This window comes from Miniopterus natalensis, chromosome 4 (genome assembly GCF_054644295.1).
Source record: "Miniopterus natalensis isolate mMinNat1 chromosome 4, mMinNat1.hap1, whole genome shotgun sequence".
Taxonomy (NCBI): domain Eukaryota; kingdom Metazoa; phylum Chordata; class Mammalia; order Chiroptera; family Miniopteridae; genus Miniopterus; species Miniopterus natalensis.
Window position 1 is genome coordinate 87,691,313 of NC_142084.1, and position 136,579 is coordinate 87,827,891.

General features: G+C 39.8%; 1 protein-coding gene across 1 annotated transcript; it reads left to right on the forward strand.

Moving 5' to 3' along the window:
• The first annotated feature begins 61,423 nt into the window (after window positions 1-61,423).
• GABRA1 (gamma-aminobutyric acid type A receptor subunit alpha1) lies at window positions 61,424-112,270 on the forward strand. Its single transcript, XM_016214019.2, has 10 exons — window positions 61,424-61,548; window positions 63,862-63,953; window positions 67,313-67,425; window positions 80,130-80,197; window positions 87,347-87,567; window positions 90,447-90,529; window positions 93,508-93,651; window positions 102,894-103,046; window positions 107,504-107,706; window positions 109,949-112,270. Exons 2-10 carry the CDS (start codon window positions 63,877-63,879, stop codon window positions 110,258-110,260), a joined length of 1,374 nt encoding a protein of 457 aa, XP_016069505.1. The 5' UTR covers window positions 61,424-61,548; window positions 63,862-63,876; the 3' UTR covers window positions 110,261-112,270.
• Window positions 112,271-136,579: the final 24,309 nt, after the last annotated feature.

Genomic DNA, 136,579 nt, shown 5'->3' on the forward strand with positions numbered 1-136,579 from the left:
AAAAACAACAAAAAACCCCCACTATCTAAATCAGCATCACCAAGGTCAAAGCACCAGGAACATTCCTATTAAAACAGGAAGAAATTAAAGGACCCATTGTTGACACGATTGAACAACACTTTCTTGGAAACATCAGCCAATGCAGTCAAGTATAGGAAAGATATTAAGTATAAACAATAGAATAAAAAGCACATAATATGACTGTATGACTATAAAACCACAAAGACCTTTCTTAGAAGCTTTTAGAACTATATAACTCTTTTTTTTTTTCAATCCTCACCCTAGGGTATTATTTCCATTGCTTTTCAGAGACAGCAGAAGGGAGGGGGGAGAGAAACGTGGATGTGAGAGAGACACATCGACTGGCTGCCTTCTGCTCAAGCTCAGACAGGGCTGGGGACCGAGGTAAGTGCCCTTAGCGGGAATCAAACCCAGGACCCCTCAGCCCGAGGGCCAACGCTCGAACCACTGAGCCAAGCCCGCTAGGGTGAAGTTTGCACATTTTAAAGTAGTGTCATGGTTTTAAAACTTCAATAGTAATTCGTGTCATTTTTTGAATATTAATAAGAAATTATCTTCCCCTATTTCCCTCTCACCATTCCCTCTGACCTAACATATAGGCTTGTAACAGATGGGCTTGTATATCTTACAAAAGAGATTACAGTGAAAGGGAATTGAGTTTATTGTTTATAACTTATAATTATTACTATATTGGACTAAATTATTGGATTAAATTATTCACTTTAGGCCACTACTGTAAATGGACTAAATGACCTTATTTGGATGCAGGGTTTTTTTTCACATATTTTTTTTCATTGTTGTCTTGTCTTTCAGTTTTCTTAATTTTTCTACTCCTTAGCATTCTTCTTTTTTCATGACTTTTATTTAGCCTTTCAGACTTTTTTCATGTCCTTTATAACACTAGGTTTTAGTTATAAAAAAATAAAGCTGAACATTCCTAGATACTTTGCCTTACAGTAATTGTTCAATGGTGTCACCATCTTTGGAAGATGTATTAAGATTTCCTGTAAAAGTGTTTAATTATGAAAAACGTCTTCTCCTTGCCAAATTTATAATTTAAATAATACATTTTTATATCAGGCTAATTATTCTGACATTTCTATTCTGAGACAGAAATAAAAAATAAAAGATCCTTGCCTTTCAAGTAATTTCTAAAGGGATCAGAACTCTGTCAAAAAGCATACATCTACTGACATGGCTCCTGCTTTTAAATCGCTCAGTCTTGCAGAAAGACAATAAATAAATGTCAAAATATAAGAAGAAACATGACCCCACCTATAAAGGAATAATAACAGTTTGCATCCATTGTGAGAGAATAGTCTCTCACGTAAAGCTGTCCCTAGGATCAAGTGAGATAGTACATGAAAACTGCTTAATATCGTACCCATTGCAAGGTAGTGTGCAATAAATGTCAGTGCTAGGAATTGTTGTTTCATTGGTCTTTGTCTTGGTTTGGGTTCTCCAGAAGCAGATGCTAGGACAATGATTTGAGGGTAAATAGTTTATACTAGGGGACCCACAGCACTTACATGACCGAGCTAGTTACCACTGTGAGCTTAGTCTTGCAGGTGAGCTCAGGGAGATGGTGCACATCACAAGATCACACCTCAGAGTAATCCCCCATCCACTGTCCATGAGTGAGGCAACTTAGGGTATTTATCCATCTCATAGGCTGCCATGGCACTTTTGGATTGTCCTGAGCATGGGTTCATTGCATCTGTGTCCTACCTAAAAACTCTGCAGGTGGATAACTAATGTTTACACTAAGAATTCTCTTGTCCTTGAGGTGAATCTAAACCCCCCATTATGTCTTCTACACTCTACAAAGGTTGTCACTGTTATTGCAGAGATCATTTACATCAAACAAGAGTCATCCAATTTAATCTATGAGGGTAAAGGCTTTCCAAAGAAAGGATAATCAGTGCATAGTATTTGAGGGACAAACCCCTGGAAGACAGGAGTTTGCCAGGTAAAGAGAGACATCATGCTGAAACATCTAAGACCCTGGAGAGCATGGCTCATGTGACAGCTGAACATAGTTTAGTTGGTCCGCAGTGCATGTAGGGATAGGCCCTCCAAGGGACAACGACAAAGAGCTCACCAAGGGCCAGATCACAAATAATGTCACACACAGTGTTCCAGGGTTTAGATCTCCTAAGAACAATGGAGGCCCACACAAGTATTGTAAGCCAAAGAGTGACAGGATCCAATTTGAATTTAGACAGGTTACTTTTCTGCTATAAAAAAAAAAAAAAAAAAAAAAAAGATAAAAATGAAGGTACTCACCAAGAATGAGCAGAAAAGCTTGGTCTAAATTCCAAAGAGATTATTAACAGTTTCTACCATGGAGATTAAAACGTGCCACCGGTACCTTCTGGGCACAGATATCAGCAGGCTGACCAGACCTACTGGGATGGAAAGGCTTTCAAGACCAATGGGATAAAGGTCCTTCCCATAGGGAACCGTTTCGGTATCTAGTTACAGAGACCCTAAGTGGTTATATGAGTGTTTGCTTTCCTAAGGAAAAGACAAGAATTGGCCAGTAAAAATGAGATCTCACTTTTTTTTAAATCACCGAAATGCCTTGAGAATGAATCATGTTAATTTATAAATGTTTAAAATAAAGAAATCTTGTTCATATGGGTGGCAAGAAACTTGAAAATTAAAAATAGTCCAATTAAAGGACTCTAAAGAAAAATTTAGCCCTGGATACAGCACTAAAAATAAAAAATTCTCAAAGTATTAATAGTAGCTGTCTCTAGATGCAGGGTTGGCTGTGATTGTTATTTTATTCTTTCACTTGCCTGTTTTTAAAAAATGCATATCTACATTTTGCATAAAAGCAACATTAGGAACTACAACAAATACAATACTCTTGAATTGTCTTATTTGAGGACAGTTAGTGGCCTAAGGGGCCTAAGAGATATTACTGAGGGAGGGTAATTATATTTTATCTTCTGTTCTAGCTCGGATGAATTCAGAGTTGCCTGGAGTACTGTGCTAAGAATGATTCTGAAGCTACACTGGACTTCAGTCGGGAAGCGCTCTATGATTGACTAGTGATGCCTGCCACGGGTGCAGAATTCAAAATTATGGTATTTGTCAGGCATTTGACATTTGTTATCTCAGTAAGTTCTCATTTTCTAGATGGCAAAATGGAAGCCCTTTGAAAGGAAGAGATTAAATGCCTGAGATCATATAGAGTTCAAATTATACATCAACTACATTCACTTCTAATTCAGTGTAGAAAAAGCTGTCTTGAAAAGTCTCACTCATACATTAAACACACCTTACAGTGAATTTGAAAATAACATGAGCATCCTTTAAAAAAACGCAAAATTAAAGAATGAATAAAAATAGTCCCCCTAAGTTGTCCTAATCATGGAACCTTCTCTCTATTCAGAATTCCACAGCCTGAGCTAAGTCCACCTGACTCTGAGATCTCACCTTTATTTTTAAATCCACAAACTAGCACGCCCAGACTCGAGGTATCATCTTCTCTAAATTAAATAACAATCAAGATTCTGCCACTTCCCTAATGAAGACTCGTGCACAGCACCAAGCCTTCTGAAGTGTGCTCAGGCGAGGATGTGTGATTTTAGCAACTAGATTGTCTAAGGGACTCATCTAAAGAAAAAGTGTCCTAAAAAGAGCTCTTGCGAGTCAACACTTGGTTAATCAGGGAAGAGCTGGCAGAACTCTCGGCTACCCCTTCCAGGATGAGACCTGCTACTGACTTATTTAACAGTGAATGCAGAAATTTCCAGTGAAGGTGGATAGAAGATTAGGGGCAATTATGACTGTTTTGGCACTCTGTGGACCACATGGTGCAGACTGCTTTTCCTCTCAGAATTCAGAGCTGATCTCACACATAAGTTTCTAAATATCAATGTCTGCTTGCATCACTTAAGTGAGGAAGTGCCTCCTGTTTGTCCTTGAGCTCTCAGCTGAGTTGTGACTTTGGTCAAGAAGTTTTTCCTATTCCCAAACTGAGTCCTGTGTCTTTCCTAAACATCTGCTTAGTGTTCTTTATTTCTTGGGTGACAGCACGTATCCATGTACAGTAGTCCTCCCTCATCCAAGGGGCATACTTTTCAAGACTCCCAGTAGATGCCTAAAACCCGGGATAGTCCTGAACCCTCTACATACTATGTTTTTTCCTATACAGAAATATCTATTTATAAATTAGGCACAGTAAGAGACTGACAACACTACTCAGAACGGTGTGTTACTTAAAAACTTAAGAATTGTTTATTTCTGAAATTATTCATTTAATATTTTCAGAGCAAAGTTGACTGTGGGTAACTGAAACAAATAAGGAGGGATTATTGCATTACCTTATCTGTTTACTTGCATTTCTTCTACACCACATTACAAGCTCTGTGAGTCAGAGAGCATCTTTAATCTCTATGCCTACCATGGTATCTACTGTATAATAAGTGATTACCAAATGCATAGAAATAACAGAGTAAGTGAATGAATTAAAGACTTGCCCATTACATTTTTCATGAGGTATTGGGTATGTAAATGTCCTAGGTTCATCCTGCCATTGGTCCTAGGTCTGTCATTAATTCACGAAAGTCTGATGGAGAGGTGGGAGTTGGGAAGACGCTACTCCTGAGCAATCATAAAAGTCATAAAAGATATTATGAGGGGGATAAACCCTTTCCACCCTGTCTTGTTCTCAAGATCTAACAATCACCTATGTGAAAACATGAGACAATAAAACCTAACCTCTTCCTCTAATGATAATAAGATCAAGCGGATCTGTATTGATTTTAGATGTTAACGTTCACAGTCAGAGAAAGTAAAACAATAAAAATTGTCAGTATATAAATCTCATTAACTTGCACATTTTGAAGTTGATAAAAACAAGTAAAATTAGCTTTGCTTCATTTCAGGGTAATTACTGTACTTGAAACTTAGAAAGTCAATAAATGCATTTCAATGTATATGATACAATAATCAGGCATTTTGGTCCATTTTCAAACAAATCATAATTATTGTCTGGATATGACTCAAATCAACACTAGGAACTTTCAGAAATGCTAAATTACTTGCAATTTGAACATGCTAAAAATGCCATGGCATTTACGCACAGAGCAGATGAATGATGGGCCAAACTTAGAAGATGCAATTCACTCTAAGTGATGCTACTAAAATGCTTAACAGATGCTATGCTCATGAGGTTACACAAGGCCTATTAAAAAAAAAAATCTCACTTTTGATATTTCCAGGGATTTCTAATTAAGATGCTTTTAAATAGCATAAACCTCTGTTTTGGGAATAACAACTCAATCCAATCCAAAATCTTTTTTGGGGGGACACAAGATGCATAAATCTCTCCTTTGGCCATTTAAGCAATCTGAGTTTTTTAAAGTCTCTCTTTGGGTACAGGTTTTTGTTTGTTTGTTTGTTTCACTTAGTTAACATTTTCTAATTGAGAATCTACTGAACATCAGGCGCCGTGCTAGGACTGGTTAGAGAGAGCTTAAACACACTACCCCTACTCTGAAGGATTCATTTTTCAGCACAAGAAAACTGGCCATTGGTGACTAAAGGGTAAAATTATTAGTCTTTCATCTCAATGACTGTAGGGAATGTAAACTGGTACAGCTATTATGGAAAAGACTACGGTGGTTTTTCAAAACATTGAAAATCGACCTACCCCAGGATTCAGCTACCCTAGGATGCACGCGAGTACCAGGTAGGTTCCTGCAGATGTTTAGCCCATGACATCAAATATGTTGAGAAATATTTATTGGAGGTGAGAAGAGTTGTTATTAAGTTATATCTTCAGAAATCTAGGTGGCACAGCAATTAGCAAAATTTAAGGAGACTGAGAAGTAGTGGGTAGGAAAATGGAAGTCTCTGATACCCCTTGAATATGGCTTTAACTTCTTATCTCTGTTCTTTCTTTTTAGAAATTCTATTAGACATATGTTACAATATCTCGTGTGTGTTCGCAAAAGTGTTTGTTATATTTTGCCCATTATTTTCTTTATTTTGTTTCCTTCATTCAGTAATATCCTCAACATTCAATACCATTGATTCTGGACAAATTTTATTTTTCTGAGGGCATGTGCTTATTTACCCACTTATACATATAAAGTGGGCAAAGGTAGGTTTACAGTGGTGAGTATACAAAACACAGCTTATTCTTATATTCTTATCTATCAATTATATTGGTTTCCATATGAACACCTGTAAGCCTGCTTCTGCCCATCCCTTACACTAACTATATGCTGACGGTCACCTGAGTGTGCTAGGCACCGTGTAATATAACGGTAAACAAAACGGATCCATGTTCTGCTCTCACGGAAACTGAAGATCTCTTAATTCTTGTTGCTAGATCTTTGCCCACAACCGTGACGATTTCTCTAAGATACATTATAGACATAGGTTTCTTGGTTGAAAAAAGTGTGAAACATGCTAACATTTAAATTCTATCCCCAAATTTTCATGCTGAGGGTGTACTAATTTACATGGAAGCGCCAATTTAGAGGACAAGAACACTCTTCCACAAGAACGTGTGCATTTTGTGTGTGCACATCCATTGCCTGTACATGTATATATTGTGAGTGTAAAGTTTCTTTTGTTCCGTTTTTTTTTTTTTTTCTTTTATATATTCTCAAGCATTTTCTATACCTTTTTTTTTTTTAGAGTAAGGAAAAGGAAATCATATTAAATCAATCACTGTAGCTACTTCCTAGGAGTTTATATGAATTTATTGAGTAAAATGTGGCTGTGAGATTTCCTGGGGGTTCCATTAATCCATGCCATTTCTTTAATCCTTCACTACAGAGGTAATTCGTAGTTAATTAAAATCTACAACTTTGTAAATCCTAAGAGCTATTTCACTGATTTACCGGTTTGAGAAAAATCAAGATGAGAATCTAGGGTATTTCATTTTTAAAATATTGCCTCTCCATTATTTCAATTTAAAATTATGTCATATTAAAATGTGGATGTCTTCCAGTCAGCAGCCTCAACCTCGCTGTAAAATGCGAAGTGGGCAGGCCTAGCGCCCGCCTGAAGAACTAGGTGGAGTGTTAGGTAACGGGAGCGGGAGCTGTTCCTACGAACAAGGGCTGAGAAAAAGTTTTTAATTATCAGGCTGCATTTCTCTTGTAACACATTTCTGATATTCGGATTAAAGTCCTTTTTTAGTGGTTTGATGATAAAAGGAAAATATGAGGCTCCCTACCCTGCAAAGCCCATGCATTTCGTGTCAGTGGACTCCTGTCTGGTGAAGCGCAGAAGGTCCGGGTCCCCTGAACGCCTGTGAGGTTGATAAAGCGACACTGAAAGGAGCTGGCGTTCGTTGTTTTGGTCCACCTCAATTGTACCCTACATTCCACAGGTAATTTTACCAAAGCCTGATTAAATAATAAGTCCAACAGAAGTGCCAAGGTCAGAAAATGATGCGAATGGCTTTGGACAGAAATGAGTTTTTCCTGAAAGGAATCAAACGATTCACTGCTAAATGTTTTGAGAAGAGGTCAGGCTTGTGGCAGAAAAATGACAATCCAGGAGGCAGGTCTCAGGCCACAGTGAGAGAACCGTCCCCGTCTCTGAGCGGTATGTGACACTCCAGAGCAGGGGCCCCCCCCCCCCCCCGGGGGCCGAGCTCCCTCTGGGTGCGGGGAGCCGCCCAGTCCCAGGGAAGCGGCCCGGTCGGCCGGGCCCTTGGAGAGCTGCAGCTCAGCCTATACGCTGCGCTTTCCTCCCCTTCTCTCAGGCTTCAGGAGCTTCTCATGGGAAAGGAGAATCTTGGTTTTCCTGCAATACGGTGAATGAAAAGTAAGGTCTTTATGTTTGGGGTGGAGTTGAAAAGTGGGAAGAGCTCACGGAGGGGCAGAGTGGGGTGGTCACTGAAGGCTGCAGGTCCCCGCCGTCCTGAGGCCCTCACAGCAGCAGCGTGGGGAGAATCAGGAGGTCGCAGTGAATGACCTGCTCCTGAAGACAAGTGAGCCAACCCTGGGTCTCTGAAATAGCAAATGGACGCTTAGAGGGGGGACTAATTTGAGCCTGTAAGCCACTGGGAGCTCATGGTAGTAAAATGTGGGCTTTATCAGATTTTTCTGTACTGGATTTTCCCAATACTGACTTATTTTTGTCTAGAGGAAACGAGGCATGGGTGAGGGATTTTTAGCATCTTCATTTCTGAGTTTCCTGTAAGCACCATCTCTGCAGAATCTTCACACCGCACCCTCCCAGTCTGCACGGCTATTCGTTCCTTTCTGCAGCTCATAACAGCGCGAGAGGCATCTTCACACACCGCTAAGCGACAGAGAGAGATTCCAAGGCCGGGAATGGGGGGGAGGAGGGAGGGACGCTGGAGATCACACAGATTAGCCTCTCTTACTAAAAATAAGGTGTGATACTCCGAAAAGCAGAGACTTTAACTTCTGGGTCCAAATTTCCAAAAGGAGTATGTCTCTCCAAGGACATCAGATTTTGCAAGAGAAATGACTGCCAAACACCAAGGGCCCAGAGTACATAGGTCCATTTTATGTGAAATTCATACTCCACAGGAAAGGAATCATCTACCCTAATACAAAGAGACAGGCAATATTATCTATTCTCATTTGAAAATCCAGTCCTTAGTCTTTAAGTAAGATAGAGTCATAGTTTTGGCCTTTGTCCCTCACTTGCCACTTTCTGAAGAAACTGCTCCAGTGTTGGGTGTTGTGTTAAACTGTCACATTCTGAAGTGTGATGATCCGTGAAGTAGACCGGCCTGTAGACTAGGAACAGAATTACACTCTAGTGTCACTTGATGTGGGAGGATGTCACTCCCTCATCAAGCACTTTGCGCTGAATTTACACACAGATTCTATTTCAAAGTAAATGCAAGAAAGGGGCAAATTCAAAGTGCAGAACAGTAGTCTACAGCCACAATTAGGGTTCTTTTGTTTCCAAATAAACTCAATATTCCCATTCTTAAGTGAAACTATTATGTTCAAAGGCCCCCACTTCTTAGAGGAGTGGTCTCTGGTAGATCCCACAGTGAGGCCTAAGAAACAAAACCAAACAGTTTGGTGAGAATCTGGACAAATGTATTATTCTCATGAGGTCAGCCCTGTACGGAAGTGGCCAATGTAACATCTTAGGCTGATCTCATAGAAGTACATTTTGAAGCAGATTTATAAGAATCCTTCCAAAAAATGCTTCACCTTAGGAAACAGGAGGAAGCAGGGACTGTGGAATTTATATTTTCCTGAGTCACTTATACTTGAGAATGTTCAAGACAGAGAATGTCCCCACTGTTTGCTGGTTATCTCAGCATCTTGCTCGTTTATTTCCCAAATTGTCTAACTTTGAAAGTATAGAAGGCAATCTAGGTCCCTATCAGGACAATAAAAAACTTAGAAGCAAGAGAGACATACAAAATTAGTAGGGCACCCCAAACAAACTGGCCACGTCAGTGGTTTTCCAACACATTTCACTGGGATGAACTACAGAAATGCATATTTTGCATACGTGTATATGTACCCATAGATTTACATTTACTGTGCTTGAGGCAATCATTTGTTTTTATTTTTATTACACTTCATTTTAAAATTGCTTCTGATACATTAAGTTGCTATAATAATCACTTGTGTTACATTCATCTTTAAGTTTGTTGAGAATAAGACACCACCAAATCCTTAAATTCTGAAAAAGTATCCATTGCAGGATCATTAGGCTATACTTTATATGATAGGGATACAAACACAAGTTAATAAAGATATTTCTCATGGAACAAAGGTACAGTGTAGCATTATGATTAAAATCCTTAATTTTGAATCTGTTTCATATGGCTTTAAACTCCCACTAGCTCACTACTTCTCAATCGTGGGCAAGTTACATAATTCTGTAAGCCTCAATTGTTTCAGTGTCTCATCTGGAAAAGGGAAACCCAGTAGAGTTGAGAAAATAAAATTAAATTGCATATATAAAATATATATGCATAGTAACTAAAACACAGTAAACAACAGGTAGTAGCTATCACTATGATTAGAAATTTCAACTTACTAATAGGTGTATTGGACATTTTATTGAAAATTAAAAGTTAAAGTTGTTTTACTGTCCCAGTAAATAGAGTTTTAAAATTCTCAGTTAAGCCCGGCCAGGTATGGCTCAGCGGTTGAGCATCGACCTAAGATCCAGGCGATCGGGGTTCGATTCCCAGTCAGGACACATGCTCGGGTTGTGGGCTCGATCAATGACTCTCTCCTCATTGATGTTTCTATCTCTCTCTCTCCCTCTCCTTTCCTCTCTCTGAAATTAATAAAATATATTAAAAAAAAAAATTTTAAGTTCTCAGTTAATAAAAAATCGGCAAATTTTCTGCTATATTATGTGGGTTACTTTAATAAAGATTTTACAAATTTATCCACAGAGCACCGATTAATTGATGTAAAGGGGCCCAGTATAAAAAGGAAATTAGGTTTGAAATATTAGGTGCTTTAAGAAATAAAAGATTATTTGAAAATTAAAATTTATAATCTCTGAAATCATGATGTCAATGGGAAAGAGAAATTCATTTATGAATCATAATACACACATTTTTCTGATAGACTATTTCAGAGTAAGAGACCATAAGGTTTTGAGTGGTGGAGCCTTAGTTTTTATACTTCTAAGTGAAGACAATAATATCTACTCTCTCTCAATAAATATGTAGCCATTACCTATGTGTATATATAAATGTGTATATATATACAGGGGGGGATTGACACAGCAACTAGAACAAGGCTTGGCACATAGCTGACGACAATAATGAGTTTGATAGGAAGGCACTTCACAATCGTGTTTGGCCAATCAAGGCTAAAAAGGTCAGCAGAGTGTCTGGAGGAGACATACTTATACACAGAATAGGAAAACCACCACCACATTCAGAGAATATCATTTATTATCTTAATTCATCTTCAGGGACTTAGTTTAGTTTCAGCTGATGGTATCTGCTTCTCTGCCAGAATGGGGGTTAGATCTCAGCACCTCCTCAACTATGTCAACAGGAATGGATATCTGGAGTACTGATGCAGGAACTTTCTCCTGCTTTCCTTCCCTTCCTGGCACAGAAGTTTTTGTGTGAGAAACTAATAATTATGTAAACTTACATCATTATGATTTCTTTCCTTGTCAAACGTGTGCCCGGCAGCATTGAGGACATGCACAGAGCACACAACTGTCACTATTTACACAGTGTAATCACCGGGACCATTACACTTACGTGGGAATTTTAAAAAGATATTCTGCCATTATGATTACATCATCTTATGTTTTTGCTTTGGGTCTTAGAGTAGAAACGAACAGAAAACAAAGTATGATAAACTGCTTGGATTTTGCTTTCTTTCAGCATATAAAGAAACACCATGATTGTTAATTGCATGTGTCTACTTGACTGAGTCACAAGATGCCCAGTATCTGGTTTAATACTATTTTGAGGTTTGTCTGTGAGGATATTTTGGAAAGAGGTTAGCATATTTTGGAAAGAGGGAGACTGAACATAGACTGAACAAAGTGATTGCTCTCCCCAGCGTGGGAGGGCAGCATCCAATCTGCTGAGGGCCTGGCTGGAACAGGAAGGTGGAGGAAGGTGCATTTGCTCTCAGCCTGACCTCTGGGCTGGGACATCCGTCTCCTCCTTCCCTCAGGCTTTCCGACCTGGCCCGGAATCGGCAGCTCTCTGCTCTCAGGCCCCACAACTGCACTCCCCCAGCCCCCCACTTCCCTAGACTTCCAGCTCTGCGAGGGCAGATCCTGGGCCTTCCCAGCCTCCAGGCACAGGAGCTGGTTCCTTGTGTCTCCTGGGGGCGCCTGTCTCTCTGGCGACCCCTAACTAATACAAACACACAACATGGAGCCCACTCTATTGCCAGTCTACTACAACAGGAGCCCGAAGAAATAAAAGCTGAAGGACCACTTCACCTTTTCCCATGCTGAGAAATCCTTTACATAATGTGATCATTTCTGAAGAGATAAAGTCTCAGTCTGAAATTGCTGGAAATTTTCTCAGGTCTGGGTTTGCCCAAACAAAAGAGCTCTGACTTCAATTACGCTGCACTGCTTATTTCTTTGTCAAAGCGGGACCTCTGACACGTGGAACCTTAGCGAACCAGGTGTATGAATTAATCTAATTTGTGGCTTAGAGCAAAGGAAGAAAATTAAAGCACATCTTTAATAAACGACGACATCCATTATGTGTCTGCTGACATTCTAAGACACTGACCCAGGACATAGTATACTATCTCTCATATTATACTGTGAAAGATATAACAGTATATGTTTATTAATAGTGTATCATTTATACTATTATCATTTTCTTTCATCATTCAATGAAGAAATCACCTATTTCACTCTTTGCAACTTTTGATTTGTCTTTATTGTATGCATACCAGCAACATTAAAAAAATCCCCCTTTTTTGGGTAATTTCCTTTAGGAAACTGCAAAGGCAATTGGGATCTTTGAAATGATAAAAAGTTTCTTTGTTAAGCAAAGTTTTGTCTGTAAGGAAAGTATGGGCCATCTGGGATCTTGGCAACAATTCTGGCTTTCTACTCTTGGGATAAGAAATTCTGTCATTAACCCATGGGCATCAACTGATATAAAAGATGCTGTCAGCAATCCTCAAATAATTCTTGCCCATTGGTTTAAAAAATCCCTGATTAAAGTTGGGTCAAGAGAGAATTTTCTACTATACGGACAATCTATGACTTAATAGCTAAACATCTTAGAGATATTTGGATGAAATTCAGGCATACTTTTTTTTTTTGAGAGGAAAAATGTCCAACTGGAATAGCTTGACAATAAGGGGTTTATAAATTGCTTGAACAACTGGACTTGCCTGTGCTGGAGGAAGTGCTTTGCAGTGGCTAACCCTCCTGTAGGTAAGAAGCGGCATACAGGAGCAGTGCCAAGCTTTTCTGAAGGTTAATTATTCTTCAATGACTTTAAAGTTGATTTGTGGACTTCTCTCCCATTACTACATCTCAGATTATGAATGGCCTGAAATTTACCAAAAACAATCTTGTGACTAAAGGAAATGCTTCAAGATCAATTCTGTCAATGAACCCAGAGGGTATCCTGCTGATCATTAATGCTTGAGCATCAATGTCCAGCAATGAAAGCTTTTCCAGTTTTTATTTTACTTGCTACCTGTGTGAACTAGTGTGCTTGTGGTTTTTTAATCATTAAAAAAAAGAGTAATTAAAATCAAATGATGTAAAAAATAAAGTACATATTGTCAGAAGAAACATCACCCAAAACTTTTAAGCTCATCTTTAAAACAAACAACGGTGACTTTTCACACACAAAAAAGGAATTTGGAGCTAAACAGAAGTTTAGGTTTCCTTTTGTTTTCCTAATTAGATTTATTCAAACTCCATAAAAATGAGAGCAACAGAGATGTAGTTCTTTGTAGTGATAGCTTCCAAGCCATATGAACAACATCAATTTCCAACTCATTAAAATACCTGCACATGTGTATTCCATGTATTGGAAATTTTGGGGGGTCAAATCTTTGTCGAATTCCTTACTTTATGCAGATTTCAAGTCAATCACTAATCCTTGGAAAAGCGCCTGCCAACTGCTGTTGTTCAGGCAAAGTACCACCTCTTCAAGGCACTTCTCACAGAAGCGATTCTGCACACTTGTGCGAAGTTTTTACACTGAAATGTTCTTTCAGTGGCCTGCATCTTCCATAAGAGCCAGGGCTGTTTTTCTTTACCACTGTTTTCCTAGCACCTAGAAGAATGCACATGGTAGGAAGCTGCTAGATCTTTATTAAAGAATACTGACATTTTATCAAATTGAAAGTTTCCTGAATCTAGGGGGAAAAAGCATAGTCCTGTGGTAGAGAAGACTAATGCAATGCCTTGGGTGACAATGGCCTCCCAGCTGCTGGGCCACTGATTTGCTCAGGTTTTAGGGAGTTAATAGGAAAGAGAAAGAGATGGAGATAGAGACACACTGACAGACAGACAGACAGACTCGGGATAATTCTAAGACATTTTAGACTAAATAATTTTGTTGGGCCCTTAAAATGAGACCTCTATTTTACTATTATATACACACATCTATATGCATACATCTATCATATATCACATACATACACAAAATATACATACATGGGTGGGCAAACGTAGGTTATAGTTGTAATACACATAAATAGTACAGGAATTAGTAAATAACAACATAAGAATAAACTGTGTTTCACATACTTACAACTGTAAACCTCCTTTTGTCCACCCTTCTTATTACACAAATACGTATATTTTACTTTTCTTTGTACACGTAGAGACATAATCTTCAGTGCATCACATTATACATGCACCTCCTAAGCACCCTATGAACTAAAGTGTTGAGCAGCTATCTCAAAGCGATCGTGCCATGAGCTGCTCCTCCCATGTTTCCATTTCAATGACTTTCAAAGACAGGGCAGTTTTCCAACTATTTACCAGGGGGCACCAAAGTTGGAAAACTATCCTTTTAGTCAATAGAAAAATGTTTATTTTTTCCCCTGAGATTGTTATCCAAGCTGGTTAACATGAACGGAGTTCTCTAAGACATACTTTTCTGACAATTAAAAAAAAATTTTTACTTAAACTGAATACATGAGACCACTAATAAATAAATTGGAAACATCACTAACAATAATTACTTTGATAAGTTGGCTGGTAAATGCATGGTTTTTACCATATTACAAACGGCAGGTGATTTTATCAGCTGGGCTTTTTACAGTGTATTCAAGATGCTCACTCACTGGGGGAATGTAATGAATCAGATCAACTGGGAAACACACCATGGTGCCCAATGGCACCCTGCACCTTGCACAGAAGCCCACACTTGGCAGCCTGTTTAATCTGCAGGTTAAAGTTCCTGCCACCTTCTGAGACGCCCACCTAACCCTGATTTGACTTAAACACAGCTGTTACTAAAAGCAACCTCAGGTCATTACTACCTCTTGTGGCTGCTTAATCATGCAAGTGCAGTGCTGAGACGGAGAATTCAAGTGACAGACTATATTAGTCTACTTAATTGTTAATAATAGAAAATACACCTCAGGGAGAAAGCCTGGAGTTGTAAGAAGAAATACTTACTTTTCTCCGCTCACAGGCCATCTGAATTGATTCATAGTTACTTTCAATAGTTTCTTTATCAGCACAGAATTCTCAACTTTGGTTTCTAGATGACTACTCTGGCCATATTGAGTACATGATATTAAGTCTAGAGGCCTTTCAGACCCAAGTAGCTAAGGGCAAAAATTTGTCTAACATTAAGCACAGCAAAGGATAGGATGGTTTTGATGAACCTATCAGTGACAGCCTTAAAAGCCCTTGCTGTTAATAAATTTCCATTTAATAAATCTTCCATTAAAAAGTCATTTAAAATGTTATAACTCAAGATCTTAAAACTTATATACATTTGTTGTGCATTTGCTAATATACAATTGAGTGCAATTTTTATGTATTTACTCTATAAAATATTACCTTGCATGTGGATTTGTATTTAAAATACCTATTACTATTTTTACTGAAAAGAGTAAGACATGTAGTAGGATTAGTAAGAATAATAGTAATAGCAATAAGATTTGCCATTAACAGACCCTTACCCAGTGTATCTATTGAAATATTTCTGATTTTATTTAACTGCATTGACATAAAATAATATGTTGTATAGCTGTGATTATTACTTACTCATTCAGTCAAGATAGGCTGAAAGAGATAACCCTAAGAGTTCAGAGACTTCATAGGAAATGCTTATCGGCACTCAATCAGCGTGGATGTGCTTCAGTCAACCTTCCTTTTTGGGAACCCATCTTGCAAGCCCTTGGATCATTCTGCATTCATCCAAAAGGAACAGAGAATGGGTAGAACACAGGGTGGTATTTAATGGGACAAGCCCAGAAGTGGTTATCATCACTTTCATTCATAGTCCATTGAACGGAAGACAGCCACATGGCCTCTTCTTACTGCAATATAGCAGGAGGAAAGTGGATTTTTTGAACACATAATAATCTCTGAAGATTCACATTAGTCAGTGAATGAAATAAGAATTAGAGAATTATATCATCTTCCCAAACCAAACTAGTAATTGAGACTCTAGGTGTTATTTAAAGATAGGTGTGGTATTTCCAGCCATGATGAATGGAGCCAGACTTAGTGTCCCCTAATAGAAATTAAAAGTGGATAAATGTATAAATCAACTGCTTACAGGCATTCATAAATACACTAGGTGGAACTATGAACAACCCTTAGAGGAGAGGGGAAAAGTGAGGCGAACCCTATGATCCCCCTGGCTTTCTGAGGGCACTTCCTGGACCACAGCTTAGAAATCAGGAAATCAGGTAGAACACAGTGAATTATTCAGCTGAGTAGACAGACCGAAGTTTGAATAGCCTGAGGCAGCTGATATTTGTGGTCAGAGCACCAGAGAAGAGAGAGCTATGCAGAGAAAAAGCATCATAAATCTACAGAAGGGTCCCTGAGTGTCTGCTGTTGAATACTAGACCATGCATACCTTGAATGAAGCTCTCCTAGGCTGGGGAAAACGTAACTGGCTTGATGTAAACTAGAGCATTCTTATAGTTGACCCAGGGCTGGGAGAATTTAAGTTCTAAGCAGCTAGCCCAGCTGGAGTGGCTCAGCAGTTGAGCACCAACCTATGATCCAGGAGATCTGGGTTTGATTCCGGGTCAGGGCACATGCAGGGGGTGTGCAGGAGGCAGCCGATCAATGACTCTCTCTCATCATTGATGTTTCTATCTCTCTCTCCCTCTCCCTTCCTCTCTCTGAAATCAATAAAAACCTCAAGAACAACAAAAAACATTAAAAAAAAAAAGTCCTAAGCAGCCAGAAAAGGAATTCTTTGTTGAGCACAGGAGATCAGGACTTTGTAGTAAGGCCAAATTAGCCTTAAAGGCTACAGTATATCTGCTCTCACGAAGCATTAACACAAGTTTTAAAAGGATTCAGATGTTCTGCAAGTGACTTAACTGTCAGAGAGATTAATCAAAGAACTTATATGCATATATGCATACCCCATGGACACAGGCAATAGCGTGAAGAAGGCCTGGGGGAGGGGGTGGGGGCGGGGGGGAATCAATGGGGAAATAAAAGGGGACATCTGTAATACCTTCAGCAATAAAGATAAATTTTAAAAAATAAAAAACAACAACTTTGAAGGTCAATAAATAAATGTTTCAAAATAATATACCATTTAATTAGTTTTAGTGTCTCCTTTCTGCCTCAAAATCAAGTCATTCTATAGAGAAGACATTGAAGGTAAAGTCTAATGACAACTATCACTTCACTTCTGATCTTCCTCTGTAAATGTTTAAGAAAATGCTTAGCCATAAATATTTTGAGCAAGGTTTTTAATCTGCCATTATATTTTGAAGGCCATGTACATAGGAGGTGCTAGTAAACACTTGTCAAATTCATAAATCAGAACAAGTTCATTTGTATTTATGCTTATTTGATAATTATGAGTATCTAGTACATGAAATGTTCTATCTTAGGGAGTTATTTTCTCAAACCTCTTTAGTCTCAAGATAATGCTTTATGTGTACCGCTTGTTATAGCAGTTGTCATTTTTTATTCTGTATTAGAAATATTTACAAGACTTTGTTTTCTTTACTAGGTTGTAAACAAACTGAGGTTAGGTCCACTCACCCTTAATTCAACCGAGTTCTTCACAAATGTAAGGCGCTCCAAGTATTTATTGAAATGACAAATGATAGAACTACTCTGTCAGGCGGTGTGTAATGAATGTATTTGAATGATCCTATGTGATTCAGAGAAGGCATAAACCATTACCAATTAGAGATATTTCTTCATCCAGTAAGCATTTAATTATTACCACTATGTGTGAAGCATTGTATTGGTTATAGTCAAACGGAAGTCAGATAAATACGACATCTCCCCTGTGAAAATTAATGTTCATTATTTGATCAGTAAATAATCTGAACATGAACAATGTTATGAAGAAACCTAAGGCATCATGAGAACAGGCAGTGAAGAGGTCTGACCTGGTCAAGGGGCTGAAAAAGGCAACGGGGCTGTCAGGATGCCCCTTCCCAGGGGAGAAAAGTTTGACCTGGCTCAGAAACATGGACACATGGGAGCGGGAGAGATTGATGGGGAGGGACAAAGGGCGAGCGAGGGCCGAAGGGCGAAAAGAAAGGAGTGTAGGGTGTGTCCGACAGCCCGAGGAGAAAATACTAAGGATGCCGGGCGGGCCAGACTATGGAGGAGCCTTAAAGACTTCCAACCTTAGCTTCATCCTGCAAGAGGGGGAGGGGAGCAGGGCAATACTCATGACATATGCAAAGCAGCTTGCGCACTGGATACAGAGTGTTTGGGACGAAGAAAGGGGGCGATAAGAGAAGATGCAGAGGAGAAAAGTTTAAGAATTAAAGATATTTGTTAGAATAATACTGTGACACTCTGGTAACGAGCTGGAAAGGAGGGGGACTTTGAAATGACTTTCTTTAAGTGGTAAGAAATCAATGGCTCTTCTTTGAAAGGACAAGGTTTCTGAAGGCCCCAGCTTAGTAGGAGTGTTTACTTGTACTGGAAACCAACTTCTCAGATTCTAATAAAGCTTGCACCACTTTAATACCAAAAGTCTTCTGAAACTCACAAAAATGGAAAGGGTGAGGGAAAAGCAGCTGAAGAAGCGAACTGTTATTAGAATACAGTAAGTATAAGGGTTCCAGGCTTCTTGATAGGCCTCATTTTAAGGCTGCAAAGGACGTGCACAGAACATTCATATTTTATATATAAATGCTTATACTCTTGGAAAAAATCAATCTGGCAATTTTCTTCTTATAAATATTGGCAAAACGTAACCTAATTTTTTGACATAAGCAATAAGGTAGACTTATTTCTACAGTTCTCTAAAAGTATTTATTTTAATGAAGAAAAATCTATTTTTAATCTGAGAAAAGAAAACAGTGTCTCCTAGTAAATGAAAATACCACTTGTCATAAAACCCATCAGTGGTGAGAGTAATTGTTTAATGATACTAGTTCCATGATCAGCTCCTTTAGCAACTTTCTCCCCGGGGCTCCATGTGTCTCTGCAAGCGTTATTAAAAGTGTCCCCCCCAGAGTCTAATGAAGATAATTTGTTAATGGATGTTTTGTTTGAATTTTATCCAAAGGCGAAATGGACATAATTGATTAGCATCTGAGTGTGAGAAACACAAGAGAGTTTCCTTTAAAAAATGATGCTCTCATAGTACAAACGAAAGCCGTGATTAATGTTTTTGTCACATCCATAAGAGACAGTGGAGAGGACACTACCTGTCCCCATTTAAGATGCATGAGGATGATTACTCCACCTTGGCAGAGCATTTGTGCACTCCCCTCAGCTACGGCGTTAGCTCGCTCATTTTAGTCTTGCATTATAAACAACTGAACAGGCTATTAACATTTTAATCAATATTTTGTCCTGCCCTTGCAAGTCTCACATTTGTTTAAATTCTATTTTAGGTTCATGTCATTTGAAAGAAACAGATAGTGTCATCATACTTGGTTTGAGATAACATTACTTTGTTATATATTTTTGGGAAAACGTTTTCAGAATAAAATAATAAAATTTCTAAAAGCACAGAGAGGTATAACGTAGACATTTCCCGTGTGCTTTTTACGACCCCGTGTTTCACTCCCCAGGCCTAACTATTAACAGTTTCCTATTAACCAAAATAGGAAGAAATACAAGAAATTACGGGGTGAAAAAATATTTTACATGTACGAATAACTCATATAATTTCTTATCTTCATGCAACCTGGTACAAAGGATGAAACGGAGACTTAGAAAGTGACAAATGAGACCGCATAGCCAGAGACTGAGGTGGGACTTTGATATAGACCTTCTGTCTTTAAGAACAGAACATCCAACCCAGGCAGACAGGCCTACACAACCTACAGAGGACACCGCTCTGCAGTGCAACGGGACAAAAAACGACACAGGTCCTTAAAATGAGACACATTTTAGAAAAGCAATAAACACAGTATCCTAACACACAGACCTCAGTTAACACAGTGGGAGGAAACGGCCACTTAGGAGAGGGAAAGGCCTGAGGTCTGCCAAATACAGTTACGCAGAGCTCTAAACAAGTGAACAACCAAACGTAAGTGAACACTGGACTTCTGTCCGAAAAGTAAGAAGTGGTCCCCTGCAATTATCACCCATCTCCGAACATCAGGAATTACCTAAGATGTACCTGAAGTTTCTACTTCAGGCTTCCAGAAGAGACCGACCGGTAAGCACACAGAGCTTGTAAGAGGCTTTAACAGAATTACGCTCACACAAATTTGGGTCAGGTGGCATGTGCTGTACTTGTCCCTCCCCTTTGGAAGTATGAGAATATTAAAGGGTCTGTTATGCTAACTCTTCTCAAAATTATTTGACCCTTGTTGGTGTTACTATTAACTGTGCTGGGCACTGTTTTCAGAAATGGCATCTTCGTAATCGTAGGCAGATTAGGACCGGAAGGGTAGCAAGTCAGTTAAAGACATAAAGCACGGTGCTCATCTGGGTCATTTCACAACTCATTCTCGTTCCCGAACTTTCGGACAAAGGCAAAGCAATCTTTGGCCACTTTACTGAGGGTTCTCATAGCTGCTTCCCAGGCACTAATATATCCAAGAAAATCTGAGTAGGAAAGACATTTTTAACTCTATTATTCATGCTGCTTGACTCCCTTCAGAGCTAAATGGATACAGTCAATCGATTAAATCATTAATTGGCGCACATTTCCTGGTTTACAATGCATCCTGTAGGACAGACGTTGAATCTGTCTCGAGGAGCTCGTGGCTGGGCACAGGTACACGGTACATTGTGTAAGTATGTGATGTTAGAGATACGTCGCCAAAAATGTCCGGAGGCAGACCTGATTAATTAGTGACCGGGAGTCCCAGGCAGTTCCCGTGCTGTGAGTTCAGAAGGAGCAAAGTCACAGTTGGTGGCGACCTCAGGTGGTGGCGGGGTTCGAGATTCACTTACGCTGAAGCAGGTATTTATGGCTGCGTCCAGGCACAGTTTGAAAAATGGCAGGATGCTTAAGAGCAAGCTAGTAAGCACATAACACATTTGCATTTTGAATTAGAAAAGACCCTAGCCGGAAAGAAAGGAAGAAAAAGAAAATAGAAAAATGGCCAGTCTGTGGAGCCGCAAGAAGGGGACTTTGGAGGAAAACAGTAGAACAAATAGAACGGGACTAAAACACAGGCATTAATTAACTGAACACACTGCTCAACTACGCTTCATGCTCTTTGCTCACTTCTAAGGGAAAAGATACACAACTATGTTTCCATTGAGATGGGGCTGAAGGCTGGACTAAGGGGTAGAAATTAACCAGTGAGGCAATTCTAAATTTTGGCTCAGGGATCTCAAGTGATATCAGACATCCGAAATTTAATACAGAAATATTTCTCTGATTCTATAAATCAGAAATTAATTTAGTTAAAAAGATAGGTTGGGGAGAAATAAACTGTATAGCTAGATAAAATAAAACTAATTTCCAAGACCTATGAAGTATTTTCTAAACAGCGTAGGGTTTGCTATATCATTCATATCTACCAATTAATATATATCTATAATCTTGTCTATGTAGATATTATTTCACAGACTTTTATGTAGATGTGTACTTTTCACAAATTTGAGTGCTGGCTGCACAGGTTCCCTTCAGGGTTTCATAGCTTAATGGAAACCCGCATCTCACTGAGTTAAATATCTTCGTCTTCACGCAACCTGCAAGGGGACGGGGCAGCAGTGAAGGCATGTGTACAGAGAAATCCCCTGATTCTGCTCCTGCGTTACTTTGACAATATCACACTCCAAAAGAGAGGGGCACGAAGCATTCGAACACAACTCCTTACATAAGACACAGGAGATACATCTCTGTCTTTTTTATCTCTCTCTATCTCTACATCAATTCTTATATATACACACATGTAAGTTTGCTCTAAGAAACATGCTGAAATGTGGGTTATTATTACTAGAAGACTTAACGTGAATTAACTAAAAACTGAACTAAACCATCTCAAAACCGAGTCCCAAACCACATGACAATTCAAAACATTTTTTACAGGACCATTCAAAATGCGAATCCAATATTCATTTGCAAAACCTAAACACTGTCCACACAGTTTCAAAATCAATTCCAGGCCAAATTACCCACTGGGAGTCAGGAGCTCTAATTCCCTGGCTCAGGTCAGATTACTCTGAGCCATGCTATTCCCAGTCATCAGAATGAGCCAGACTCAGGGAACCAGCACAGCACTGGAGTAACAGGATTTAAATTAGGCCAGGGATGACCTGCTTTTGTCTCTCTTAAGTAGATATTCAATGTATTAATACATTCATTTAAAATATATATATTAAACACCAATCAGAAAGACTCTATGCACCCCTATGTTTATAGCAGCATTATTTACAATAGCCAAGATCTCTAAACAGCCCAAGTGCCTACCAGCAGATGAGTGGGCAAAAAAGCTGTGGTACATTTATACAACAGAATACTATGCAGCCGTGAAAAAGGAGAAACTTTTACCTTTTGCGACAGCATGGATGGACCTGGAGTGTATTATGCTGAGGGAAATAAGTCAGCCAGAGAAAGACAAATACCATATGCTCTCACTATATGTGGAATCTAATGAACAAAATAAACTGACAAAGAAAATGAAACCAGAAGTATGGACACATGGGACAGACTGGCTGGTGCCCGAGGGGAGAAGGGTGGGGGAGTGACTGGGTAAAGAAGGTGGAGGGATTAGCTGAAAACATACCTGCAATAGTTTGGTGAAGGCCAAGGGAGGGGGTGGTGGGGGTGAGTGGAAGTGGGAAAAGGGCAGGAAAAGGGGGGTCACCTGCAATTATGTCAACATTAAAAAAAATTTTAATTAATAACAATATGTATTGAACACCTACTAAACTCTCAGCACTAAGCAGGGCACTGGGAGATATGGGGGAAGATCTGACAATGGTTTTGCCCTTGTGAAATTTACCAGAGTAGCAGAAGAAAATAGGCATTAAGCAAATACCTTCCCCAAAAGTTGTGCAATAGTGTGATATGTGCCCAGAAGAAGCAAAAGCACTTACAGGAGGCGTAGGTGAGACAGGGCTCTCCGAGGCTGATGCTGCAGTCAGAATGTGGAGGCTGAATCCAAGTGCTCTCCTCTGTTCAACTAAATTTAGCTGGTGAAGGAAATTTTTCTGGATGTGTAAGTGATGCAAATTTATGCAGATAACTTTATATCCTGACGTTTCACACCCTTCTTTGTATAATTTCCTTACTGGGCTCATTGCAGTTAAAATCATGTTTATACTATAGAGAAAGTCTATGCCTGCATGAACTCTGAAAGGATGGGAAATTTAGAGTCAGGTTTTGGTCTCTTTAACTTTATAAATCTGTCATTTTTTTCAGATTGTTTTAAAAAGGTGAGTTTACTTATTTTAGCAAATCTATTATTTTAGTCTGGTAGAATCTTTGGGTTATAGTTAAGTTGTCTGATTTAAATACTGTCTCAGTATTTAGTTCCTGTCTAGCTTATTTTATTTCTTAGTCTGACTGATGGAGATGGAAATACTATTACAAAATATAGAAATATTACTATATCTGGAGAAAAAATACAGGGAAAAAAACCATAAGAACAACAGAAACGCGAGTGTCACGCTATTTGGGAAAATACAGTCAATTTAAAATCACCTGCCATCTCCAAGATGCTAATTTGAGACTCTAAAGTAAAGCTTAGCCTAATGTCTTTAGAGTGGTGCTGAAGAGGCCCACTCCGCCAGTCTGCCCCGCATCTGTTCCTGCGGCTCCTCTTCAGAGCACCTTCTGTGTTAGTTTCTTGAACTGCAGGCTTTGTAAGGTTTACAAAAACACTCCCACACAACACAAACATGAAAAGGAACGTAATTTGTGACATTATCAGTGGCACCTTTTTACTGTGATAAAATAAGCAAAGAACAAATAAAACTGAAGCAAACTAAGGCCATTAGCGAGGTATGAAGCAACACAGGGGTCTGGGGGGATTCAATAGCGCACCTTCAGAGGGCTCCTGCACGGTGCCAACGCCTGACTAAGGCGGGGCCCTCGGGGCCCTCGGGCCCCCCCCCCCCCGGGCCGCCCTGCACGCCGCCAGCCGGGTCTCCCCGTCTGCAGCTGGACGGGACGGTGGAGCACCATGCCTTCCACACACACAGTGGCTCTCTCCTGTCTATGTGAATTGAGGAAAGGCATAAAAATCGGGACGCATTAAATAAAGTCTAATTCTTTCAATCACTTCTATGGCGTAGGCACTAGCTTCTCTCTAGTCTCATCTCTGACTCCCAGCATCTGGGACCTGCTGTCCTATGGGGAGGGAGAGGCAGAAATATGAGGGAAGGAGGAAGGACAGTAAAAGCGTGGAAGCTGAAGTCAGGTAGTCAGGGCCCAAATCATCTCTCCATCATTTACATGCTGCACCACTTTAGGCAAGTCACTCAACTTTCCAAACCTCAGTCTCCACATCCATGAATGGGTATAACAATAGTCCCTACTACGTGAGGTTGTTAAAAAGATTTATTGAAATTTAGCATGTAATGTGCTCCATACAGTGCAGCACACTAAGAGGAAAAGTAAAACAGAAGGAAGTATCTGCTAATCATCAAGTAAGTACTAAATGTAGGTACAAGAATTTATAAAGGCCAAGAGAAGAATGTGGTGTGTTGTGTGATGGGGGTGTCCACACATAAATGAAGGACATTTAATAGTTTTGTGAAATCATAGCCAGATTTCTAGAAGCCATGCTCTCCAGAGTATGCCTCCCCCCACCCCACCATCCTGAATTTTACATTAGGGTCACAACTCAAGAATTGGCTTTATAGTCAGTTAAAGAGCTTCTTACTGGTTAAAAGACTCACATGGTGTCACTAGTCACTACCAGGCTCTGGAAACACTGAGGGAGGCCTGAAAGCATCCAATTTGGGACTGAGACTGCAGCAGTCTCTTAGTAACTGTTGTCATGTACAATATTCTCCCATGGAACTTAATATTATAATTGATAGCAGAGGAAGAGACAGAAATTCTGGTGTTGAAATTGATCTGTTCATGCAATTCTTATGTTCAACATTTGTAGGTTAGATCTTTCAGTTCCAAACATTTTAATGCATCTGTACAATTCTCCTGACCTAACCCAGTGCTCCCAGTGAGTTCGGTAGACAGGTAGCAATCAACTGCACAAGAAGGTACAATAAACTGCTCTGTTCACACAGAACATAAATGCAGCTGACTCTCCTCAGTGACAGAGTATAAATAGATCATGTTATATAAGGCACATGGGTTTGGTTTTTTTAAAAACCTTTCAAAAGAATTAACACTGCACACAGCATTACTACTTAAGAATTTCCTCCACACAGAACATCGTGTTTAAAAGCCTACCCCCACTGACCCTCATCAAAACCAGGAGAGCAAACAGAGACTGAAGATTTGTATTTTTGAGGAGTCTTGATAGATGAACATATTGGTGTGGCATAGACACGAATGTCTAAACAATGCTAAGAATGGCATCTGGTTAAATGAAATTTCCACTTAACAGAGTCTAGTGCAAACCTTACTAAACCGTTACAAGAGCCAGATGGCCATTTTTGCTCGAGTAGAAAACACAGTAGCACACAGAACAGTCCTCACATTTCATAACTACTCTGAGTTCTGACTGCACTCCTATCTGCTCCTAGTACCAGTGACAGCCAAGAAATACCAATCAGGTTAATGTGCATTGGAAGCTCCTCAGATACACTAAGTCTCAGCTTGCTGAAGATGAAATACTTTAGGCACTCATGATTCACAATGATACCTGCGATTCTCTTATTGGACCCAATGGCTGTTCATAGGAGTATCTCAAAATCAATTGGGACTATGCAGAAAAATGGAATCCTCCTTCAACCCATACCACCCAACTTGATAACGAGACCAGGCTTCTCCTCAGGTTATTTGCAGTGATCTTGTGGTGCCGTTGGCAGCTGGGCACCACCCTGGAGGCCTGGACGGGGGCAACCTGCCCTCTTGTGGGTGCAGCACTCCTGCCCTATATGTGCTCTGTGTGAGCCAGGTTGTAAAAGGACATCAGACCATTTCCCCATGTTTATGGTATTTTTTCATCAGTCACTCTCACCAATGCATGTGACAACTTTGCATTATCTGAGAACCGTGTTGGAGTCCAGATATTATATCAAATTCCTATCATCTCCCTGGCCCAGCAGCCCCACTACTAGAAGAGACAAGTGTTAATTGTGAATACAGAAATATTTAAACTGAAATAGCTAAACTGAAATATCTGAAGCACACTTTACTACTACTTGCAATTATGAGGATGCATTTTAAGTTCATGATTTTTCTGCCAGAAAATAAATTGAATGATGACAAAAAGGCCAAAAAGGGCAAGGGGAGAAGATAGAGTGAGTCTCATTTTTTAAAATAAAATCTGGGCTGACTGGCCATATAATTAGCTAACTAATTAGGAAAGGTAATTAGCATCTTCAGACTTTCACTTTGTCACCTGTTCATGGGAGACATTATTTCCCTGAAACTGTTTCTCAGGAATTTTTGATTCCTAAGAAAATGCATGTTAAGCCACATTCAATCATTATAAAACATCACCTTGCAAGAAATCGTTTAGCATCAATTATTTTTTAAAGTAACAACAAACAGCTAACAAAGAAGGCAGTTACATTATAGTGAACAATTATTAGGGTAATTCATAAAATATAAGTTTATGTATTTGTATAAGAAAAACTAAACCTGTCCTGAGCAGGAGCATGACAAGTAACTGAACAACTGTGCTGATGGCCAAAAGATCAATTTTGTCATTCCCAAGACCTACTCTCCCCTGTATCCAAAAGCTGGAATAAAAGAGATCAACAGTCAAATAAAAGAAACACAACGTGTTAATGCTTAAGAATAAAGTGAATACATTTTTGACTTGACGGAAGAAAACATCATTATTGAGGTGAAATGGCAAAAGTGCAGAACCACAGAAAAATAAATTAATGGATAAACATCCCAGTCTTTTGCAGTCTTTACGTTAATGACCGCTGCAAAACATTAGCCTGAGGCTAAAGGGACTAATGAAATCCGTGCTGTTTCCATGTGCTTTTTCTTTTTGCTCCCCGCTCAGCTGCCACAGGGAGGGGGACTCGGGGATCACTGAGGATAATCGCTGCCAGCTCACCTGGTCCCTGTCCTCGCCTGCGGCTAGTCTTCGGTCCAAACGATTTCATTTGTGGATACAAGTTGGAAACAAAATATCAGAGAAGGGTGGAAAAATCTTTAAAATAGATGTCTGGATTTCTTTCTCACGATACAGATGGGGAAAACCAGGCCCCGATGGCTCTGTGCATTACCTGGGGCCAGGCACCTAAATGAGGGGCACACACAGGAGAGACCACGACCCCTGGCAGTGGCTCTCGTCTTCTTGACGGAAAACCACGCTGCCCACGCTTAACACGTGCAATACTTGTCTAGGAGCTGACGAATTGGACAGTGACCGTACTGGAAATCAGAAGACAGTAGTGTAGTTTCCCTAGGGGAAAATGAAAGAGCAACCTACTGGAAATAGTGTGTTTAATATTTCTGTTTCATTCTATGTTTTAAACAGAGTACTGATGATATCCATTATGTATCCATAAAGAAGTACATGGGATAAAAAGCAGAGTTCTCCTTTCTCTTCTCTCAAACCTGTTTTTTTTATTTTATACTGATGTGTGTTCTTCCTATCTTTCTTCAATGAAATAACGTGTTCACACACATATACAACATACAAAACTTTCAGATTATTTGGGATGCAGCAAGCTAACAACAGCAGACTTGCCTGGCTGGCATGGCTCAGGGGTTGAGCATCGGCCTAGGATCCAGGAGATCGCAGCTTGATTCCCACTCAGGGCACATGCCCCAGCTGTGGGCTTGATTCTCAGTAGTTGTGTGTGTGTGTGTGTGTGTGTGTGTGTGTGTGTTTTAGTTAATCCCTTCACCCTTTTCACCCAGCCCTCCAACCCCCCTCCCTTCTGACAGGTGTCAGTCTATTCTCTGTATCTATGAGTCTATTTATATTTTGTTTGTTTTGGTCATTAGACCACAGATCATCAATACAACTCCCCACATCTTAAATTCATTAATTTGTTCATCTACGGTTTTTCATTCTCAATGAATATTACATATCTATTATAAGCCCAGGCTGTGCTAGGCACTAGAGACACAAATACGAATAAAATATTTTTTCCACACCCCCAGTCACAAGGTGGCAGACAGACATGGAAAAAGCCTATTATAATCCAATATTTTAAGTGATATGAAAGAAGGGTACACACAGAGCTATGGGCTCCAAGAGCAGGAAATGGCTAACTCGGCTGCAAGAGGCCAGCAAGAAGTCTCCAAGGGGAAAATGACATTACCCTGCTATTAGTACTGATACGCTTATTACAAAGCAAACACAAACTGGTTCAGCTTGTGGCTGGAAAAGAGAAAGATAGATTTGGCCAGATAGCAAAGTATCTCTGCTGTTTCAAATACTTTGGAATTTAACTTGAAAGCAAAAATTAGCCACTGAGAAGTAGGCCAATTTAGAGGTTGCTGGAGTGACCCAGGAAAGATGAAGACACTGATCATGCGGAATGCAGAGTCTTGGTGGCCAATGTTTAGGCGATACCATCAGCGATGTTTATCAGCCAATTAGACGTGAATTTTGGAGAAATGGGAGCTGACTTTTTTAGTGGCCTTATTAGTAGATGGTGGAACTGTGGATATAATGCAGAACCAGTTAGGGTCAATTTGGGCTTAAGTAAGTTTGAGTGATTGAAGGATATGAATTTGTGTTTACAAATTTGGAACTCAGTAGAGAAGTGAGAACTGATGATAAAAAGTTGAGAGTCAAAAGCACATAAATGGATCATAGATTATATTTGAAAATATCAGAAGGAGAGAGTAAAGGGGTAGGAAGAACACAGGGTATAAATGGAATCCTAAGAAAGATGAATGTTTTAAGAATCGCGCAGGAGAAAGGAGCTACCAAAGGAAACGGAAAATCCGAGTTTCTGAAGTCTCAGTGTCACTAAAAAGGAGAATACATCTTTCAGAAGCTCAAAAACAAAGGGTGTGCCCCAATTTGTCCAGTAAAATAAGGGTCAAAATTGCCCAGTACACTTTATAATTGGGGGTCACTGCTGACCAGAGCCATTTTAGTGTTGTTATACATTTCTAGATCATATTGTGGTAGACAAACTAAAGAACGGTAGGTGAGAATTAGACAGTGGAAACAGACTACTGTATCAAGAATCTGATGGTTCACAACAGGCTGTGTTCTTTGTAATAAATATTATGTAGTTGTTAATAAACTGTTTTTCACCTTGTGTGATGTTATTCTGCCTCTATAGACTATAGACTCCATAAGGTCAGGGATTTATCTATTTGTTTATCTCTGTGTTCCTGTTGCCTGATATAGTGCCTGAATATAACATCCACTTCATAAATATTTGTTGGAAAGTACATAAATAAAATTATGCTGAGGAAAAAATACACAGAGGACCACTCATAGTTAGTATAACTTTAAGCGATTTTAAAGGAAAAATATCTGCGATCATAGCGCAGAGAAGAAAGTCCAATTCTTTCTCACCTTCCCACACATGTATGTCTGATGGTCAATGATGTTCTAAGAAAGTCAGGAAAGTGAAATTTTGATGACCTGAGTGCTAACTACCTAAACTTCTCAATGCTCCAAGTTAATGATCTTTTAATGTTCAATGTTAATTAAAGAACTAATTTTAACTTAAAAATATTGGCATCCATCTTCACCAAACGTTAACACAATGGCAGTTTTTGTTCATGGTATAGATTCCCAAAATTAAACATTTCACTTCACCATTTTAATATTGGATAATGATTACTTCTTGCTTGATGACTAGAAGTTTTAATCAGCCTGTGGACCTGCAATCTGGATGCCCAAAGTTGCAAACCACGTCATGCTAAGTAATACAGGAAAATGAACTCATTGAATGTCATTTTCAACAAGAGTAGGACCATCTAAAGTATTTTTTAGTGAATTTCAATAAATCATAAATTCACTGTTTCTGAATATCCTGTTCCCTCAATATTTTGTTGTTGCGCTAAAATATACATTACATAAAATTTACCATTTTATCCCCAAATTTTAAGATTAAATAAAGCTGTAATGTACATGGCGGAAGACTACTTAGCTGTTCGCCAAATCTGTTTCTTCTGTTTCCTGTACTTACAGCTAAACATCATCCCCAGCTGTCCCATTAGCTCCGTGTGGCCCATATGCTGGGCTGCGCGCAGCTCGTCGAATGCGCAGTGTGAGCAGAAGCTAGGATGCTCCCCTTCTGCGTGTGCTCCCCCAAAACACTTTCACCAAGAGCTCCTCCGCGCTTTTTCCTAATCTAGGTGTTCAATGAGAGGACTTAAAAGCCACGGGGGAGAGTAGATTCACAAAATGGACGGATGCTAATGTCCTGAATGGTCGCTTGGAAGGCGACCAGCCCAGACACAGCGTAGCACTAAGAACACTTACCGTGGGGTGGACTTTGGAATTTTAATGCTTTGCAAATATAGAACCTGGCATTACCCCAACAGATGCAATGTGCTCTCCAGAGCAGATAAAAATATTGACTCATAGCTTTTCCCAGGTATCGAACTAGTAAAACACGTTGTGGGCGCCTTTTCTTTTGTTTGCCTTCCTCATAATTGACCACTATCTGGAAGTTGATGGGAGCAGCTGAAGAGACAAATAAAATGGGCCTACGTTCCCAGGAGCAGGAAGGTCGACGGAGATGAAGCTACACCCTTCAGGAGATGGCACAAATCTCCGCCGGGCGAGGCAGACCCGGGTTCACATCACAATGGCCAGATGGTTGCCATGACGATGAGGCAGCGGCGGTTACTTCTGCTGCAAATGTCTGAAGCACATGCCGCACCCTTTCGGAATCGAATGCTCTGCTTGGAAGAAATCTGCAGGTTGCCGATCCTAGGCGGCCCAGCCCCCTGCTGAGCTCCACGCCTGGCTGTGAAGGGCAAGGGGCCGCAGCCAGGACCCGCAGCCACGGCGGCTCCCTCGGCAGCTCCTCAGGCCCCGGGGGGCGGTGCGGAAGGGTTCCCACGACTGGGAGAACCTGAACCACGAAGGTGATGCAGAAAGGGAGGAAGTGACAAACTGCTCTTCATCCATCACCTGTGGATGGTCACTGGGGCTGCTTTCATATCTGTGTTCTGAAAAATGCTGCAGTAAATGTGGGCGGGCAGAGAGCTCCTTGAGACACTGATTTTACTGCTGGGTCATATAGAAATTATATTTTTAATTTTTTGAGAAACCTCCATACTGTTTTCCAGAGCGGCTGTCCCAATTTACCCTCTTAGCAAGAGTGCGCTCTTTCTCCACACCCTCGCGACCCTTGTGATTTCTTTTTGAGAATTGTCCTTCCTTCAGGTGTAAGGTGATATCTCATTACGGTTTTGATTTCCATGTTTCTGATTATTAGGGATGTTGAACATCTTTTTATATATCTAATGTCCATTGATATGTCTTTGGAAAAATGTGTACCCAATTTTAATTTGATTATTTGGTTTTTTGTCCTATTGAGTTGTATGAGTTCCTTATATATTTTGGTTATTGGCCAATTATCTGATGACAATTTGCAAATATTTTCTCCCACACTGCAGGCAGCCTTTTCATTATGTTAATGTCTTTCTTTTGTTGTGCATAAGCTTTTGAATTTGATGTAGTCTCACTTATTGATTTTTGTTCTGATTATTAGTGATTGTGCTTTTTGTGTCATATCCAGAAATTCACTGCTAAGGCTAATGTGAAGGAGCATTTTGCCAGTTTTCTTCTAGGAGATTTATAATTTCAGGTTTCATGTTTAAGTCTTTAATACATTTCAATTTTTGTGAGCAGTGTGAGACAAGGGTCCAGTTTCATTCTTTTCATGTGGTTATCTAGTTTCCCCAACATCATTTATAAAGAGACTATGCTTTCCACATTAAATATTTTTGGCTCCCTCATCAAATGTTAGTCGATCGTATATAAATTCGTTTGGGGGCCCTCTATTCCGCTCCACTGGTTTACGTGCGTGCTTTACGTCAGTATTATGTTGTTTTGATTACTACAGCTTTTTAATAAAGTTGGAAATCAGAAAGCGCAATGCATTGTTCTTCTTTCCCAGGATTATTTTGGCTATTAGGGTACATCTGTGGTCCCATATGAATTTGAGAATTATTTTTGCTGTTTCTGTGAAAAATGTCTTCTAGCTTTAAAAGGGTTGTATTGAAACTATAGATGGTTTGGGGGCATTATGGACATTTTTACAATATTAATTCTTCTGATCCATGATCATGGGGTATCTTTCTACTTCTTTGTGTCTTCTTCCATTTCATAAAAGTCTCAGAGTTTTCAGTGAAGAAATTTTTCATTTTTTTGGGTTAAATTTGTTCCTAAGTATTTTCTTTTCTTTTTTATGCTATTATAAATGGGATTATTGTAAATTTCTTTTTCAGATATTTCAGTATTAGTATTTGACTGTTTTTAAATTAAATCATCCATAAGCCCAAATGGTTTTATTTTTAAGAGGCTCTATTTTAAAACCTTGGCCCTTGAGATTGGGAAGCTTGGGAGAGTCTTGGTGGTGGTCAGATTAAAAATATTTCCATGTTCCATAACGGCACAAACATCAGAAACATCTAACAAGTCATGTCTGTTGTTGCTCTTGCTTCTGTCCACTCCCTTTGCCAATGAGTGCTTTCTAAGTCTCCAGGGATGACAACTGGCAATAACTACAAGGAACAACAAATGGGCACTTGGATTTTCAACTGATGGCATTTGTAGGTTATTTTTCCCTTGGTTTAGCAAAAGCATTACATTGTGAAGGTGTGAGTTTGAAAAGAGACAGTGAGGTAAAAAAGCACAGGGAGTAGAAAAATGCTAACAATTTATCAGCCAATTAATCAATAATGCACAATTAACTGAGCATCAAATGTGCGTTTTTTTAGTTATTCAGATATAGATATTAGTTTCTGTTCTAAAATGCTTGTATTTTATATTTTGCAGTCAAGAATATCCAAGGAAGCTTAAATAATTGGATACAGTTATTCAAATTAATAAAGGTATATTCATAAAATAATAGATGAGATTCCTGGAAAGTTATATAAAACATCTTATTAAAATATTAGTGTGAAAACCCAATTCTGATGTTAGATATAATAGTGGATATAGCTTGATAAAGAGCAGAAACAACTTATTACAAAAAAAACAAGATTTGAGTTAAGCAAAGGAAGTTTAGAGCTGTGGTAAGCTTTGGAGTCTAAATTTCATGCCATATTATCCCTGTTGATATAGATGGCACTCCTTAGAAAAACCAAGATGATTTCCTCCCCACCCCCAGGTATTTTCTGTATCATATTTTTATCTCCCCGAAGAAAACTTTGATATCTCCGACACATTCTGCAGGCCTCTGGCACTCCTCTGTTCCTTGAGACACCGTGCCTGTGGGCTTGGATTGCACTCGTCTGTGCTGACTGTGGGCACACTAAATCTGGGCAGGATACCAAAGGGCCAAAAGCACATTCTCGAGCCTTCAAAATAAAGCACTCTGTTCGTGCAGCCTTGGCACTAGAGGAAGACATATCAATTATTGTAAACATATTCTGGGCACTCAGAGGCATTATTCATTCTTCAGGGTGGAATGGGAATTTGTGTTTTCAGAAGAGAGAGTTGGCAGGTGCAATGAGAAACGTTGCACTAAAAATTTCCCCGACAAAGAGAGATGTTGTGTGTAGAGAGTGTGCGCAAAACCTCCTGTGTTGCTGAATCCATTTCTCTCGGTGTGGAGGTGCCAGCTTACATTTTCCAGGGAACCTTCTCCACTGACGGCTGCTTTGATTTCACTGTACAGGAGGCTTAACAAAGAGCCAGTGGGTTTCTGTGTTAGTGGGAAGCACAGTGTGACCTTCAGCAGAGACCCTCCTTCCGACAGAAACTGTGTGATTAGACTGCCAAATACATTTAGATGTTGCAGCGGCGTTCTCTAAATTACCCCCTTGGGGACAGGTCCACACGCAACAGCAAGCACATGCTCCCTGACCTTAGCAACTCTCTAGTTGGTGCCATAAAGGCTGAAGACAAACAGATGGGGAGATTTTTTTTTACTTTTGAGGGGTTTATACCTTTAAGAAATGTTCCTATTTAGCACAAACATGTTCTCTGTTGAGGAGAAAAACAAAACGATAATATAGATAATACAACATACTTAAACAGCTCATGTTCTGTAATTGTGAATTTTGAATTGTAAATGACGCAGCTTTAACTGCTTCACTGAGGTGTGGTTAACATACAGAAAGCTGTAAATGGAGATGAGTACACACCCAAGAAACCATCGTCACTATCAATGCCATAGGCTTATCCATCACCTTCAAAAGTTTCCTCTTGCCTTTTGTTTTTTGTTTGTTTCCTGTTGTGGTAAGAGCACTTAGTATGAGATCGGCCCTCTTAGGAGCATTTTAGTGTTGTGAATCACAGCCCTGCTCTGTGCAGTAGACCTCCAGAACTTATTTATTTTGCATAACTGAAACTGGACCCTCTGACCAACACCTCTCCTTCGTCTCTTCACCAGTCCCTGGCAGTCACCATTCTGTTCTGTGCTCCCGTGTGTTTGACTACTTTAGATTCCATGCAGATGTCAGTGAGATCATGCAGTATTTGTCCTTTCTCTGACTCATTTCATTTAGCTTGATGTCATCCAGGTCCATCCATGCTGTGTCAAATGACAGGACTGCTTCCTTGTTTGAAAGGCTAACAGTCCATTGTATGTATGTACTACATTGGCGTAGATTTAGGTTGTTTCCATACCCCACTGTTGTCAATAGTGCAATGAACATGGGGTTCCAGGATGTCTTTAAGGTCCTGATTTCAGTTTCTTTGAAGATATACCAGAAGTGGGATTGCTGGACCAAAAGGTAATTCTATTTGGTAATTATATCTTTGATTTTTTTGAGGCGTCTCCATATGGTTCTTCATAATGGTCGTACCAATTTACATTCCTACTAACAACGTATAAGGGCTAGCTTTTCTCCACATCCTCACCAACACTTGTCCTTTCATTTATTTTTTTAATAACTGATGTCCTAATGATGATATCTCACTGGTTTTGATTTGCATTTCCCTGATGGTTAGTGATGTGGAGCTTCTTTTCATAAGCCTTTGGCCATCTGCATGTCTTCGGAGGTCCTCTGCCTGTTTTGTAATAAGATTGTTCTTTTTACGTTTAGTTTAGTTATTTGATCTTTACATATTTTGTGTATTAACCCCTTATCAGATATATCCTTTGCAAATATTGAATTTTAAATGTTTTCACTCTATTTATCATATAGTCGATCCAAATACCTATTTATAAATAAATATATATTGTGTGTCTCTGTCTTCCCTAGGAGGCGCTGGCATCTCCTGTTGCCTTGTTAGGTGTCTGCGATATAAGGCATATGAAAGAGCATGGGATTGGGTTGATAATTTTTGTTCCTTTTAGCTGGGGACCAGGCTTGTCTTAGAGTATGCCCAGGTAACAAAGAATGATAACAGGTGGGAAAGGGAGCCTGCTTCAAGCTGGCTAAAAGAGAGCTTCTACCCTGCAAGCTTCTTTCCAAACTGTTCTCTAGCAACCAAGAGATTTCAGATTTTACCTTGAGCTCTTAACCTCTTGCTAAATGTAAATCCTTAGGAGAGATATTATTTGAAGCTCTTCATCATTTCATTGTGAATAATTTTCAGGTACTGGGTTTAGGGGCCTGCCTGAGAGATCAGAGCAGGAAAGGAGCAAGGAAAAAGTGAGAGGGGTGTGCAGTCCAGAGTTAACAAGAAAGGGGTGCACTGACGGGCGGCCAGGCTTGAACTGTGGTCTTCACAGAACAGGTGATTTTTTTTAGGTAAGTGATAACTTGGACTACACAGAAGTAGTTCATTGTTTAGATGGTTGTTAAAAGGAGATGCAGCAGAGAGAAGACAGGAAGATCCAGCTTTGCTCAGTTTTATAGTGAGCAAAGAAAACTGCTGAGGCAATGAACTGGCCAAGTTATCTGGGCAACTCAGACTAAGTGCTTTTCCCTTGCTTGTATTATATGGATAGCATCGTAATGGCCTGCTTTCGTTTTCAAGCAGGGATGCATGCTATCCTTGGAGCAGTGTCAAGAAAAAAATATGGGGTAAAATATGATTTCTGTGGCTAGTTTCTATGTAGGTTAATACAGAGACACAATATTTTTTGCAGTACAGATGGAAAGAGAGAAACACTGAAGCAAAAAACACTTGTTGGTTCTTGATCTCATTTACAAGTCTTTGTCTCGACCGTGGGCTCTGTGGGCTTAATGCCAGCTCTGCTTCTTAATTGGTGTTATAATTAGAGTCACTGTCCTCTGTTCCTGCGGTATCCTGATTTAAAATGTGGGGATAGACACATGCCTTATTGGTTTCCTATGTATGCACTGTGTGAGAATTTTAAGAGAAATATTTTTTTTCTTATGTGTTAATACTCTTTAAAGTTGTTTTTAAAGCTACTTATTTCTTGCAAGCCAGCATCTCTTAAGGCACGCGGCACTGTGCGTCAGAACTTTGCCCCCGCTGCTCCTCTGTCTGGAACACTTCCCCCACGACTCAGGATGCTGCTCAGACATCATCTGCTCAGGGAGGTCTTCGCGGTCACTCTGCCGAAAACGTCACCTCCACACATTCACTTCCTACGCCCCTTCCTTACGTTGTCCTTCTCTCTACCACTTCACACCTTAAAGCAAAGTATATCATTTTTCCATTACTCATTTGCTCTCCTTCCACCAGGATGAGAGCTCCAAGTGGGCAGAGATTTTCGGCTGCATTTTTACTGTTAATAACCAACTCCTAGGACACTGCCTTAAACATAATAGGATATATGCAAATATGTTGAGTGAGTGCTATTAATACAAGAGCAATTTAACAATAGATAAATATAACTACATATAACTTAGATTTATTTTAGTAAACTATATATAACCAGGGACTCAGTCAAAGCAATAACCAAGAATATGTGTCTAAATTCTTGTACTGTTATATTTCCATATTCAGACAATTGTTTAAAAATTAAGCATGTTGCACTAATTTTAAACTGACCATTTTATCATTGTTTTGGGCATGAGTTCCAAAAATCTTTCAAAATCTCAGTTTTTCAAGGTATATTTTAGCTTAGAGAACATTGCTTTCAAAAATATTTTCCCATTAACAAAAGAGAAAATTTCCCCCCTGATGTTCTAAAAGGGTACAAAAGAAATCAAAATAGGGTTTACCTAATTTCAATAGTTAACTGAAAACACCTAAAACAGGAAATGGAAAGACAAAAAAACTAGGAACTGGTCCATAGCCTTTAGTCTACTGTGACAAAAGGAATTAGAGTTGGAAAAGGTTTACTCAGGTGAGCATAAATTAGAAAGTGTATGGCCTCAATGTGGGTTCCATTTCTGATTTTACCTCTACTTCCCTCCCTCCCCACATGATGGCTCTATGGGGGGGAGCAAACCCATTTTATATAAATACTCTTTATTTTAAATGAAAAAACTACTCCTAAAATGCAATGCCATTTAAATAATCTTTTCCATTAAAATTTTTAAAAGGGCCCTGTTTTGAATCCACTGAATCTTGACTTTTCACGGACCTGTGTCTGTAGGCGTTGACCGCTCATATTCTGCAGGCACAGGAATTTAGGGCGAACTCTCACCAGCTCAATACAAGTAACAGCCGTCGACGCTGCCGGCTTTTCTTTGCAGTCATGCCAATTACAAACCTGACTCATCGACTCGCTGCGGACATTGCTGAGAGCCCGCAGCGCGCAGTGTGCATGTGAAGGGCATTCTTCACCACAGGCACCTTGCAACCTTCCACCTTCCACCCACCTGTCTCTAAATCCAGCTTCAGCTTGCTTGTAAATGGGAACCAGTGTCCATATTGCAAAGATATTTTTGTTGTCTCTTTCTGGTTTTTTGGTTTTTTTTTACACAGAGATATAGCATGGAGGACGACTGGAAATTATGTGAACAATGGTCCTTTAGAGACTCCAGGCAAGAAAATCCCCATTTCTGATCTCACAGAGACATTTAGTATGCACTGCTGCAGATGAAGGGAACACCAGGCATGTGCTTTTTGGGATCAAGAGTTGAGGCCTGTGTTTGTATTATGACAAAGCATCGAGTAGCACCATTCAAAATTTCAGTCATGGGAATGTTCTGAGTACGACGCCTGAGAAGTTGGACAGATGGGAAGACACGGGGAAGGTCCTTGGCTGAAGAGTAAGAGAAAACTGCGTAACAACCTCCTTAAGGAAAGAAGTAACAGAGTCTCGGGCCCCTCGCAGTTCTGGGCCGTCCTGCAGCGCCTGCTGCTCTGTCTGAGGTCCTTCTCTGTGGAAGAAAGCCACATCCCCAGCATTCAGGAAATGGCCACGTGAATTCGGCAAGGAATCAGTCCGACATTTATGGGGCATGGTATCAAATATATGGAAGAAATCCGAGCATCGTGTCAGGAGCACGTACTCAAGTTCCTTAGTGTAAAAGCCTGGTTCTGCCACACGATAGCTAAGTGACCTTAGACAAGCTGATTGTCCTCTCTGTGCCTGTTTCCTTAGCTGTTAAGTGTAAACATTACCTCGCAGTACCACAGTCCATATATACCATATAGCACAGTGTACTTATCTCATCATGTGACACAAAATTAGTTAATAGTTATAAACTTAGAAAACTGCCCATATATAGTAATAGCTACATTAAACATGTTAAATAAAATACATTTGATGAATGCTTGTACAACAGCTCCCTCAATAGTGTCATATGCATGAGTATACAACAGCTGTGTGTGGTAATGAACTACAAAATCCCCATAGCTTGTAACAACAAACATTAATTTTTCACTCACGTCATATGTAAACGAGTTGAAATATTTTCTCACACTCACCAGTGACGTAACATTGGGCAAGTAACTTGTCTGTAGGTCAGACTCCTCATCTGTAAACTGGAAATAATCATAACACAAATGTCAGAGTAGGTGGCTGTGAAGAATATGTATTAGCACACATAGCATGCTCGGTAGTGATTATGACATTGTGCGCACACTACATGTTTACTTTATGATTAAAATTCTATTGCCACCTGATAGATGAGAAAATTAAGTCTCAAAACGATGAGGTGACTTAAACAAAGGTCACACAGCTCGAAAGTAATGGATCACAGACTCACTCTAATACTGGTTTGAATTAAATTCCCCTCCCTAATTTTTACATTCCATGTCTGGGAAGTTCAAATGGTAGAAATACCAACCATGATGGTACTGGAAGTGTGGTCAAGAATTTGAAAAGAAATAATTTTTTCCTTAGGATATCATATTTTAGTGAGACTTATAACTTGCCACATTTGGATGCACACACAGTGTGAGAAGTATGAGTTTGCAAGAAATAACAGTGCTGGCCAACATCAGGGCACTTTTATCTCTTTCCGAGTCCTCCTTAATCTCAGGGAGTACAATGGGAGATGGAAACAGTGGGAAAAGAAACCAGCATTTGTGGAATACTGATTAGGTTTCATGCACTATGGGGCATACCTTATACTTCACTTAATTCCCCAAAACAGCAACCCTGTAAAACGGTCTCAGTATCTATAAATTTTAATTCAGAAGTACTCCAGGATTGTTTTTGGATTTGGTGCTGACATTCTGTCTGTCACTAATTTGCCATTAAATAAAATGTCATTTCCCAAGAAAGACTTTTCTTGATTACACTGTGGGAAATGAGGCTCCACCCAAGTCATCACTCCCTGACATTCATTGTAACACATCTATAATGTGCATCCCCCATCATCAGTGAAAGCTTCACAAATGCAAAGGTCACAGCTTATTCTTCAGTGTCTAGAACAGTGCCTGAATGAATGAATGACTGAATTAATGAGTCTGTGGATTCAAAATAAAAATGAGGCTAAAATGCTTTTAAGGAACTCATCCAAACTTTCACAGCTTGTAGGCTTTACAACTGGAATTTTAACTATAGATTTCAGTCCAAACCCTGCAGGTACCCCATTGTGCCAGCTGTTTCTATCTAGCTTCCAAGAGTTAATGTCCCCATGGCCATGGAGAGCAGCCTAATGCAATAGTCCTTTGAACCGTGTGGAATTGCCTTTCTGAGCTTAGTGGCATTTAATCTATAATATGAAATATACAAAGGAGCCACTCTGCTAATGGAAAGGACATCTTGTACAGAAGAATCAGTAAGTTCAAAGGCCTATATTTCAGGGAAGAGCATGCAGTAGTCTAGAAACTGACCAAAGGCCAACATGGCTGGAAATTAGTGAGTGACTGACGATGTGAGTGTTTGAAATGAGACTGGAGAAGCAGGCAAGCCCAACATCTTACAAGGTCCTGTTGGTTATGCAAAGGGATTCAGATTTTATTCTAAGTGCATGGGGAGCCACTGAAGGTTTCCAGTTAGAAGAGTGACATGATCTGATGTGAGCTTTTGCATGGTGTGGAGAATGAACTAGGAATGGAAAAAGTATACGTACATGCACATACACCTTCGCACCCCACATGCTGTCTGTCCCCTTTGGAGGGATGTGTAGGATGGGGGAAGAGAGTATTTTGCATGGCACTGGGCATATGGTGATAGAGAAATTTAGGACAGCATCCCGAGTCTCTGCTCACCAATGACAGGTCTCCCTCCCTCCTGACCAGCTGCGGGCCCTGCGCTGCAGCACAAGTGATCTCACGCAGGATCTGGCCCCACCCTATAGATGGTGAATCCCTGGAATGCCGAACTAGATAGAATTCATAAGCAAAATATTCGGTAAGTAACAACAATTTACTTTTTATTGTTAAGACGCATTTTATTCCTGTATACTATTCAATTGCTAACTATGGTTTTCATTAATATTTTTCTATCCCATGTGATTCTTCCATCTAATGTTTTTTTTGCCAGCTCCCCATTTTCTTTTATTTTTTAGGATAAAATGCAGAGTTCCTCCTGATCTGGTCTCTGTACTGCTCTCCACTCTAACCTTTATAAACAATCCCCACTCATCCATCACACACAGGAATGTGCACTCACATGCACATGTACTTTGTGCTGAGGCAGGAGTGAATGTATTCATCACCTTCTATGGCTTGTCCAGGCTTTTACGTCCCTAGGGACTTCTAGTCAATCTTAAAACCTCAGTTTTTTCCATCTTCTCCCGAAAGCCATTCTTGGTACTTACTTAATTAGAGGCAGTCATATTTTTCTCTAAACTTCCTCTACCCTTAAAAATAGATATATTAATATATTTTTTAATGAATTGTTATTTTTTTGGTTACTGAAATGAGTTTCCTGTTGAGGTTTACTTTTCATTTTATGCTTCTTGTGTGCAACAGCATTGGCCTTGAACAGTTTAGCCATTCAACAAATATGCTCCAGGCTGAATTCTACTTTTCATATATACAGATGTTCAGAATAATTACAAACATGTGGAAATAAAATAAATTCGTATTATGCAGTAAGAGTGAAATCAGGATAATTACCATTGTTAGTTATCTGTCAAATCCCAACTGCAAAAATACTGCAACTTGACAAAACAAAACATAGATCCTTAGTGAGATAGCAAACATTCTTAAGCATTTTAATATTTTTTTCTTTGTGGTTTTAAAATTCTATATTTATGGCCCGGCCGGGCATGGCTCAGCGGTTGAGCGCTGACCTAGAATCCAGGCAATCGGGGTTTGATTCCCGGTCAGAGCACATGCCCGGGTTGCGGGCTCGATCCCCAGTCGGGGGCATGCAGGAGGCAGCCGATCAATGACTCTTTCATCATTGATGTTTCTACCTCTCTCTCACTCCTTTCCTCTCTCTCTCTGAAATCAATAAAAGATATATTAAAAAATAATAATAAAAAAAAAAATTCTATATTTATGAAAGATATAATACAGAATAAAGGATACATTAAAGTTAATAAAAAACCTTTATTGTTTAAAAAAACACACCTTGGAAGAAATGTGTCAACATACTGTGTTAACCACCTTATTGTTTTGACTTAAACACTTTAAAAATAATGTTCCCACTGAGGGTCCCACTACAATTTATAAGGGCTGTTTGGTCTTTATTTTTTATTCAGAACGGCGCTGACCTTTGAAATGCATGGAGCCGGGAGCTGGCAGCGAAGAGACACAGTAGTTTCCACTTGAGGAGCGGAGCTACCAGACCGCCTTCGCCTGGCAAATGGGATGGGGCCGGGGAAGGGCCTTGGGAACGTTTTGAAACACACCGCCTCTCTCCACACACTTGGTAATAATAATGGGCTATAACGTACCTTCTGGATTAAGACCCTAGAAATCAGGAAGAGGAGTATGTCTGCCATAAAGAAGAGACTTCGGTGGATGCAGTTATTATTCTGTTGAAGTTTATCATTTCCTCCCCAGGCTCCCCCTCCCCTCTTTCACAAGGCCACTGGATGTCTAAAGCGCATAAATGAAACTAATATTCAAGTGAGTTCCTTCCTTCAGAAGAGGAATCACAGACCACACGTGGTCATGTGAGTCCACTCGTGTCTAGACACGCTGGGGCAGGATCTTTGTTTCCCTCATTTCCACCTGTTCCTCCTGCACCTAGGCCAGTGGGACACACAGGGCAGACTCTCAGTGTCTGCTGGACTGATGAGTGACATACTGAACGCCCGACTTAAGGGACACAATGCTCGCACCAGTTCTCGGTACCGTGCGGATGGATGGCCATCTCCAGCGAGAAAGAGGGCTGTTTCTCCCCCTGCGTCGCTCTTACTGGTGATGGACAGATCGACCTGCCTGCTTGCTTGTTTGGTCAATTATAACCTTGTAAAGCGTCTGTGCTTCTTTGCAAGGTTATAACTTGGAGGTTTACCCTGAGGATTAGAGATGATGCATGTCAGCATTACGGTCCCTTTAAGGAACCTTCTCATGCGTCCATTCCTAAGTGTTTCTTCTTGTTTATAACTTGAAAAAATTTCGAGTAAAACTGCTCTTAAAAGTTAAATTTCCTTGTAGGTCCTTGAGAGCTTATCATCATTTTCATCAAGAAGTTATCTCCTGAATTACCAGAGAACCAATTAGCCCTCAGAATTAGTGATTCTGAGAGCAATTTATATTTGAGTGGTCTCTTAATATGTACTTTATGGAAGGAAAGTGAAAAATCCCTATTTGATTAATTACTGAAGGTGAAAGCTCCAAAAAAAGAGAACACTTTCCCTTCAGTACACAGGCTCTTCCTTTTCCCTAAAGCTAAAATTTTATATTCACGAGTTCCCGAGCATGAGCCCCGTGGTGATAGGATGGAGTCTTCGGAAACTGGGGTACTAGATATCTCTAGAAGCCTAAGGAAGATTCTTCAATCTTTTACCTGGTGGATCCTCAACTGAATATAATGAAGGCCCCTTCTGATTATTTGAAATGGTTTGTTTTCATGGCTCTCTTCTGTAAGAGAAGTAATTGCACAGTGTTCTACCTAGTTTTTAAAGTCTGATTTGAATTACGGCAAGTTTAGTTTCTAAACAGAGGAACTTTCAGTCTTTGATCTCTGACATTGGTTCAGAGGTTTCTTTAGGTGTGTTTTTTAACCAGGCAGGAGTCTTGGTAAAGGGAACACAGATGGTGGGCAAAAGCAGCCTGGATGAACTTGCTTTCTGATTCTTTGCACACTGACTTCTCCCAGAAGCCTAGTTGGTAGCATGGAGGTGGTGGGAGTTGTGGTTGGGATGTAAATGATAGCAAAACCCACATTACAATAAAGACTATAATGCATCTCTTTAAGAGGGAGACTCTGACAAAAACGGAACTCCTCAGCTAGAGATCTCATTCAGAAATATTTCACAGCTCCTCCAAAAACGCCGCAAAGTAAACACTGTACTTCAGAGGCGGGATTGCTGTAAAGCTCAGAACGTCCTCAGAATTTGGTGTGGCAGGAGCTTGGTGCAAGAATTCATGAGTCTGGATATACAGTTTTGTTTTGTTTTAATGTTACAGATGACAGGGGATCCTAAGGGTGTCATTATTTCCCAAGGAAAATATTTCCTCTGAAATAGAGACTATCCATGTTTTCCTTGATGCTGCAGCCATTGGTTCTTTAGTGGAAATGGTACGACCTTCAGGGAAAACGACTCTGGCTTCCATCACAATGCTCCAAGTGGGCACAGTGCTAAACTCCGCAGCATCTTCTCAATGCCAGGAATGGAAGGGTGGGCCCTGGGAAAGAGGAAGCCTCCTTTACCACAGATATAAAGAGACGAGTAGGCTCTATGCTTTCTCCTGGCACAGTAAGGGGTCTGCACAGTAGCAGAGAAATCACTACCATCTTCAGCATGGAGCAATCGGAAGACGGCTGTGATTTTTTGTGCTTTAAAAAAAATGAAGAATGGGATTTTTAAAAATTTTAATTCATGGAATCAGTTCCCTCAAACATGGGCTCTCTATTGCTAGAGGAGTCAGCATTCCTTCATCTCTTCTGACTGCTGGTTAGTTCACGGACTTGACACTGTTCCCTGAATAAACACTAGTTGTTTTTCACTAGTCAAAGAGGTTACTACCACAGTGCTTTGCACACCCTTGATATTTGCTCTGGACCAGTCCACAGTCATTAATTTGGCCTGCATGTCATTGGCTTCTCAATGAAATACAGGCTGGGAAATACATATATGTTTAGTTATATATTCCTGGTTATAATATACATACTAACGTGGTTATATTCCTTTCCCAAATATAAAACTAAATATGGTTGTTATTAAGAAAACAATGGTATGGATACATTCTGCTAGAGGTTTTTCAAACTATGGAACATTAATTTCATAAAACATGAGCATTTCTAGAAACATGCATTCTTCAAAGCACAGCTTGGAAAACACCAGTCTAGACAATCTCCTTTAGACATTTCCCTCCAAGGGTAACAACATGTTGTTAGTTACGAATTACCCAGGGGCTGAATTTCAGATCCCCTCAGGTTTGATATTCTATGTTTGTATTAGATGGAACATGCCTTTTTAAGTTCAGGTAGGTGTTTGTGTTCCCTCCTCATTAGAGATATTTTCCAGAAAGTCATTATTTTCCTGCCAAAAAAACCAACGCCTAGCAGCGTCTGGAATAAAACATGGGTCAGCTGCATGCTCATGCTAGATGATCGATTTGGGCACCTCTGCCCGTCTTCCTGTACAGACATCGTGCATCTGTCGTCTGCCGTGGCATCCACCAGAAGGACAAATGACATGTGCTGTTTCAGCTGCTGTACAGGCCCAGGCCTGGCAAACAATGCAGATAAAGACCAGCCATCATTCTGTCCCATGACTGGACTCACAATCTCTGCTGGGATGCTACAGTTCTCTATCAGCTGACGACAGAGCTGCCTGCGTTACAAGGGGAAGAACACCTGCAACGTGAAGACGCTCAACTAGACACAGGCTGCAGATTCTGCCCAAATCCCACACCTGGGGCCAGACGGTTCCAAGGATCAAATCCTGGCTCAGGCACTGGGTCGGTGGAAAACCTTAGGCAAAGCACTTTACCTCTTGCAGCCTGAATTCCCGCCTCAGAAAGGAGCATCAGTGCAGAGTAGTGTTGAGGTTTAGAGAAAGCATGTAAAGCTCTACACATAGTTCTTGGCACATGAATTTCTCCATAATCTGTTTTCCTTCTTGTCTTTGTCTTCTTCCCGGTCCTCCTCCCACTGCTCACCATTACACTGTGATTTTTAGTAGCAGTAGAAGTAGTATTAGTGTTTTAGTAGTAACACTGGGAGTCAGTTGCAAATATACTTAGTTCTGTTCTCCAAAAGTTCCTGCATGAAGGCATATTTTTTCTCATTTTTTTTCTAGAAACCCGTGCGCCTGAGTTCCAGAGTGCAAATATAATTCTTATTTTCAGAATACTAACAGCGTCAACAAACTTTGTGTCCTTGAAAGAAATGAGGCAGGTGATCCTCATATTTAACTTCATAAGAGAAAAGAGACAGCACTCATCCCACCTGGCTGCCGTCCGTGGTCTGTACCTTCCAACATGATCTGGCTCCCGCGCAAACTCGTACATTTATCTGGTATCACATCTCCTCTCACTCATTACATTCCAGCAGCACTGCTTTTATTTCTCTTCTTCAAACCTCAGTGTCTCTTTTCTTTCTCTCTCCTCTCCTCCCCGCTCCCTCTGCCTTCTTTCTCTCTCCCCTTTTCTCTGTCCGCCTGAAATATTCTTTCCCTAAAACTCTACGTGGCGGACCGCATACCATGTGTTATGGCCCTAGGAAGGCCCTCCCCGACCACTCTAATTAAGTCCGCTGTCCCTAATTCCACGATCCTTTTCATGTCGCTTCATAACACTTATAGCCACCTACGATTTTAAAATGCATTTATTCACCTATTTGTATTTGTCTCTGCTCATGCGCAGGCATGCAGCCAGAAGGAGGGCAGGTGTCAGTCATAGTCAGTACTGTATTCCTGGTACCCAGAATAATACCTGCCACATGGAAGGTGCTCAGAATACAAATAAAGGAATTAATACTAAGTAAACCTTTAGTAAACACGAAGGGAGGGAATCCCGGGCCATTGCTTAGTCTTTTACTCCTCTAACTTCTTTTATATGCTGCATCTCTTTATTTTCCTATGTTCTGTCAAAATCTATGAGGTGCCTAATACATTACCCTACTTGCAGGCTAAGACCTTATCCTGCTGCAGCCTCACGGATGCTGGCAGACAGAAGGTTCCTGGGTCAAAGACAAAGGACCTTACTACTTGAGGCACAGCAAGCAGCACAAGTACCACATCTGCATCGTTGCCGTGTGCTCAGATTTCCACAGGGCAGTGTTCAGAGGGCCAGATGATGCCTACACATGGAGGGGTGCATCACAGGGGAGAAGCCTGAATATTTCTTACTATGAGACGCATGGCCACACTTTGCTCTGGAGAGGTGTGCTGTCTCCACCTTCCAAGGCTGTAAGAAAACCTGCTCTTTCTCTGAAGAGAGATGCAATCTCTGTCTTTTAAGGCTTTTTACTAGAGAAACTTGGAAAAATAATCTGGAATAAAGCAACCATTGTCTCCACTCATAAAATGGTCAGGAAAGCTAGAAAACAACAGTGAATCGTCTCCCAGCAAGTCCTTCTAACTCTTGCTCACACTTCACCCCAGTATCTATTCTATTCTTCTAGAGTCTACCTTACATAAGACTCGTTCAAGCCATTTGCTTGCTTTGAATGCTCCTGAATCTCAGGGAGCTTACAGTCTAACATTAGTAAGGAAACCCAGGTTCTCCAGCTCCAGGACCAGTATTCACCACCCCACCCACGCCCATGAGCACAGGCTCCTAAGTAGTTGCAGTGACCAGCACCGTTCCTCGGGGCTCTCTCCCTAAGTGGAGCAGAGAGGAGGTAGTGAAGTAATGCTTTCCAATGAGAGTGGAGGGCTGGATGTCCTCTGAAGCACTTGGAAATATTAAACCCAGCAGGAGAAGTTAAGCATAATTGCACTGAGAAGAATTCCCTTGTGTGAGTCACTATTATTGGTATTGGGTAATAATCAGAATATCCCTAATCAGCATGGCCCCAATACTCTGGGTTTGGAAGTGTGCCTGTCACAGTTTGCAATGCAGTGTCTACATTTGTAAGGGCAAGATTAGGGGGAAAAGTGTTTAATCCATTAGAAACCTAGGCACCAATTCATACGTTGTCAAGTTTTTGAATATGTTCAGTAAGATCTTTTGCCTTATACATAAAGGACATATGGGCTGGAATAGAGAGAAATAATTTTCTTGCTTAATTCCTGCAATAAGGGACACAGCCTCTAGTATTCAAAATGAAACAGAGAAGGTGACAGGGACATACACCACTTGCAAAATGCAATATAAACTTGTTTTTATCTATGTATAGAATCAAGGAGCCAAGGAGAAGGAACTGTACATTCTAACTGACCTCACATCAGTGTTCCCATGACCTGGATGTTTCTAACCTTTATGGCTGCAGACAGCAGCCTTTAAGGCAGGATCGTCTAAAGCCTGTGGTGCCTGCTCATGCACTGGCATCCCCTCTTCTAGGAAACTTGAATCCATCCATTACATACTAAATTGTACAGTGCATACAGAGAGATGTGAGGTCCTAGATATGTGATATTTACACGGCTATTTTGTAAATTCTCAAGTGATAGTGATACAGTGGTATTCCTTAAATAAAATGTTTTACTATCAGTGTCTTAAGTAATGGTACCTACAGTGAAATTTCCCTTGTATTATTGATTTCAAGCCTGGGTAAAAGAAACATTAATTTCAATCCGGAGGTTTAGAAACTGGATCTCAGAAAGCATTTGTTATAATAGTGATAATAATATTAATGCCAATAGAAATAATAACAATAACATTTTTAAAATGCTCATTGAGCATTTATTATGTGCCAGGCTCTTAGTCTTAATTATCAGGTGAAGTGGCTCTTACTCTTAATTTTCGGGTGGATAATCAGAGATATAGAAAGGTCAAGCAACTTATCTCAACTCATTCATTAGCTGAGCTGGGAACTGACCCATGCTTCCCTGCAAACGCCCTGCTCTGCCTCCACTAGGACATTTATGTCGTCCAATTTGTTTTGAACAAAACCTCTCTGCCATCTTTACGGCCATCCAAAACTGGACACTCGGCCTGCCTTTACCCTCTGCTCTCACTGACCTCAAGGGGAGAAGGGAAGGCCCCTCTTCGTAGCCAGCCTGGAGGCGGGTGCAAGCCACGCTTCCCGTGACTGTCCAGTTGGTCTTCACTTACCCGCTCTTCTGAACGCAAACCCGCTTAAGGCAGGTGCAACGTAAGAACGCTAAGCTCATCTCCCACAGCCCAACAGTCAAATGCAGTGATCGGAGGTTTTCAACTTAGAAGCTTTTCAACAAAATCCTGCAGATGTATTTATCAAAGATTGACCTGGTCTTTTCATCCCCCATACAGAAGGCGGTGTTTCCACCCACGGGAAACAGAGGCCCAGGCCGCGATGCATGTTCAGACATGGAAGGACTGTCGTCTTCCTTTGTACAAGGACACAAATCGTACTTTTCTCTTGACCAAGAGGTTAACTGTTCTCTTTTAATGCTCCCATAAACAGTGAATAGATGACGATATATTTTTCAGGGGTGAAAAGAAAGAGACTTGAGACATTTCAATTTACTTCCTATTTTTTGTTTGTTTTGTCTAGTCTTTACCCAAGGATATGTTTTCATTTATTTTAGAGGGAAAGGAAGGGGGAGGGGGGAGAGAGAGAGAGAGAGAGAGAGAGAAAGATCGCTCGGTGCCTCCCACACGCACCCCGCTGGCAAGTGAACCTGTACCCTGGGCTTGTGCCCCGGCGGAATCAAAGCCCCGGCCTTGGTGCACAGATCGCCCCTCCAACCAGCCGAGCCGCGGGCCAGGACTCAGACTTCCTCCGTTTCAAAGCTTATTCTCCGAGCTGAGGTTATGCAGGAGAGGAAAGCACACACACAAAAGCACAAGCTTCCGAATAAGAGATGAGACACGCTTGCTAGGGATTTGGAGCTCTTAACTTACATAACTGTTGTGCAAAACCACAAAGCAAAACTTAAACATCCTTCAACAGAAGGGGTAAGAGGGGATTCACTGAACAACAGGCCATGAGAATTACGTGATTGGTAAAGAGTTCCGAGGTCTGTAGACAGAGAACTCGGGGGGGGGGGGGGGGGGGGGGGGGGTAGCTTTGGCTCCCATCAACGTGATGCTAACTTACTTAACATACGCTCCCTAGGGTTTTTAGCAGGGACAAGATGAATTCTGCCTGAAACAAACAAAAAAGCGCCTGTACGTCTCCACACCGGATAATTCTGTGGAAACGATCTGGTATTTATAGCAGGCACCAGGGAGTCTTTCACACTCAACCACGTCTGTTCAGTTGATTGACAGCCTCTATTTTTCAATCATTTGTTATTGAGTTTACGGGAAACCTATCAGCCCATTATCTGGAGCAGTGCCTGAGATTCTGAACTGAGCGTCTTACTTCTGAAGGGAAGTGTTACTCCTGGAGGGTATGTAATTAGGAAGATGCAGAAAGTGAGTGCGAGCTCCTAGCACTGCCTGCCACTTCCTCCTGGCTTCTGAGAGCCGTGAATGAAGTCTCAGCATTTCTGAGAACCCACCTCCTCCCGAGTGATAACTATGCTAACAAACCTGTCTCTGTAAACCTGGAGTCAGACGTCTGTGGCTTTAAGTGGACTCCTGTGCCACTGATTCATTTCTTCTGTATCCAGGAATCTAAATCAAATTCTTCCCTTTTTTCCCCCTTTCTGTTAATGTTTTATAAAAATTGTTACAAAAGAGGGGCACACTCAAAAATAATCAGTGGTAAGGAAAAAATAAAAAGGTGTGATCTCTGTTGACAGTTATATCTGAAATTCGTCCCATTTCAGATCTGTATTTTATCTTATATGTATTTTGCAAAACAGGGATCATACTGTTTATTTTAATTAAATTTATTGAGGTGACACTGGTTAATGAAATTACATAAGATTCAGTGTATAATTCTAGGATGCATCATCTGTATCTCGCACTGTGTGCCCACCACCCAAAGTCAAATCTTCTGTCACCATATATTTGACCCCTTTCACCCTTTACTGCTCCCAACCCCCAAATGAACAAACAAGAAAGACAAACAACAACAACTCACAGACACGGGCAATCGTGTGGTGGTTACCAGGGGGATCAGGCTATTCAGATGTTTGCTTTTGGATCTAGCAATACACTGCAAATACCTTTTTGTGCCCATGGTTAAAGACTTACATCATTTTTTAAAAACACTACATACATAATAACAGGGTGTGAGTATACCAAAATTTATTCAGCCATTCCCCTGTTTTTGAACTTTTAAGATGCCTCTAATTTTAGAGGCATTTACAGAGAGATGATCTTACATTAAAACTCCAGCTACATATACCCTTTCCTACTTGCATTAAAGTATCTATAGAACGGATTCCTACAAATAGAATCACAAGTTGAAATTTTGTATATGTTTATCATTTGGTATATACTAACAGATTGCTACCAATTTTATTACCAGCAACTGAGATGAACATTAAATAAAATAAACTGACAAGCAAAATAGAAACAGAGGCATGGATACATGGAACACACCAAGAGCTATCAGAGGGGAGGGAGGGGGGACTGGATGTAAGAATGGGGAGGGATTAAGTAAAAAGACACACACACACAACATTGTGGTGATAGCCAGAGGGAAAGAGAGGTGGGGGCCAGGTAGAGATGGGCAAAGGGGGGGAAGGGGGCATGGAAAGAGGCTGCTTGGGGCAATGGTGCGCGATGCAGTGTGCAGGTGATGTTTCCTTGAGTTGTACACTTGAAACCTGTACCCCAATAAATTCATTAAAAAGATCACAAAGTTCTTCAACTTTTTTCAGTCTCATTGCCATGACATTACATGGTTTACTTAGCATTTACTTGATCACAATTAGAGTTGAATATCTGCTTTCATGCTTCTTTTGGCAGAATCTCCTTATAAATGTCCCATGTCATTCTCTTTACTCATTTTTCTGGGAGTTGTCTCCTAACATTGATTTAGTTGATACATAGGATTTTTAAAGATTTCTTTCTTTACCAGGGATCCATTTTTATTTACAGTTGGAGGTTCAAATCTAATTTTAAGGGGTTTTTGTTCGCTTGTTCTCTTTTAATGTGTGATTTAGAGTCCTGTTCCATGTATTAAATTACTTCGCAATGATTTGGAATACTACCTTCACATATAAAATTTCTCATATATGCATGCATCCGTTTCTGGGCTTCATTGTTTTTATATCTGTACAGGTATTTATGGGCCAGAACTATTGAGTTTATTTATTACAGTTACCTCATGTATATTTTTACACCTGGTAGAACCACCCCTATGCCTAGATTCCCCTCTCTCGATTTTTTTTTATTACTTTGTTCACACTTACCCCTTCAGAGGGACATTCGAATGGATTTAACCAATTCTAAAAATAATCTGAGCAGATTATTCACCGAGTTTGTAAAGATTTTATATGAAATAAATTCTTGAAACTCCAAGGCAGTAACGAATACAGGTATGAATTCTGCAAATGGGCCCGGGAGAGCGAAAGCCGAGGCTTGAGCACGGTGCTAAGTGAGGAAGCCTCACATTTGGGTTTGGATTTGGATTTGGATTTGGAAAACAGACAGAAAGGATGATCTGAACATAGGACAGTTACTGAGCCTCCTCAAATAGCAACGGCATGAACAAATAACCGCTTATTATCCAAGAGTCACTTTTTTTTAGACTTCATAAACATTTTTTTTTTTCCTGATAGTTGATGTGCTGAGCTCTGAAGACTATGCTTCTCTTTACGTCTTAGTCAATGTGTTTACAAAGATAAGGGATTTTAGCAACTTAAGCGTACGAATGATATTTCAAAGTAAACAATGATGAAAAATTTGGGGCTACAATTTCACATCGTACAACTTCTACCACCTTTGCCCATGCGCAACAGTTCAGAAGCTACTGTAAGCTTTAAACAGATTTCGTCCTGAAATGTTTTTCTTTTTCTTCTTACATTTTCCTGGCGCCTCATAATCCTTTATCAAGAAAGGCCTTATCCCATCTATTTTTATTTTTATTTCCTTTTGTTCTTACATGTTGCTCAGGGCTGAATTACACATTGATTTTAGAGAACGTGAGGAGAGGAGGCCTCATTTTGTAATGGATTTTTTTTCATGGTTTATGAGGCCTTCCATGAGCATATATAGGGGAGACAGATGCTGTGCTGTCTGAGAACAGGGCTTGAATCTGTGTCCCCCTGAAGCCGAGGCTTTCTGAACCTTGACTGACCTTCCCCAGCCTCGTTCTTCCAAAGCCACAGGGCAGTTCTCCTGAATTCGCTGACTTGCTTGGGAGCCTGACAAAAATTTCTCCAGGCACTGAAATCATGACTTAAACATATGGCTGTCAGACTAACTTAGGACAGTTCAATTCCCGAAATAGCTAGTTTTCCTAGAGGTATGAAGGCGCTCAAGGTCGCCCAAAAAGTAACTACAGAATTTTAACAAGGTTCACAGAGCTAACGATGAAAGATGAGAACTGAACGTTAGCCTAGTTAAGCTGCTTTTCAGACACTGTGTCTAAGTTCTGGCTGTATTGCACTTTGGTAGTTTACAAGAAATATAAGCACCCTCAAATTGGTCTATTAAAGAATCATAAAACAAAAATAAAATTTTGTATGATTTTCCATTTAATAAGAGTTGACAGTTGTGTTTAATTTGCATTTCAGAACATTGGTACGATTCGCTTGGTTCATCATGGAAGGAACGTCCCTGCTAAAAGATTCCCACACAGGTAAATAAAATGGATGGTATAAAAACGATCTCCACGAGAGTTTTCCCTGATCCTTTCTTTGGCCAGCAAGAGTTGCTTTTCAATTTCAGAATTTGTTGAAACCATAATAATGGCTTGCCTTTCAATGTCCCCCTTTAGGGTTTCTGAACTGCTCCCTCCTTTAGCAATATCTACTCCAGTTATCAGAAAAGAGTAAGACATAGAAAGGGTAGCAATTTTCCTTAACCTCTTATTGATTCATTAATTTTGTATTCCATTTTGTCTGATTTCAATAGTAAGCTATTCTATATTTTCACTAAACTTATATTGTCTTCTTGCCAAAACAGTAGAGCAGAAGTTGGATGGAGGCAGGATTTTTTGCCTCCTGTTGTGGGGCCATGGTTCAGTCTCGCAGTTGCTTCAGCCTTAAGCATTTTATGTCTTATGTCCCACCACCTGCCGAGTCGAATTTCTCTGAAATAATGAATTCACTTTCTTTGCAAAGGCCAACGCTTTCTTGATTCAGGCTATTACTACATGATGAAAAAAAACAAATGGTCAATCTGGTATTTGATACATTTTGGCTGAGTGAGTTGGAGCAACTGCAAAGTCATAGCTTAATTAGTTGTGATGCACAAAACTTAATTTCAGAATTTGAAAGCTAAGACATGTTCTAGGGAAAGTAATATGTTTTCACAGAGTGTTACATGGTAAAGATGGTATTACTAATTACCATAGTTATCAACTGATGAATATATTTTAATGTATTATCTACTTTGCAAGTATTATCTCATTAATATTCTATGTAAAACTGAATTATTAGCCCTCTATTACAAATAATGAAACTGAAGGTCAGGAAAGTTAGGTAGCCAAAAAGTAATTGCCAGAAAAAGAAAATGTCTGACTCCAAATTCTACTTTCTTAAATATGTTACTCTTATGCCCTATACTAAACATTTAAAAATGTCTAATCCCTAAGAACTACATTTCATTGTGCAAGTGTTTATGATCAGAAATATTTTCATCAGGCTCTCATGACAGTTCTCCTACACTACATGGGAGGGATCTGCATTCACTGCCTTATAATCACAAGTTTTTCTTTCTTTTTTTTTTTTTTTTAAATATATCTTTATTGATTTCAGAGAGAAGAAGGGAGAGGGAGAGAGAGAGACAGAAACATCAATGATGAGAGAGTCACTGATCGAGCCTGCAACCCGGGCATGAGCCCTGACCGGGAATCGAACCCCAATTGCCTGGATCCCAGGTCGACGCTCAACCGCTGAGCCACGCCCGGCCAGGCGCGTCACAAGTTTTTCAGAAAATCTTATGTGTTTTGAACCTAGTTTCTCTGTCTGTAAACAGAATTATTGTGAGAATGCAACTGTGAAGATTATGTGAAAAAAAAAGAACACTATGGTGTCTGGTATATCATAGGCATTAAATAGGAGATAATCTCTTTTGTAAGGGGAAGTGGTATTTTGGAGTTCATTCTCTCATCTCCTTAAATGAGGTTTAAAAATGGTCTACTTGATGTTTAAATTCTAACACTGAATGTGAGTGGTGACAAACAGTAAGCCCACTCAGTTGCTTTCAAAATCTCACATACCATCTTTCCAAGGCAACTAGGCACTGTCACCTTCACAAGCAGCTGAAGTGTAGGACACGTAAATATATCTTCGTTTGTCATCTTGATTCTTTATGTTAAGCTGTTTTGGGGCTATATAGTTTCTGATGTTGTATCTTTTTACTTGTCCACTGCATTGCTTTCTGGGCCAAACCTCGAGTTCTCATGGGACAAAGTCTACATTTCAAAGATTTGGATGGGCTTGTAGTTTCATAAATAAAATTACTTAGAAGTGATCATCACTCATCTTTAAAATTCTCCAATTCCTCCCTACCCCTGTCCAAGCTCACAGATGTAATTAAAATAATTAAAATGGAGGCTGTAAATTTTTCTCTAATAAAAATCTTGGTGGGTGTTGTTAAAATCAAAATTGGAAAAGGGTTAGGTTGAGAGACTTTTTAAAATTATAAATTATAGTAAAAAAATCAAATTAGTTATATTTTCTACATTTAACACAAGGACATTAGTCAGATTTGAATATATTTATGAATAACCATAATAAAAATGCATTCACATCCACAAACTCGTTTTCATTTCATCCCACAGAACACAATTATTGTAAACATCAAGAATTGGGAACTACTGAACAGATGGGGCATTAGTGTCTTAATTCTTGATCTCTGTCCTAGTAAATCCTTCCGTTTCATATCCTTTCCTCAAATACTACAGCCATTCGGGGAAGGCTGAACAATTTTTTAAATGCTGCTTTACTGGTTGTGTCACTTTTTGTGTTTTACAAATTCAAGCAAATATGTAAACGCAGCTGCCCAACAGGATAGCGAGGCCCCATTAAAATCCTCAAACACTCTAAACAAGCCAGATCCTAATCACGCCAGAAGGCTCTGCATCAACTAAATGCAGCTTCTGGGTATCAACATGCCTATTACTTTTATATTATTTCTGATAAGTAATCTAAGTTGATTACCCAACTCAGATCTTTATTTTTCATTCTGTGCACTAAAAACACTTAATAAATTATACTGATTGTTTGTATTCATTATGTTCACCTTAAAGAAAAATGGGGGGAAATGAGGATTCTAATGGTTTAAAAAGAGTTTACACAGAGACTAGGTATACACACAGGGAGAGAGTGCACATACACAGTGTGTATGCATACACCCCCCCCCCCCCCCCCGAATGCCTTCATTTCCCCACAAAAATAGAGAATACATGCTTGCTCGGTCACTCACATAGGATATAACATTTAAAAATATCTAATCTGAAACTGTGACATTATAATAAATAATGTTTGTTTTCTTACCTCCCTCCTGACTTACAATCTTCCAGTTGCCAATGGTATCTACAGAGTCCAAAACCCTTCTTCAAAGAATTGGAAATTATTGATATTTTGATATTCTAAAATAAATTATTTCTTTCAGCTATCAGCATATTATAATTCCTCTTAACGCTGAATAAATCTGCATTTTCCTGCTTGGGTTGATGGGTTTGACAAATGTGAAAAGACTTTGAAGAAAAATGGGTGAATCTGGGTTACACCTGAGCTGCTGATAAATGAAAACTGCCACAGAAGAAAATGAGATAGTGTCCTACTTATATGACTATTAAATAGAGTCTGTCTCTCACATATACATTTTACTCCTGACGGGGACTGCTGGGTCCTTCTTAGGTCTTATGGGAAAAACGATGTAAAATGTGCGCCTGGGGGAGTCTGCAGCTGACGGTGGTAGCTGTGGTTTGAACGCGCCCTGTGGTTGGATCTATCTGGAGCACACTCTCTTCAAATCTCCCTGGTATGGGGAACATGTAAAATCCTCTAGGCAGGTACTGCAAAAAGTGTTCTTTTCCTCTGAATACCTTCTAAGTAAAAATACGGGGCTAGGATTTGAGGTGGTATGGATGCTAGCTTGTTGTAGCATCTTGTCTGATAACTGAAAACGTTATGTTTCAGTTAAATCTTACATAAAATCTGAATAGCAATCAGTATTATGAGTCACATGAACATACTACAGAGAATGCATGAAAATGCTCGAAAATAATGAATTTGTGCTCAGATAAAAGAGAGAGAAGGAAAATGCCATTCGTTGGATGCCTCTTAGGTGTTATACAAGAGGACTATGTTTTCCCACGTTATGCCACAACCAGCTAAGGAAGTTCCGGTAGCTAATTTTAAAACTTCAGAAAATGAGATTCAAAAATGTTCAGTGTCAGTGACTATTAGGTGTCAGTGACTTCAGGCATATATCCATGGAAGAACCTCCACTGAGCCAGGCTAACCTGGGTTCTATTTCTGCAAAGATCACAGGGAAAATTACATCATTTTTGTGATCTGTCAAAGTGGCTGGGGCAAACTCTCCCTAAGTCCCTTTAGAGTGTCAAACATTTATGACGCAAGTATTTTGGGAAAAATTTGATTTTGTGTTACTATACTTACCATGCCTCTCACTATGCTGACATGTTAAACTAGCCTTTCAGCCTGGACAAAAGAATCTGTCTAAGTAACCCAGATAAAAAACAGTGTCTAGGTTAAGGAATCAAAGTTACACTAGTACTTATGTCACAGTTCTTTCCTTTTCTCAGACTAAACCTTTATTTCAATACCAATTATAAAAGAAGGGCTAGCCCTCTGGATGTGCTAGCATAGTTCATCAACAAGATGGTCTGTTTTTTATACAGAGGAATTAGAAAAAAAGGGCTAGTTTAGTGAGTATAAATAACCTATATAAATATCTAAGTGTATGTACACAAATGTAGGCAAATCATGTTTAAATGCAACCTGTATGCTTACTATTGCAAATTTATAACCACGTTTCACAATATGTTAACATTAAAATATAATCTGAGTGTATATATCTAAGCCATGCAAATACAGTTAAAAAGACCACTTTATTCTAGATTTCAGCTGAAGCTTATTTGATATTTTGTCATTTTTATTTGTACCTTCTTTTCCCTCACCCTAATTTATTTCATAAATGGTAAAAAGCCACACTGAATTAGTGAGAACACTCTTACTATCTTTTTCTCATTTGGTTCACATTTGAAAAAAAGTAAAATCATTTCTGTTGAAGAGAATCAGGACCACTTCTTCAAATAGGTCAGGGCTTCCTGCCATTTAAAATTGACAGAAAAGTCAAAATGTACCAGACTGCAACACTAGAAATAGAGCTATTAGGCCTCCCCAGGATCCCTGGTCCTACATCTGACCTGGAATCCCTTCTGCCCAAAACTAGGGACTTTTTGGAAGGCCTTTGCAACTGGCCTCATAAGACAGGAGGAAATAGCAGAAACTTGATAGTAAGCCTGACGGTACACTGCAGCTGGATGTACTAGGTCACTAAAATAAAAAAACCTTGGTGTGAATAAATATTTTTGAAAATATTTGGAGGAAGATTTTATGTAACTAACATGGAGACAGTCAACCATACATGTAAGATAAATAAAAGACTCTAACCTGAGCTCACTACCACATAGGCAGGAAATACAGTAATGTAGACCTGTGGTTAGGAGACTAAGCCTTGAAGTCGGAAGGCCCAGGTTTGCATTCCAGCATGAACACTCACCAGCTGTCTGACCTTGGGCAAGTCTCTCATTCTCTGTAACTCATATAATTTATTAAATAATTTATAAAACGGGGATGTTAAGACTACCTCTCAGACCATGTTTTGAGAATTAAATGGCATGATTTATGCAAATCGATTAGCACGTTACTTGGCACTAAGTAAACATTTTAAGAATATTAAACATTATGGTTATTATTATTTCAAAACTTCAATCAGATTCACACACACTTTGAAGAGCCTTATTCCCCTGGGCAAAAATGAAAAATAATGTCAACAATTATCTAAAAGATTCAATTAACAAGACAATATAAAGTAAATTATTTCCTTGCCATTAATTTCTTATATTTTATTCTCTGGTAGTATGTGCATATGTTAATAATACCTTAGATGGAAAATAATAAACACAATCATAATTTATAGTTGCAATTGCTGTTTTTGGAGTGGTCAAATCATCAATATTTTAAATACCCACAAGTTATTAAATTTACTTACTAAAAACAAACATATCCAAAACCAAATTATACACATATCATCTAGTTAAAAACTACCTAATGAGTATGTGAAATAGAAAATCATAGTATGGACATTTTCATTTCCATATGTGTGCGATAGTTTTAAGATATATCCAACAGTTATTTATAAACATTTGTTTGAAAATATATGCATTGCCATGCAATTGATTCCTGTTGCATTACTCTTTTGGTCTGAAGCAAGATGTGATTGGATTTGTTTTCAGAGATTACTGTTCAAATGATAAAGTTTCAGGGACTGTGCTCAAAAAACACAATCAGTAGAGCGATTCGGTTGCATTCATTAGGTATAGGAAGTCAATTTGTAGGGTAAAAGGAGCTGTGACAATCCAACTAGGAGAAAAAACAGACTAAAAGATCCCATTTTCAGGACAATCAGTCTTTGCTGAGTCAAAACAAAACTATAGAATTGTACTATATATTGTCAGGTGAAAACACACACAATGTTTTCTAATTGTTAACCTAGGGTTTCAAAACCTTACTAAAGTGAGTTTTATTCTCAGAACTGCTCAATAAATAACTGAGTTAATGGGCAAGAAAATTAAATAAAAATTGGGCCATGTCCCAAAGGGAAGCTATTATGTTGCTTCAATGGATATCTTTAAGAATATATTAACATTTGTAGAGTCTCAACAGAGTAGGCAACTCCTGCCCAGACACAGGGCTATCATCAGCTGGTGTCCAAATCTCCCTTCCTTGAAGATTTATTTCTGAAATAATTTCCCAATAACATTTCCCCTTCAAAACTGGGAAGATAACCAGACCCAACTATGAGCGTGGCCTTCAGTGCTACGTTCCTTATCATTCCAGTCACCACTCTGAAGTCTGAATCATGGAAGATGAATGCGCTGCAGCTCGAGGTCCAGGAGCACTTGTAGAATCAAAACCCATGAGTGGCATGGACGGGTTTTTCCTTTGCTCAGGCAAGCCCTGCCCCTATCAGGAGCACCCCCCTCCCCGCCAGAAGTCCTCTTGGGGAAAAAGGCTGGGAGCCCATCCAAGTTGGAAGTTCCAACCTTCCTGACCAGGCGCATTACTTGGAGACGCCGGGGTCTTTTCAGCGCCTCCTACCTAGTCCTGGCGAAAGTGCTGCAGGAACGGCTCCCAGGGCTTTCGGCGGTCCAGTAAGCGACCCCAGGAGGACAGCACCCATCGCCTCTCCTCTCGCTCCGAACACCCAGGGGAGAGCTACAGTTGTCCGTGGTTCCTCGGACATTTAGTTCGGCTGCTACTGAAACGCCCTCCCTCTCTCGATGTATAATTATTCGTGGGTGGAGAGCCACCAGGCAGGGTGACAGAAGAGGGCGGAGGTAAGAAGCAGGAGACTCTCGGTCCTGACTTCCAAAAGCCTTCTTGTTCGCCTCTCCCCGCCCCCGCCCGGTCTCCTAATCCAGAGGATGATGGGGTTCGGAAACGCTGATGTGAGCCTAAACCTAGAAATGACCCGGGCGAGTGATTCAGAGTGAAACACTCCGCGTATCGAAAGAGCCTCGGCTGTCTCCCTCGCGGCGTCAGCAGACCAGCCCTCGCCTCCGAAGGGTGCGCACCCGCTCGGGCTGGGCGCGCGGCCGTGCCGTCCCCCAGGCGACCGATCGCGGTGGGTGTGCCGGGGCGGAGACGCCCCACGCCGGGCAGCCGGTTCCCGGCGGGCCGGAGCCGTCCCCCGCCGTCGGGCCTCAGCCTCGGTGACTCCGCAGGACGCGGGCACTCAGACGCGTGTGGGAGTGCGTGTGCCGGCGCGGGCGGGGCGCGCTCCCGGGCGCCTCCCGCTCCGCCGCTCCGTCCCCTCGCGTGCGTGCAGCTTCGATATTCCATCCAAGGCGGAGCCGGCCCCCATCAGTCTTTTTGTTAACAGACGCCCCTTAAAATAGCGTGCTCCTAAACTGAAAGTGCGAAAAAAATTCCGTGTGTGGGGGGGTCCTAGGTCTCTGCCCCTTCTTTCCTCCCCCCCTTCTGCCCCCCGCCCCCCCCCCGTTTGCAATCCCCTCAAAAAGGGAAAGCTTGCAGCAGACCGTGGGAGGACTGGAGCCTGCAGCCGGAGAGACGGGGATTAGGGCCGAAGCGGGGCAAGTCAAATCGTGCTGCATGTAAAAAATGGGCGGATTGGTCTCCAGATCCAGAGGCTGGTACCACCTTCCTTTCTAAAATAAAATCTCTCTGGCATGAAGTCACCGCCTATTTCACATCCGGTTTGCCCTGGGACGTATTACTACTGTCTTGGTAAAGAGGGATCTTTTGTTGTACAGCCGCAGCTCGGATCTGGGAGCAGACCTGGGCGTGAGCTCCTCGGCGGAGCGGAGGGAGCGGGCGCAGAGTCCATGATGGCTCAGGGCGGGCGGGCGAGCGCGCGGCGCGAGGACGCCCCTGGGCTCCGCTCGCTGCGCCCGCTCCGCGCCCCACTCGCGCCTCCGGCTGCTCCGGGCTCTCCACGGCTCTCTCGCTCGCAGGCACTTTTCCCGGGGCTGGAGCGCTCCTGTGCCCGGAGGGGGCCCGAGGTAGGTGCTGCTTCCCCACCGCAACCCACGGAGCCGCGAACGTGGCTTTTCCCAGCTGGGGGGGGGGGGGGGGGGCGCGAGGATGCTCTAGACACAGGAGAAAGGGGACCGGCGGAGCCCGAGCCCGCCGCAGGTAGAAACGACGAGTGTTTTTCTTCCAGGCTGAAAGCCGCAGCGACGGGCGAGCCTGATTTGATACAATGTCTCTCTTCTTCCCCCTTTCTCAGGCGGATTTGAATTCATGCCACGGAGTGGGTGGTGACCTGTTGTTTTGGTCGGTTTGCTGTTTTGGTGTTTGTTGTTGTTTTCTCCATCTTTTTCTTTTTTTTTTTTTTTTGCCCCCCAGGGGGAGCTGGGATGAGGCGGGGAGGGGCGTCGGTGGCACCGTCCAAAGTTAAGGCGGCGGGGCTGGGGCTGGGACAAGCCCTCTCTGGCTCTATGCTCCGGGCACCTCTCCTCCGGCTGCAGAAACGCCTCTCGGCTCCTCCTCAGTGGACTCGGCTGAGGTGCCCTCTGCTGTAGGGGTCTCTCCATTCCCAACGCCCAAAACTCAACTTATCACTCGATGTGGGTGACACGGGGCCTGGGCGTTTGGGGGGTGTGGTGGGGGGGGAGGTTGAAGGTGGAAAGGGGGTAAGGAGGCAGCTTAGCGTTTCTTTTAAACTGTTATGTTTGTATTTGCAAGAAACTTTCTCACCCAGCAACTCAAGTGCCACGATAGGTTTGTTTTCCTCTTTTTAAAATGTCAGAGGACAAAAGCTAGGGTACCTTGCCTTGGGGTTTTGTTTTGTTTTGTTTACCCTTTCAGGAATTTTTTAAAATGACAAACCAACAAATATTCATAGGCTAAGAGAAGTTGTTTTTGCTTCATAGCAGATGTCAAAGATTAATAAAAGGGTGAATTATAGTCATGCAATTTAGATGCAATATTTTAACATAATATTATTTATCTAATCTGTCCTGTCATATGCAACTCATCTGTGTCAGAGCCAGGCACTAAATTAAGTACAAACTATGAAGCTCACAGTTCTTATCTCTAGACCATTTCACTCTAAACACATTATGTGTCATTGCTTACATGCCTGTTTATAATGGTTTTTACTGATATAAATGATCCCAGAGAGTATGGAAAGCATGTGTTAGATGTATTTAAAGGCATACTGCATGAAACTATAGAGTGCTTAATGGAAAATATGTTTTAAAAGACTGCGATAGATTTAGGGAAGTGCTAACAAATACCTTGAACATTCTCATATTATGACTGACTGGAATGAATTATAGCACATTAAATACAGTGTTGCCATATCTGCTCTTTAACTAGGCAGTGCACTGATTTTTAAAAACTGACTCCACAAACAGACAATAATTTTTAAAAATTCTCCAAGCTTTCCATACTCCATTTCTCCCGCATCCCACTACTAAGTCTAAATTCAACAATCAGATGGTGATTGATTACACTTTACCTAAGAGAGAAAAAAGAGACCCTTATTTATGCAAAGCAAAGCGCTCAGCTTCCATCTGTTTGAGATGAAACATTTTCTAGCAGCAACCTGGCAGAATTGGACAGGGCTGGGAAGATATGTGTGGGCATGTTTGTGTGCACTGATGTGAGTGGTATGTGTGTGCGAGGGAGATCAGCACATGGCTTGACTATAAAGTGTGTCCTTTAGCCTCATGGAAGCATTAGTGAGCATATTTAACAAGGAAATCACAGGCAGAAGATAAAAGCACGACTTTGACATTCAACAGTGTTTCCTATGTTGTTGTGTTTTTTTTTTAAAGATAAGTACAGTTGCTCCTGAAATCAAGGTGCATCCAGAATGCAAAAAATGAATTCAGTCATCAAAGCATGTTAACCTTCCCCATCCCAGCCCCCAAACATGCTCTCTCAGCGATAGACACCAGCTTAAAAATTTCAATGCACAGTTTAGTTGCTGGAACTCGAATCAGAAAGGTCAAATTTTTCAGATGCTGAAAAACAAGAAGAGAGTCATGCATACTATACTGGAAATGTAAATCCTAGAGGGAAAATACAACTCACAGTTTTTACTTTGAGCAGTACTATCACCTGAAAGCATTTCAACTTGTAGTTTTTACAGGAGAAATTAAGGTACTGATCTATTTCTGAATGGAGAGGTGGAAGGAAAGTGGAGGCTGAAGGTCCAGGTTTCCATTGCTTCCAATGAGGTGTCACATCCCAGTGAGGTCATTTCCTGACTTCAAAGCATCATCTGAGCTGCCTCAGTCAGCCCTAGTGGTTATAACCTGATGTTTCTCACAGGAGACATTGATCTCTACTGGTTCTACTTTCAGCTGCACAAGCCCGCAATGAGGAAGAAGAGCCGGGGTCTCCCTGACTGCCTCTGGGCCTGGACCCTCCTTCTCAGCACACTGACTGGAAGAAGGTGGGGACGCTTTATTTTCAATCTGCATGAGAATTTCTGTAACTTTTCATGTATTCTTTCAGTGGGAAGAAAATTGTCCTTGGATGAATTCATGACTAAGGGAATTCAAAAAACTTAACTGCAATAAAATTCCAGCTAAGAACCAAGAAGAGCAGCATGAAAAAATAACCATCGTATTTGTATGTTAGTTAGAATACACTTAACATGCTTTTATTGAAGAATGTGTTACTAATTCAGCATTTAAGTCTGAAATTGAACTTTTTTTCACAGTTCAGTTGAAACTGAACAAGACCTGCGGTTTCCTAATTCACACAAAAGTTACTCCAATTAATGTCTGCATACTCTGTGAGTTGATCTCTCAACAAGAAAACGTTTAGCCCACTGTAAAATCATAAAGAAACTTCTGACTATATGGAAGGGAAAAGTTTAAAATGATATTTGTAATTTGAAAGTCATAAGTCTCTTTAAAAGCGTGTACATATGTTTTGAAAACATTTATATAACCAGTAGGGGTAAGATATGCCAGAAAAATATTTAAGAATATTAGATGGAGCTGAAATTCTTAATTTAAGCATAACTACTACGGAGACAAGTTGTGAGAAAAATTTAATACTATGCCTAACCATACTCAAAATATTTGCTAATGACCCAATCGAGCATATAAAGATATAATAGTAGCAATGATATAAATGACCAAGTATTTCAGATTGTTCTTTATCTACTTTTATATTCCTTGTATAGTCTATCCTGTGGCCCATAGGAAAGTCTTAGACATATTATAAAAATCTAAGATTCTTCCAAACATAATGGAAAGCAAACCCTTATGAGTGAGGCAGAGAGAGAGAATAGTCTGGGAAGGCGTGAATTTAGGAGGATTTTTAAAACTGAGAAGTTTTTATTTTTTGCTTATTGCGTGTGGTAAATAATGGCTACCAGATAAACAGGGAATGCTTTCTTGCCAGATACTCTTAATCTGAGGAGTTAAATGTTCTTCACTGCTTTGGAAAAATTATATGAAGTGTTACTATTGTGATGACCTGTAGGTGGAGGTAGTGCACAGTGTTTTATTATATAGTGGCTCATGGAGTCAGAATCAGGTACTGTCACTGACATTTCTCCTCAAATTACAGATTTAGTTTAGGGAAACAGTACGTTGGCAAAAGTGTTTAATAGCAAATAAGTTATATTTACCCCAGGGCTACTCTCTGACAATTACAATGGGGCACGGTAGATTAGAAGTAAAGATAAAGAACACCTGATTATCAAATCACATTTTTTAAAAAGGTTACCATTCCAGCGGGGATAACAGACCTGGTTTTCTGGGAGTGTAGGGATATGTATCTTTTGGCATTTGTATGCCAATGGAAAAAATTTGGTGAATACATTTATGGGATAAAACCGGGGGGAAAAGTATTTTCTGAATTTGACATAAGCTATAAAAACAAAGGGAATAGAGGTAAAAGTAACAGATAATTCCCTATTCTAAGAATCCTATTAACAATCTAATTGTGCTCTGTCATGTCTCCCATCTCGTCTTTCCCCCCCATCTTATTTTATTGCTTTCTTCCTTAAACTACCTGGTCTTGCCCTCCTCACAACTTAAGGTGTGCTAACATTTCTCTTCCATCTGTATCAAGATGACCTTCCAACATCCTTGAAGGATGCGTGCATGACAGTGGGTTTTTGTGACAGAGTGTTTGTAAATAATTGCGCCCAGAAAACTATTTTTGTTTTACTGCTGTCACCGACTAATGAGACATGCTGGAAGACACCGAGCTCATTAAAAATTTGATTTCTAAAACTAGGAAGATGTTCAATTTTGCCAAAGGAAAGTAAACCCTCAATCTGCATGATATTAATGCTGAATTTAGGAGAACAAAAAATCGTTTAATAGAAGTACATGCCTGTCATCTGTTTAATATCATGAATCGCTTTTAGTTATAATAACTTTACCAGATTAAAATTTATCAGGAAAAAATGGCCATTACATTTTGCTGATATAAAATTAATTACCGAAACAATAGCGCTGGTTTTTGAAATGATATTTTGGTTATAAATAAGTGGATCCTGGTTTCATGTTATTACTTTTTCTTAGATTGATCAGTAATATAAACACGCAAGAGTGGAGCCAAAGCATATGAAACAGAAAGTAGGCAAGGGATCTTTTGTAGCAGTTTCTTAGTCTATACTCGAATTCACATTTTTTTTACTCAAGGTCAGAGCTATTGCTGAAATTTATCAGTGAGTGTGATCCATCCTAAAATAGAAGACTTCTCTCTCATAGGATTTGGAGGTGTCATCCTAATCATTACATAAAATATGATTCAAGGAGCACAGATAATAACGCATCTGATGTCAGAAATACACAGTACTTAAATTGCAGTCACTATGGAAGCCAAAGCTAGTAATGGTAAATAATAATAACTACACCTTCAACTGTAAAGATTTAACTATAAACAATCACCCCAACAAAGGAGAATGGAAATAGTTTTAGACTGAAATGTGAAGAAAACGAGGTCTAGTTCAAGCTCTGCTCACAAATAGCTCTGTTTTCTTAAATAAAACGCCAATCCTGCACTACAGCTTAGTAAACCATAAATTAAGAACAGGGGGGGAATCTTTTCCAAGGTTTTTGTGGGTTTTTTTTACTTCTAAGACCAGAAATGATAAAAATTCAGTTAATTAGAGGTTTGAATAAACAAATTATAAATTTATCAAAATAAGTTCATAACCCTTCAGGTGAATGGAAATGGAGCACTGATGTAAAAATATAATTATACTAAGAAACAAGTTTTATCTATTTTTCGCATCTTAATACCTTGAAAGAATATCAAAAAAGCAAAACACACACACACACACATACATGTCTATGAAGTAGATGAAGAAAGGGATGTTAGGAGGTGAAATTTTAGGCTTATGCTACATGTTAAATTAAATGAAAATGAAACTATTAATTATTTTGGTAGCTCATAAATACATATATTTTTTTATTTGGGAAGAAATCCCCCAGGATTTTTGTCCAGCGTGCATTAACATTCTTACTCGCCCAGGAAAAAATGCATTAGAGCGCTGTGTACATGCCGAGAATTATGAATGCAAAGAAGGAACTCACTTCCTGGTAATTTTCCTCCCTAGTTAGAAGTATTAGAATAAAGAGCTTATCACACATGAGAACAAGTATGAGAAAGTAGTAGGAATTAAAATATGACTTTTTTTTAAATTTTTACTTTATCAGAAGGAATTTTTAAAGTAAGATTCAATGGAAGGAAGGAAGGAAAATCTGCGGAAGGGCTTACTTTGGCAAATGTTTTAGTAGAAATGTATCACTTAGTTATCACCTCCCATTATGCTTTTTTCAGCTATGGACAACCCTCATTACAGGATGAACTTAAAGACAATACCACTGTCTTCACCAGGATTTTGGACCGACTCCTAGATGGTTATGACAATCGCCTGAGACCAGGATTGGGAGGTGGGTCACGGTTGTTTTTATTTTAGAGGGCAATGTTAAACCTTTACTAGTAGAGCCTGGCTTCCCCTCTAAATAGTAAAGTAATAAAAATGGCAGCATGTAGTTGAATGACTAACCCTATTTTTAACAGATCACTCTGTATTAATTGAATTTACCATGGTAGTTCCATGTACATATCCATATGTAGTAAAAGGAAGATACAAACTTATAATAACATGAAAGATATGTTGCTTTTACTGGACAGGGTAAAAATGGGAGCAGTCTTCTTCTTTCCAGCCTAAAGAGTGCCTCTACTTCATTCAGCATTGCTATGCCTATCCTGAATTCACATGGACTATCTCTGAATCTACTGCTCTATAAACATTCATTTTGGAATATTACTTATTGATCCACTATTTTGCATTAGATTACTACCACCTCTGAGATCAGAGGTGAGTAAAATAGATGGCAGTGTTTTTTGTTTTTATAAGCCATGCATTCAAACTTAAACCCTTATTTTCTGAAGTAAAAATGTATTTTTTTGTATTGCTATTATTAACTGATTACACTAATAAATTTTAATTATAACCAGTTAGCATTAATTGCTGATACTAATAAATGTTTGCTTAGGAATAAGATAGACTTAATAATACAATATTTATAACAATAAAAGAAAACAGTGCCAGACATTACACTCTTACTTGAATAACTCTTGAGTAAGATAATCAGCCTACCTTATTAAGTTAAACAAAGACTAATGAAGCCAAAACAAAATATTGATCCTAGAGTGAAACAAGTGAGGTAAGGAAATAAATTAGCATCCAAAGTCACGCAGGAAGCCAAGGTTAGCATCTAGGATTACCAACTATCACTGATGCTGCACCTTCTCTGAAGAATTTGTAGAAACTATTTAATAACAATATGCAAATTACAATTAAATGGCAATATTAAGAAGTCATCTCTTCTCCATTTGGGCAGCAAACATATGCAAACAATAGGAAGTTTAAGAGTTCAAAATGTGATTTTAAAGTTGAATAGCAGCATGGATTTAGAGTTAATTTTTTTAATGCTTTGGGTAGTATCATCACCTGGATGTGGATCGTGGGTCTGTTTTGAGATTGCCAAATGCCATTAGTGTCTCCTGGAGGTTGAAGGGAAACTGTTTTGCCAAAGACACAAGTGAAATGTATGTGGAAGGGCTTAGCAGGTGTCCTTGCTAACCAATTTCAGACGCTCATTCTAGGACATGCTACGCAAATTCCTTGGGGTTTGTATTCCACCTAGTTTTCCTCCAGCACGTTCTTAGAAAAAAATCTTAATGTCTGTGTGTGCCTGAGCAGCTGAACTGGTTTCAGGAAAACTGCTCCTGAGTCAGAAAATGTGAAATAAATGAGAAAGACTGCAGGTAGGGGAGGGACGTGCAAGAAGAAACAATCAGGATGTGGCTCTAACCTTGGAAAAGAAAGGCTTTCTGACGCGCTGGTGGACATCTACCTGATTCCTTATTTTCCTTCCTGCTCTGTGATATCGATCCTTACAAAATCAGCAGGAGTTTATAACACATCTAGAAAACCCGGTCTTTCTTCTAGTTTAAGAAATCCCATTTAATACTCTTACGTGTGAATATGAATATTCTTTCTAAGCTCGGTGCAAAGTTTTCAGTTTGGTAGAGAATTTTACACACAGGCACACACACACACACAGGACCCTTCTATTAGCAGAAACAACTATATTAATTCATAATGCAACATTACTATTACGATAGGATTTACTTTGATTATCTGTTTAATCCCTCCAAAAAACAAAAATAGATGTGAATTTGAAGAAGAGAAATAGGTAGTTGACCAAACACAGTCAAGGTATATTCTTCTTAACTGAAATGGAAAAAATATGCTCTTGTAGTAGAAATTCAAGGACTCGGGAAAACTGAAAAGAAGGAATGTCCTTTCATCTTTGCTAAAGATGATTTTTCCGGTATTCATGATTCCTGAAAACAGTGATTTTGAGGATACAATAAACATTAAAAAGTTTTAAAAGGAGCTCAAATATTTTCCTCTATTTCCATTTTATGTATCATCCTGTAATGGCCTGCAATCCAATCTGATGGATATGAGACTTTGGAAAAACCTTCAATAATAATGACTAACTTAACTTTTTGGACTCCATTTTTTAGCATTACGGGATATAATGGAATATGTTTATAACATCTCCAGTCATTAACATTTTAAGTACATTTTGAGACTGTCTGTATTTTGAAAACTACTCTTCAAAATATTAAATATAGGTTGTAGATTTTTAAAAAACACAATTGGTTGCAGAATTAGAGAAAAATTTTAACTCCATTATTTCTGGATGCTATAAACTGAAATGATCTAATATATATTTCTCTGCAGAATTATTTAATTTCATTTCTTTACCATATATTTCTGGTAGGTTAAGTATGTCATGCATTCCAGTAGATCCCCATTGTAAAAATAGACCTTTAAAAAAAAAAAAAAATTATCCATTTGCTTTCAGATGAAAAGACTATGTAGAGGAAATACTTGAAAGACTATCACTGGCTTATAAGGGGGTAAAAGTTTCCTCTTAGTAGGTTTATGATCACAGCTGGGATCATCTACTCTTGCAGGAAAAAGGGGCCCACTCTCTTCATTATTATGGCAAAAGTCTGGTGTTATAAAAATAACAACACGTTGTGCAGAAGGCAGGGATATTTTGTTCCGAATGCCCTCAGAAAATATAAAAATGTGACAAGCTGAGCCTTGAGACTAATGTAAGAAACTCTTGTGTGTGCAAATTCATTATGACCTGCTTTTCGGAACCACGCACTGCACCAGAAGGTTAGCGCTGCTCTGTGGGGATATACGCCCTGGGCCCAGTAACTAAGAAACAGAACAGTTCACTTGGTGCATGTGGGTGACAGAAATCAGTCAGCAGACATTATAGCACTTTAAAATGGCCACCTTTTCAAGGCCAAGAGCAATGCTGAGAAAATGAAAATATAAGGATAACATATAAAAAGATCGCCTGGAAGGGACTTTTAGTTGGAGGCAGAAGAGATGGGGAAAGGACCGTGTGCAGTTCTAATGATTTAATGTGCTCTATTCAGGAACACAAAGGCAAAAAATAAGTTGACTGTTCACATTTTAATACAAAGTAAATGAAGAAACCTTTAAATGAACTTGAACTGAAGTAATGAGAAGCCAGAAAAGACAAGTCAAAACTGCCAGTAACTGTGGAGTCCACTCTCACTGAAAACCTGTCTCAGGGGAAGGTGCGGAGGTCTGCTTCCTTCCCAACCAGGCGCTGAAGAATGCGTCTGAAAGACTGTTATCTAGAGCGTGGTCAGCACAGAAGGCAATGGCTGGGGAAAGGGGAAGGTAAAAGCCAGAAAGCAAGGCAAGACAGAAGAGAAAAGGCTAGAGAAGAAGGAGAGCAAAAGGGGGTACTGGAGAGGCGAGACGGGTAGAGAAGGGGGAGACGTACATGGTAAAGGAAGGGCCTGCGTTAGGAGGTGTTTGGGGATGAACTAGGATTCCTCTTTTCATTTTAAACCAGGACCAAACCAAACACTTTTCTGAGATTCACTCTCCCAAGTTTCTCCTTGCTGGCTGTGATTATAATAAACTAAAGAAACCTGAATTCTAACTTTCTAAAAAATTAAGTAACGCTCCCCTTATCTGGTTGCAGTTCAGCCACCTCATAGTGGCATCCCCTGCACTCTGGGAGGGGGGAACAACAACCCATAAGCACAGACCTGAAATTTAATTCTGAAGAAAGATTTTGGGTTTTTAATGACAAATAATGCCCTTCCAGTGACATCTTTACATTCCCCTTTGCCCCACCATATATACAGGTTACACTTTACAGCTGATGTGACAAAATCCCAGGATGAACCAGTTTAATGATAACCAGTTCAGTGTCTGGGACATGCCACCGGGCTGAAGGTTTACTTTTCTCCCGTTCATAGGTTCATTCTCACACATCTAATTTACGAAAGACCTTTTCTTCTATAAACAACTTTATTTCACTCCTTGGAAAACAGATTAGGGCAAAAAACATTTTTAAATGGAACTCAGCCAGGATAGTGCCAAAGGAGTAAGATCTTGGTTGAGTCACATTTTAAAGGAATCACAGAACTTTTTACCCTTTCCCTCCCTGCTAATGGTATTTCTTAAAAATTCTTATAATTTCTAAGTGCTGCCTTAAGTTTCATCTCAATAAATGATGCATAGGATGGTGGATACCACTCAAAGATTTTATCATCAAACCATATAAAGAAGGCAAAGGAAAGAGATGAGTGTCATCATCATGTGACAAACCCAGATGGAGGGAAGGAGTAGATATAAGTGAACAGGTAGGAATATAGGTAGAAGAATGGACTTTACTTATCCCTACTTAACAGATATTTAGTTAATATTTTCTTCTTTTTCCTGTGTTACAGATTTTGGGTTTTGTTTTGTTTTAGGTTTTACTTGGAGGTATCAGATACGTATTTGCAACCAGAGTGTAGCTGGAGTTCTCTCTCACGGTATTTTAGCATGAATATGTTATTTAACAAACAATCTCTGCCTCAAAGCAGACTTTCTCCTTATTTCCATAATTTTCCTAATTTTGGATTTTTATGCCTGTATAAGACCTTTCAGACTTCTTTTAGCCCAATTATTGCAAAAGATCCCGACTTTAAGATTTAAACATCTCCAACTAAGTAAGGTGACCAGGTTGGATGTGCCTGCAGTTGGCCAGGTGGTGTTGGCTCCTTGGGAATTAACTTAGGATCTTGGCTTATGTGTCTTTATGTCAAAATACGAGAAGGTGGAAAAACTAAGTGCTCTAGGAAAAAACTGGATTAACTCCAATTTGAAATTGTACGCAACTCTGTAAAGTCTAGATTACTAAGGGTAGAGAAAGCAGTATAGTTTAATACATTTTTTAAAAAAAAATTAGCCTTGTTCTATCTCAAAATTATAAGATACTTGATATTTATGTGATCTCTTGTTATTTTTGTATCCTGTGTGATGTTGAGATTAGAGGCAACCATTTTATTCATGTTCAACTAAAGTTAAAACACATATTTTGTATATATGTATTAAAAAGCTAGAATTTCAAAACATTAGAAGATAATATAGTTCTGTCACAATGCAATAATTTTGATTCTAAAATACTGACAATATCAAAAACAAATTTAAAAAAGTTAGAGTTATCCAATATCTGTTGCTGTTGCTATATTTACTTTCCCGGGTGATGGCTGTGTTCTCTTTTGAAATTCTACTCTGGAACCCTTCTTTCTGAGTTTGCTGTAGTTTTATCTGATGCTTGTAATGCAAGGTGTGCAGCAGATGCTCAGACTTTGGCATAATGCAATCTATTTCCCCAGAAATTGTCTATCTAGACATCCTATAATTCAGTTGAATTTCAGTGAAAAAGCAGTTACCAAAACCCAAGAGGAACTGTTAAAATGAACAGAGAGTGCCTCTTAACCTTTACTGGCTGACATCACCAGTCAGCTCAGGAAGCCAGCCTGTCTAATGAATCCGACCAAATACCCAGAGGAATGTTCTAGCATGTTTGGAAACTTTCTACTCTCATCTTTTCCTGGTGTGTATAAATTGTCTACCACTTCAGCGCCAAGAATTTCCTAAGATAAAATGTAGCCACTGAGACTATGCTCACCTTATAAAGGCCACATGATTAGTAGGCGGCTGCAGTTGATTTTTTGGAACAATTACTTTTGACCTTTCATATAGTTTCCATTTCCCATCTTCTTTCTAGAAGCAATGTTGAATCTTTTTAATCTTTTCTATAGATGATTCCTTTTTTCAGGTAAAACCTTAAGTCTTTATTTGAAAAATAATGTTGGAGCATTTTTGACATGAGAATCTCATTATTAATAGTCACTTTGGAAAACATAGGAGAGGACCACGTCCTAAGCGGATGCCACCCCCCTCCAAGACTATTATATTATCACCCTTTATAACTAACATGGGAAAAAGAAGCATCTTACCTCAGAGCAACTGCAGGCTACACAATACTGATAGAGATTTATATAGACAGAAAGAAACCCACTCCTCCAACACAGCAGTGATACTCTTCTCTAGAGCTTAGCCCTCTCTCAAGAGAAACTGCCCGTAATATAAAGAGGGAAGGAGGAAATTTCTCAGTGGAATTGAGATAAATGTCTGCCACAATAAAATTTACTTTTTTTCCTGGGAGTTGGTTGTATCATCTGAGTTCTTGAAATGCAAAAACAACAAAGGATCAGGAACTATTTGGACACCTTGAGATGCGAGTCTCTACTCTCTGTGCATCTATAGTAGCTAGACACATACAAAATTAAACAGCACTACATATCTATTCCAAAGAATTAGGGATGAAAATGAAGGATGTTCCAGAACGACTGTCAGGGAGCTGAAACACTGTCTAATCCAGGAGTATACACTGATATTTATGTGGGGGGCCCCAGATATTTTCAATTTCTAACCAGAACCATTTCAAAGTGAAATTTAAAGATATACTTTATTATGATGACTAATGTTGTACCATTTAGTCTCCATATAGTGCCTGCCTCCATGAATTAACAGACCACAAAGTAGCTTAAAGGGACAGTAAACCTTCATAAGGTACAGGTCCATGGAACCAGGCACAGTGACTATTACTCTGAGTTCCTCAGTACACAGTGTTTCCAGTGAAAATATGGCCAATGCCATATTAAATAAGTTGTTGTGATAGGCATCTCTACTAAAACACCTATAACTCTTCACTGTTGATTCTCTCTTCCTCCCCTTTTTTAACACTCTTACAATCCATTATTCACACAGTATTAGCCATCTTCTTAAACTGCAGGTGACATAATTTCACTTCATTACCCAAAAGCTTTTTGTATTAGAATAAAGGTCAACTGCTTAGTGAAATGCACAAAGGCCTTTAGGTGTGACCCTACTTGCCACTAGAGAGTCATCTTGTACCATGTTCATCAGCAACATCAGGCTCCAGATATACAACATTTTTTTGTTTATTTTTTTAATTGATTCTTTTTGAGAGAGAGGAAGGAGAGGAGGGGGAGAGAGAGAAACATCAATCAGTTGCCTTCTGTACACACCCTGAATGGGGAGCCAACCTGAAACCTTCATAAGGGTATGTGCCCTGACAGGAAACCACATCGGCCAGTGGCCCTTTGGTGCATGCGATGACGCTCCACCAGCTGAGCCACACCAGCCAGGGCAGACTTTGTGTTTCTAAAACATAACACACTTACCTTGAATTTTGTTCTTTCTTTCCCTTGAAACGTCTCTTTTTGGGTCTGCTCATCCCTGAAGTTTTCTTATCTCCCAGGTCTTAGTTTAAAACCACCTCCTCAAAGGACATTCTTTCAGAGAATTCCCAGTCATCTGAAATTTATTAGTATAATTTGTACGTGTTTGTACATAACAGTACATCTAATATCTATTATCTAATCTGTGTTTCTAATATATGTAAAGCATCTTTTCCCAAAAACTCTGAGATATGCTCCAGAAGAACAAGAACATTTGTACTTCTGTTCACCAATGAATTACCGCTGCCTAGAATGGTGCCTGACACATAGGAAATGCTAAACAAACATTTGTTGATGAATTTAACTTACTCAACAAATACATCTCAAAGTGTTTTTGGCATCATGATCTTATTTAACCCTCACTCCAATGCAATGCAGTCAACTGTGCAGGTATTATTTCTTCACTGAAAAATGAGAAAACAGGCTCGGAGGAATTAAAGTATAGTACCTAAAATCATGCAGCATGATCTCCAGGAAAATCACAGTTGAAATCTGAGTGTTTGGACTCTTAATCCAATGTGCTTACTGCTTACTATACTCCACTGCTTTTCTCATTTCTGCCTCAAGCACTAATCATCTTTTTGAATGATCACTGCAAAACATCTGTTATTTTAATACTTACCAGCAGGTTATCAACATTGTAAGAAATCCCTGGTAAGAACAGATCTACTGCGGTCTAGCAGCTAGAGTATATAATATAGTGTGTAAATACGTATACAGATAAGTGTATTTATGTGTGTGTATTTTATATATAAACATATCTTTGTAGGATATGCTTGTTCAAAGAGTGATTTTAATTGATTTATCATAAAAAGCTTAATTTACATTGATGAACTATTTGAAGATATTCCCCAATCACTGAAAGGAGAGCAATCATCATCACCATAGTCCTGTTTTACATAACTCTATCCCATGTTTGTCCCTGGAAAATTTGAACATGTGTATACATTTATAGAATCTGTTGAGTTTTTTTTACGTTGGACAGTGAAGGATTATTGTGAAGAAAATATTTGATTGAAAAAAACTGCTGATTAATCTGTTCTTTCAACATGTCTTCCAACTAAGTTATTTTAAATGATTTTCCTTTTCAGACTATTTCCTAGTTATATAAGGGGTTCATTCATGTTTAACTTTGGCTAGGTGTATAATCATTCTAGCTGAACTTCATTAGAAGTTCCTGATTCACGTTGTATGCTCTTAAATAGAGTAGTTTTCAGGATAAAAATATCTTGTCTTTTCCTCCTGTGATCCATAGAAAGGCTCTGAGTACTTTCTAGGTATTTCTAATAACACTCTAGAGTCTAAGCGCTAAGTCAATAAAGTCAGGCATTAGAGCAGATGATTTAGATTCTAATGTTCTAGTGTTCCTTAAATAATAAATAATTTACATGAATATAGTCACTCCTCTCTCCCCATGGGGATTTCAACCTGAAGGGGAGAGGAAGAGATGACTAAATTTTCCCAGGACTGGGGAAATAATGTGCTTCAACCACTCCCCTACATCAGCTGAAGAACATGCATATGAGCACATCCTCCACTTAAGCCTGATCCTGAAGAGGCCTTGATTTTAGGCCACCATTTCTTTGCCAAAAAGCAAGTGAATCACTCTTTATAATTTGGTTGAAGCTCATCACAACAATCCCCTGGCTATTTTAAAACTTTGCACTCCAGATTATAAACCTTCTATCTTAAAGAAGAGTCACTTCACGTGCCACTCAGGGAATCCGTGGTCAGTGACAGTGAAAGACATACTTTTGGTCAAAGGAGTCTATCCCTTGTCACTGGCACTGTACTCAGCTGAGTGAGAATGTGGTTTGAGGATAATCATTAAACATACAGGGGTGGGCCCAAGTAGGTTTACAGTTGTGCGTAGGGGAAAGAGTTAATCATCAGAGCCTGCATGTCCTTTTCCACAGGAACAACACTCAGCCTACTTTTGCCCACCCCTGTATATCTGAATAGAAAAAACTAAGGAGATACATCAAGGTATTAACAGTGGGTTTATGTGGACAGTGGCATTCCATGGAATGTTTAACTTTTTTCATGTTTTTCTGAAATTTCCAAACTTATACTATAAGGATATATATTTTTTAATTTTTTATTTCTTAATAAACAACAGAATGTATTATATTGGTCTCATGCTTTCCCTAAAGCTTTTGTAATTTTTTTTTTTTTAGAGTAGCATTAACAAATCAGTTTGGGAGAGCATGTGGGTAAACAACAATGACCACATTTATTTAAAGTGCGATTTCTCAGAGACATTTGCATGTTAAAATCTTCATGACGAATCTTCCAGAGGTTTACATAATGGGTAGAGTTTTCCAGCAATGAAAACCTTTGGTTCCACTGGACACTCAGTATGAGCTGATGACAAATCAAAGAGTCTGAGCATGTGGCAAGGGAAATATATTAGAAGGGAAAGGAGAGAAGGCAGTTGTTACCTTCTTCTAATGATCTTATCCCTGGTTCGAGATGGTGTCCCAGATTTCATGTACGGGGTTCGAGGTGCTGTCTCAGATTTCATGTTCGGGGTTTGAGGTGGTGTCACAGATTTCATGTACGGGGTTCGAGGTGGTGTTCCAGATTTCATGTTCGGGGTTTGAGGTAGTGTCACAGATTTCATGTATGGGGTTCGAGGTGGTGTCCCAGATTTTGTGTTCAGGGTTCAAGGTGGTGTCTCAGATTTCATGTTCGGGGTTTGAGGTGGTGTCCCAGATTTCATGTTCAGGGTTCAAGGTGGTGTCCTAGATTTCATGTTTGGGGTGGGCTTCTTCCCCTCCTGATACCATCACTCACTCTCTTCATTTTGTAGTTGACTAGTCACTACAATCCCCACCTTCAGGTTGGGGCCTGGGACATTCTGCTACCTTAAGCTTGGGGTTTCTGAATATATTTGGAGGAGAAATGATAAACAGCAAAAATCAGAATGTCCTTAAGAGTAGCGGTATGATTACAGTGCCTGGAGAGGAGGTCATCTGAGAGACTCAAAGGCGAGGGCTCTCAGCCAGGTACATGCCCTGGAACGTCATGGAGGAGAGTTCTGGGAAATCTCAGAGGGGGCTGGCTAGTAGAAAATGGGATGAAGCCCTGGAAGGTGGTGATCTGATATGGTAAATACACTTAGGGGCAGGGATGGATACAAGAATAGGGAATGGGCTTTTGAAATGTGCTATAGCCACTGATGTGACCTGCTCTCTATTTCTGCCTAATCCCTACAAAGCACAGTAACAACTGCGTCTAACAATAAATCTATGTAAATGTAACCATGTTTTATGTTCTGTTTGAATGGCACAGTAATCTTTAATAATAGGCTTCTTGGCCTTCATAATTTGTTGCTTATATAGCAGAGTAATCTACTAGAAAGCTAAAAACAGCAGAGGGAAACAGCACATATATTTGGCAAGTGGATATCTCACTTCTTCCGAGCACTTTATCATGCTAGATAAAACAGATTGGTTGCTCCGAACACATCTGGTAAGCCAATGTCCGTAAAGCTAGCTACCTTGGGGAAATACCGTACAGTGCAGAAAAGTTACCCTCCCTGTACTCAAGACAGAGGTAACGGTGATAAAGGAGTCCAGCAGAGCTGCCCCAAGCTGCCCAGCACATCCAAGTGCAGACAGGGATTCATGTATTTCCCAAAGGAGCATGCACTTAACGGTAGTTTCCTACTACAAATATAAAAATAAAAGAGTGGATATAATTTTAATGCCATAGATATCACTCAGATTTTTAAGATGTTCACCATCAATCTTATAGATTATAACCTGGAGAGAAATGAAAGTCAACCTGGGAAACAAATCACTGCTGGAAGGGACTTATAAGCATGGGAACCCATACAAGAGGCAAATGGTTAATACAACCGAGACTTATTGCTAACAGCTGTTCGTTTCTCTAAAGCAGGGGTGGGGACGTCCAGCCTCAGGGCCCACAAAATCATTTGGTCTGGCCTTGCCAAGGCAACCACAGGCGGGACTCAAAATTCGGTAAATCTAGGAGCTTATTCACAGCTAATTTTTAAGTTGATAATTTTGTAAGGCCCGTGAGTGATGTCCTAAATATCCAAATGGCCCTTGGCAGGAAAAAGGTTCCCCATCCCTGCTCTAAAGCTACATAGTTGGCGCAGAACGTTCAAACTGAGGTTGGAAGCGAGTTCTAAAAACACAACTCTATCTTCTGTCTCAAGCTATATCTTCTATTTTGAAGTTTTTAAAGGGTAAACCCCAGATAATCCTCAAGTGGCTCTTCTAGCATTTTGGAGCCAATAACACTGTTTGCAAAAACAAACAAACAAAAGCAATCCAAACACTACTGAATTGGTTATTGAAGGGACTACCTCCACCTCCAAATTATTTTATATTTTGCTATGCACATTATGTTTACAGTATAACATGACTTCTTGAGAGGAATTTCATCTGGAAGTATTAACAGTTTACAAGTGAATTGCTGAGGGGTAAAATTGATATTCAAAAGAATTTATTATCACATATATTGGATCACTACTTTAATGTCCTATGCCAGAGATACCTGCCCCAATACATGAAATGAATTGCATAATACACTGGGCTGTTATTTCTCAGAGCTAAAGCTGAAAATTACAAAGTCATCTTTTTTCATTTTCACCTCTTGACAAATTGTTTCCTTTTATGAAAGAAACATTTTTCTATTTTATCTTTTTTTTTGGTGAGTGAATATATTTCCTTAAAAATGTCTGTGTTGAGTTGTTAGCAAAGTACAATAAATATGTTTTATTGGTTGATATTATGCCTCAGAGATCAATACAATAAAATCACGTTGAACTTGAAAAGGAATCTATTAAATGAACTTTTCTTCACCTTAATATTTTCTTCTCAATCCTCAAAATTGACGATACTTACATGAGTTGTCAGGTTTTTCCAGGGACCAATTTGGGTAATTCAGTTATGATTTAGTGACAGAAAGCAATCATTTGTAAAACATACCCTTGAGTCCATAAAGAGTTAATAAAACTTGCTACCATACAGTATATACTTCCCAGGAGTAGTCTAAATACCTGCAGGATCTGGAGAGCTATGAAAGAGCACAGACGCTTAAACTGTGCCCATATGCTAACACATTTTTATTACAATGCAAAATGGCTTTGGTATCATTTAGGAAAGTGTGTCCGTTCTTGAAGAATTCATTAAGCAGTAGCTGACTTCTCCATAACATTTCTACCTCCCAAAGTAGCATATTTAGGCTTTGTTCTCCATTGAAAAATATTAAGTGTGAAATTTCATGTGTAAGCAGTAAATTATCAGGACTACACAGTGGACCAATTTTAGAAGTAGCTAATCAAAGCCAATAAATTTCCCATTTGGGGTAAGTGTGCAGTGGTGAGATCTAATAAGGGCTGTTGATAGACATTCACTGTCCCAATTTTCTGCTTCATCAGAGCGTGTAACTGAAGTGAAGACTGACATCTTCGTCACCAGTTTCGGACCCGTTTCAGACCATGATATGGTGAGTGACACTGCATTTTTGGTTTTTCTGGGGTATTTTCTAAATTTACTTTTGAAAGAAAAATATAAACTAAGTATTTAGGGAAAGACTTGAAATAGCTTGGCTATATCTTTGTGTCTCTCTGTGTGTATAATATGTAATATACTATAATATTTACACAATATTTATACAATAGAAAATACCCAGTTATTTCCCAGACCAACACTATTTATGGTGATCAGTCACCATAGTCTTCTTTCTTCCTAGACCTGAAATGATTGCTTTGCCTAGGTTTATGTTCTGTAAGCCAAATAGTGTGAGTGCGAGTTATCTTCCATTTCAGTTAAGGAAGACATGTGGACTCAAGGATGCTAGGTTTCTGCGTAGCCAGAACTATTACGGAATAGCCATAAATAGTGTGATTTCTGAATTATTTTTGGCTAAAAAGGGGAAATGAGTATAAAATCTGAATGAATACTTGAGAAATAGTTAAAATATACCTGTAAGAAATAGCTTCACTACAAAAGGCTTTTATTAAATTATTACCAAGAGCGTGAATAAAACTGGTACATACCTGTTCTTTCTTTTCCCAACCCACATGATTAACATGAATCTCTCTTCCCTCTGACGGGAACCGGTGCACCAGGAGAGCTCTGCAGGAATTATATAATATTTCCAAAGTCATAACAGCCGAGCTCCTATATAAGAAAAAAAACACAGAGAGGTCATGAAGATACACCATTATCAATATTTCAAAGATATGTTAATTGAATATTATTTTTAAAATGCCATTTTGTTGACACCATCTTAATATAAAAGTCCTCTGATTTCAGAGTAGCTCAGGTGATTCAGAATAAAAGTTATAGACCAGCATTTCTCGAAGTGTGAAATTTACAGGGCACCCACTCGGGCAGGGTGAAAGCCTCTGAAAAGTCCTGAGGTAAGGAAACCTGTTTTAACTTCCTATAATCTAGTGTTTCTAATTGTATTTGCCCAAAATGCTTTTTCTTCATGCAATACTTGTTGACATTCTGTAGGACAAATGTTCTGTGAGTCAAACACTGGGAAATGCTGGCTCAGGAAAATGAGATACTTTATAGATATTAAAACAAGTTATGAAATGTACCAACTACGCAAATTAGGGTGAGCGGAGCACATGAGGGACAGCAGAGTGGTGGGTAATGACACAGATTTCTGAACTAGAATGTCTGGGTTTATGGTCCCACCTCCTCCATTTATAAGGATGTTCCCTTGGGTAATATCTTTCTGCCTCAGTTTCTTCACGTGTAAAATGAAAGTAATAATAATACCTCATGGGGTTATCACAAATATTAAGTCAATTAATACACGAAAAGCACTTAAAAATTCTTGGCATATAATAAGCACTCAGCAAATGTCAACCATTATTACTCTGGGAGAAACAGAAATATAAAAGTTAGCCACAGTTATGGATTTATTCCCCTGGCAACACATTTTGTCACTGTGGTCAGTCTGTAGGCCACTTTATTGACTTGCTGTGTTGATACAGTATCTGTTGCTACAGTGATTGCTCTCTGGGGGCCTACTGTGGTCTCCCAGGTGGGAACTCAGTCTTCCCACACCACCATTCTCTCACAACCCCTGTCCAATTAAGAGCATTTCAAAGATCCTAATCAGGCTTAAGGTCCTATTTAAACTCCTCTGCCTGTGTTGCATACAATCCATAAATGACTTTACCAAATTTTTCTCACATGTTCTTGGCATTGACTACTTAATTTAATAGTCTGTGTAAGTGAAACACACACCACGTGGGGGTTAGCAGGTCTGGCTCTAGGATTCAGGCTGACTGGAAGGAAATCTCCCCACTACCAGGGGCATGACCTTGGGCAAATCACTTAAGCTTGTTTGTAATGGGTATATTGTTATAATTAACCTATCCTTATAAGATTGTTAGGAAATTTAAATGAGGTATATAACTAAAATGTCTATCAATAGTGTTCAATAAATAATAGCTATTATTTTTGCCTCTGAATTCCTTACATACCCTTCATGGAAATTTCCTCTGTTCTGCAGCCATCTAAATCCTACATTTCCACAAAGGCCCAAATCAAGACAAAATGCTTTATGAAAACATTTTTTAATTAATCCAATATCAAATGAAATTTCTTTCCAGCATTCTAATCACATTTATTGACTGTAAAATACAATTTGGCCTCACATATAGCACTCCTTTGTGAAGTTATTTTTCTTATATAAATGTCTTATTTTCCTAAAGTGATGCCAAAAAGTATTAAAAACACACTTGTTTCACATCCCTCACAGTATCAGCACACTGCTGGCTTACAGTGAATGCTGAATTAATACTTAATTGGTGATACATTTAGGAGTCTCTATTATCTTTAAAAATTAAGGTCTCAAGGAACTCAATAAGTAACACCCCTTTTCCAACCTGAGTTCTGAACCTTTTGAGAAATAAGAGTAAAGAATATGGAATATGACGAAATCACCTTATCACTAGTAATGATGATATCGTAGAAGGTGTCTTGTATCTGCAGAAAAGTGGGTTTTCAGAAAGTAAACATCTGGATCAGCCCGATTAACCCACCCAGTCAGCAGGCAGTGCTGGCCTCCCTCAGCTAGGGTGTAGACTGTCCACGTAAACCTTCTAGCATAGAGGAACACAGAAAAATGTGAGTGTCTTAGGAACAGCCAGCATACAAAATGGAAATGACAAGAGGAAGAGCCTGAGACAGGCAAGGTCGATCTCGCCTTCCAAATTCACCCATCAAATTAAATTACTTCCCCCTGCTCCCCTCCCCAAGTAGAAGAGCATAAGGGAATGGAGAGCGTTCAGACGCTTTATACCGGTGACGCTCTCTTCTAATCAATGGAAACATCAAGAGAGGAGAGGAAACACTAAAGACATCACACTCGGATATTTATATTACTCCTAATAATAATAATAATCATAATAAATAAAAATAAACAGCTACTCTGTCTCCGGCACCCAGCATGATGCCTCATAGACAGTAGATGCCCAAGAGGAGTTGTAAAGGGACGGGGCATGAATAAAGCCCTTGGCGATCAAAAACTTTTCTCTTTAAAAATATTGGACATACCCTTGAGTTACTTACTGCTCCAGATTAACTACGATTTAAGGAACAAATGAGATATATTTTTGGTCTTAGAGTAGAGGTACACAGTAGGATTTCTGATATACCATCAACCCTATGATTATCATGAATTACTTTTCAGACATTACCTTTGGTCAAATATCAGACAGCAAGAGGGGGCGGAGTGTCTAAGCCACTGAGATTCCCTATAGCCTAAAACTCTGGAACCAGGCAATATTCAAATCATTCTGTAATCGAACTAGCCATAGGTGTGCACTGATTTGCTAAGTGGCCAGTGGAACTCGTCCCTGCCCATTCTGAGAAGATTAATCATGTGAACCACATTAGAGAAGAATTATGCATGAGATAGAGCAGTATGATTTAGAAGCTATCAAAATCAGAAGGCAGAATGACAAGGCTATTTTTTAAGACAGGAAAAGCTTTGTCGTTTTTAAAGTGGGAATTAACAAAATATCTAATTAATGAACATTCAACATTATTATTATTTTTTAAAATATATCTTTATTGATTCAGAGAGAGGAAAGGAGAAGGAGAGAGAAACAGTGATGAGAGAGTCATTGATCGGCTGCCTCCTGCACACCCCTGACTGGGGATCGAGCCCACAACCCGGGCATGTGCCCTGACCGGGAATCAAACCCTGATCGCCTGGATCCTAGATCGACGCTCAACTGCTGAGCCACGCCCAGCCGGGCTATTACTGAAGTACTTACAATATGGTACGCACCATGCTAAGGGTTTTGTGGACCATACTCCATCAGGTCCTCATACCAAATATTTTAGCTAAGCACTCTTATTATCCACACTTTCTCAAGGCGGGAAGCCACCCAGCCAGGCAGCAACTTGAACTCAGACGGTCTCTAGAGACTCCACAGCCCCCTAAGCATCTGACTTCAACCGGAATAGAAAACAAAATTAAGACAACTCCTAACTTTGTTTTAAAAATCATTAATTAGCAATCAAACAGCACATTCCCAGGGCACTAGGTTCCGACAGAAATATCCAGGCAGCGCAGTCTCTGAGCCCTGTTTTCCACAGCGCTCAAGATGCAGTGAGTCCAAGCACACACACATGGTGATAAACGGTGCAAGTGGGGACACCTCATTACAATACTTATTTAGGAGCATAGCACCTTTTGTCCCAGTCTTCAGAATAGGCCTCCCGATTATGAGGGGCCTGCTCTGCGCACAGGGCAGCCTGGAGAGGCTTCTCAGGTGCATGGAGGGGGCTGGAGCGGAACCCTGACCAAATTCTTCACCACAGCTTCCGTTTGTTCGGACACCCTCTGTGGGGTCCTGTGCTGCGCCCGTCTTTACTGTGCTTGGCTGTGATCAGCTCCTCGCTTCCCCTCAGGTCTTCTGTCCTACCACCGGTACAAGCTACGTAAAAATCCATGATAAATGGGTGTTCCTAAAAGGATAATAGGAGACACAGAATAACTTCTAAAGTTGACTGAGAGCTTCCTACATTCCAGACACTCTGGCAAGCTGTTTACTTATATTACCTCACTTCTCAAAGTAGGCACGAGAAGTCAGTGCTGCCATCATCCCCACCTGATCGATTAGGAAGCCGAGGTCTAGAGAAGGTAAGACTGACCCGAGGCCACCAGCAGGCACCGGCAATTCAGCTCCAGTCAGCAGGCTTAGCATTTACATCCGTAACCATCGCGCCTTGGCTCAGCCCTCTCCTCCCTCTCGCTCCAGAGGAAGGGGCTCGGGCCCATCTTGGTCTAACGAGCTGTTCCCGCGGGGCAAGGACAGGCTCTACACGTGGCTGCCGGGAGCCACCTGCTGCTGCTCTGGCACTGTCGCAGGGGCAGTTCTCAGAACAGGGGACACTGATGTTTACACTCGGGAGGAGGCAGGGGCTGATCGTTAGCCACTCCTTTTATTTCAGTTTTCATTTCCACTTCTAACAGAGGGGAAAATGGAAATGCAAACTTACCCGGTTAGATTTGCTCCGTGTGTGTGTGTGCACGTGCACACATTTGTGTGACCAGTGCAGTATTTCAAAAGAGAGTATGTTAAATGAACTTGGGGATTTCATTGTCTGCTATTAGCACAGGAGAGTGAAGCTGGCAGTAAAAACATGACATTCATGTAAATGTCAGAATTTTTTCAACTTTTGACATGTTTTTGAAATCACTGACTTTGGTATATATTTTGTCAAAGATTTGATAATAAATATATTTTAAGTTTATTCTGCATGATCATTTATTTTCAAAAATATCCTTGGAGCAAGCAAACAAATGAACCCAATATTCAGATTCATGGGAACTCGGTCAGCTTAGACATCCTCGGAACTCTGACTTACAAGCAGCCGTTCTCTCCTGTTGACCCGGCTCAAGTAGTTCAGCTGGACAGAGAAGAGAGCATATGGGGCTGATCCTGCGTAATGGAAGTATCATTATCACATCCCTATCTCATAAACTGGCCTGTTGTCCAGAGGAGATAACATGCACAGCCCACAGTAAGTCCATCCACTCGACCTCCCTGCCAAGCACTGCTACCCTGTATCACTTCCTGAGGGAATCGCAGGCTCCCTCCCCATTTCTCTCCTCACAGAAAAAAACCTTTCCATGCCCATCCAACTCCCCTAAGGGTTTTCAAGCATCCAAATCAAACCATTTCTCCCTCTGCTGAATTTAACAGATGCTTAAACAAATGTTTCTTGGTGAGTAAATTCCTACCCCATGTATCTCAGTGCCTTCATCTGACACTGCCAGACACAGAAAAACAAGGTAACTTCTCTTGCCTACAGAGATAGTCTGGCATCAGGTGACACTGTTTTGTTTCTATCAGAATTTCACACTATGCTTAGTGCATTATAAACTATCCAATAATTTGATCAGTAAGGGCTCAGCAATACCAAATGTGTGCCAGGAGGATGACCCTTCATTGAGTCTTTACTCAGTCCTGCTTAAAGTCTGAGAAAGAGACAGGTAGTTAAATTCATGCACAAAATGCCTAGACACATACGTTATTTATTTTGCATGTCCAAAAGTTGGTATGTATAAGATTTTAAAAAACAACCACCACCACAGCTTTCTGATGCATCAGGGTTTAGGGGAATTAAGAAAATGTAGCGTGACAATTTCAAGTAAGTCTTCCTTCTCGTTCGGAGCATGCTAAGATTACTGAAGAATGCAGAAATCTTTATTTCAGACCACTGGGTTCCAGATTTAGTGTCAGTGTAGCAAATCCTGCCGGGAAGGTGGCTGTTACCCTGTTCATGTTTAGGAGCTGGTCAGTCACATTGCTTATTTTCAGATTAGCAGATGTTTGTCTCTGGGTACTGCCGTAAGGAAGGCTGTGTTTATTCAAATAAACAGAGTCCCTGGCTGTGAATGACGATGAGCTTCACACATTTCTCCCGTGCACTGTACACACACGCTCACAAGGGCACACTCACACACACCTGCATATTCTATATTCTTTGGGGTTTTTTTGAAAAAGATCCAAATTACCAGGGAAACAGATTCCTTATTTTCATATTCATCTTCATTGCATAGAGTTGAAAGTCTATATATATTATCTATGATAAAAAATGTTTAATTTTGCCAAAAAGTAGGTAGGACTGTCACACCCACATGGGAACCATGGATGACTTGGGATTGAGTGTAAGGTTTTCAGAGACCATGACACTATGCTTTATCTTAATAATTGGAATTGTCTCAATAAAAAAGGTTCTTATATGTAAGAACCTCTAAGATGACTTTCGTTTTTATCTGTAAGATATTCTATCTTTTCAAGTGCTAGTGTAGTGGAGGTGGGGTGGGCGTAGGGTGTTATTTTCCTTTCACTTATCTGAGGAGATAATCATCAGAATTTTTCAGACCAAGAAATATTTCAGGCATTTAAGATATTTCAGAAAATGATTATGCCAACCAGTGATTCACCTGACATCAATATGCACAGGCCACCATGAGTTTACTTCTAGAAACATCACTGAGCTCACATTTTGCTTCTAAAGTTGCAGAAATTATGCATTGTCTGTGCAAGCTATTTGCATTGCAAAATACAGCACAGTAAACTCTCTGCCATTTTCCATAATTACCTAGGAATACACAATCGATGTATTTTTCCGTCAAAGCTGGAAGGACGAAAGGTTAAAATTTAAAGGACCAATGACAGTTCTCCGGTTAAATAACCTAATGGCAAGTAAGATCTGGACTCCGGACACCTTTTTTCACAATGGAAAGAAGTCAGTGGCACATAACATGACCATGCCCAACAAACTCCTGAGGATCACAGAGGATGGCACCTTGCTGTACACCATGAGGTAAGGATTGTTTCTGCGGGGGACTCTTTCTGCCCTCTCTCTCCCACCGGTGGGCAGCCATCAAGCTAACGGGCCATGGTAGGGCCCCCCCGTTTCCTTTTTTCCTTATCGTTCAACTTCAATAATTACTCTACTATGAAAAATAAGCTAGCAAAAACATTACATAAGTGAGTGTCAGAGTGATTGGATAAAATGAAAAAAGTGCTTACAATAATGTATATTAAGGAATTCAATATATTTCTCCCACATGCCCTAATGCAATATGAGGAACTTCATTTCCCTACAGTTAACCTCATATATTCCTGCCTTGCAGGAAGGTCTAGATTAAATTTCTAAAAGCAATCTCAAGGTGTACACCTGAAAATGTTTCTAATTAAAAGGAAGGGAATAAACAAGGGAAATTTCAACACTCTTAAAAATGACAGATTCATGTGGAAATACACATTCTGAAGAGGTATATGAATTCACAAGGATATTGTTAGTTCGATTGAGAATATAGATATTTTAAATTTTACTTAAATTGAAGATTATTATATATTTATGCTTTAAAAACATTTCCCACAATTTGAGATTACCAGAAAGCCTAGCACTTAGATACCAATCACTTGTTTATGGCTGAATGAAGGAAACAGGACTCAAATAAAATTTTAAATATTTTTAAAACTAATAAAGAGCTATTTAAAAATATTTATAATTTATGAGAAATTAAGAATTGTTCAAGACTCATTCTTAAGGGAAGCAATTATTTCATACCCAGTTGACTTGTTAAAATGTTATTTTTATAGACCTGGCCAGCACTTGGCAATTCAGACCATCCAATTATTCCTTTGCTATGAAAAAGTAATGAAGGCAAAATCCTAGACTTGGTGAATTCTGTTTAGCATGGGAATAGAGTAATATTTTGTCTTTGAAGAAAGCTCCCAGAATTCCTAGTTTCTTATACTTAAATATCCTAATGAAAAAGACAGAAAAATATGCTTCAAGAACCACTGTAGATGTTGGACTCAACAAGTAAAATTGTAAAAGGACTTAAAAAATGAAAAATCCAAAAAAGAGAGAGAAAATAGAGCATCACTAGACAGGTGTATTAAGACCTTTCTAGATCATCCAAGCAGGATCTGTTGATATTTGAAATTTCAAATATTCTATCTTATAAAATACCCTACACTTGTTTTTGGTCCTAAGTCAAGCTTCATCCCTCCCAGCTGCTGACTTTCTGGGTAGAGATTTGCATGTACTGAAAAGTTTACCAAGTAATGGTTTCTAATGTATGCAATATCCTTCATAAAAAATTAGCCTGTATCTCCCATCTCCCAAAGTTCTCACCACTTTTGCTAACGTGAACACTTTCCTTAACAGTTTAACTTAAGAATGCAAGTTTAATCATTAATTTACACATTTTATATTTGCTTTTATCAGTATTATAATCATTTAATTATTTCATGGCTATAAAACCATCCTACCACATTTCTTGAGCTACTTAGTAATATTATCGGTGGAAATGGGGTTCTTAGGGTACCACTGGAATAAGAATTTCCAGAGGCCCCATGGGAGGACGAGGTATTGTGGAAAGTTTTATTTCTATGAAATCAAACCCCTGAGTTTCCAAGGTCCCATTTCCCTTTGTTCCCCCAAGGAAGAAGTGTAGCCATGGCTTTAGCAGAGCTAGAATCAGAGTCAGTGTACAGAATTTTGTCAGAATATTGGAGCAGTATCCAGTCCAACAGGCTAGCTTAGTTTGTATTCCCAGTTGCAGTCCATCAGCCCAATGCATGTGGGTCTACAGGGCCACATGGCTACGGAGGAAACACAAGCAAATGCAGGAGAGCCAAGAGAACGAACTCCTTTGTTTGGGGGATTATGTATCCCCAAATTTTCAAAGACTTGCAATGGTCCTACCTACTCTAGCCAATGATCTCTGTTCCCAGTTTTGACTGGCAGGCATCTTCCCTATATCATCCAGACTTTACTGCATCTGCATCTACCTCCCCTTTGTTGGACCCCTTCCCCCAGTGACCTGTAGGGAATGGGCCAGTGGTTCCCTGGGGAGTGTGAAATTGCAGCTTCCTGGTGAAGCTGCCCAGATGGCAATGCCTATAATGTCTGGCCTTCCTTTTGCTCCTGTCCTATTTTTAAAACTAGCTAATTACAATGGTATCATATGGATATATTTTCTAAAGATCATGTGAGGAATTGGGGCATGAATTCCCTCATAATTCCACCAAAAGAGAGTAATTATATATTTCAGTGAATTCCTTTCCTAAGTACTCTTTTTAAAGTGTGAATATAATTCACATTCCCAGAAGACAGGGACTAAAGGGCTTCAATTAGGCAATGCATTTGTAAATAAACCTAAATGGTTGTGATATGGTAAGATCACATATTCACTCTCAAGGACACTTACATTAATCTCAATTACACAAAGCCTGAGTTCACAGTTCCTGCTTCACCTATTCCTTTGTTTTCTGCATTTGGTGCTATTTTAGGGAAGGAGGTAGTGAGAGCTGTACTTAGGAAAGGAGAAATTATCTTCTTTTCCTTTCTATTCATGTCTTCTTCTCAACCAAGGACGAATTAATGTTTTTGTAAGTATTTATTTGCTTACATCCAGTCTTATCCTCAAAGGACTTGCTGTAGCTGGGTGGATTAGCTGATGATACTTGTTTTGGAAAACATTAGCAGTGCTTCTTGCCCATCATATGGAATCAGGTGTCATAGTAAATCATTTGATTGCTAACAGCTCAATATAGTGCTACAGTTTGTGCCTCTTGCTTTGTTAATATATTTGCTATAGTAGATAATATCAGAATCATATGTACCAGGAAGTATCTAATCTATAGGGCTCTTCTTTGTGTCCCATATTTTCCTTAAATGATAAGGCTGACAGTGAGAGCTGAATGTCCGATGCATTTGGAGGATTTCCCTATGGATGCCCATGCCTGCCCACTAAAATTTGGAAGCTGTGAGTAAATTTATTTTAATTTTTTAAATTTTTAATGAGAGGCCTAAGTCTTTAAGCAAGAGATCGCCAATTAGTTATGTCTGTTAGACAGATAAAGAGCATGAAGAAAGTTTAAATAGTGGTTTGCTGCAAGTGCTTCCTACAAGTAATGATCTTTGACTTCACATTTTAATGTTATATTAGGAAAGGGTTACTCCCTACCTTCTGGACTAGAAAGAATGGATTTAACTATTTAGAGGAAAAATTCTATTTTTGTTGAAGTTGTATTCATAGAAAACAACTGGAGTATGGATGCTTACACCTCATAGATAACATTTTCTTTCCCATAAATGGAGATGATTGTGTCTATTTTTCCATCATTACTGACATTTGTTTGACCTTAAGAATAAATCAGCTTCTCAAATGGAAATATTGATAGTTGGCAAATGACGGTAATTAGCTGTTTCTTAATAATTAAGCTTACACCTAAAAGATATAGCCAGGAAAGAATTTACCCTCATCAGAGTCTTAGGAATATTATAGATTCATTTTCATATCACATGAAATTCATGTATTCATTAACGCTTTTGAAGGTCTCTTAGATAAGTCCCTTTCATAATCACTTTCTGGGTTCTGCTGCTAAAGATGAGGGCATACATTAGAGGAGCCTTCAAGAGAAGGGATGCCAGCAGAGTCAGGTTCTCCAGTTTTCCTCTACCCTTCTGCTTCTGACCAGTGTGCATGCAGACAGTGTGTGGGAAGAATATATTCCTGGTTCCCTGCAGGGGAGGCACACACAAGGACTGAGTCAACTCCTGGGCTACCTAACCAGCTTTCTGCTCTCTCTAGACAGGCAGTCTAAGCAACTATTTCGGTGAGGGTAGATGATTCATAGTAAAAAATCGTGGTAGTGTAGGAAGACAACAAAAAAAATAGCAGAGGCCCTTCAGGCTCCCAGCAGCACTAGACGTGGAGAGACAAATGTCTCTCAATGCTTAGATCTCATTCTGTAATGAAACCCAACAATATCCTGCTTCAAAAGCTGTCAGCTAAATAGATCTTTGGTGATAAAGCCCTCCTCCCCATTCTTTCCCTATTTTAATGAATGTTTGATGTCATGGACTATTGTGCTTTCTCCTGATTGCCAGTTTCATCTTTAACAATGATATCATGTGCTATGTGTTAGTTGTATGCCAGGCGGTACAGTAAGCATTTTTATATGCCTAAGCTTAACTAACCCACAAATTAGCCTTATAGGCAGCGATATCATACATCATAGTTTGCCTGGGACAGTACTGATTTATGCCTAATATCCTGATATAACTATTAATAGTGCCCCCCCTTTTTTAAATCCTCACCTGAAGATATTTTTTCCACTGCTTTCCAGAGAGAGTGGAAGGAAGGGGGGGATGAGAGAGAGAAAAACATCGATGTGAGAGAGACACAACGATTGGCAGCCTCCCCCACACACCCTGACCTGTGCCAGGGATCGAGTGAGCAACCGAGGTACACGTCCTTGGCTGGAACCCAACCCTGGACCCTTCAGTCCGAGGGATGATGCTCTAACCACTGAGCAAACCGGCTAGGGCGACAGCATCCCTTTTCTCACAATGTATTATTTTAGATAATAAACTACATGTTTAGTATATTAGGAATGCTTTCAAGCAGTGGGTATAGTTGACAAAAAGCAGGGTTTATATTTTTATATTAGATACATGATGGTAAGTGACGGATGATTGCTGATTAGTTCAGCATCTTACAAGGATGGTATCTCAAGATACCCTTGGATGTCCTGTCTGATCACAAAATGGCTGCTACAGCTCCAGCCACTGCATCTGCTCTCAAGATAGAGAGAAACAGTGAGCACAGGAGAAGGTAGTGGTGCCTGCATCGAAAAGATAAAGGCTTTCCCTAATATCCTAACAGACATCTCACATCTCATTGATAGAGCCGTGTCAGCTTGCCAATGCTACCTGCAAAGGAGGCTGGGAAGAAATGTTTTTAACTAGGCATATTGTCATCCTGGAGAAAACTCAAGTATTTTAGGAGGGATGAAATGAATAGTGAGTAGAAAGCAGACAGTGTCTCATGTAAGAACACTGAAGGTAAACAATCAGTCATCTGTTTTCCACCTCAGGCCCTTGAAGGTGCTCTTTTCTCTCTGCCTGCACCACTCTTCCCTTGTTTCTTAGCACGCTGGCTTTTTAAATTTTTTTTTGTCCACATCTGAGCATAAATATCACCTCCTAGAGGCTTCCCTGATGACCTCATCAAAGTTTGCATTGGTCTTCTTGGTCACCATACACATTTATTTTACACTATTTAACACTGAAATAATTACTAGTTTTAGTTATCGGTTAAGATTTTTCTTGTTTGGAGACCTGGAAACTCCATGGGAACAGGATCTGTTTTGCTCAGCATTTCCTAGCACAGAGCCTAATAACATGCAGGCACTCCATAAATATTCGCTGAGTGATAAAGATTCCAATAATCAGGTTTTAAATGCCCTTTCAGAGTTTAAGTCTCAGAACAGATGACCTCAGAAAAGAGGGTTCAAGACTGTGGGGAATTAAGCAGACACGATGTGACAGTGAGCAGCAGACTCAGACGGCACACACTCAGTGGGACAGAGCCCCGTGACTAGTGAGCATTGCCTGCCATGGGCATGAGAAGACGCAGGGGTGGTGCATGTATTGTACAGTCATTTCCCTGACCTTGCCTAAAGAGCACATTTCGGAGAGGAAGAAACTGAGGCGATAATGCCCTGAAAGTGCTCTGACCCAATTTTTTAAACAAACCTCTTGCCAACATAGCAGAGACCAGAATAAGAGGACTTCACAATAATTTAGTGGAATACTGTGTAATAAATGTTTATGAAGCATCTGAAGTAATTTCATCCATACATTGACAAGAACCAAGCTTGGGAAAGCTAGAAAATATGGAGCTGATAGAAGCAAAGTGGCCTGACACGTGGGCCATTTTCCATTCTCTCCTTTTAGATGCTTACACGAGAGCAGAAGTTGTTTATGAGTGGACCAGGGAGCCAGCGCGCTCCGTGGTGGTAGCAGAAGATGGGTCACGCCTCAACCAGTATGATCTTCTTGGACAAACAGTAGACTCTGGAATTGTTCAGTCCAGCACAGGTAAGTAGCATTTGGTAACTCCAGATATGGAGGCGGGAGCATCAAGGATTTTTGTGAGAATGTGACATTTCAGAAAGTCCTTCAAAAAGCACAAGCAGAGAGGGAGAGAAAACAGCACGACACTGGGGGGTACAGTTGAGCTGAAAACTAGTGTGATGTTTATAGACCTGTGACCTTGGACTTGTCCTTTAATGCCCTTCACCCTATGTTTCTTTGTCTGCAAAATAAATAACTGGTTCTCAGTGATCAGTGTAGCACAGTATTTAGAGATGTGAATTCTTGAGGAAGGATGCCTGGCTTAAATCCTTACTCTTCTACCTGGAGGTCGTTTGTGGTCACCTCACAGGGCTGTTGGAAGGAAAAAACTATATCCATGAAAAATACATATCACGGCTTCTGGCACATAAAAATCTGTTAATAGGCCCTGGCTGGGTAGCTTAGTTTGTTAGAGCATTGTCCCAATACGCCAAGGTTGTGGGTTCAATCCCTGGTCAGGGCACATAGAGGAAGCAAACAATGAATGCATAAGTACGTGGAACAACAAATTCGTTTCTTTCTCTCTCTCTCTCTAAAAATCAATCAATTTTTTTAAAAAAAGGCTCTTAGTAAATTTTAGCTATTAATATCATCTACGCCCCATTTATTGCCATGATTCAATGAATCTTGGTGAATTTGTAGCAGTGACCATTACACACAGGACACCAAAAAGCCAATTCCTTCTACAAATCCATTTGTATCTCTAGCCAAGAATTCTCCTCGGCTAAATCCTACAGAAACATAATCCCATTACTGATCACTCCAGTTTGAAATTAGTAGGTGGAGTGCCTTCCTTCTTAGAGTTATAACTACTTTACCAAATGAAATACTCAGAAGTAGATAAAATAATATTAAGCATCTGTATTCAAAACTTTAAACTTCTGAAGTTGTTTCAAAAAATATGGTTAAGAGTTTAATTATGCAAGTAGCCATTTTGTGACTAACTTATATGTGATCATAGGGCCAGATAATTATAAATAATATTTGGGTTCTAACAATTAGGAAAACTTAACCCCTCCAATCCCAATATTTTTAACTATGTTCAATTACTGAAAACTTAGCAATACTCAACAATTACTTTTATGGCTATTTTTACATTTTTTTAATTAGTTCCTTCATTTTGATTTGTAATTTCTAAAGAAAGACACTTTAGTAATATATAAAGGCAGGAGTGGTTTTTTTCCTCAGAAAACTTTCTTAGATTTCAGACTTTATATTGGGATCCTGATCATTCTAACATGTTTAAGTAATAGGTCAATATCTCTTACTGTGAATATAGGATAATCTCTGCTTAATAGAATCTGTATTTTGCTTAAAGTATCCATGGCTAGTCTAGAAGCTCAAGCATTTATGTTTCTTGTTTGCAAAATGGAGATTGTATCTCAGGTTTGAAAACATTAGAAATGCACATAGAAACAACTGAACATTTTTTTTAAATTAACAAATTAAAAAATGTATGTAGTAGAGTAGAAATGTCTTAGGCTTTGCAGTGAGAAGGGTGTGGACTCGATTCCTGACATGCCCCTTGGAAAAAGCCTTGTGACTTTGTAAAAGCCATTCATCCAATTAGAAACTCTGACCTCTTCTAGGAATTTTGCATTAAAGATGACATAATATAAAACATTGATCACAGTGTTACATGATAAATGCTCAAACTGGTATGTAGCACTTGTTGCCATAGTCCTGAAAATACCACAGAATGTGGAAAACACTGAAAATTTTTCTCCTCACAAGTTGTGTTGGAAAAGATATTAAAATGAGCGCTGTTGACTTATTAAAAATTGGATATTATTATATGCTCGATACTGTGGCAGGCACTAGGGAGTCAGTGATGGACAAGGCAGAGATCTTGCTCTCATGAAGTCTAAGGGAAGACAAACACATAAACTATAACTATCAAAAGGGTCAAAGCGCCATGATTAACATTTTTGTGAGGGCAGAGACCACATTTGTTTTCTGTGTACTTATTATTTACTACAGTAGCTGAAACAGAGGAAGCACTAAATAAAGAAAAACAAACGAATCTAGCCTAGGATAATCAAGGAAGGATTACTGCAGGTTTTGACTTTCATTTTATTAATCTGTATAGTTGGGAGCCAAACAGTCACTCTTCTAGACCCAGGGCATTCAGAATAATAGACATGGAACTTTTCCTCGAGAAATTCCCCTCTATTATCATTAGAATGGTGGTTGAAGGATTTCGGGGAAATGGTAATTCAAGTGCAGTAGCACACATGCAATAGAAGATATACAAGCCGCAAATGTAACTCAGAAGGAGTGCCCTCGTTCTAGCTCCAGCCCCAGTGACTTTGACATGTCACTGTCTGCCTTTTCTATGTCCCGGTTCTCACGTCTGCAAAATGAGTGGCTTAGTCTGATGAACCTGGAGACTCGCTTCCTAAGGATTCAGCCTACCTACATTCTAGTGGCTCGGAAAAGATACACAGTCACAAACGGGCAATGGGTGAGAGACAGTGCCCCAGCTCACCAACCCCAAGCTGGGTGGACCTCGTAAGTTAGGTCCCTTAAAAGTCGTCATTCTGTGCTACCGCCGGCAAGTTTATCTGTACAAAATCAAGTTTTCCGTGTCATTCCAGAATGAATATTCGGGGGAGGGGTTTGAGGATGATAATGACCAGATCCTCAAGTGGGGGAGCTCAGTATGCTGCATGTTTCAGCGCCACAGTAAGACACTGAACTACACTTCCTCTGGGTCTACTCTCACTCATCAGAAATCCACCTTGATATCTTTCTGTGGGAAGAAACAAAGATCTTTGTTGAAATCCCATATTTCACATCTCCCTGTGGAGCCCTGAAAACATCAAGATAAATGACAGTTAGTGCGATTACCTCCATTTGTGCCAGGAGACTAGGAGTGACGGCAGGCAAGGGCACACACGTGGAGAATGATTAAATAAAGAGCCCTTCTTCCACCTTAAAATCTCGGTGGGGAGGGAGTCCATTCAGATCACCGCTTAGAAGGTTAGGTTAAAAGTGGTGGCCCCGCTTGCCTGCAGTCAATACTCATGTGGGCACACACTCACACGCACTACCCGCAACCTCCTGAGGGCCAAAACCCAAGTCTGTGACATAGGAGCTACATATATGAGGCTCAGTCCAACACTTGGATTTTTTAATTCAGCAAAAACACATTAGAGGCACAATCCCTTCCCTGGAGTCTGCCATCAGATTTAGGGGGAAGAAAATGAGTTGGAGACTTTGTTAAACTTACTCAACTGGCAGAGCAAAACCTTTCAAGGCACACAGTTGGCTTTCAAATCCAGTACAATTCTCTGTCGTCCATTCATTTATTCACGTATCCCTTCCCTTATCTGCTCATCCACTACGCTTGGGCCTTGAGAAGAACATACAGTTCCTGTCCTCAAGCAGCTCATAGTTGAGTGATGTAGGCATTATAAGTATCCCCATTTTACAGATGGGACATAACTGAGGCCCACAGAGGCACAACAATTTTTCCAGGATCACACAGCGAGTGGCAGAGGAATTGAACCTGGGGGGCTAGCCGCATACATGTGCTATCAACTACATGACACACTGGTAACAGGCAAGACAGGCATGTGTGGAAATGTAACAACGTGAGGAAGCACAGAGTTTAAGAGTGTGGACTCTGAGGTTGTACTCTGAGGGCTTAAATGCTGTTTTTACCCCTCAAAAGCTGTGTGACCTTTGGCATTTCTCTGTTTATCTTTTGCATTTTTTGGAGATAATTAGAGAATGTAATTCATGAGCTACTGTGAGACTGAAATGAAAAAAAATGCATGCAAACTGATTAGTCGAGTGTCTGACAGGTAAAAATTATACAATAAAAAACAGCTATTACTATTAATGATGGAGTTAGTGCAAGAGAGCCACATGATGACATAAGAAAGGCCATTTCTGCTTGACTTACTGGGGAGGCAATGTGGAAGAGACGCCAGGCATTGCCTGGTCCCATTCTACTGTGACTATGCTTCCTAAGTAATTCTTTAAGGACAAACACCAACCCCTCCATCAACGCTATTTTTGATACCCCATGTAAAAATTATAACAGTGATTAAAGAACATAAAAATATGACCTATATAGATAAGTAAAATAATGAAGTTGCCATTAGTCATCAGAATAACTTCATGGTCAGAAGAGAATAAGAATGAAATAATATTTAATGCTTTTTTAAAAACACACAGCGACTGCAAAGTCTTCGTACTCACCTAAGTCAACAGACAGATAGGACCAAAGGAAATGTAGGTTAGTTTTGCTGAACAGAAATGTCTTTTCTTTTTGAGTGACTACTGTTTATCCTTAGAACATATGACCAAGAGAAACTGTGGGACCCTCTTTCCAAGAGACAGTCTCCTCTGGATGAGTTGATTTAAGGATAACCCTACGCAGTCAAAATAGACGAGGAACTGAGCTGTCTTCCCTGACCAGGGAGCAACAATGGTGATGAACATTCATCAGAGGAACCTCAGGGCTCCCACTCACATGACATCCAGAGAAATAATTATAACCATAAAATAGGAAAACTAGGGGCTGGGGAGGGGAGACTTCTATGCATGACATCCAGAGAAATAATTATAACCATAAAATAGGAAAACTAGGGGCTGGGGAGGGGAGACTTCTATAGTTATCTGGTCAACCTGTTAATATTTCAGATGAGAAGACAGGTCCAGAGAGGCTAAGTGGCCTAAAGCTATGACCATTGTTTCCTTATTTCTATTTCAGAACTTTTTGAAGCAGGTATTAAAATACCAACCACTCCATCAATGATATTTCATTCCTCTTAAAAAGGTAGCATTTACAGAAAAAAAGAACTTTAGACCATTTGGAAGGAAAACTATAAGCTGTGCATGGAATCAGCGCTCGCCACAGCTTCGCTGAGCAAGTGAATGGCTTCTCTCTCGAGCTGGAGAGGGCACGTGCCTACTCCTCCTGTCTTTACACTGTGACTCTGCATGTGACTCCCCACATATAAAAAGTACACTCACTTCTGTCACTTAGTTTCATCCTCACAGCATCCCAGGAATAATGAAGGGAAACACTATCATTTTAATTGAGCAAATGAGAAAAATAAAGTTAAAGAGGTCAAGCAAGGTATTTACCTTTCACATAATGAACGTCTGAGAAAGCAAAGGAAGGAAGCCGGGCCTAAACGAATGCTTAAATCTGCTTTACAGAATTAAACCCCTGCTTCTTTCCTTCTACTCCCCTTAATTCTGTATTGTAATGTGTCAGGAATATTGCCACATCTAACTTACAAGCTTCCCTCAGGGCTACCTGATGTACAAGAATATCTGAATTACAATTCTTCTAGGCTGCTGAGTTAGAGGAAAAGAATTCGACATGCTTAGAGCATAAGCACTTGATGTCTAGACATATTCTTTTAATCCAATTTAGGAGACCAATTTTTCTGTTGTGTTTTTCCTTCACTTTAAAATTATGACAACATGATTTTGACTTTGCTGCCTTTCTCTCTCCTTACTCAAACATTTTGTGCCAAAGTTTAGGAAGATGATTTTAAAAGATTTGAAACTCTCCAATCTAATTTTCTAGTAAGGAAGTGGTTTATAAAACAAATATAATTTCAAATAATTGCTCTTCTGACCACCAAAGTCATAGTTTTTGAAGAATCTTCCAAAGAGTCACACTGTGAACAACAAAAGATGATAATGATATTACATGTAGACACTCATCTTTCTGACATTATATGAAAGGTGGAATTTTTTTTCTTTGTGCTGATGACATTTTACAGGCCCCAAATGAATGAATGGTTAAGAATAATAATACATACTCCTGGGAAGGTGAAATGTAACACAACTATGTCCATGCAAGGCTACATTTTAGCAGAGTCCTGACAAAATTAATTTTCTGCACTTTTCTCAAATGTGAAACACTTCTTTCAGATGACCTTGGAGACATCGCCCAAGGTATCTACAGAAAAGGAAAAGAAATTACAGGTGACCCTTGAATAGCACAGGGGTTAGGGCCATCGACCCTGCACTCAATTGAAAATCCACATATAACTTTGACTCCCCCAGAAACTTAACTACTAATAGCATACTGTTGACTGGAAGCCTTGCTGGTAACATAAACAGTCAGTGAACACATACTTTGTATATTACAGATATTATATACTGTATTCTTATAATAAAGTAAGCTAGAGAAAAGAAAATGTTATTAAGAGAATCACGAGAGAAAATACATTTACAGTATGTATTGAAAAATACCCACATATAAATGGACCTGCTCAGTTCAAACCCATTTTGTTCAAAGGTCAACTGTAGTTAATATTTTATTTACCCTTCAAAGAAGAGCCGCGTATGGGTGTCAATTGGAGTGAGAGCCCTTAAGCCTCAGTATACCCCTTTTCACCACATGCAGGTATTAAATACTTCAAAGGTGCAAGGTCACGCTCTATCCGAAGAACAGTCCCTCTTCTCAGTTAGCTTTCACTTTGGTGAAATTAAAAGTGAGAGATATTATTATAAATAAAAAAAGAAGCTACAAATAAATTTGCAGCTACTTAGTGTTGATCAGGGAATGGCAGATGCTATCATTAATAACAGTGCTGAAAGCATACATGAGGGTATGGATGATTTCCTACTACAGAGAGTAAATGCATTTCTTCTACCAATACTTCTACCAATTCCAGCTGGAAAGAAGAGAGCAAAAAAGGTCAAAGGAACTAACATTTATTTTAAAACTCTTCATTTTTTTCTCTCTTTCTTCTGTAAAACTCTTAGATAGCATGATCTTAAGCAGAGGTCTAATTCTTTATTATCCCCACAATATACTTCTCACTGTTTGATAGATGAGGAAACTCAGGATCAGAGAGTTTGCATTGCCCAAGGCCACACAGTAAGAAAATAGCACATCTGCATTTTGAAAACAAATTCATTTGCTTCCAAAGCTAACTCTCCTCTACAGCACATTTCTTCCTGTTCCACTATGGGCTGAGAACCCATAGATGAACAAAACAGTCACCAGTAGAAGATGTCAAGTAGACAGGTGGGTCCAGATACTGAGATATGAAAATGTATGGTGAGACACGAGACATGGTACCGAAATATACAGAGTTATGAGTCTTGAATACAGGTTAGGGAGTTTCCTTGTTAGTATCTAACACTGGAGACATTGTTGATTGTCACATTAGGGAGAGTTTGCTGATGGACAGAGGTCAGCCAGGTATGAGGCTAAATATCCTGCGATACACAGGACAGCGCACCCCCCCCCCCACTGAAAAACAACAACAATTACCTGGTATGAAATATCAGTAGTGCTGAGGTTGGGAGACCCTGATGTAGATAAGGGGAATCCATTAAGGTATTTACATATGATTTGAAAAGATCACTCTGACATCAAAATTTAGGAAAAAGATGGAGTTAGGATGGGACTGGAGACAAAAAAGACAGTTAATAGATTGTTAGAAGAATCTACAAAGGAGATAAGAGCAGTGACCATAAGATAAGAGACTGACTGAGAGATACTGCCCAGGTAAAATTAAAACTGTGATGATCAATTGATTCCTTGTTCTCTCTTTCCAAAGTCCTACTTCACATTCAAGGATTAATACCTGGATGTTAGCCTGGAATAGACCCATGACAGAGTAATTAATTAAGAGAGGGACACAGAGTAGAGAAGCAGTACCTCTATATATTAGGCAATATTTTTTATGAGAAAGGTTAACTAATGCCAGTTAACATATTCAGTGGGTGGTGTTAGTAAAAAAATCAATATCCATGAGATAGATGTCTTGTAAATATTTGGAAACACAGGTCGTGATTTTGAGAGCAATGTCACTTAGAGATGTAGACTTGGCATCCATCTGGATAAAAATGACACTAGCAGAGGTGAGAAGGAAAATTTCTTATTAGAGTCAAAAAATGGGAAAGAAAGCTGAAGCTAAAACTACGTCAGGAACCTCTACTTTGCAAAAGATGAAGATTACTGCCTGACAGAAAAAAAAACCTCAATAAATAGTCTCAGACTGAAATAATCAATGACTTATCAAAATAATCTAAAAATGAGAGCTAAGGAGAGAATATTAGTCAAGAGTGTGCTATCAAGATGGTAGAGGCAGTCAGCACTGCTTAATTCTTAATGCTGCAAAGAAGGTGAGCAGCCAGCGTGATGACTGAGGTCCTCTTTAAAGACTGATGTCTTCGGTTATGGATATTAAGAAGTTGTGAGCAGTTTTAGCCAAATTATTGGGCCTGAAGCTGGTTGGCTATCTTTGGAGACATAAATCCCAGGTTGTGTAGAAAAAAGTTTGGAGTTGAAGGAAAGGTATGTAGAGAAATGTGAGAGTGGTGTTTTCTTAGCAAGAATATACCTATCTCTCTCCTACCCACTTACAGATAGCTAAGCATATTTTACAGTGAATACAGCTAGAAACTTCTAACATTTGTAATTGAAAAAAACATGTCCCTTTTTAAAACTTCTTCCTGCAATTTGGGCTGTGTATCTCCTGCTCTGGACCTCTACGTGAAATCACACTTTGGAGCATATAAAGACTATGCAGCTAGTCCACTGCTTCCCAGAGCTGGCTAGGAATTGGGACAAGTTCAAAAGTTGGCCCCATCTCAAAGAATAGCTTGCATATCTACGTGGTATCTGAAGAAATCATGTCTCAAAACCTTCCCAGGTGAATTCAAAATGTATTTTGAGAAACACTGGACTCTATCCCATTGTTTTCATTTTGAAGATCAGGCTAAGCTAAATGACTTACCCAAAGTCCGAGAGCTCCTGAAAGGAAGGGCTTGAGCTAAAATTCAGCTCCGTTGACTTGGCCTCCAAAGCTCCTCATTAGATAGCCTGATCTTTCCTGCAGTGTCCACACTGGGGATGTGCTCTGTTCTAATCCACTGGTGTGTGTCATCAGGATCTGCACATTGCCTTCGTGGCCACTAAAGACAATCTGTAAGTACACGCTCAGAGACGTCTTATATGTATCATGCACCAGGATCAGGATGTACGACTATCCATGGCATCTTTGGCACATCAGTCTCATCCTCAGAGCCATTTTGGTGTGTTTTTAAAGTGTCTTTTTTCTTTCTTTTCTGGATAAAATTTTCTCTTTGGGAACAAGGTATCACATGGAGAAAGGATGTGTATAAGCTCCAGGACTTTGTTGCTGATAGAAAACCTCAGAGATGAACTTTTTCTCAAGGTCAACTTGCTCAACATTACTGTCTGTCTCACCCTCTAGGAGAATATGTTGTTATGACCACTCATTTCCACCTGAAAAGAAAGATTGGCTATTTTGTCATTCAAACATATCTGCCATGCATAATGACCGTCATTCTGTCCCAAGTCTCCTTCTGGCTCAACAGAGAGTCTGTACCAGCGAGGACAGTCTTTGGTAAGTGCCAATCGAGATATGCATGCAGAGCTTTGGAGGGCAAGTTATGCCAGTGACACTGCAAATAGAACGAAAAATGATTATACATTAAAGTATGAAGTTAGTACAAAAGAAAGATGCAAGGAATTCCCATTTTCATCATGGCATGATTTTTAAAAATTATCTCCCTAAGTAGCAAGCTCCTTCAGTGCATGTAAATCGATGGGATTAATGAAGATTTGATTTGATATTTTGGGACAGAAATGGAATGAAGCAGGCATAAAATGCATCATATTAGATTAAAACACACACACATAGAACTGTTAATGTTTAATCCACACTTTCAGAATACATAATCATATATCTGTGTAGTTTTTGAGAATCTAAGAAAATATCAGCAGAGCTACTTCCTTACATGTATGAAAGCAGGGCTTTCTTACGTAGGGAGAGACCGTTAATGACCATCTCTCAGGACAGTACAGGAATACTTCACTTACTTAATGTGTGCACTTCTGAAGAGATACAAATATACATTTTTTTCTGTTAAAATGGTTCAAATGCCCTTGATGCTTCAAGTTAAGGCAATCTAATGGGACGCTGCTTAAAGGGTAATAACCTTTTACTAATAGGAAAAGCCACCCCCTAATTTATTAATTTAGAAATTTGTACTTCATATAAAGAGGTATTTCCTGCCCATATTGTAGTATACGATCTTAATTGTACTTTTCAGACTGATATAAACAGAAGACTCCATTGCCATAAATTAACTGATTCATTCCTTCACTCAGTGAACTTTTATGTGACGCCTACTATGAGCGAGGCACACAATGCAGCAGTGACCTTGACATAAACTGCCCCGCTCATGAAGGTTATAATCTGGAACTTAAAATTTGAGTAACGATAAAATAATACATGTTTATTTACCGAGTGCCTTTATATCAGGCTGTTCTACGAAATAAACCTACACTATCTCATTTAACACTAAAAAGAAAGCCTCTGTACTATTACTGTCCTTGTGTTATAGACAAGAAAGCGAAGGACAAGAGATGAAGGAACCGGCTCAAGGTCAGAAGCCACTAGGAGGGGCGTGGAGTGAGACCCAAGCCCTTCGGCCCGGAGGCTGTGCCCTTCATGACACGCTGGCGCAGCGGGGCAGTGGTGGGCCGCACCATTCACTTGTAAATAACAGCCATGTACTCACAGGTGAAAGGTGCAGCCCCCGAGGTTCATTCCAGAACTATCAGCTGGCACGAGGCTACTTAAGACCCTTTACCACACAATAAAAGCGTTAGGAAGCGCAAAATCTAAACTGAGGATGATTCATGGGGGAAGATCCCTATGGCGTCTTTCTTCCATGACAGAGGGTATGAAAAACCAGCCCTCTCAGGAAAAACGCCTGAGTGCTCCAAGAGCCAGGGAAGCTTGCTTCCTTCTGGAGGCAGCACGGCCCCTCCCGCTGGGAACCACCGGCCCCTGCTCCGGCCCGACCTCAGCCCAACCGCGTCAAGGCCCGGGAGGACGGGCTACGGGGCAGGAGGGCAGGTCCCCTCCTGCGTCTTCTCCCTCATCGCCACTTGTGGATGGGAGCCGCCGCTGACGCCACCTTCCAGAAGGGAAGGTCAAACTCTTGCCAAGATGCCTGCTTCTGGGTGCGTGTGTAGTTGGAGCTCTTTTTCCAGTAGAATTTTTTTAAAAATTCGGACACAAGATATTTACATTATGTTTTATGACTCAGCACGACAATGAAGAAAAATTTTTTCTTTAATGTTCACTTTCCCTGCTCTCACCCAACATATCCGATCCTTCCGTTATAGAAACTTTCTAAAGCATTTTGGACTGTTTCATAAATGAAAAAACCTTGCTTTTAACACTTTCAACAGTCAGGCAACACGTGCCCCCTTGGTGAACATAACTCCCTATCTGTAAATTTAGCTGTGGCAAGTATATCTGTCCATCAAGTTATATATTTCTAATGTTCTAAGCTCAATAAAATCACAAATACAAATTCCTAAGACCTTTAGCCTTTTAACATTTCTCTAGTACACATCTCGATTCTTTTTTGTCTGAACTCAGCACATTCTTCTGAGCTGCTTAAGATGCCTGAGAGGGTCAGGTATTTAAAGACAAACATAAATTAAAAAAAATAAAAAGTCGTACTTCATAGCAGTTTGCTGAAAGGGATCCAGACTACAACAAAGCTGAAGCGTGGCTTATGTCTTAAAATATCATATTCTTGACCATCCATGCTCACATTTAGAGGCAATGTGGTCGTGGAATTTTGCTGCCAGGCAGATCCAAGTTTTAGGTTCAATCTTCTTTGTTCTAACCTTCAGTTGCCTATAAAATGTGAGTTCAACTAAAGTAAAATCATGCTGTTTAAAAGACTAAGTGATAAAAATAAAATATGTAAATTATCAAGGTTAGTACTTGGAACTTAATAGATACTCAATACACTGTTGTTCCTTTCCCTATATCAGGAATTGTAAGACCACAGCGAGCACGCACACACACACACAGCTCTTCATGCTATTCCTAACTGCTTTTAATTTATGCATGCATTTAAGAATACCTATTCCCAAATTACTTCTGACAGCGACTTACATTAACCAGAATTCAAAAAAATAAAAAACGCAATTCACTGTAGCAGGAATTTACCCAAAAGGACTGTAGCTGTCAATAATAGTAGTCATTAATTTTGCCCTTAGTAAATATCAGGCTAAGTGCTGAACACTTTACTACTGCACTATATTTAATACAACACCCCCTCTGAGTTAGACTTATTGAAATTAACTTGAAGTTGTTTTTTTTTTAAATAAAGGAGAAGCTCAGAATTGTGAGGCAATTTTCCCGAGGTCACTTAGCAGTTATAGAACTGTGGTTTAAAACTGGGTTGCTCTGCATCCCAAATACTGGCATTTAGTTACCTTGCTCTTTGCTCAAGTTAATACTGATATGTACATTTGGGGGCTGTTTCCCAGCCAATATTCTTTAAACTATTTGTTGTTCAGGTGATACAGATAATGCCCCAGAACTTCCTGTAACACCTTCAAAGTTCAAAGTAATACCTATGATTTAATAAAAATCTCGGGGTTTCTAATATAGTTACAAAGATCATCTACCTTGGAAAACTAGGGGATACTGGATGGTTTAATGCAGTTTATAAAAATTAGCCACCTACCATCTCTCTGTAATCCTACTGATTCTCTAAAAAATCATCAAAGGGGGAAATCACAGATATTAATTTTAGACCCATGGGAAGACAGTATCTTCCATGGCAATAAGTTATTTATATCCTTAAAATACTTTTACATATTATTATGTTTTATCCTCAAATAATCTTGTGAATGACTGTGCAGAAATTTTCCTCTCTTAGAACTTCAGCAGTGATCTAGACAGTCAAGAGAATGAAGTCTAAATCACGCTTTTACAGGTATGAACACTAGGAGGTCCCTAGAGGTTAATTCGCTTACTCAGGTCATAGAGCTAATAAGTGTTGAGTAGTCACTGGACTAGGTCAGGACTTTTTCCAACACGCAGCCTGAGTCAGCCTTACTGGATTATTGTGAAATTTTAAATACATTTTCAAATGGTTTCTAAGGAACCTTACCACAGCCTAACTATACAGTGCAGAACATTTAGTAGGCTGATAATATTCATTTGTTAAGTGAACACTCATGGATATTAGTTAAATACCAACTCATATAATTATATAAATAAACTAAAAACAACTGACTCAAAAATGGCTTTGAATACAGGGAATGTAATCGCTGGGGACGGAGTCACAGCACAGGAAGGTGAGGCAGATTAACAGAGAAGGAGAGACTGTGGACATTCAAAATGGCAAAATGTGTTCAAGTTTTGGTTTTGCCCCTTTTGAGCTGTGTAACCTCAAGTAAGTTACATGCAACTTATTTCAGGAATTTCTTCAGAAGAGTGGCTACTTCAGAATCAGGAAAAAAATATAAAAGCAGAAGAGTTAATAATGTAACAAAGTATTATCCTAAGATAATTCAATTATTCATCAATCATTACTAAACTGTTAGCTTCGTGGTTTACACAGGTGGGGCGCACAGGTGGAAAATACCAAACAGAGCGGAGGATCCAGGGGTTTCTTGGGATCAGAGACAGTGAAGATCTTTGCTTTATAGTTCAAAGAATTGGGGACAGTGAGGGAAAATTATTTCCTTTTCTAACCAGGATACCATGTTCAAGATGCTCATTTAAAGATATTCACTATTTTATTAAGAGCTCAATAGCAAAGCAGTTTATCCCTGCAAGAGATCCCCTCAGCACGGCCGTGCCACCAACTGCACACTCCTCTGGGGTTGAATGAAAACTCATCCATTCCAGACCCAAGTGGGACGAAACTTCTCTCCCACCGGGGTACCGCTGGTCTCCCTTTGGACAAGGAGGCTGACCTCCAGCGATCAAATTCTGTAGTAGGGATCTTCAGATTCACTTAACTTCTCTCTTTGCAGGAGTCACGACTGTGCTCACCATGACGACGCTGAGCATCAGCGCCAGAAACTCGCTGCCCAAGGTGGCGTACGCCACTGCGATGGACTGGTTCATCGCCGTGTGCTACGCCTTCGTGTTCTCAGCCCTCATCGAGTTTGCCACCGTGAACTACTTCACCAAGCGGGGCTACGCCTGGGATGGCAAAAGTGTGGTCCCAGAAAAGGTAAATGCTGTAATACCCCCTGGGGATACAGCACTAATATGTCCTTTTAAACACGTTAGATGGGGTGTCTGGACTTGAAGGAATGGATGAAGAATGCAGAGGGAGGGCAACAAGGATTCTAATGCTTATGTCAGAGATGATTAAGTGCTCGGGTAATTTTGTTATTGTTAAGGAGAGGTTGTTTGTGTGGACAGGTGCAGAACAGACGCAGGAGATGAGAGAGAGACACAAAAATGAATATTGCTACTCAAGTATGCTTTTCTATTTATCTGAGAAGAGTTTTAACAAGCCTGACATTAGGAGCGAATACATTCACATACACCATTATAATTTTTATAACTTGAAAATCATAGGCTTTTTTACTTTTTAAACCTAATCCCTTTGGTCATAAACATCACTGCTCTAATGTCTCAATTGAACTGTGTTTGCAAAATGCATTACCTCCAATTATCAGCGAAGCAAAGGGCAGGAAACATTTTCTCTTTCCAAAAATAGAAGTTTGCTTTAAGGATCACAGCACACAGAAATCACAGAAAACTGTAGAAAATTATCAAGTCAGGAATATCACTGTTCTCAACTAGAACCTATTTTAGAGTGGCCCTGAGAGCACAGTTGGAGAGTATATTTCTACTTCTGAGGTTTGGAGGAAAAACGTGAAAACGTAAGCAAGCCTTGGGACGGCAGGATGAAGGGCAAAGTCAGAGACACAGAGGCTGTGAGACATCTAGAAGTCATCCAGGCAGGATCACTCTACAGCCGCTTTCCCCAAACTCCGCTCCATAGAATGCTAGTGTCTTGTGATAGTACCTGGAAATAAAAGTTCTGTAGTCGAATACATTTGAAAGGAAATATGCTGCCAACGTCAAGCTCTTTTAGATGTACCCCTCAGCCACAGATGAATCAGCTCGGCACGCCAGTGAGCTACATAAGTAAAAGCCAAAAGGTTCTGTATGGGATGCACTGTCACAGCCAAAGTGAACCAGAAGCAGGGCCTCAGAATTCACCTTGCCTCGAAACATTCTTGCCCAGTATAAAAATTCTCTGAATTTTCAAACCAAGAACTGTGGCTGAGGTTCAGTAGAGAGGAGAGACAAGATAAAGGGACTGCACTGACCAGCTGGAGAGAGAGGCGAGAGGGTGGAGACAGTTGCTGTAAATCCTTGCTTTAGTCATCCATGGCCTCCCTCTGTCCTAGACCAGGAGGGTGGCCTAAAGGAGAGGGAGCCAGCCCCAGAAACAGGTTAACATAAGGCACCATGAACTGTAACACATGGACCAGAGACAGAGCTGTGAAAACTTTTTACATGTACATCTTAGAATGACTGACAGATTCTGCTGAAGTTCTTCAGAATGAATGACACACAAACACTGGGGACACATGATGAAAAGTGAGGCGCGAGCACCGGGAAATGTTGCTTTTCTAACTTACTACTTTCTTTGCATTTTGTGAGAGGCCAACGTCTTTCTGATTCTGGCTCATGAGTGTCAGTTGTTAGTGACTAGTGGTGAGAACTGAATTTGTCTGGAAACCATGGAATTTGGGTTGAGGCATCGGTGAGCTCATGGTGCTGATTACACGTATCCCTTTCCGACCCCTGTATTAGTCCTTCAGGTGCTGTGTCTCAGAAAGTATTTTAATCCCTATCAATCTTTAGTCCTCACGATTCAGTATAGATGTATATGAACATATATGTCTACTTCTATGTATGGTTATATTTATATCTGCAATACAACTATATCTGTAATACATCTATAGATCAGTCATCCTAATGAAACAGACACTATTTTCTGTAAGTTCTTTATGCTTCTGTAAAAATCTTCCCGAGGGCTCTGCCAGTTTGAATTGCTTATTATAGAGTATAGGTGTACAATGCAGTTGACTTGATACAGTTATGTATTGTGATCTGATCACCACCACAGCATTAGCTACCTCATCCCGTCACATAGTTACCATTTCTTTTTGTGGTGAAAACATTTCACATCTACTCTGGTAGCAACATTCAAGTCCGTGATACAGTATTATTAACTATAATCACCATGCTGCACATTAGATCTCCCAGACTGTTAATCTGGTAACCGGATATCGCTGTCCGCATTTTAAATCTATCCCAACAATACAGTCATAAATTACATTTCTTAGATTTTAAATAAAGCACAGACCTAGGTTCCAAAGGGAAGGTCACTTCTACCCGGCTTCTCTCGCAGTTTACTAAACGAAATGCTGTTGCTCTTCTTTCCACAGCCAAAGAAAGTGAAGGACCCTCTTATTAAGAAAAACAACACTTATGCTCCGACAGCAACCAGCTACACCCCTAACATGGCCAGGGGTGACCCGGGCTTAGCCACCATTGCTAAAAGTGCAACCATAGAACCAAAAGAAGTCAAGCCGGAGGCAAAACCTCCGGAACCCAAGAAAACCTTTAACAGCGTCAGCAAAATTGACCGGCTGTCAAGAATAGCGTTCCCGCTGCTGTTCGGGATCTTTAACTTGGTCTACTGGGCCACGTACCTAAACAGAGAGCCTCAGCTCAAAGCCCCCACCCCCCACCAGTAGGTCCCTTCACTCGCCTTCCTTCCGCTGCTCGGTCCCCTGCCATGGAAATTGCTTTCCGTTCCCAGTGCAGTAATTGCCGCCCGCTTTATTGCCTCTGTCCTAAAGAATCGAAGGTTCCCTTATTTCCATAACCCACATGAGGACAAACCGTCCAGCAGAGCAGAGCAGAGCAGAGCTGAGAGAGGATTCTGAGAGACAGAGCCCGAGGGAGCAAAAAAGCCCAACAGGAGGCAGAACGAGAGAGGCAAGGAGGGGCGCAGTCGCAGACAGGTAGGAGGAAAAGCGGGAGAGAAATAAAGCTTGACCGTGACTCCAGATCATTTGTAGATATATATTTCCAAATATTCTAAAGGAGAGAAGATACTGTATATGTCACAAATATTTTTATGTGAAGGCGTTTAAAAGAATATATTATAAATGTTTGATGAAGAAAATTTTCAAAGAATCTATGTCTTTACTGCACAAACTATGGTGCGCTCACATTTTTGTTTTGTGTTTTAAACTAACGTATCACTCTAACATTTTTGTTTCCAAAGCCCAAGACCCCTGTTCTTTCTCCTGTTACAAATGCCTAACATGTTATTTTGTTGCTAAACGCTGTTTTAAAATTCATGGACGTTGCATAGTAAAGGAGCAGTTCCTCCCTGTAGAGCACATTTAATCCGACGGAGAGAAATGCTCTAACTAGACTATTTCACTAGCATCTGCTTTTATCACTAGACTTGATGAGGAATCATTTTAGCAAAGATATCAACACTCAATAAATACCAAAATATTTGAAAATTAAATAAAATAATTTAAAAAGATTCCCTTTCTCATCATGTCTATTTCCAAATAGCACATGGGTCCAATAATCACTTCATTCCCATCATAAAGATGCTTCAGAGGGGCAAAAATATTTTGCAAGCTCTAAGAATTGCTGAATGTATTCTTTTATATAACAGGACATTAAAAGCTTTAGATTGAAATTTATGACTAGTGAACAAAAATAGAATATATAAATTATATATGTAAATATACAGCATGAGATTGTACATTTTTTACTTTTTTAAGGTTGTGTTCTCAAAATACTGTGTAAGACTCACCGCTCTTAGCTGTTAGAATGTTAAGTGCTACGGAAATACCTTTAGAGCCTTCATTTAAGATCAGAACAGCTTGTAGGAATCAGATGGAACTTCAACTATATGGGCAAAAGTTCACTTATGTAGAGAAAGCTTATAATTTCAAACGCTGTCCGGTGTACAGCAGTAAATCAGTTGCTACCTGCTCAAGTCCTGCCACCTTTCCCTAACTGAGGCTCTTGCAATATAGAAAGAAAATGGAAAAGCATTAGTGAGAGCTAGAAAAATCAACTGTATATTATCGCTATCTTTGCCAATATCAATTATTTCAATAAGTGTTGTACCATATGTAGCACCAAATATAAAAATACATGAAAGAATGTACAGGAAATAGCTTTTATTGAGTAATATTATTACATTTCATTTATACCGTAGCAATATATTTGTAGGTATACTATGTAAGGGCTTTAACTACAAGAGGTCCATTAATACTCCCTATGAAAGTGCTAGTCTGTTTCATTACTACCCAGATGTTTTAGAGATAAATATTTATGCAGAAGGTATTTTTGAAGTCTCCTTTTGTCTGATAGAGTTTCAGAGATATTTACAGTTAGCATCCAGAATCCACAGGTCATGGTCCAAGCCACACATGTAGAAATACCACGACATAAACCTGTCAGTATAATCACCAAAAAAGACAGTTGGGGTCCACGTCCAGGTTTGAAGCAATGTTTTTCTCAAAGAGCTGCCGTCCAATGATGTGGGAAAACACACCACGTTTTCCTAAGCAGACCCTGGTTTTCTTTTTAAATGTGCTGTATTGTTTGATTTGGTCCTGCCTAAATTCCATGAGCTAGGCCAGTGAAGGCTGAACCAAGGATGTTCATCCTCTGGTATCTTGTGTAGATATCATGTATAGAAAATAAAAATAAAACATGGCTCTAACTCCCGTGTTGCTGTTTATCCTGTTATTTTTCGGCGTTAACCTAATGTGTTTATTGAGAGCCTTTACCTTCCAGACTTGTCATGACTAACATTTGGTCTGTACTTTGCTCATTAGACGTGAATATTTCTTATGAGTCTGCTTTCTGCTATGCAATGACTGCATTTCGATCATTTCTTAGTTTGTTAGTATATGTGGATAGTGCTCTATTGTATTAATTGATTGCATAATTTATCAAAGACAAAATTATTCTATATAGCTTTTCTACAGTGCTTTGCTAAACCGTGTAACACTAGCTAAGTCTTCCTTGAAAATAAAGTCACACTCTTATAGAGGCCAGTTCCTGCTTACCCCCCAGGAATATTTTTTAAAAGGTGACACTGAATGTTGATTGCACATTAGTGCAGTGAAATGGCAATAAACCTGGCGTAGATCGAGGTGGTTTATGGCAGATGCATGTGTTGCTTTACAGAGTTTAGCAAAAGCTCTTAATTTAATGTCAGACTGTATTCTATTATAATAATAAAGCTAACATTATTCAATAACAAGACAGAATGCCTGGCTCTCTTTTCACGTTATCAATAGGACATGCCATTTCCCCGTCTTAAAAACATTTTCAGGTAGGAGCACCTAAAATGCCAAGTGCCAGCAGGAATCTAGGCTACAGGGAACATTTTGAAGATGTATCAGTAGTATGATTCTAAACTATCATTTTATTTTATTTTAATTTATCTTTATTGTTGAAAGTGTAGCAGGATAGTAAAAAAGTAGGAAAATCCATAGGAAAGTGGAATGGGGAAACTGAGACAAGAAAACTAAACAAGGCCAAACAGTTTGGGCAGCTGGCAGCCAGCCTGTGAAATGAAAGACTGTATCTTCCCCAAGGACACTTGAGAGCACAGGGTTTATAAGCTCCTCCCTCAGGAGAGAATACATAGCTCAAATCCCCCTGGCCCAGGAAATAGAGATCAAAGACCCAATTAATGCCATTTGTGCCAGCTCAACCCAAGGACAGACCAAGTTGGGAAGCAAATAACAAAAACCCCATTAAAGCCAGACAGACCTAAGACAAAAGTAAAACAGTAAAACAGGCCAAAGAATTATCCAAGACTCCCCCATAAACTCATTTTAATGCCTCAGCATATTTTTAAATGCACCTGGAAAGCTGAGGAATATTCTACTGAAACCCTCCCCTCAGGCTCTTGCCTGCAGAGAAAAAAGTGGAGAATAAGCCCTCAGGACAAAGGCTCAATGTGGGCTCGCACTGGAGCACACCCACGCCCCATCCTGGGCATCAACTTTTGATTTCTTCCTAATTTCCAAGGATCCCCACGAGACTTGCAGCCCGGGGAGCGGTGGCAGCGGCAGCTCGACCCGGGCTCCCCCCCCCGATCCTGTCTCCAAGGCCCCCTTTTCTGATTCCCAGGGAGCTAAAGCAGCCCTGCCTGGGCTCACTCCTTTCCTGCAGCATTTCCAGGGAGCCAAAGCCGAGCTCTGCCTAGGCTTTCCTCTGTTGTCTCTTCCGCCCTAATTTCTTCCTTAGTTTCATTGTCCCCAGCATTAATTAACACGTTCTCAAACCTGTCTGGACTGGTGTCCTGAAATCCTTCCTACAGGACGTCAAGGGCCCACACACTACAGGCCGGCCTGAGGCAGACCTTCTCCAGGCTGGACCCTGTCTGGTAACAAAAGTATTACAGACGTCGCGTGCCCCCCCCACTGATGCCCTCCCCCAGGCACCCGCCCCGCAGGCCTCCCCACACTGTCGGCTGTGCCCCTGAGTTCTGCATTTTTGTACGTAGGTTCTCTGATTAATCTCTCCCCACCCAGTCCCCACCCCTGCTTTCCCTCTGAGGTTCCTCAGTTGGTTCCATGCTTCTATGTCTCATTTTAAGTGAATCACATTAAAAAAAGCTTATTACTAAACACCTGGTATCTGGTGTTACCAGAAGCATGTCAACTCGAAATTTATTAAAAGTACACAGAACAGAATGAAAATCCTTAAATGAGAGTCGAGTTTGTTCATCTCTATTGTTAATGCAGCAAATCTGTTTCCTGATCTACTCCGAGGGGACTCCAGTTTAATTGTTTTCAAGGAAGAATCTGAACTTCGTAATTTTATTTAAAAGCTCCCCCATAGCTATTACATTCCTTAATGTTTCTACAACCACAAAGGCAGACTGAAGTACAGAAAACTTATAGTTACTTGAAAAACAACAGAAAAATTACCTAAATGATAGGCATAAAACTGTACCTGGTTTCTACAGGAAAATCAACAACACAAAAACACGTGAGGCAGCATCTTTCTGTGTCAGCGAGGCCAGGTGAAAACAAAGTAAACTGTACTTCTACTGATGAAACATGTGTCTTCCTAAAAAGTTATTCAGGACTTAGCAAAATTAATAATTTTAAAATCCTCCAACTCACTTGACTGATTCAACCCAAATAAAACTGCCCACTGTAAACTAGCTGAACCATCTCAGTCGCTGATTTTTTGGCTCTCCTAAAAACGAACCCAGTGAATGGTGAGTGTCTTGGCTATCAGACGACATCCATGCGTGGGCTCACCACAATAATTCCCTAAGGAGTCACAATAAGGATGGCTTGGCGTTACTGCTGACCATCTGTTTGGATTTCACTGTACCTGTTTGTTAAGACCTTCTGTTGGAGTTTTCTAAAACCTACCCAGCTCTTGTGAGCAGTAAGAATAATGAGTGACCCGACTCAACTGCTTTATACAGCCACAATTCAGTCAAATAAATCAACTCCAAATGTTAATTTAGTTTAACTAAATTCTAACATTGCTGAATCTCTACCCTGTGATAGAAATTTACAAATAAACATTTCATGGCCTTTTTCATTAAAAGAAATCATAGTTCTGATGGGAAAGGACAACAGACAATCAGGCAAAGACAATATAAATATTGTGACAAAGGTAGAAGATAAGAGACACACAATAGGGGTGCCTTGCTGCTCTTCATAAGGTTACATAACTGAATCTGAAGGAACTAATAATGTCAAAGACGAAACAAAATATAAGCGGTGAAGTGGCCCTGGACTACGAGTCCATGGGCCTGAGATACAGGACCAGCCCTGGCAGTTTCTAGCCATTTAATCACTGACCAACATTTGATACCCGTAGATCTTCTAGCTGCGTGGTAGGTACCGGAATTATAAAGACGAGAGTATGCTCGTGGAAAATTCATAGTTTCACAGAAAATCCAAGTGAACCTAAAGTTACAACAATTCACACAAGATGTACAACTACCAATAAATACAGATTTATACTTGCTAACTGGTATGAGGGCCATCTTCCAATGAAAGTGTTAGCTGAGCTGTCTGCAAGGAAGATTCAGCATTTATCAAGTACTTCAGTGTTGGGGATGGCTGCTGGTGGTAAGGGACATATCTTTCAGAGTCAAAGACAATACATGAAAAAGGAACTCAGAGAGTCACAAAGCCAACTGCCAGGAAATTAGCACAGATACGTGCACTAGGCCTAACGCACACTAAAGGAAGCATTGGGGACTATGGAAAACAGTACATGCCCAGTCTCTAGCCTCAGCTCCAGCTATTCGGTGCCATGTGGGGAAAGAAGGTGGGTATTGCTATATATTCTAATGTGACAGAAAAACACTTGATATTAAAATTCTTTTTAACTCTAACTTTGAAATGACTGTTCGTCAAGCATAATATATAAACAAGTTGAATTTAGCGAATTCAACTAATTAGTGATCCTTGTTTTCAGAATGTCTATATAGATTCGTATGTTTATTTGATAATCATCAATCAATTATGTTTGGTGTTTAGGATTATTTCACCCAGAAAGGAAAGGTAGTTAGCAAACTCCTCATGGTTAGTTAGCAAACTTCAAAACTGTATTTAAAACAATGCTAAGTATCTAAATTTTTCAAAAGTCACATTATTTGTCAATAAAACATTTATAGTCTAAAGAGAGGCCAAGTTTTCCTTGGGGTTGTAAAGTGTTAGGGTTCTTTTTGGTTTTGGTGGATAACTTACCTTTCTCTAACTATAACAGGTAGCACATATTACTCTAGAAAGGATGACTTCCTCATTAGTAGTCCATCAAAGGATAATTATGTATATTACGTTCTTTGATACTTACCAGAGGCAGTGTAGTTATAAAAGAAGAAACTCATATAGGTCTGTTGATTTGCCTAAAACGCTAAAAGTAAGTGATGTGCCAGATTTTTTAAAAATGTACTTCATTATAAAGCTGATATTTTCAAAAATCATCTCTTAAAAAAATTTATACCAGATCTCCTTGACTAATGGTCTATATTTTAATTGAAAAATCAATCATCATAAAATATTATATACAATATGAAAAGAACAGACATTTCATGTCAAAAGGGAAAGTCAAACTAATAAAGAAAAGTCATCCTAAATAAGCTGGAGAGGACGAGACAGCCCGTGAGAGGCACGCTGGTGCTCTCGGGTGTACCTGATATTCTGCCACTTGAATCAGAGACCTCACTCTGCATGCTGACTTGGCCCACAGGGCAGTTCCCTCTGGACCTCGGTTTTGCAGGATAGGAGGAGGATAATACTGTGGACCTGCTAGAAGGACCGAGTAAGGACCTGAGCAAATCCACGTCCCGAAAGCAAATAAACTTGACAGGCTTTCTATAGGAACCAACCGCAGCCATACAACAAAGTAAGAAGTGTTTATTCAAAAAATACTACTGACACTTTTGTAGGAAGGTTTATAGGTGATGTTTTAACCTGGGATTGTCCTTGAGACCTCTTCTGCTCCACTTCTGCAATAAAGCTACCGTGAAGGACAAGCTGTAGATGCAAAACCTCTCACCCCCAGGGGCTTCCTACTTCGCCTGGGGCAAAGGAGCAAGGGCTCCACGCTCGGGACACTGATGGGAACAGGAGCACTGCCACAGGCAAACTAACAGAAGGGCCGGTGCTGAAGGTCACCAGAAGTGACAATCCTGCGACAGCAGGCAAAAGACTGGCAGAAGAGCGGGAAGTGAAAATTTAACAGGGAGATGAGGAAAATAAGGCAACCACAGAGGGCTAACTTCAAAACAGTACCCCGCCTCCCCTCCTCCACGGTTTAGCTCTCCGCAGCTTCAGTTTCCCACCGTCAACTGCAGCCTGAACACAGAGCTGAAAAATTCCAGAGGGAAACAACTCATAAGTTTTCCACTGTGCGCCATCCTGAGCAGCGGGATGAAACTCCCACCCGCCCGCCCAGATGTGCATCCTCCCATTAACCCTTCATCCAAGTGTCTGAGCGACACACTCCCCACCCCTTGGCACCCTCCTGGCTGTCTCAGTTTTCAGGCTGGTTGTCAAAGTATTGCCAGTGCTTGTGTTCACGTCACCCTCATTTTACTGCATAATGACCCCAAAGCTCAAGAGCAGTGACATCAGCAATTCAGAGATGCCAAAGAAAAGCCGGAAGGTGCTTCCCTTCCAGTGAAAAGGTGCAAGTTCTCAACTTAATAAGGAAAAATATATGCTGATCCCAGAAGAGCCTGGCAGGGTTTTGACTGCAAGTTTTTTTAAATGCGCTTTCAATGCATAGAAGTAGGGATTTAGTAATATCCTAATGCCATCTATTAGAAAATATTGCTTACTGATACATCACATAATTTTTAAGCCAACAAAACAGCTTCCAAATATCCTTGATTGATGAATATAATTTGGGCCACTGTTTGCATGAGAAGTAAAATGATATGAAATTTGTTAACACAATAAAAGGAGCTTCTCTATCTTCTTTCTACTCCAGTGCCTACAATAAAGTTAGGCTGTTTCAGTAATTTTGATACTGATGTGTTGCACAGATAGAAACGTGAGTAAGGTATCTGGGAAGTCGCATTGGCTGGGGCGCTGAGATCACATTTCAGATGCCACCTCTGCCATAAACTGGGGAAATCGGGAATTCAGGTCTCTGTGCTTTGGTGGCTTCGCTGTGAAACGAGGCTCCTGCCCAGGGTGTAACTCAGATATGCAGAGGAAGACGGCAGCAGTGAGTGAGAAAGGGACCACTGAACAATGGGAAACAGAGGAAGCTGAGGCTGGGATGGGAGAATTAGACGTGCTTGCAATCTTTTTTAAATTTTAAAATTGTTTGTGTATATTATACATTTTTCCATTTTTATTGAGATAGGAAAATCTGGCAACACTGGACTTGCACCCTGCAAGGCAACAGTGAACTGAAGGGAAGTGGCTGCTGCCCCTTCCAGACTGGGCGGAGCGTTCCAGGCCTTCATCATCTCGCCACCCTCTACGGTGGGTGCTGTCCCCATCGCCAGGCACAGGCCTGGCTTCGATGCCTGATATTATCTTTCTTAGCTCTGTGGGCACTTGGGTGCCCATAGTCTAAAGCATTGTGTGCATCTCAGTGGAAACGGAGTTGTTAGGCTTTTGGTGCAGTGCCGTCTTCGCATATGTGGGTATTTAATTCTTTCTTCTATTTGGGGAAATGACTGTGTCTGTTTGCATCTCTTTTGATGCATAAATAAATAGAGTAAGAGAGATACACACACACACACACACACACACACGTAATTATCATCTCTCCAAATAATTCCTATTTGCAGAGCCTGGTAAAGAGAGAGTAAAAAGCATAACAAAGATGGTGCCATGTTTTTTTTGGTCTAAAATTATAACATGCCCATAGGTGATCTTGATTCTAAATGAACGTTCTCGAGACCTAATGACTTCTCGTGGTGCCAATGACACCTGCATTTTTTAAAATAAAGAAAGGGCAAATTCTCTATGCTGGCATCCTGGCTTCCAGGTACCTGTTTGCTTCTGCTGTTGCCAAAGGTTATTGGGACAAAACAGAAATGACAGATTGTCTGGAGACCAGAACGCAGCTAGCAGCCCACGGCAGCCCAGGCAGCACCAGGGAGCAAGCATGCACAGACTGCCAGGCCCTGCGCTCTTTAATCAGGACTGCTAAATGATGCAGGTGGCATGGAGATTAGGGCATCCTGGTAGGACCAGGAGAAATAAGGGAATATTCCCTTTCCACCTGTTCCATCTGGCTCTGCTTCATTCAACATAAATGTCTTCAGGAGCAAAGGGGACTTGCTTTTGAGGGGTCAAATACCCTCTTTTTTAGCCTTCAGAATAGAAAATAAATACAAACCTAAGAAAAAAATAACAACAAAAAAACCCTGTTTGTCAGAAGCAGACAGGGTAGAGAGAACCATAAGGCAAAAGACTTCTGCAGATCTCAGGGTAAGGTTTCCAGTGCTCCTTACCCTGGAGAGGACTGTCTCCTGCATGGACTTCCTCAAGGCGGGGACCAGAACGTAACCTCCCTGTGAATATGTGCCTTGTGGGACACGCCTCGACCTCCCCAAAGTCCCCTCCAGGCTCTGTGGCAGAAAGTCTGTTTCAGATCCATTTCTCACTCTTTCTTATTTCCTACCATTTAATTGCAGGTCCGTCTTTCTTTCTGTCCTTACTCGTTTCACCAGCAACCCAGCCTTCCCTTGCCTGGCCCAGCGCCCAGGGTCTCAGGCCTAATCTGCCCACCCCCACCCCCACCCCCACCCCCACCCCCACGCCCATCTGGGGATCCTGAGATTCTTACAGGCCAAGTGACTCGCCATGGAGGCGTCCACCAGGCAAACCCAATATTAACAGTAAGACAAAGCTAGTACACTGTCGAGTCACCTACAAGCTAAGCTGTGACTGACTCCAAACACCATGTTCTTAACCATTACAAAATTTCACTCACAACACAAGAGAACGGGTGAAGAGAAGGGACAAGGCACCCTGTGAGCTCAGAGGTGGGTGTGAGCTGGAGCTCGAGCTCAGGAAATCGGGGAAGAGAGCAACTTTGCTGTCCCCGGGGCACAGGTACAGTGCAAGAGGAGCGGGACGGGAGGGGGCACCGGGGACAGAGGCACAACGCAGAGCGGAGGGGGCGGCGCGCGAGGACGGGAACGCCGCTAGCCATTCCCTTTTAAACGGAGGGCGACGCGGGAGCTGACGCTGTAAGATCCTGGTTCTAAAGCCGCGTGTCTTGAAGTCTGCACTCCTTCCATCATGAAGGGATCTGTAAAGTGCAGTGCCTGTAAGTAGAAATTCTACTTCAGAGAGACCCAAATTCAAATTTCCTTTGGCACTTCTATCCCTGTAAACAAGGGCAAACCCCATGTCCTCTCTAGGTCTTATGTAGAGTGGAGATAATATTATTTAGCTTCCAAATTGATTGGAAAAAATGAATGAGGCAACACACTGAAAAACTAAGTACCATGCCTAGCACATAGACTTACTCAGAAATTATATTATTAGCATTATTCTTCGTTATTCAATCATGCAATACTATTTTGGAGTATCCATTAGGTTGTATTTGCTGTGCTGGGCACGAGGGATAGAAGTAGAATAAAACTGAGTTCCTATTCCCATTTCATTACCTACTGAAGAAAGTGGCAAGTCAGCCAACAGCTCCAGCGTGATGTCACACACAATGTGACCGAGGTAAGCAGAAAGGCCCTGGGTCTGCCACAGTGGGATGCGCAGTCCCGGGTGAGGACGTGTTGAAGGGCTTACTTGATTCATGCCTGCAAAGTCAGGTAATGTTTCCAAGAAAGAGCAGTAATGAGCTGAGGTGTGACAAATGGTTCCCAGTGGCCCAGCCACATGGTGCACCTGGAGCTCACTGTGGGCCACCCAGGCCGGGGCTGGGGCTGGAGGGCTCCCGAGGCTCTGGCTCTCGTTCAGCACTGACCTGAAGAGGCCTGGTGGGGATGCTACCCGATGGGTGCAAGCCACCAGGAGAACAGAAGGGAGTGGGGCTTCTCAGCCTGTTGAACGGTTAAAGGCACGGGCTTGGCTGACATGGAGGTTCTGTGCTTTTATACCTGGTTGTTACCTGTGTGACTCTGGACAGGTCAACTGCTGCAAATCTCATTTTCCTTTCCATACAATGGGGACAGTTTTCCTTTCAGAGTTACAACGGGGAGTGAGACAATGTGAACAAGCAATTAGCGCGGTGCCCAGCCCACAACCAGGACTCAGTACTTGCTGCTCTGCTCATCGCTCATTTTATTGGCCTCAGAGTGCTGGGCCGAGTACCAAGGCCACACCTGTTGCTGTCACCAGCTCTGTTGTGTAAATAAAATGTAAGAATCCACAAAATTTACACTGAGAAAAGGAAAGCTTAACCTTGAAACTGGAACACTACTACAAAAGAGATGGAATCAGAGGAAACCTTGTTTAGAGTGTCGAGCATGGAACCTGTCTCTGTGCTGAGTTCCCCCCTCCTTCGGCCCCGCTCTGTCCCCTGTTCTCCACTTTCTTCCACGATCCAAGCCCTACCCACAATTTTCCAGACTGTCTTCATCCCTGTACTGTTTGATGTAGAGGAAAAAGTTTCATAAAGAAGTTACAGTGGAAGGGGCTAGTAACCCTTTATAATATGTGGTATAGTAGGACCACATACTATTTATAAACAATATTATAAATAATTTATAAATATTATAAATATTATAAATATAAACAATATTATAAATGTGGTCCTAGTCCCTTAAACAATGGATTTTACCAATGCTTGAAAACTGACACAAAGTTCTTCCAAAAAATGTGGACGTCGAGTCACTTGAATGTCATGCTTAAACTAAAATGTCTCAGTGGAAATATCAGCTAGCACTTACTAATGTATTACTGTGTCCCAAGTATTGGCTAATAACTCCCTACAGCATGGTGTGATCTAATTATTAACTATTTTTGCTTATTTGAAAATGGAAGGGCTAAAGTAAATCAGGCAAGCCATCACAACTAGCACGTGACTTTTATTAATTCAGAGTCTTTGATTGAAAGATAAAACTTAAATTTGATTATGTAACCTGAAAACTCCAGACCATAAAATAGAAAAAATAATATTCTTGCTGGTTGATTGGTGGGGATTCTGGGGCAAGCCCTCTTCTCCTCTCTAGCCATTAACCTGTGAATCTGTAAAGTAAACAGATATGTCTGAGACATCTTACCAAGTTTAGGTTTCTTTCATTTTATATGAGCCCTCAATAGATTTCTCAGTCCAACTGGCATTTTCTACATCTCCCTGGGAAATTTCTGAAATCATTTACTTCAGAGAGGCAACTAGAGGGTTATGGATTATATCAGCCTACATATGAATGAAAAACACCTATCACTCCCTCCTTCCTCTCCCAAGCCAGATATTGCTAATTAATTATCATACCCATTTATGTCAAGACTGAATGAGAACTCATTATCCCACCAAAAATCAGAACTGACATGTGAGATAAAACTTATTTTTCAACACAGCTCCATAGCGATGAAATGCTACCCTGGAGTAAAGCTGTGGATTTCTTTCTTTTTTTTTTTTTAAATATATATTGATTTCAGAGAGAGGAAAGGAGAGGGAGATAAAAACATCAGTGATGAAACAGTCATTGATCGGCTACAGCCCACAACCTGGGCATGTGCCCTGACTGGGAACTGAACCCCAATCGCCTGGATCCTAGGTCGACGCTCAACCACTGAGCCACGCCCGGCTGGGCAAGCTGCAGATTTCACTAGAACCATTCTGAAATACAAAGTTTGCAATACTGGGGCCAAAATGTCTTCACTGTTTGCAACTCTTTGGATCCCAACTGTCTTCAATGGACCAAATCAAGCCCATGTTCTTCCTGCCTCCTCCCCTACCTTTTTTTTTTTCAAGTAGCCCAAATTTCAGAAAATTTCACATTTCTGAAACAGAGAGGTGAGCGAGGGACCAAGAAAATGGCCAAATTGCCAAAGCAAAACAAAGAGGAAATATTCTAGAGAGAAGGCTGCTGTGCATACCAGTGCAAGGAGGGATTTGAGAGTTCCTGATGAAAATCTACAGTCATCACTCTCTGGGCCAATGTCGCACAAAAAAGAGAAAATGGAAAAGCCGAGCCGGGGCTCAAGAGAGTTAGGGCTGAAATATAAATTAAATGTAATCACGCCCTGTATCACCACCTCAGCTCCTGTGCAGCTCGAAACCCATTTCAGGATAAACAGTGCCCTGTGTTCCGTCTGTAACAAGCTGACCTCGGAGGGGAAAAATGATCTATTTTCACAACTGAAGCTTACTCTTGATTAAGGAAATATGATTGTAAGGGCTGTTTGGGGACCGTGTTGCCATTCAAATAAACTCTTCAAATGTGAAAGAATAGAATCCATTAATCTTCCAGGAAATCTGTCCTCTGCTTCCTCTGCCTCTCCTCTCCTGCTTTTTAAAAATTATTATTATTCTTAACACATAATTGACATAATATTGTGTAAGTTTACAGTGTACAGTGGTTGATTTGATACATTTATATACTGTGATATGATTACCACCATAGTTAACACTTCTATAACGTCACATAATTGTCATTTCTTTTTCTGTGGTGAGACACTGAAGATCTGGTGTCTTAGCAACTTTGAAGAATACAGTCCAGTGTCATTGACTATAATCACCAGGCTGTGCATGACATCTCTCGAACCCAGTCATCTTCTTGTTGCACGTTTTTACCCTTCAACCAACATTTCCACAATTTCCCCACCTTCAGCCCCTGGTGACCACCATTCTACTCCCTACTCTCAATCTACGGAACACTGATTAACAAAGTTATCTTAAAACCTAAGAAAAAGATAAGACCGATAAGAAGGTATCAGCAGAAATAATGCGGACGTGAAACTATTATGTTCAAAATGCTGAAAAAATACCAATACCACATGAAAAGATAGATGCTCAACATCACTAGTCATGAGGGAAATGAAATTAAAAACCACAATGAGATATTATCTCAAACCTGTCAGAATGGCTATTGTCAAAAAGGCAAAAAATAACAATTATTGGCAGGAGTGTGGAGAAATGGGAAGCCCTGTATGTTGTTGGTGGGGATGTGAAAGGGTGCCTCCATCACGGAAAAGAGTATGGCGAGTCCTTGGGAAAATTAAAAAGAGAACTGCACACAACCCACAAATTCCACTTCCGGGGATTTGCTAGGATTGAGAGGCATGCAGGAACACACTGTAATCAAATTGCCAAAAATTGCGACGTCTGAGGACACCGACCGTACAGAAAGATGGGGCAGGTCCCGACCGCACACTCCGTGCGCAGGTTAACTGGGCAGCAGCTGCGGGCAGCACCTGGCAGGCTGGATGTGCTCGCCCCAAAGAGCTACGCACACAACGTCGATGCAGCCAGGCGGCCGGGCTTTACGTCCTTCTCGTGCAATTATCACAAGCCCTTGATCTGATTTTCTTATTTGTAAAATGAGGATAATGGTTTTAAGGCTACTTCATAAAAATGTTATGAGCATTAGATAAATAAAGTCTTAGAACAATGCCTGACTGATCTGAGAAGGTGACGCAGGGAATTTTAACTCTTTTCATATTTATTTTTATTTTTTTAATTTGAAAAATATCTGAAGTAAATCAGATGTTGAATTTTGTAAAGCCTAAGTTGAGTCACAGGTATTTATATTACTCAACTGAATGGTTTAATATGTTAAAGTTTTACCTTAACAATCATAATTCTTTATATCATATCTCTATAAAAAATAAGAAAACAAAGGGTAGGCATATGAACTTTACAGTTTTTCTTACACTAGAACTAATTTATTTACTCATCGGATCTGCTGGCCCCAGTAGCATTTATGCTTCTAATCGTGTACTACCTCTAAAAGGAGATTTATTTTCAGCTTGGGTTCCAAGTATATTTCACAATTACAGACTTACCTTACATACATGTACAGATGCCCATGTAGTATTATCACATATGAACACTAAAACTGAACAAATACATTACAAATACTAATATAAAAAGTTTAGTTCTTTAATCACATTCAACATCAATTAATTTTACTAGAATTTTGCCTTTATTATTACTTGCAGACTTTCTCCTTTTGCCTAATTCCTCTATTCTCCAGCCAGATTTTAAAATGGAGAGCCTCAACTCAAGCATCTGTAGACAAATTGCTACTTTATACAACTTTAAATGTTGATTTTGAAATTACTCATCAAGCTACCATATATTTTCATTCTTATTCTAGTGCGCAGATTCCATTATTGGTTATAATGTTTTGAAAAACTGTTTTATCATTATATAATAAATCATTTCAGAAGCATATTCCAGAAATCAATGAAAAAAATCATGTAATTTCAACACTTTCCTTAAAGGTAAACTGAGTTGTCAGACTGAGTGATCTGGGAATTAATAGAACAACGTTGAAAATTGTTCTTTGAGAAAGAGCTGGAGAGCAAGAGAGAGAGAGGAGAGCAGAACAGAACTGAGAAAATGCGAGTTCAGAACAAAGGTTCCCCATGCAGCCTCCTCCGGCGCAGACTCCTTCCCGCAGCTGAGGTGAGAGCACTTCAGCCCACGACTGAAACGAGCAGCGGAGGCAGCAAGAAAGAGAGCAAATGTCTATCACAGAGCTTTAAAACAAAATACGTCTGCTGACAGCTCCTAAAATACAAACTCAGATAGTGTTTTCCAGCTATTAGGAAAAACACTTTATTTCCCTTAAAGTAAAAATACTTTACTTTCCTTATTTTTTCACACACACGACAGCGATCTTTTTTCATGGGAAGTGGCATGAGAGGAGATGTTTATCATTTCTGAGCTGTATGCTATAATATAACACTATTATTTTTGGAGAATTTTAGTGTTAAAAATGTACCTGAACATCTCGGAAAAGCACAAAGTTTAAAATAAGAATTAGATTTTACTGTCAAGGCATTCGCAACATTTAGGATCATTTCTGTCCCTGAAACGAGCCGATGGGTGAAGTGAATAACACAGTACGTTATAAACAATCCTAATGTGAAAGACATAGATTTAACTTATTTTACTGAGTAGCTACAACATGTAATCAATCACAACTGTACAGGCCTATGGTTAAGAATGTGGGCTTCTGTAATTTTCATTTCTGGGAACACGCTTCTGTGTGATCTAGGATGAATTACTACTCTTTTCTGCTTCAAATTCCTCATATTCTAAAGGGAAATATTAAAAAGTCTTAGCCCCATAGGTTTGGTGTGAGAATTAATAAATTAATACATGTAAAGCACATAGTGTTATGGATTATGTGTTTGTGTCTCCCAAAACTGATATATTGAAACCCTATCCCCAAGGTGATGGTATTTAGATGTATTGCCTTTGGAAGGCAGTTAGGTTTAGATGGTGTCATGAGGGTGGGCTCCCCAAATGAGATTAGTGTTCTCATAAAGAAGAGAAAGAGGCCAGACCTCCGTCTCTCTGCCACGTGAGGACACAGGGAGAACACTGTGATCAGCAAGTCAGGAATTGGGTCTTTGTAAAGCCCCTTACCATGCTGGCACCCTCATCTTACACCTGCCAGCCTCCAGAACTTTGAAAAATAAATGTCTGGTGTTTAAACCATCCTGTCTGTGGTATTTTGCTATAGCAGCCCAAGAAGACAAGACACATCAATAGCCAGTGCATAGGAAGTACTTACTAAATAAATGTTAGTTTATATTAGTTTTTTGTTTATTGATGAGTATGTAACTTGCATTCAGTTTTTTTTATTTAGGCACATTTACTAAACTGTTAACGGAATCTGGCTGGGCATGGCTCAGCAGTTGAGCATCAACCTAGGATCCAGGAGACTGAGGTGTGATTCCAGGTCAGGGCACATGCCAGGGTTGCGGGCTCGATCCCCAGCAGGGGGCGTGCAGGAGGCAGCCGATCAATGACAACTCTCTCATCATTAACATTTCTATCTCTCTCTTTCTCTCTCTCCCTTCCTCTCTCTGAAATCAATAAAGATATATTAAAAATACATATATTAAAATGTTAAAGGAGAAGGAAACACAGAAATGTAAAACTAAGTCAACCTGGAACCAATTTTATAACCACCTACCACCTTCATTTTATAATTTACAGCACAATTATGGTTCAACATTTCACAGCTACACAGTAGTCAGTGAGGTGGACCAGGATGAAACCTATTCCAGGGTCAGCACTCTTTCCATAAAACTCCTCTTATTTTTCTTTAGATATCTTTTTTAATGAATCTGATCTAGCTCACTCCTGAGAATGTAGTTGAGAGTGATAAGAAATTATAATTCATATGAACGTCATTTCTACAGATGTAAAATAATTTTAATAATTACTAAGATTACTAATTATTGATTGTCTAGCTAGCTAATCACTTGGTGATGACACTTTGGAGCTGCAGGGAAAATATGGCAGATACAATATTGGGTTATCAACACTGCTCCCTCTCCACACCCCTACTAAAATGTCAGTAAACACATAACACAGGCACATATCTACAAAGACAAAAAATGAATGGGGGAAAAACACCTATAGACTAGAGGTGTCAACAGAATACTGGAAGAAAGAAAATAGATGATCAGCTAGGAACTGACATAACAAGCCGAGACAGCTGAACATATATGCCCATAACTTTTCTCAGCAAGAAGCAATTGCAGCCAGTACGCACAAGGCCATAAAAGTTTCATGAATGAAGATACCAGACACTTATGATTGTCGGACTTGATGAATGGACCTGGAAAAATACAATTGCTTGGAAATCTAATTTACATACCTTTAGGCCCTCACAGACCTCACTACTCAAACCCTTCCTCTCTCTCACTCGCACACATGCAGAAGCAGCTAGAAGCCACCTCTCCAACCAGATGGCAGACAGCAGTTTCATTTCCTGGATAAAGTGATCCTGGTAAACTCTATCCTAAAGCACCAAGAAACAGGTGTGGCAACATCTTAACAGCAGTGGCTTGGGGATTTGAAAAGCCTTAATAAACAACAACCCGCTTTCCTTACCTGAATTCAGAACCATCTGAGATACATACTTTAGACAGGTGAAAATCAAAATGCAAGCTTTATGATGGGCATGGATTACTTGGTAAGATACACCTTTATATCTCAAACAACAACAACAAGAACAAAAATGGCTTGATAATTCTCCCAAGGATTACACTGATTTATTTACAGAACTGTGAAATTCTAGGCTTCCTCTGTAGACTTCACCACTGTAAAATTTAAGGCGCAGGAACCTGAGGTTCTGATCCTATTCAGTTACCTCTGAAACACTCACTAATCAGGTAATGGAATTGGTGAGAAGCCAGGAAATTCTCCTTCTTTCTAGAGAAATCCACCTAATGACAATGTACGCTACACAGAAGTAAAAATATTGAACCTTCCTGGGGAGACTCTTCTGCTAATTTCTCAAAAGGCTGGCATGCAGGCCTAGAATGGCACCCTCAGCCCCCACTTCCAGCCCACCCCAGGGAGCATATTGGAAAGCTCTCAAGAGAATTCAAGTGCTTCAATGAACATACCTAGAGACACTAATAACTTTTTCTGTAGGATTATTAACATATCGCCATTTCTTTCTTTTCTGTTTTTCATGTTTTTCATTTATGTTTTGACACTGAGAGCCAACGGAGAGCCTTAGGATGAAACTCACTGCACTTGGACAGTTCTGCTGGGTTAAGTCTTTCTCCTGCTATAGCTGTTTGTTGGTGTAACTTCCCACCAGCCCCATGCCCTCTTTAGTTCAGGGAGTCATCATTCCTCATCCACAATATAATGACAGCCTCCTTAACGGGCACCCAGCCTCTAGAATGGTCCATTTCTGCGGACACGACGCACACCAGCTGCTGATTCTTTCAAAGCCTGAATCTGCCTCAGCAGTTACGATGTATTGACTACCATTTACATAACCCCCAGAAGGCTTTTCTAAGTCCATATACCATTTGTCTCTGCTTGTTTGCTTGTTTTCTTGCTTAATTTCTTTATATTATTTTAAAAATAAGACATGTTTATTATAGAAAATATAGAAAGGCTATAAAAAGAACAAAAATAAAATTACTTATAATTAGCACCACTCAGAGGCAAATCACTTTGAATACTTTGGTGTGCGTTTTTCTAGTACAGCCAGATTTTGACTTTGCCTTTCTACCTACACTAATTTGGTCATAAAAACATGTTTACAAGGAAGGAATTTTGATTTCATCACTCATTTGCTTTTTGTTTTGAAAACAGCATGGATGTTTCAAGTGAAGAATTCAGGGTGGTTGGACATATACAGGAAAACTATGACAGTGATAATATCTATCCATCTTGAATCACAGTTCAACACCTGAGATAATTTGCTCAAATTGTTTATAAATTAGCTAGGAAAAAAGGAAAATCATAAATATTTTATTCAGTTCAGAGGCCATATAGCTACATTAGAACATCAACCTAAAATAAAATGGAAAGCTAGCACTGCAGGCAGTAATATTTGATATAAATGAGAAAATGCCAATACCATTTTTAAATTATACTAATTGACACAGTAAAAATTAACTTTGTAGAAACAATCAATAGGGACTTCTTAACCTTACAGCTTCTAAAACAACTTGGGAGAATTCTTATTGCCTAAAATTGACACTACAATCAATTCTTACTAACAAAACTTATACCTGAAAGATTACTTTTCTGTGGTTTGTTCCCTTATGAGACGATTCTATCAGTTTCATCTTGGAATATATAATATAGAGGACTGTTGAGGACCAAAACCACAGAAGCTACATTCAGCAAGGCTTAAAGAAAAATTTGGTAAACTAAGCAAGGCTTAAAGAAAAATTTGGTAAACTAAGCAATCTTCATGGTAATATGTGTCGGAAAATATCTGTTCCTGTTGACAAGCATGCTTAAACTGTCCTGTTCAAAATATTGATCAAAGAATTACATTTCTTTAATTGGGTTATCATAAAAATACTTTTGATAAAAATTCACCAACATTGGGATACTCTGGTTAAAATGTTCCCTGATAAACCGAGAGTTAAAAGGCTCTGGGTCCAAAGAGCAGGACAAAATGGTGGTCACAGAATTTCATACGCCACAGCTCCCCACTCATGCTGAATCCAAAGTGTAATGCTGTGCATTTCATTTGGTCTCCAAGTTTCTTTAAGATTTATAAACAGTTAAAATCATTAAATAGAATTACACAGCTACTGTATTCTACCTCTACTCTTACTCATTTTAGACTGAGAGATTTTATTTAAAATACTGTCATATTTAGCATCTTAAAAAAAGAATGCTTTTTAACCTGAGGAACCATGACTAAGACTGAACCTGTATGCGCCTTCCTCTGCTCACACTCTTCATAACTTGCTATAAACAGAAGCTCTGTCACACTCCTGATACATTCCTTCCATTTGTAGCCACTCAAGTCTCCCGGAAGACCTCAGCCCAAGCCCACCTCTGCCATTCATTAGCGGCAAGATGTCTTTTTAAAGTTACTTAATCCTTAGAGCTCAAAGTCTCCTCAGTGTAAAACTGGGTGAATGATCTTACCGTGTCCTTTATGCTGTCATATGGACCAAGGAGATCATTCAGAAAGCTCCTCAGCACTGTGACCATAGGTGGTACATTTGTAATAAATGCTGAGTTATATTGTTGTCATTATCTTCAACAAAATTAAGGTTACTTCCTAAATCCACACAATGCTCTCCTTTGGAGTGACTCTGCACTAGGAATCTGACCTTCCCGGCAGTGCCAACCTCCCCACAACATGCCTCTTGCCAAGGATCTCCCTCATCCCTCTCCGAAAAAGAGGAAACACGAGATAAGCACCTGATGCAGGGCCCCAGTTCCTGCCTCATGGGTGTGAAACGCCCTGCATGCTACACAGTACCACCATCTCTGACCAGGCACGGAAGGTCATTCTGTGTGTTGGCTGCTCCACTGCCCTCTGTCAGCCTCCAGGGGGAAAGCGAGGCTTGCAGAAGGATGCTCCTTCAGAAGGAAGCAGCATTAACAGCACCCTGAGTGAAGATGAGTGGGGAACCACCCCAATAAATGCATTTTGGATTAAAAAAAGAGTAAAGCAGCTAAGTGGTTGGAATAAATACAAAACTCAGTAAAAGTCACATTTTACAAAAAACATGCAAATACTGAATTATTTACATAAAAGTACAGTAATATTTGTAATATATTTTGTAACTGGTTTTGAAATGTTTTAATAACTAATTAACTCCATTTTAAGGCAGTACAGAAAATGTCTTCTAAAAGACAATGGTGATAATAGGATACAGCACAACTTCTAAGGTCAGTATCGGTTTTGTATCGCACTATAGGACATTGATGAGAAATTATTTATGCATGTTAATACTATAACCTGTATGCATAAAGAATAGATGACAATATTATCTGCATTGGACTTCTCATATGAAATATAAAGTTAAAACAGTTTATTGGAAATTTTGTTAAATCACATGTACTTTTCATGAAAATTTGATGGAGTAGAAATTACTGTTTAACTTCAAAATGGTTTATCTTTAGGATTGTTGAAATAAAAATCTAGCAGGGTATCATTATAAGTCATGTTCCGTTTTCAGGGTTATCTTTAAATACCACCTCTAAACTGGATAGTTTGTAGAAGACATCAATGATATGCACAGGTCTCATCAAATAAATCCTTTAAAAAAAGGCACAGCTGTAATCGGTGCTACTGATCAATGCTTATCTCTTACTTGGTGGAAGGTGAAAAAGGTGGGGAAAAAAGTGACAGGAAGTAGGACACATTTTTTTCCAGCCAATGTCTTTGCAGTTAGCTAGTGAATATAGTACATTTAAGCCTAAATATGTTAATATTGCAGTATTTTTTAATAGATCTTTATTTATTTCAGAGAGAGGAAGGGAGAGAGAGAGAGAGAGAAACATCAACAATGAGTCATTGATGGGCTGCCTCCTGCATGCCCCCAACTGGGGATGGAGCCTGAAACCCAGGCATGTGCCCTGACCGAGAATCGAACTACGATCTCCAGGGCCCTAGGTCGATGCTCAACCGCTGAGCCATTCCCAGCCGGGCTGCTATAGTTTTATTATTCTTAATTTTCATGGAAAGACAACAGATATATTCTCTGACACAAATGTTTCATATAGCATTCTCAATCTCTTGATTTTGTAGGTTCATTGATTCTAAGAATCTCAGTCTAAAAATCACTTAATATTTCAAAGTAGTAAATATAGTTATGAAGTAATGTAGTTGCTTGTATATTTATAATTGTAGCATTATTCCAAAGAAGGTATCAGCCCCTAACTTTTCTCCCTGCCCCCAAATACATTTCATATAATATTTCCTAATTTTTCTTTGTTGCCTGTATTTATTTGCCTGTGCTCGCTCGCTCTCTCTCTCTCTCTCACACACACACAGTAAATATGTGATATGATGGGTGTTTTAATTAACTCATTAGGAGGAATCCTTTTATAATGTATACATATATCAAATCATCATGTATACTTTAAATATCTTACAATTTTATTTGTCAATTATACCTCAATAAAAATTAAAACCTAAAAATATATAACACAGACAAAAAATAAAGCATTCCTATAATCTTAATTAAAAAAAACAACTAGCCACTGAGATGAAGTTAGGAATTGGCAATGCTAGTTATAAAGTAGTACAACACTGCTACTGTCTTACTGATAACTCTAATTATCCATATCAAAAGGCTGCCATATGCAATACATTCATTATATACAAGGCAGGTAAGGACACAGCCAAAAAGCTTCAATATGCTGACATGACCCAATTTGCTCAAGGTCACTCAGGCAATCTGTGTTGAAATCAGAAATGAACTACAGCTCATAATGGAGCCCTCATTTCACTATACTGCACTGTCTGTAGAAGTGGGTGGCATTCATCATGGTGACACATTACCTGTAGGCAAGACCAATGAGGTGTGACATTCATAATAAAAGAAAAGAGAGAAAGAAAGTCCACTTATTCAAGTTAAATAGAATTCCTCTACTATGGTAACTTCAAATTTACCAGTATACCTATTTCATCCCATGGGCCTATTACAATTAGTGGAAATGAGATGGAAGAGCAATATTTGGGATAAAGAAAGCAGCTGGAGTGACACATGGATGTTTAGACTCCATCCCTTCCCCTTCTGTCTCCAGACTGAATTTGCAGTCAACACTAACCAAATGCAAACACATTTTATAAAGCCAGTTTTTCAGCTCCTTCTTATTTGCTCCCTTTAGTTATCATAAGTAAAATTCATTTTTCAGAGGCAGAAATGTTCAGAGGGCATTCAATCTGACTAATTGTCCTGTCAAAATGGCTTACACTTTCACTTATGACATTAATTATTTGCAATTATCAAATGCAAGTTTATTACAGTGAATGTATATTTTATAGCTCAAAATATTTAAGTAACTTTGAACAGTAATTCCATTTTTTACCAGTTTCTTGGGAGGAAATAAAATACATTTTTTTCCAACCTTCAATTGCAAGAAGATTACTTCATTATTATTTTCCTCTGTTTTTAATAGACTGTCTCTACAGTCATTTACTTTAATATTACATAATATGAAATATTTTTACAAATAAATGAAAAACATTCTCTTTCATGGAGACCTTTCCATAATCTCTACATTTGCACAACACACACACACACACACACACACTCACTCACTCACTCACTCACTCACTCCCCAGAATGAAACTTAAATAAAATAAAAACTTGAAGATATAGACCAAGTTTTCCTGAATCTTCTCTTCTTTCCAGTTAATTCCCTTCAACATTTGCTAGCTCATCTATAGATGCATTGCCTTTACCAAACCATCTTGGAATGGGGTCCCCACTACTCAAAAGCAAAGCATGGTTTTCTCCCTTGTGCTGACCCTATCCTTTCTTTCATTAAGACAAAAGGAGATCACGACTATCATTTAGGCACTTTCTACTATTAGCACATTTGGAAGTGAAATTCCTACATCTTTTCTACCTTTATTTTAATGGGTGGGTAACTTACTGTTCTTGTGAATTTCCTTTTGCAAGCACACACATTTGTATTGTCGCTTAACTATTTCCTTCTTAAATGAACAATTATTTCCAACTCTTAAGAACTTTTAGGTATCTGATACTGTAATCATCATTTCAGCTTCTTGACCATACCTGTCACCTCAAAATCTGGCAAGTTATCAGTGTCCTGATCCAACTCATTAATACAATTTTGAAGAGCCAGAGCCAAAGAAAATGCCCTGACATCCCAAGTAGATGTTGACACAAATCCATAACTTGGAGGCTATGATTTTATCTCTCTCCATTATTAGCTATGAAATATTTCTATACCTGGTCCAATAATATTTTGTGGAAATCTGTCAAATGCCTTACTAAAATGCAAAAGCACCATGATTCCAGTCTATAAAACCTAGGCTTGGAGACAGGTGCAACAAACAGAATGCTCACTTATATTACCATAAATAACATGCATAGCTGTCAACAATAAAATTTTCACTGATTCTAAGCAATGTATGGAAAAAAGGTGACGTCATACATCTTTACCTTGTTTAGAGCCTCTTCACCTCTTACTTTCCTGTATCATCCACTTACGTCCCTATTTCTATGCCTCATTTCCTTTACACCAGAATTTGGGAGTTCCATGGATTAAATATTTAATAGAGAGAGCTCAGTAGTAACAAGGTGGCAGCTTTTTAATTTTCCGAGCAAAGAAAATACAAATAAGCAATGTATTATTGCTTTCATTTAATGGAAAAATAATTTTGTCATTTAAAATGGGAACTGCATAATCTCGGGACTTTAAAAAAATTAATTAAATTTACTTCTAGGAAAACTGATCACATTATCCGCCCCCTCCCCCCCCCCCCCCCCCATTGGCTGAGAAAATATCTCCACACACCATCTTTTGGGAACCACTGACCTAGACCTTGTTACCAGTCAACTGAAAAAGAAAGATTCCACATGCTCAGTACACATACGGGGAAAATGCTTATGTGTTAGACACTGTGATAGGTGCTAGGGTATGGAGTATTTCATAAGACATGGTTAGCTGAGCAGAAACAACAAACATGCAAATAGGAAACCAACTGCAGTAGGAACTGGTGGTAAGTGTGAGGACAGGGTCAGCACCGGACGCTATGGAGACAGTGTGAGGGCCACCATCCCGACCTTGAACAAGCAGAGGTGGCTTTGCGGAGAAAGTGAAGACTGAGTCGAAAGCTAAGTAAGGATGATAATAATGACTATGATTCTGATGACAATGCAAAGCTATAAAGGAAGGGAAGGATACAGAGAGGAAAAGTTGTCCAGATACTGGGAACAGGAATGAGAGCAAACTTGGAATTTTACAGTCACTAAAGGGAGTTTAGCATAGAGCATAAAATCCAAGGATACACTTGATGAGACATAAAAATAGAGATATTAAATTATTAAAGATAACAGTGCCTACTTCCTATTTAGTTTCTACATGGCACTTTAAAGCCATTATTTAGTTAGATTAATTTCATCCTTATATTTAACAATCACTTGTAAAGCACTTACATTTAACAGGCTCTGTTCTAACTGGGAGGGAGAGAGAGAGAGAGACAGAGAGACAGAGAGACACATAGAGACATACAGAGAGAGACAGAGAGAGACAGAGAGGGACAGAGAGAGACAGAGAGAGAATGGCTAATTTAATCCTCAAAATATCTATGAAGTACGATTATCCACGTAGTACAATGGGGAAACTGAGACACAAAAATGTAACATAACTTGCTCTAGTGACATAGCTGGTAAGGAGCAGAACTTGCCTCTCAGCTCAGTCTAGCTGCGGAACCTATGTTCTCAAACACTACATTATGCCAGAGGAACTACACAGCATCTCCATTTCAAAACTGAAGACCTCAGTCCAAAGGCTGGCCCAAGATTACCAGGACCAGAACTTGTTTCTACCATACCTCAACGTGTGTGTTCTGTAACTACAGGAGCGTAGCTCTGAAAATCCTGAAGCCTAACTGCCAGAGTTTGTATCTCAGCTCTACTGCTTATTAACTACAACTTATTAACTGTGTCACCCTGGCAAAGTTTCTTGGCTTACTTACTCCTTAGTTTCTTCGGCTATAAAAAGTCAATTCTAAAATACCTGCCATATCCAGCTGTTGCTCTGAATAAAGTAGTTACTACTTCTAGAACATTTTAGAAGACAGCACAGTTGATGATGCCCAGTAAGAACCCCCTAAGACTGTAACTGTTTTATGCGGCCTCCAGGTAAAAGCAGGCTCTAAAACCATTCGTCATGATCAGTTAGAATTTCAGATATTATGTTCAAAGAAAAATACTTTGTTTCATAAAACCACAGCTGACCAAATAAAATGAGCAGATTGGCCTGGCCGGGTGTGGCTCAGCGGTTGAGCATCGACCTAGGATCCATGAGATCGTGGTTTGATCCACTGTCAGGGCGCATGCCCAGGTTGCGGGCTCGATCCCAGTCAGGGGTGTGCCGGAGGCAGCCAATCAATGTGTCTCTCTCATCACTGATGTTTCTATCTCTCTCTCTCTCCCTCT

Bases quoted from the DNA above. Each gene is read 5' to 3' on its own strand.
- GABRA1 (XM_016214019.2), top strand. From the start codon at position 63,877: ATGAGGAAGAAGAGCCGGGGTCTCCCTGACTGCCTCTGGGCCTGGACC. The intron at 93,652-102,893 runs GTAAGTAGCATT...CTCACCCTCTAG, and splicing joins AATTGTTCAGTCCAGCACAG to GAGAATATGTTGTTATGACC. The intron at 107,707-109,948 runs GTAAATGCTGTA...TTCTTTCCACAG, and splicing joins AAAGTGTGGTCCCAGAAAAG to CCAAAGAAAGTGAAGGACCC.